At 34.4% G+C, this 144,179-nt stretch overlaps 2 protein-coding genes and 1 non-coding gene across 6 annotated transcripts; 1 reads left to right on the forward strand and 2 right to left on the reverse strand.

Annotated features, from left to right (window-relative positions):
• Nucleotides 1-4,085: 4,085 nt before the first annotated feature.
• LOC6638446 (nephrin) lies at nucleotides 4,086-90,379 on the forward strand. Of its 4 annotated transcripts, XM_023177329.2 has the most exons (19): nucleotides 4,086-4,351; nucleotides 12,328-12,717; nucleotides 16,191-16,211; nucleotides 63,867-63,999; nucleotides 67,903-68,108; nucleotides 73,310-73,423; nucleotides 74,166-74,375; nucleotides 74,507-74,658; nucleotides 75,678-75,822; nucleotides 76,955-77,085; nucleotides 79,773-79,932; nucleotides 80,319-80,533; nucleotides 80,939-81,020; nucleotides 82,751-82,910; nucleotides 83,253-83,389; nucleotides 83,654-83,857; nucleotides 86,040-86,450; nucleotides 86,510-86,814; nucleotides 89,993-90,379. In XM_023177329.2, the coding sequence occupies exons 2-19, from the start codon at nucleotides 12,543-12,545 to the stop codon at nucleotides 90,323-90,325; spliced, it is 3,294 nt and encodes a 1,097-aa protein (XP_023033097.1). In that variant the 5' UTR covers nucleotides 4,086-4,351; nucleotides 12,328-12,542; the 3' UTR covers nucleotides 90,326-90,379. The 4 variants fall into 4 exon arrangements, with proteins under 4 accessions (XP_023033097.1, XP_023033104.1, XP_023033100.1 ...); XM_023177336.2 differs by lacking the exon at nucleotides 83,654-83,857; XM_023177332.2 differs by lacking the exon at nucleotides 16,191-16,211.
• Nucleotides 28,320-28,847, reverse strand: LOC124459798 (proteasome maturation protein-like). The gene has a single exon (XM_047009445.1). The coding sequence runs from the start codon at nucleotides 28,779-28,781 to the stop codon at nucleotides 28,383-28,385; it is 399 nt and encodes a 132-aa protein (XP_046865401.1). The 5' UTR covers nucleotides 28,782-28,847; the 3' UTR covers nucleotides 28,320-28,382.
• Trnam-cau lies at nucleotides 49,209-49,280 on the reverse strand. Its single transcript has one exon. It is a non-coding gene; the product is annotated as a tRNA-Met (tRNA).
• Nucleotides 90,380-144,179: the final 53,800 nt, after the last annotated feature.

A 144,179-nucleotide genomic window follows, 5' to 3' on the forward strand; every position in this document is an offset into this window, starting at 1 on the left:
TGTAAAGGGGTCGTGGTCCAGGAGTAGCCAACCAGCCAGCCAACAGAGCCCAAGCCAGAAGAAGGAAGCAGCCAAAGCCAAAGCCAGCAGCATGGCAGCAGTTTGTAAAATATATTTTTATTACTATTGCACATGCTCCGTGGGGAGCAAAGCGGTAGCGGGGTAGACATAGAGAATAGACGAGTTTGAAGGGGGGAACTGGTGGGTGGAGGGCAGCGCAACCGGCGACTCCTTTGACTTTTGCTATTAAAGCGCTGACAAAAAGCAACAACAGCAGCGAAAGCGGGCGAAGGAAAAAAAACTGTAGCATACTTTTTGTCATATTTCACTCGCTAACACACACACACACGCGGACACAGATACAGATATACAAGCAAAGTTATATATGGGGAGAAGAGAAGAAGAAGAGCCAGGAAACTGAAGCCGGATCAGGACACGCATGTTGCGTATGTGTGGCTGCAAACACTACATAAAAAAACATAAAGGAAAACACTTTCATTACAACTACAACAGCAACAACAACAGCAGCAACGAGAGCACAACAATACCAGCAACAACAACAATAACAACAATACCTTTAACAGTGGCTAAAAGTTTCTTTACATTTGAAAATTGCTCAAAAGTCCCCAGAGAAATTATAAAGGTAAAATCCATTATAAATTATCTAAAGACTGTGCATAATTCTTAAAAAATTTATGAATTCAAAATAAATCTCAGATAATGACTAAAAGTAAAATAAACTGTCGAATGAGAGGAATAATGGATGGAAAGGGTACATAAGGAGTTGGGAGTTACCGTAGGGCTATGAGCTGAGCTAAGTCCTTGAAAATTGGGCACAAACTCTGATATCTCAACAGCTTATTTTGGAGGTTTAAAGTAAGCAAGTGACTAGAATGTTACAAATAAGTATAAGTTACTATATCTAATTGAATTTTTTTTCTAAACTAATGCACTTTATTAATGCAAAATTAATAGAGAAATTTTAATGATAAATTGAAGTGAAAGTGTTTAGGGTGCTAATCGATCCAATATTTGTTTAATCATCAGATTTGCATCTTAAATATTTATGTTAAGATGGAGAGGCCAAACTGTAACCAGCTGAAGGTGAAACAAGGGTTATGGCAACTAGAGAATATTGCAAAAAGGACACGACATCTCTAACACGAAGAAAAGGAAATTAAAACGAAACAGTTTATATGGACTTAAAAACTTTTGAAACAATATTCAAACCTATAAAGTTAAATATTTAATTAAAAAGACGAAAAAAAGACGAAACAAAAGTTCATACAACCCATAATCTCCCACAGAAAACAAAAATTTCAATAAAGACTGTAATATTTTAAGGTATAAGCAAAATAAATAATCGTAATTTATTCATAATGCTAAATAAACAGGCCGACAATGTCCTTGCAATAGGACTATTAGACAAACGCAGCAAGTGTACGCGACTTAAACGATTTTTGGTTCTTGAGTAGCCAAATAAAGAGTTGGATCTAAATACGGAACGGATTTAGAAAAAAATTGCGAAGGTTCCAATTAAAAAATGCGTACAAAAAATAATTTAAGTTATGGTAAAAAGTTTTTGCGTTAAAGGAAGTACAAAATCGATATTTGATTCGAAAGAAACTATTTAGTTTACACGAATCAAAACACGGGCTTGAGTGGAGTTTGATCCATTCCTGAGATTCATATATAAATTGACTTCACAATTATTTTAAAATCTAGTATTAAGTAAAACTTACATACACAAAAAGTCGAACTTTCCAAATAAACCAAACAAGGTACAAATTTGTGCAAAATTAAATAATTGAATAGAAGAATATTATATATTAAATGTCTTCATAAACTTTTGGTTTGCAAATTAAACAGTTATACAACGAAAACTCTAACATATTTTCCCTTTGAAGATCAGAGAAAAATTTGGTTTACTTTTAGCTTTATGACTTAGCTTATATATGAAGAATCGATAAACATTTCAACGTTTCTTAGTTAAACTTTAAATAACTTTTTAAGATTAACATTGCATAAAGGCAACATACGATCACATAGATTCATTTTTTGGCAAGTTTATTATTTAATTTTAAAATTATATCAAGTGAAATCTCTTTTAAAGGTAGGCCACTTTTCTGATCTCTAATGTTTTTACGATATTCCGAATGCTTTAGGTTTATTTTTCATTTAGTTTTCTAGAAATCTTTAGACACAGTGCGTCATCTGTTTGTGTTCGGACTGGACTACTTAGTACTTTAGTTGGCATTATTTCATGCGCAAAAGTCGCTGCGTGTTGTGTTTGCTATTAAAAATGACAGCAACTGTGCGTGTGTGTGTTCCTGTTCTTTTTCTATGTATGTGTATGAGTTGCAGTTGTAAAATGGACACACACACACAGACACACAGTTGTAGTAGGGAGCGAGAACATGCTTTTAACACCAAAATGAACTTGTACGCCATTTTTATGAGCTGATAAAAAACAGTTGACCAACATTTGTGGGCAGACTAGCAATGCTTAAAGTGAAAATTGTTTATTGAAAATGTTTTTCCCTCCGATCTTTTTTAAAGAATATTTTCGTTATTTACTATAAAGTGGCAGATAATCAGCTTAGTACTTAAACTTAACTTAACAAATTTGGCAACAGCAAACAGCAGAAAAAAGCTTACAATTTCTCTTCAACTTAATACAAAGAGCATATAACTGTTAAATATTGAGAGACAGAGAGAAAGAGAGCTGACATTGTGTGAAAAATAATTTAGTTGATTGATACAATTTAATATATTTTTATTAAGAACAATAAAATATTTCATCCTCTTTGGTTGATGGAATGAAAATATCTGGAATTGCATTTGCATTCAGAATTGTTACCTGGCTGACTGACTGACTGTTGATTGACAGACTGCGGCAGGAGGCAGCAGGCAACACCAACACTAACACATCCGCAATTGCGTGGGCAACAGGTGTGCGGGTCCTTTTTGATTGATGTTCCCTGTGCCAATGACAAGCGACAAATAAAATTTTACTATCTGCAACATCTCTCTATATATGTAAAAAGTACTTGAAAGACAACAATTAAGATAGTAAGTGGAATTGACTTTTAAAAAGGAAATAAATAAAGAGTTGACAATTGTTAATTATTTTCCACACACACATATATGAAAATATCTGAATATTCAATTTTATTTTATAATTTTCAAAAAATATTGTTCTCATTTTTTGAAATATAATATATATATTTATTTCAGTTAACTAAAGTTAATTTAAGACAAAGTTAAAATAAAAAATTTTAGTACATTTCAAACAGCTGTTTTTTTAGTACATAACCTGCGCCAAGGCGTATTTCAGAGTCTGAGAGAAACGAAAAGAGAGAGTACCAAAGCAAATTGAGAGCAACAAAAAGAGAGATGCCTAAAAGAGAGCCATTTGTAAACAAAAAACTAGAAATTTGCTATAAAATTTTCAAGAAAAATATTTGTTAACTCTAAAAAATATTTAAAAATAAAAGAAAATTTTTTATAAAATTCTAATATTTTCATAATTTTTCTGAATTTTTTTACCTATGAAGTTCATGAATTCCTTTATAAGCGCCTAAAAACTTGCTATAAATTTTTTCACATGTTAACAGTGCCAAAAGTTAACAGACCTCTGTTAATGCAGCATCGTTTGTCGGCAGCTTCGTTTCATCTAGTTTCGTTTTCGCTACTCTCTCTGGCTATTGGCTCTGGGCCGAGCAGGCCGAATCTTGTTCGGGATGCTGGGCCTCGTCCAATTCGGCCAAAAAATTCTTTCACTTCGGCCTGCAGCATCTGAACGCAGCGCCAGCATCGTGTGTACCATAAAAATTGTTTCAGTGAGAGTTTGCGATCCCGCGGGTACGGTCGGAACTAACGGGACTTTAAATCCATAACGTTATCAACGACGTGTGCGTTCATTGTGCGTGACGTGAAGAAAAGCAAAAGAAAAGCTATCCGTTGAAAAAAGAAAAGCAAAAAAAGCAAAAGCAGAAAAGAAAATTTTGTTTGCGGCAAAACCTCGAAAAGAAGAAGAAGCAAGAAAATTTGAAAAAATCAAAAAAAATATAGCAAAATTTTATACAGAAAAGTGTTAAATGTAATTTTTGAAGGCATGTGAATAACGGTTATAACGGTTAACGGTAACGAAAGTAAGCACCAAACGAACGGAAAACGAAAATGTGGTCAACCAAATTGTTAAGACAAAACATCGCTTAAAAGGAAAAGGAATTTCGTTTTCAAAAATCATTTGAAAAACACTTTTGTGAGGCACAATCAACGCGTATTGGCTTGGGTTCTTTTTTTTCAAAGTGCTTCGCGTGCGGAGACGCTGAAACTTGTTGGAAATGTAAGCAGTTCAGAGACGATTGAAAATTGTCATTTCCCTTCCCCATTATAGTTTTCCGTTCTGTTCTGTGTGACAAGCAATTTGTTGTTGTTGCTAGATTTACAAATTGCTAGATCTGTATGTGATCTGAATGTCGCGTTACCACACCTCCCACCCCCAGCCACTGCCACACCTCATTCACCCTCACTTATACCTTCTAAAACTTATGCAGAGATTTTTCTCTGGCGCTTTCAATGGAAATGGTTTTCATGGAAAAACCATTTGAAAAGCGTATCTCTGAGTGGCGTCGTCGTTGTCGTAGTCATCTCGTTTGCCCTGGGCTTGTGTCTCTATCCAAGTGTATGTGTGTGTGTTTGTGTGTGTCATTCTGTGGGTGTCTTTCTGTGTGTATGTATGTTTAGCCGGCAGATGAAACGATTTCTCTGCTCGGCTGCTCTTTTGTTATTATTTTTCTGTGTTCACAATTTACTGAAATAGTTTGCCTCGCTTTAGTTTTGGTTTTTTGTTGTACGAAAATTGTTATTGTTGAGCATTTTAGTTATTTTGTATATGTATGGCATTCGTTTTTATGCAATGAAATGTCATCAGATTTCGCATGGCACTCTCGTAAGTGCAAAATTGCTGACCCTGATGCTCGAATTGCGTATCATCATCATCACCAACTGGTGAACTATAAACTAATAGACTAAATGGAATTCACAAATTTCTGTCGCTTCTTTTTTATTTTTAAATTTTCTAAATTGTTGAAGTGTGCGTGTAATGAAATTACATAAATGAAAGGCACTTGAAAGTGCTTAACTAAAGTGACAAGAGAGGCTAGACAATAGAGAAGGGAAAACAGAGATAATAACTATTCTCACTCAACTGATCTGATCTGAGTGAAGATGATAAAATGTTGTTCCTTAAGTAAATTATATCCGGAAAGATAATTCGCCAACTATGAAACGATATTCTAATCCCCAAAGGGACAGTTCAAGTTCCATCAAAATGATTAAAGCGTTTGGCCCGTATTTTACATTCAATTATTTAAAATTTTATGGGTTTCGTTCAAAGAATAGTTAACCTCAAGTTAGGAAGGGCTTAACAACGTCCCAAGGGGCATAACTAGAGGCAAATTTTATTCAAATAAAATCTCAAGCATTTAAACAAAATATTAATGAATTTTGTGTGAGCTTCAATTTTGCAAAGATTCAATTCAATTAACATTTTCGTAACTACTAATAGAACGCATATAAGCAAATTCCTTTAAAATATTTTTGTATAATATGAATGCATTACTATTTTATAACAAGAAAATGATTTCATAATTTAAAATTTATATTTTAAATGGAGTTTCTTATAAATATATAAATATGTAGAGGGAAAAGAAGAGATAGGGAGAGAATTATTATCAAAGGCTCATTACATCTTAGGTGACTTTCATTTACACAGAAGTCTATTGGAATGAATTATTAAAAGTAAAATGGATTTTCTATTAGTTCATGAATGACTTCATATTTGGGAATTTCATACTTTAATTCAAGTGAAGTGTTTATTTGGAGTAGGAGAAATGGGACGAAATAAGTTCTAAGAAAAATGTCTAAAAACCTCAATTAAATGCAGCTTCTTAGTATGAGCTAACAAAAATTCCATGAAAAATGTCCGAATTCTTATTATGGATTAAGTAAAATGCTAAGAAACTTACAACTTTTTAGCTTAGTGTTAAACTGTTTTTTAAATTTTTAAATATTTTTTTTAGGATATTTTTTCAAGGGAATTCAATTTGCTGAAATAATCTCTATCTTTATATATGTACTTATAAAGTAATTTCAAAACTGACCAACTGAGTTACTGGCATAATCAAGAAAGTATAAGATTCTTGTTAAGTTAGAAGATTGATTCACTAAAATCTTAGTATATATTTTATTTGTTCGAATCTTTTTTATAGACAAGGGTGGTATTTTTTCACACAGGGCTATCCGAAGTAATGCATTTTATTATGAAGCCGAAATACAAATAGTGTTCCAATAAGTTAGCCTCTTAACTTTTTTTGGCAAAATGTTAATTTAAAAGGCAAATAGATAATTTATTTTATGAAGTTAGTATTATAAAGTTATGAGGCAAATACTGCAATGAATACATTTTTCATTGCCCCACGAAAAGTTTGCGTTCTATTCAGGTATTTTTACTTGCAAAACCTTCTAAAAATATAATTAAATGTAGAAAAGATTGCAATTAATGTTTTGTACAAATTTAAAATAAAATTTTGTAAACACGTGTCTGAAAAAATAAACTTCAGAACTCAGAAGTTTTATTTTAATGTTCAATTAAATATTGAAATTGATATCAACTTTTGTGTGCAATCAATCTGGGTCTAGATTTATTTGGAGCTCATTAAAAGTTCGATTTGCCATTAAACCAAAATTTAGACTCCTGTGCTTGTGATATGTATTATAATTATCTCTAGGCTTTGCAACGTTATCGAAAATGATTTATACTTAATGCTCATTATTTATAGGATTATTGTTGCAGAAGATTTATTGATTTTAAGAAGCTGAAAGCGATTTGTGACACAAATGACAAAACGTAACACAGTGATTGTCGCGAAAAAATTGTCTTTTTCAAACTTTTTTATTGTGTTTGCATTTGTTTCACTCGAAAGTGAAATAATTTTAAATTAAAAAGTACAGCTTAAATGTAAACTAATCAATTGCAAGACTTAATTATTCAACTAATCTGTCTTGGGCATTTATATATTCAATTAATTTTTCTCAAATTTTACTTTGTTCTAATATTTGGCAAAATTCACTTTGTAAGAGAGATAATAAATTGTTTATATGAAAAAAAGTTTATGGAATATTCAATTAACTTTCTTTAAAGTAAACATTAAATCAACATTTTCTAAAACTTCTTTACATTTATTCTTTCAGTTATTATTACAAAAAAAACCTTTTCTATTTAAGTTAATTATACAGTTGAAATTGTTGACACTTTTGTAAGCATAACTGAGTGCAGTAATTTGATGCCTGCAGGAAACTTATTAATTATACAACAATTTTTGACACAATTTAAACACGCACACACACACGTATAGCAATTTCTGTTTGTGTGAATTGTATTGGCCTACAAAAACAATTTGCGTAATGCAATTCGATATGACAATAAAATTATATATGACACATTTAATGTGCATGTGCCTCAAAGCATTCACAAATGCAGAAAGAGATAGGCAAATGAATGAGTGAGTGAGGTAGAGATATGTATTTCTCTACTAATGTATTTTAATATGCAATTAATGGTGGCGGTCAGTGGACAACCAAAGAGAAACTCAACAACAACAATAACACACAAATTTTGTAGTGGCAAATGCAATTGAAATTGCAATTCATTGCATGTCAGTTTCACTATGCTTTCACTTCCTCTCATTCTCTCTCTCACTCTAACTCTTTCTCTCTACATCTATGTGTGTGTGTGTGCATGTTTGTGTAGAAGAAGGTCAGCTGGCACTAAAGTGTTAAGCAGTGTCATGACATTTTGATGTTGGCAGGCAAATATGTTTTCAAGTCTCACCAAAGTATGCAACACAATTAGCAAGAAGAGGCAACTCAGCCTCCGGTACTCCTTCTCGTCCTTCATCCTAAGTTTTGCCTGCTGCTATGCTGCAAATGTGGTGCCAAGTGTTGAACGCTCTGATTGCTGCCTAGCCACCATAGCAAATAAACTCACACACACCCATATATATATATCCAGCATCCATTTTTAGTATTCATAAAAATGTACTTGAACACACACAGTTGAAAAGACACAGAAGTGAAGGGAGGAGAGACAAGAGTTGGAGGCGAGGTAGGGAATACGCGGCCTGGCTGACTTTTTATAGGCTCACTTAGCGCACATAAACCGCAAAAAATATATACCTAAAGCTTGGGCCAGGTACAAAGAGAGTGAGATAGAGAATGAGTGCGCCTAGCTAAGCTCAAGGGCTCTTTAGGGCAAATACACACCCAAACACATACACACCCAAAGACACACATTTACACACATCTAGGACGCCTTTCAACATGCCATAATAATATTGTAACTTTGCACTTCAAATTGCATTTTAATGCAAACACACTTCATTACATTAAAAAAAAAAAAGTAGGAGAAAAAAAGGAGAATTTATAACGAAATGAAAGCAAACTTGCCTGCCGGAAATGGAAGAGAAGTGGGTGGCAAATGGGGGGCGGGGGGCCGTTGAGGTAAGGTAACTTCGACACACTTTGCAGCAGCTGCAGCCGGAAGCTCGCATACACACACACACACAGAGTGAGAAAAAGAGAGTGGGAGAATCAGTAAATTGAAGTTCATGTTGATCGCTGCTGTGAGATGCTTCAAAATGGCAACTGGCACAAGGTACTTCACACACACATACCTCGATATGTATGTGTTTGTGTTGGTGTGTATATGCATTGCAGTCAGGTTATGTATACGCAGTGTGGACTGGCAACGGCATCAGCGAACCAATGTACCATATTAGCTAATGTAGCAAAAAGTTTTCCTTTCAATTCACATTTTATTGGTAACTGAAAAATGGCAACACATTTTTTATTGCCTGCACACGAGAGCTGCTTCGTTCTGCCCGTCCGTTCCTACGTCCCTCTGTCCATCCTGTAGCTCTATCCTACTTATAGACTTTCCAATTGATTTGCAAAGTTTTCTGGCCGAGGCCAGTTTATTTTTGGGGCAAGTTTTCCTTCTTTTTTTTTTTTGGCGCACAAAATAAATTGGGGAAATTTGCTTAAATGGAAATTTAAGTGAAGAACTCTAACAAAAAAAATGCTTAGCAAAGTAAAAACCACAAACAAATAACAGCAAAAACTTACTGCTTAACAGTTTATTAAGAGTTTTTTTCAATTTGAGTGATGAAGAATGATTTTAAATGAGAAGCTTTAATCAGAGGCTGTTGCAAAAAAAGTGTGAGAATCCAATGAGGGACTTATTTTGCATGTGTAACCAGATTATTTCTACATTTGCAACAACAACTAAATACGATATTTTTATTAAACACATCCGCAAATTTATGGGCTGTGTTTAAGGTTTTTAAAACCCTCAACCTTGGGTATGAAAGTCGTAATGTAAACGGTTTTTTAATAACTGTAACAAATTATAAAATGAATTATTAAATAGTAAAATAAAAGGATGAATACTATACTAGATACTGAACCAGAAGTGGAACTATAATTATTATTCAATTATATATCACTTTAAATTAAGTTACAAGAAATGTTAAGTAGTAGTAGTGTAAGAACTGAAAATTTGTGTGATTTTTCCAAGTTTCCTTAAAAGAAGTACTGACAAAATACCTTTTTAAAGGTGTGGAATAGAATAAACAAATATTATGTTATAGTGTGGTTTTGCTTTTGGTTTCAACCAGTTTATGTTTATGGTTTCACAAAAATTGTGAAGCTCCAACTAACAAAGCTTAAACATAAGGGTAAAGTTAGAGAAAGATCCACTAAAAAAAATGGGAAAAATTGTCTTGCCCAATTCTTTAGCTCTTAACTGATCCAATTTTAACTCTAATACCGGTTTATCTCTAAAATATGTAACTAGTGCCGTCTTTCTAAGTTTATATTTATTTTCACTTTGGTAATCATTTCATAATAAGCTAATTTTCAATAATTTAAAAAATGAAATAATCAAGCCTATTTTCGAAACCGAATATATTTACCAGAATTGGAATTGATGGTCTCTAAATTTTTGTGTCTTCTTGATTTGAAATCAAATTTTAGACGCAATAAATATTTTAATTTTATTTCCACTTTCAAATTGAATTGGCATTCAAACCGAAACCGATTTAGAAACGAGAACATGCTTGTTTCTTTTGTTAACTTTCAAATAATCATTTCTTGTTTTCCTAAAATAACTTTTACAAATCCTAACCTCATATATCATAGGCTTTACACTACTTCTTAACTACATTGATTAAGCACTAACTAACTAGATTGGTTAAATGGGTATAAGTTTGTACTATTTACACATTAACATTCATTCCCCGTTAACTATTCAAGGCTTCATTCATTCACAAATTCGATTACATATCTCAGGCAGCACTTTGCCTACAAAAAAAAAAAAAATTGTTGCTCATTCATTTAAACTGTGATTGGGTAAGGGAAAATATTTGCACTAATATGAAAATGGCTATAAATGGAAATCCATTTGGGCCAATCAGGCAACAGAGCGTATGATAAATAAACTCATCAAGATTTATTATGCGCCACTTGAAAAATACTTTATTAAATGTGAACTAAAAATTGCGCGAACCGTCTATCTTTCTCTTTATCTCTTTTGCTCTCCCATTTTAACTATCTAGTTATTGCTGTTCTTTTCTAACACTCGTTGCGGTTGCCCACACATACAGCTGTCGCAATAGTTTAATAAAATTTTATTTATGGACAAAACTGAGCGAGAGACAGAAAATGAAAGATATTTATAAATAAAAAAAAAAAAATAAAAAAAAACTTTCATTCATTTGGATTTTGGTTTTTCTGTGCTGATGGGTCAAAGTTTGTCAACAGCAAGAGGCACAAATAAAATTAGTGCTCGGAGGCTAAAAGCATTTTGATAAAAATCGATCAAAAAAAAAAATGAAGCAAAGGCAAAACCAAGAGCAAGTCAATATATCATAAAAGCACGTCGAACATGGCGCAAAATGGCGGCATCGTGTGTTAGTTTTATTCCCCCACCATCCTTTTTACATATGTATGTATGTATGTGTGTGTGTGTATACAGTTTCCGATTTCCGTTTTCCTGTTTATCGTTTATTGAGTTCTTTCTCTCTCGTCTCTTTCTACGTAGAAGTAAAAGCATAGCGAGACACAGACGGCGACATCGAAAAAAAAGAACAACACACAAACACACACACACACACAAAATAAAGAGAAATTTGCACTCGTTAGCTCTTTAGTGGGTTGCATGAAGGGGCATAGGGGGGAGGTGACGGGTAAGGGCATCTCTCTACTACCATTTGGCATCATCGTCATCTTCATATTGAACTTTGATGCTGGCACGTTTCGCAGGCGGCTGCTTCCTACTTTTATTTTTTGTTCTCCTTCTTTTTTTAAAGATCTACACGCGCACATGCTTTCTGTCTCCCATGCCCTCTCAATCTCCCTCTAACACTCCTGAGCTCTTCCTGGCAGTTTTTGGTCCTGTGTGTTGTTAGTCATTTATATGGGCCACCATAAATTATAACAAATATGTACGCAAGCGGCATTCTAAATGATTTCTTACAGCTGGGAACAAGACAGAGTAGGCAAGTAGGAAGCAAAAAAAAAAAAAAGGACCCAATGGAAGAGAGGGGCCTGAGTTGGAGGGGGCATGTGTTTGAGTTATAAATATACTTTAATTAAAAGCATTTGAAGTGTGTGAGTGTGTGTGTGTGTGTGTGCTTGTGAGAAAAGCAATATGTTTTAAAATATTGAAGAACTTTTTTCTTTTGCTTTCCACAAAATTTTCTACGTGTCTTCACTTTTTTGGCATTTCATTAGAGTTTTTTTTCCTTTCAATCGAGTTTTAAACAGATTTAAGAGAGATTTTTATTTTAACCATAATAAATTAACAAATTCAAGCAAATAAATAACTGGCATTTTAATAAAATAATAAAATAAAATGAAAATAAAAAAACAAACAAATTAACCCAATAAAATTTGTAAAAATCACATAAATTACAATGTTTGCCATCTCTTTTGCCCATGCTCTCTCTCTCTCTCTCTCTCTCTATCTCACTCACTCTATTACCGTGTGTGCAATGCAATGAATTTACTTACAAATTTGCCAAACCGAAAATAAAGGCAATTAAATAAATTTCAACAGGCAAGCACCGAATGAAATTGTATTTTATTTATTGGCATGTCAACAAATTTTTGCTGACCAACAAAATCGTTTTATCTCTTTCTCTCTGTCTGTTTTTCTATCTCTCTCATTCAATAATTTTGTTTCTCTTTCTTTTTTCACAGCGTAAATGGGAAATTGGAAAAATTGGCAAAATGTTTGCATTGTCAGTGTGAAAGACTGAAAATAGCAGCCACAACAACAATAGCAACAACAATCTGTCACCCACAAAACTCACCTGCACACACCTACACCTATACACACCCACACACACCTACACATATTCATTGAAATAGACAGTCTATAAGAAGAACAAGAGAGAGACAGAGAGGCAGCAATCATGTGCCACGCTTTTAGCTGCCTATTGCCCTTGCCACAGCTACCATGCCTGCTGTGCCTCATCCTTGTCGCACTTCTTCCGCCCACATTCAGCGGCCAGGGTCAAGCGGCAGCAGCAACACGTGCCCGCGTCAGTTCCTCAACAACAATGACCCGCAACATTGAGGAGGAGAATGGTAAGTTTAGGCAACTAATTTAACTAGCATTTACTTTTATTTCGTTTTTACATTTTCTCTTCTTTTCGGGTATTTTCATTTCATTTTCATCTGATTTCATTTGATTTGGTTGTTTCCCTCTTCTCTCTGTATGCCTGAGAGACAGGAGCGGTTTGCTTTATCAAGGTTAATGAAGTAAAACCACATTTTTTTATTATTCATTTTTAAGAGTTATATATCTTACATGATGGATCATTGATAATTTCAACAAAATTATAAATTGAACAGTTCTAAAATTAGAAAATTAAACATGAAGTGGTTAAAAATAATCCTTTTTTATATTAATTATCCTTAGTTTTTGTGGAATTTTCTCAGATTTTCATATAATGTACATATATTAACTTGGAATTTATATTACATACATATACATATACATACATATACATATATTAAAAATTTAATTGGAATGCTTTTAAAGAACTTTTTTGCATAAGACAAAATTTTTCTATCATAAACTTTTAACAACAATTCCAGAAATGGTTTGAAACATTTAAATGAAATTATTTACATTTGCATTAAAAAGTGATTTGAAAGAATTTTTCCGTTTAAACTTAATTTGTTCCCTCTTAACTATTTTGGTGGACTTTCTTAGGATTCAATAAAAACCTGACAGAAATTTTTTCGAACATTTTTAACAACAATTTATTGATAAATAAAATAAAATCTGAAGAAGTTTCAATGACTTTTTATGAACTTCATCCTTTTTTGAGATTTCCTTAACTTTTAATTACTCTTGCCTAAAGAATTTGCCAAATTCTTAAAGATTATTTCCAAATTTAATGTAACAAATTGCTAAAATATTTAATGCCAAATTTGTTTAGTAAAATAAAATATAAAAAAATTGTATTATTTGATTAGTTAACTGAAAATATTATTCAGTACTCCCAAAAGACTTGTTTTCTTAAAGTTCTGCAAGCTGCCACATTCACAGTATTTCACTCTAATCCTCTCCTGTGGAGTGAAATGCTAAAATTTGTTTTCCCTTCAAAAATAATTTGTTTACACCATTTAGCCTACATTTGATTTGCAGTGAAATTTATTTTAAAGTAAAAAGTTTGACTGCCATTAAGCCGGGCTACGGCGTGAATAAATCTTTGGGCTTTCAACTTTTATTTAGTCAACAGAAAGTTGTGTGTATATGTGTTTGGGCCTTTGGCTTTTGTTGCTGATGCATTATTCAATAAATGAAAATTTTTACTCGATTTTATGTTTATGTGTGCAAATTTAACACATTCCTTTTGGAGCAAGGGAGATTGGATGGATGGATGGGGTGTGGGTGAGGATGGCATTTTGTGGGATTGACAACAAATTTCACTTTGTGGCTGCTAATGGTCAACAGCTGTTGGCTTGAGTTGTGGCTGAATTATTGTTCGCAAGTCGTCGTCAGCTTGCCAAGTTGCCCCTTGCCACGAAAAAGAACAAAAACTTTCGTTTGACCATGTCCTCGCCCCCTCTCTTCAAAACTCTCTCTTTCTTTTTTCCATTGGTGTTGGCAAATAATAATATGTTGCTAATAAATAAGCCAAGATGGCCAGCAAAGTAACTTCAAGTGCTAAAAGAGCATATATTTTTTTCTTTTCTTTTCTTTTGGTTCTCTGGCAAAAAGTGTGCAAGAAAGTTTACAAACTTTATGTTGTTGCTTTCGTTTTTTTCCCTCTGTTTTTTTTTTCGGGCAAGCTATCGAAAAGTTGGCCAAAAACTGAGAACACAGAACCGAACCAACCATATAAGCCAAAAGTTTATGCTACAAGCGGAAAAGCACACAAAAAGGGAACAATATATAAAAAACAACAAAAAAAATTGGCAACCGTTTATAATAGGTTACTTGGTATCAAAAAATTTGTGAGATGCAAAAAGGAGTAAAGCTTTTTTTTGATTAAATTTTTGTTTTTCTTAATTATTTCTCCATTTTTGCTACATGCAACTCGGTAAACTTGTTTGTATTTATAACTCATACGCCATGTAGTCAGAGCTAAGCTAAGAATTCTTTTGGCACGCATTTGCTTTTGAGATTCAACCAACATTCACTAGGTATATGTTTCTACTATGCATCACAGTAGTTCTTTGAAGCAATTAAATACCGAACTACTATATTCCAAACCTTACCGATGAAGATCATTTTATAATTTTGTTGAATTTGAAGTTATTTATCATTCATAATACGAAATATTTGTTTGTCAAGTAATGCAAACTTTAAAATTAGCTCACAATTTGGTTTCTTTGTCTTTAGTTCTGGTTATTTAGTTATTTATTTTATTTAATTTAGGCCTGCATTTCTTTTCTCCATCTTAGACACACAGGGCGTATAAGTAACTTCATTCTAAAATTCTTTGAGTTTTTCCACTTGCTAACACGAATTATACAATTTAGCCCAAGCATATACATTCACTTGACGTATGCGCCCTTTGCCCTTATTACACATACGCCATGTGGTTAACTAATATAGAGGCTTGTAGCCGATGCCTTTATCATCATCATCATCACGATGTTGTAAACCAAACTTTCTCTGGCCACTGTGTAACCAAGTACAAGTCTTTGCCACTCCTTCAACTCCAGACATTGCTGCAGCGGTCTGTCTGTTGAATGGCTGCCCCAGGGCAGAGGATTGCATAGTCTTCCGCTTGCTTGCACAACATTTTAATGGCAAAGTTCTCTAAGCGTGTGTGTGTGGGTTTTTCATAAATTTATATATATTACAAATATACATATATAAATGTTAGATTTTGCTTATGAGTGTGTATGTGTATTTTGTATGTTTTCAATTCAATTTTCATTGTTGCGTTCGGCAAAAAACAAACAAACTTTTCACTTTAGCATTTCAATGTTTTCCAAGTTAACTGCAACTCCCCCCTTTTCATGCCCCGCCATGCTCAATGCTTGCCACAAACCACTTCCCGTCATTTTTTTTGCTCCTTTTTTTCTGGTCTGTTTGTTTCTTGGTGTAGTTCCGCCTTGGCGGGGCATAAAAGTATTTATCGCATTTCTATGAAAACAACGTACTCAAAATTTTGCTGGCTAAAAACTTTGAAATTATGTTTGGCTTGCCGCTTCAATTTTACTACCACGATGAGTAGAGAGAGAGAGGTGGGGAGGGAGGTGCGTTGTCTTGGTGGAAGGTGGCTGAAAAGTTTTTGCCATGCAGCTTTATAAATGCTTATTTAGAGGCATATCTGATGAGTTAAGTTTGTAAACTTCTTTGGCCACACTCTGATTTAGATATATCCTTCATCCTGAAGAAGAAGTTGAGGCCTGAGCAAAAGTTTTGCTTCTCCATAAAGGATTTTCCTTTGAGATTTTCCCGATTAATTTGCTCTAATGATCACTAAATTGAGTCGGCGTATAAATTTTCATATTCATTTTCCTTTTAATTGTGTATTTTCGTTTAATTTTCTTTTAATTTAATTTGTTTATTTTTCTTTTACATTTTTTTTCAGCTTTACTTAATCTTTTGGCTGGTAAGTTAAATTTTTGTTTTTTCTTTTATTTCTTATTATTGATAAACATTTCTGACCACGACCAAGCCCAAACAATTTCAAACTGATTTGCGGGCAACAGCTGAAACCACGCCCACCCACCAACAAGCCAATAGAGGTGGGCTGATGTGTGGGGGGTATCAGCTTTGTGATGAAAGATATTGAGAAAAAAAATGGGGAAAAGTCAAGCATCGGTGGCACAAAAGGGGCAAAAATCGAGGGAAAATACCAAAACAACTTTCTTTCAGCTGGTCAAAAAAGTGATGGGCGAATGACTGTGTGTGTGTGTGTGTAGTTAGCCGAAAAACTTTCGCCACTGATTCAACTTGAAAGACGACGGAAAAATTTCTCTACTGTTGGCCGCCTTCTCAACATTTTTTCTTCCTCTCTTTGCCTTTCCTGTTTGTTGGCAGCCGAAAACTGACATACAAAAAAAAAAAACGAAAAGTGGAAGAAGATGTGACAAAGAGCCGATGAAGGAGCTATATGAGGGTGAAAGCCGTGTGTTGCTGAAGGGGAAGAGCACTGACATCGCGTTGAATGACAACACAACGCTCAACGTTGAGCGTCGTTGAGGACAAAGTCGTTGAGTTTGTCAACATTTTTTTTTTGTTTGTGTGTTTGGTCTGCATGGATATGGAGTAGCCCACTTACCACAGCGAACGAACGAACTTCACTTCGCTTTTTTTTTCCTACCCCTCAGTCCTTTCATTTGGTTTCGACTTTTCTTTTTGCCTTCATTTATTTCATGGTTTTGGCAAGGACATTTATCATCTTTGCTCTTCCTCTGTCACCCTATAAGGGTCACGCCCCCTTTACTAGCCATTACCAGACACCCTCCCAACCGTCCCATCATCGAGTTGATTTCTCTATGAAAGGAAAGAATCTTAAATAGATTCAGATTTCTTATTTTATTCATAGACTTTTTTCTTTGGGTTGAAAAGGAATATTCAAGTCTACTTGAAATTTATTTGCACTTATTAGCCTTGACAGTTGAGCTGCAGCCCTCTAATAGGGATTGCCCACAATGTTAGGCTATAGTATTTTCAATAAAACCAAAAATCTTCCTTCAAACAGTCACCACTAATGAACAAATAAGGCTTAATGTTGCCACACAAAACGAAAATAAAAGCCAACCTTAATAAATCACAGTGAACCAAAAGAAATAATACAAATACGCAACAAAAAAAAAAAAAGAAGGAAAACAGAAGGGAAAATACCAAACAAAACGAAAAAAAGCCGAGAATCAAGCAAAGGAAAATAATTTTCATGTTTGACTCATGAGATTTTCTACGCAAATTCCCCAACAACAAGATGTCTAAATACAAGAAAAAAGACAAGGGGGAAATACAAAAATAACAACACAATAAAACCACATACTGACATGGGCGTAGTTTAAGCAGGGAACAATCAGGTAATTTCAATTTACAAATATTTTGTACATGATTTTAAACTCTAGTTTCATTACAAAAATGGAATTTCAAACGCCTTTAAGAATTAAATCTTAATAGAAAACTTTCTTTACTTGGTGTTTAATGATTTAAATTGGCTTTCAAAACTGAAATTTAACTTCAACATTGCGCCTAACTTTTCTTGGTGATAGAAATTAACGACTTTGGAAAGAATAATTTCTCTTCACTTGATCTTGTTTTTGGGACTTTGGACTTTGCTTAATATAAAATTTTTAAATTATATATACGGTCTATTTTCTTGGTGATGAATATTGAATACTTCTCTTGTAAAAGAAAATACCTTCACGTCGTTAAAATTGGTTTATTGGTTTATATTATCAATATTTAAATATATTTAAGTCCATATTATATACCAAAAAGTTTCCTCAATAATTAACTACCTTTTAGTTTTTCAATTCTAGTAAATTTTCGTTGGTTTTGTATCCTTTTGTCCATTGTTGTTTCTATTCAACTAAAGAGTGGTATATATCGATACCTTAAAAATATAGAATTAAAAAAACTTCTGAACATTTTCTTACAATACACAACACTTGTTCGAGAGAAAATATTACCATACTTACGACTGTTCCTATTGAGTTGTTTCAGACCCTTTCTTTTGATCAGATGAAAGATGTTTCTTATAAAACAATCTGTTTGAAGAAATTTCAAAACTAGAAATTACAATTTTCTATAAAGAAAAACTCCAGAAGAGAGAGCACTACACAAATTTAAAATACCTTTTAACAGCGATGGATCTGGCATCCAATAACAGGGGATCGATGGCCAAAAAAATGAAAATTGGATTAGGAAAGTTAAGTAGTCACAAATTATTCTTTTCTTAATCATTCTCTAATGATAACTACGATTTACAATATAAATGGCTCAAAAACATTCCTAACAATGAGGGTGAAAGTCCATTTAATGATATTATTATATTATATTATCTTTTATATTATTTTTTGAGCTCATTATAATTGCGTAACTTATTAGCCCTACTTAAGCCCCAAAGGCAAAATGTTTTCAACACACAAAACTTTAAGCAACTTTGACCTACACCCATGCCAGGCAGGATCATCCAGACAGCCACCAGATGATGATTGGCCCAAAAAACCTAATTCAAGAAGTGTATATGCTCTTAGAGAATGAAAAATTTTGCGCATTTTTTAAGTTCAAGTAACAGAAACAGAATGAAAAGGAAAAATATATATATTTTGTTGGTGAAATTTCCATGAATTATCTATGTAAATCTTTAAGGTTGTTGTTTTTTTTTTATATTTAGGTATATATATATTTTTTTGCTTCTTGCTAATCTCTTTAAAAGAAAAACTGTGGAAAATCAAACAACTTTGCTGAGCTCATACTTCAAGGATGAGAACAAAACGGGAGATAGACTTTGGCTGTGGACATGCTGTGGACTTTATTGTCCTGGAACTGGCAACTATTATGCTTTGTTAATCGGCTTAGCCAGTTTTTTTTTTTTTTTCTTCTGTTTTTGTTTTATTTTTTGTCCTGCCTAGTTTCTGTTGCTGTTGCTGTTACTAGACAAAGCCAAGAGCTCAGACAAACACAAGAAGGTTGTAGGAGTTTTAGCCTCTAAAAGATGTTGCCATGTGGTCTGTTGGGGTATCCTAAAATGTGGAGGTATCTATCTGTGGGTGTGTGTGTGTGTGTGTGTGTGACATTGTTCATTTGTCGCACGCGCCATAAACTCAGACCACAAGCTCTTGATGCTTCCACCTGAGCGACTGAAGAAATGAGTAGATTGTTCGTCTTCCATTTTGCTCTTCACTTCTCATCTGGCTTTGTTTTTGTGGCCTGCCTAAGACCTACCCACCCATTAGGAACTACTACTCCCTTGGTGGCATCCACACACACCACACACACACACACACACACACACACACACGGAAAAATTGTTCTCTGTGTCTGTGTATTTTTCGTTAGGATTCCGTGTGGAATTTGATACTTGATTATTTGTTGCTGCCCTCAAGCGTGCATAATATATCAAAGCGGCCTCAACCGTCAACTCATCTCTCGTTCTTCAACTCCAATCCCAATCCCAGACTCAGTTTCGGTTCCAGTTCCTTGTCATGTGTGGTGTGTGTGTGTGTGTAGACAACATCATGTGTTGGCAGGCGTCGGCTTGGTGTTTTTAGTTACATTTTAGTGTTGGCCGCATAATAAATAAATAAATAAGCAGTTGCCGACGCCGCTTTCTGTTGCCTTTTCATACCTGCCCGAGGGTCCTGTCAGCTCCTTTCGTGCATGCCACGGCCTCGTTTCGTATGCTAAAGAGTCTTGGCCAAAAAAAAAACAAGAAAATCTTTTCCCCTCTCTGTGTGTCTCTCTTTCTCTCTCTTTCTTTCTGCCTCTTAGTCTCTTTAAGTTTTTCTTGTTATTGCGGCAAAAAGTTGTTCATTAATCTTTGGCACTTTTTTTTGCGGATTTACATACTTGAGCGTTGACTTTTCAGATTTTTTACTTATTTTTATTTAAATTAAATTTGCCAGCCAACTTACGAGTTGAAGAAAAATACATTCTCCTAAACATTAGCAATTTATGTTTATGTTTAAAGACTTATAAAAAACAGAGCAAAAACTACAAAAAAATGGAAATAAAAATAAAGCCAAACTTTTCTCACATACTGCAAAAAAATTATACAAACACCGAACCAAAAAAAAAGTTGACAAACAAAAAACTTTTCATATAAAATAGAAGGCGGCTGACTATAAAAAAATAAATAAAGACAAAGTTTTGTAGCATAAAAAATATAAAATAAAATAAAATTCGGGAATAATGTTTATGTTGCATTTAAAGTTTTGGAGCCCCAAAAAACAAAAAAAAAAAGTTTGTCTAGTTGCACATTAATTTTTATTGATTTTCCCACACACAAAAATTAACAACAAATTTCTTTTCTGGGATGGGGGTAACCAAGTAATCCTAGCAATTTGCTGCAGGACTCTAATCATAAGTTCACGTAACAGGCAAATGCATTCAGCTGAGCGAGAGAAAGAGAGAGTGAGAGAGAGAGAGAGAGAGAGAGAAGAAGTGGAAGGAGAAGTAAGACAGGTAGCTTTGTCTTTTGGGCAGCTCCTTAAGAGCTTAGAGACCCAAAGCCTTATGGCAAAGTTCTGTAACTGGCAACTGTAACTTGCAATTGCTAATGTTAGGGACTCAGAATTAAGCCTACTGCACACACACACAAACACACACACACGCACAGAGGTATATATATGTGCATTCATAACAATTTGTCGGCCAAAAAGTTGCATTTGCTCTCTATCTCTCTGTCTATGCCTTTTCGCAATTCTTGTTGCAATTGTTATACAACATTTAAGACCATTTGCATACAAAATCTAAATTAAAATTTGAATGCCGACTGACGAACTGGCAACAAACTTGCTATCTCTTTCTTTTTTTTCTCTCCCTCTTTTCTAATTAGAAAACAAGGAGCAGAGACTTCTTCTCTTCGTTAATTAAACATGTAATTGTTGCCAAAACGAACGAAAAAGCAAAGATTGCATGTTTGCATACATCTTTTGTGAGTGAGAACGAAACACTAATAGAGAAAACGAGAAGGTAGAAAGGAAGAAAAAGAGAATAAGCAAGAGACATGGAGATATGTATGTATATATACCTATGACGTGTTGTAAATCTAGGAATTTGGCTTCGCTATGACTCGAGCTTAAGGAATCTGTTGCAAGTTATAATTCTGTAACTTAGAGTTACTAAACTATGTAATGAGAGGGAGTAAGAATGTTAGTTTGACATGTGAAAGACACAAAAAAATTTAAACACAAGTTGGTATTTAATAAAATTAATCTAGATATTCACGCTGCAAGGTGAACTTTGCCTGTATATGACAAGAAATTTGGAAATTCCTTAAGTTGCATTAAAGTTTTGTTAATTCTTGGAAAACATTTTCAGTAAAAATAAATAAATCGTTAAATCATTAGATTCCATACGAAATAATTATTTAGTTGCATGGGTTTTTAATACTCAGTAGAGTATTGTGTTAAGAAATAGGACTGCCAGATGGTGTTATGCTAAGAATTCAGTAAAAATGTAGAATGACTTTCCTTTTACGTTCCCGCCACTGAGACGACTAAACATGGGTCAAAAACGAAGCTTTCTTGCTTAATTTACTTGAACAGTTTGAAAAACAAACTCCCTTAAAAGTCATTTAATGGAATAGTCATGCCTTGGCGGAAGCCTTGTCTCAGTTGGTTTTAATTAACTGTTGACCTTAACCCTTCTAATTTCTAAGTACTTTAAATATATATTCTTTAATTTTGCTAGTGTGTGAAAAAATTTAATTCATCCGCATAGAATGATTTTCACTTAAAGAATGTATTTCAACTCTTTAATAATTTAAGATTATATATTTTTTATTAGAGATCGGCTGACATTATTAGGATTTTGAATAATGGATGCTATCATACGGTGGGTTTGGGGATGAAAAATGGGAGAATTACACCCCAAAAAGTATGCGATAGAATGGAAATATATTAATTTTTTCATAATATTAAAAACTGCCATTATAAACTATTTTTGCTCGATGAGTTTTTTTTTCTAAATTTCTTTATATGTTGCATTATAGTGAATTCTCGACCGCTTTATTGCATTGCAAAGATCAAAGTTGGCCCATTTCATAGCCCTTAAAACGTTGATAGTTGTTGACGTTAACAATTGAAAAGACTGATAATTATCTTATTAGTAACTACATTAGTAATGTTTTATGTGCATCGAATTTTAAGACTTTTCTTGATTTATAAACAACAATGGCAGAGACATTTTCAGCAAAATAACCAAAATAGATTATGCTTTATAACAGATTAATTAGCTTTGCTTTATAATAGATTAATTAGGGAGCTCTTTCTTTTAAATTCAATTTATATACAGGTCTGCAGGTCTTTTCTGTAAGTAAGTTACAATTTAGGAAACAAATGTCCTTCTGAGACATAAGTCCTTTTACTTAACATATTCATTAAGGAAGTCTTTATTTTAACATTTACCTAAAAAATACTTAATAATTAGTAGAAATGTAATTATTTTTTTTAGCTATTTTCTCCCTCCAAAATTTGAGCATATGTGGAAAAGGCATTTTCATTCCCATTGAACGAATGAATAAAAATAGCAATGCAAATAGTTGCCTTCTATTGGCAATTAGAAATGCGGTTAGCCGCGTTGCTCTGCGGTTGTTTGGGATGAGAACAAAGGAATCTCTGAATCTCGGGTTTGAGTGCTGGAATCCTCCCATCAATACGCTGTCCAGTTCTGTCACTGTCAGTAGATGGGAACTATTACAATTTTACAATTCAATTTCGCTTTTATTTTGCTGGCATTTTTTTTTTGTGCAATTGTGTACGAACATAGTTGTACTTAGACTTGTAGAACAACACCAGCAACCACCCACCACCCAATCCACTCTGGACCCACCCACATTTTATTGCTTCAAATTGTTTGTAGCCATTTCGCATTTGTGCCGCCCGGCTGCACATCAGCGACGTAGAAACATTTAACTTTGTGCAACATGACGACAAAAAAGGACTCCAAAGGAGGCAACAAAAAAAGGGAAATGAATGGAATGGAGGATGAAGAGAGCGACAGAGAGAGAGAGAGAGAGCAAAAGCAACTAAAACCAACTACACTTAAAAACTAAAACTAAAACACAGCGCACAACACACACACATACAGACAAGAAAAAAAAGTTGTCAACTCTACAAAACAAGAGTTGAATGAAGCTAGAAAAGGAGTTGGAGTGGGAGTAGGAGTTGCAGTTGTAGTGAGAACTGATGGCAGCTCCTGTTTCAGTTTTTAGTTCGAGTCAAGTTTCGCGCACTTCGTCTGCGACACGGCCAAAAGAACATTGTAAAACGGGCCAAGTGAGCACACAGAAATGGCCAGAAAGAAGCAAAAAAAATTGGAGAAAAAATAAAGAAAACACTAAAAGCACATTTCAGTTTGAACTGAACCCGCACATCTAACCAGGGCCAAATGAAATTGCCAACGTGAAAGTGTAGAAGGAAAACAAAAAAGGAACAAAAAAAAAACTGGCTACGGGATCCTAGGGGAATGCCAAGGTGCCAAGATGCCAAAGGGGTTTGGTGTACGGGGTTTGGGGTTCAGTTCTGTCGTCCATGGTGCGTTTGCCGCCTGTTAAACTGAAAAGTAAACGAACAAAATGTTAAATCAAAGCTAAACAAAAGAAGCGGAACATGGCCAACGCAGCGGAGAGAGACTTTTCCTACTGCTGCTGGCTTAAGGTGCAACCAAGCCAAGCCAGTCGAAGCATGGCAAAGAGAGATGAAGAGGCCTTTCGGGTAGATGCCAATGACTTGAAGATGGAGTAGTTGCCATTCAACTTGAACTTTTCACTTTATTTTAGGAGACTGCGTTTAATCTTTGGTATAAACATCTATTTTTATTTAATAAATATTAATACACTTTTCGCATTCTACTCTTTATTGTTTGTCGCATATTGTTTATATCTTTTGGCATTGTTAAAGCACTTTCCATACTGAGAGAGTCCCCAGACGAAAATCCAATGCATTGTTTTCCTTGGGCTTAGGTGTGAAAAGGCTATACAATAAACAGGCACACACATACAGATAGCTCCTTTCCCTTTCCCGCCCACTACACGCCACGCTTAAAGTGTCCAATATTGTCCGCGGTATTGTTATCCTGTATTTGTGGCCCCTTAACGTATGCTGTTAAAATATAATCATGACTATTGGCTATTTAATATTTCAGTTCTCATTGGGAATTATACAAGGTGCTAAATTATAGAAGTTAAACTATTTGCTCCTAGTTTTCAGAGATTTGTTCCCCAAATATTTTAAGAACTAAGATCCAAATTCAATGTTGCTTCCTTTTTCGAATTTGTTTGGTTCTTTACTTCAGGCGGTCAAATCTTAGAGTCTATTAATTTGTAGCAATTGATGAATTGATCATAAAACTTAGGGCTTAACTTCGAATCGAACTAAACTATAAAAAATAAACATTTGATTGTCTTTGATCATTTAAAGTTTTATATAATTAAAATGCAGAAAATTAGAAAATAATTCTATATTCTATATTGATTGCTTTTTCAAGATAGAATGAACCAAACAAATTGGCATATACAAAATAATTGAGATGATTTAGCATTCTACTCAAAGTTCATACCAAAAAAATTAATTTAAAGCAACCACCCACAAGAGTTAATCAAATAGCTAACCACAATATACATACATACAAACACCTCGTTTGGTTATTGATATGATTACAAAATATTGCATAAATTACTTACAGAATATGAAATCGGTTTCGAAATTGAAAATCAGCAATGACCAAATATATAGAACCACTGTAACTTATTGCGGTAGCTTTTTGCTTTATTATCCAAACAATGCACGTAGGCGATGGCACAAAACATAACGCCAATGGGCACAAAAATAACATGCCATAACCTGAAACCATATACAAAGAGGAAGTATGTAGAAATATATATACATATATGTATATAAGTACATGGTGTATGTATATGCTATAGGTGATATGTCATCCAACCAGGCTGCCAAGCAGCAATTGCCCACGCAAACATGGCTTACGAATGAAAGAAGAGGAAAAAAAAAGGGTACAAAGCCATGACATAATATTCTTTCCTCCTCCATGCACGTAAGAACATGCTTAACCAGACAATCAGGCATAAAGTAGCCCACAATTTCCAGCAGCTTTGCTTATGCCTTCAAAATTTTCTTCTTTTCACTGGCTTTTTCGTATATTTTGCATGCGAATTTGGATTTTTTTTCTTTGGGCAGACGGCAACAGTTGGACAATGAAAATGAAAATGGGAAGAAGGCAAATGAAATTATTGAAAAGGCATGAAAGAGATGGGGAGAGAGACTTTCTTGTTTTTTTGCTTTTGATGTGCCTGGCAGGAGATTTATTTCTTCTTTGTTTTTTTTTGGCAATTTTTCTTATCGGATTTGGCTTTAAGCAAATTTTCAATAAAACCTTTTGAAATTAAATTTATTATTTATTTCTGAGAAAAATAAAAATTCTATACCAATTAAATCGTTTGCCGCATTGAATTGTGGGCCTTACTCAATCAGTTGTGTTGAGTCTAGACACAGATAGAAATATGTACACATCTATATATATTCTATATGTAAAGATGTGCACATTTCTTGGTTTAGTTATTGTCTGTGTGTAAAAGTATAATCAAATCATAACCATTACATAAACAAACACAGACGTGTCTCTTCTGCTATCTGACTGCTTTCTGTGTGTAGTAAAGGTTGGGGAAAAAGGTTCCAGGGAAAAGAAAGTTATAGAACACAAAAGACAGTTAAACGCCGACAAATCCCTAACATTCATTTAATCGTAACTCTGCCGAATAAAAAGAAGGGCACCAAAAAAAAAAAACAAATGGCAGGGGTAACAAACAAAACAAACAAACAAGAAAACGATGCAGACAAACATTCGCAGTAGGCCAAACAAATGTAAAAAGGATAAAAACCTTAAGAACCGTAGAACGACATATGGGGATACGCAGCAACCCGGCAAAAGCAGTCAGACAAAGAGGCGTCTCCAATGCTAAGGCACAGGCACGGCAAAGGAACACACACACACAAACACACACAATTGTTTAAACCAAACTGCGTACAATAGAACACGAAAAAAAGCGAACATAAAAAAAGTTGCCGAGTTCTTAGATTTAAGAAAGGACTAGGAGATACCCTTTTGTTTTTTAATTCATTGACAGTTTGTCGTTGGTTATGTCTTTGTTTTTTCATGTGTAAGTTTTGTTTAGTTTTTTAGGCCTCTTAGCATATTATAGCATACTTTTCCGCTGATTGTAGACTATTTTCTTACTCCAGCTTTGTCTTTGAAAATTTTCAATCTTTAATGCAATATTAGGGAAAATTGTATTTACATATATATATATATATATCTTTAGGAATGTACGATTTCCACGACTTTATGCTTGCTTTAGACTCTCTATTGGTGGTTCAAAAAAACATCATTATATCAGTTTGGCCGACTGCAAAAACAGATATTGCATTTAATCCTCAACTTAATATACAATTCATAGTTTTTCATTTTGGGATAAATTTGTAATAGCAGTAAAAAAGAAGACCTCAAAACTAAATCAAGACTTGGAAGTTTTACATACAAATTAAATTAAATTGAAAGTGTTTTCTATTTTCGGTTTGATTCGAATCAATTTGACGCCGAATGGGAGGAATATAGAGGAATAGAATTACAATCAGCTTAATATATAGCATACATTTTATCTATTTCATATAACCTACTTAATGAAATGATTACAGGGTATGGTAAAGGAAAGAAACGATGAAAAGCCTGCGACAAAGCCTTGAGCCGTGAGCCGAACCTGTCCCTAACCCAGGGCTCAATCTTGGCGTCACGTGCTGACTATGTGTATGTGCCCGTGAGTGTGTGTGTGTGTGGGTGTGTTGAGATGTGATGTGAGCCCTAAAGTAGACTACATACAATATATATGTTTATACATCTGGTATGTAGTAGGAGGGATATGGCACGTCTTAAGTGAGACTGTTGCTTCGCCTCGCGCCTTTTGCTTTTAATGGTGCAGCCACAACAACAATTGTTATGCCAAGCCACGCCCATGGCGTAGTCAGCCCTTCAGCCACATTTTGTTTGTTTCCCATTTCCCATTTTCTCTTTTTTTTTCTTTTTTTAAATGCTACTTTCACGCAAAATTTAATTTGAATGACATTTGTGGGCGAAACTACTTGCTGAGAAGAAAACGAAACAAAGACAAGACAAGCAGACTCTGCGGATTGAGGACTGTGAGTCATGTAATTGACAGTGAAATATTTGCAGAAATTGATAAACATCAAATTAAAAATGTTTTATGTTTTAACGTTTATGCCATAAACCAAAGGGCAGAATCTAAACCACATTACAGCATAGACCAGTTCCGACCAGACCAGACCAGTAAATAAAGCCGCATAAAAGGCCATAAACGATTGTTGGCCCCAAAATAAAAAAAACAACAGAAATACACTCTGAATGGTGATAAACGCACAGACAAAAACGCTGAAAGATTCATAGAGGGACGAGAGATAGAGAAGAAGAGGAAAAGCTCGATTTGGCCACAGACAATTTTGCAATTTAAAATGTTGGCAAAAATAAATAATTTGTATAAATAGACACACACACACACTGGGAGACAGGCCAGAGAAATGCACATATATACATAGATTGCATTTGGCAGATTAGGATGCCACGCCCACTATACCCCACCTCCACCACAAAGCCGTTTCACCCTTCTCTCAAATTCCCTGGTGGGCCTCGTGTTACCGCCCTGATAACAGCAAATAAGTGGAATGTTGCCTTCGTTGGCAAAGATTAATGGTCTTTTGTGTGTCTAATTTCGATTTGATTTTAATGGAAATGGTTGATTACCAGTTTCAGTCTAAAATTAAATTGGAATCAATTTTTGATATGGGTTAAAAATTGAATTTGCAGTGTTGTGATTGAATTATGTATACAACCCCAAAAAAAGGCAAACAACTGAAGCGTATAAAAGTTAAAATGTTAAACCAAATAGATTAAATAATAATCTCACGCTTAGAGCTTAGAGTTGGTAGTGGAAAACACACATTAGTACTTAGTTGTTCTAAGGTTTATTGAAAATATAGAAACTATGATGAAAAGCTACACCAAATTAGTATTAGTCCTTATATATACCAAATGCTTTCTCAACCACTTTATGCGGTGGAGACATATCCTCCATATACTCTGGCAAATTCATGAAATCTTCATAGAATATTGTATCACAACGTCCAGTTAGAATATCATCCATTAGATTGCTAGATGCCAGAAATGGCAAACGGCCCACACGCTTTGCAGCAAAACGATCCATATTGATGCGCAAGGGTACGGCTAGACCTAGACTATCGCGTCCCCGTCTCATATCTTGAATATGCTGTTCATCGTGAAATTTGCGCTCTGAATGGTATAATAAAGAACTTTCGATACTAGACAAGCAATTCGAACTGCCTGGCAATGTGGCAGCAGAAGATCCTTGCAAAAATTCAGATTGTTTTATTTTTTTTGAAACGAATTCCATTTTTGTATACAATAAATATTGAACTGAACGTTTTTCACTTATATAGGACTGAAATATTTCAAAGAAATTTCAAAGCCTTCTAAGTATCAAGTAGAAGTTTTCGAACTCACCTTCTTTAAAGTACAATTTTCGAATTTTGTTTCAAAAGTCATATTTTGGTTTGATAAAGAGTTTTTTTACAGGATTCACCCGCAAATTACTGTTAATATTGACTTAATTAAGGAAATCTTTGGACCGCTTATGAAGTTATAGCATACTTTTCAGCTAAATGCAGAGAATTGCATTCCAGAATCTTTCTACCTCTCTGCATTTGTGATTATTGCTGAATATGAAATACCACAGCGTCTTTAAAAAAAAATAAATCTATGCTCTTCTAAAAACGTATTTCTATATTTTGACTTCAAATTACTATGTGACAAAATTCTCGAGAAGTTTTTAAATCTCTTATTAATATTTAGCTGAACACATATATTGTATAAAGCAAATTTCCGTTCAAATAGGAAAGTCAACATTATTCATATTTTTCTTTAGCCAAGAGACAAAAAAACCGCCGGACACCAAATGCAATTTGAGTCAACTCTTGTCCGGGTTTCGCTTGCCTGAACATTACAATGTGGCTAAAGGGGTTAAACTGAGTGGGTACTAGAATTTTTGCATGTGGCAATGAGACGAAGAGATAAAAGCGTGGGAACGAAAGGGGGAGTTGAGCTACACCGCAGGACAACGACAAACAGGACGAGTTTTGTGCAGTTTGTTGTTTTCAGCTTGTAGTCGTAAAAAGCCAAAAATGGGTTATATACTATTCCAACTAGGCGCACAACACGCACACACACACAGAGAGGCACAAAAGCTCCGTTGACAAGGACAACGATGACATTAGGGGGAGGGGGCAGTGCGGATGGTAGGCCCACCTACGATGACGATGAAACAGCAGTTGAACTTTTGACCCCCTCAAGCATAGCACAAAAGACATGCCCAGCAACGAAATGGAACCCAAAACTAAATTCATTCTCCTCCCCCATCACAAAGTTGGCTAAGAAGAAGAATTTACGGAAAAATAACTAAGGCAAAACAAGGGGAGTAAAAAAAAATATAAAAAAATTTGCATAATTTTTGAATGCAGGCAGGCAGGTCGGGGGTACCCTCAAAAACCAAAAAGAGTCAAGTTTTTCGTCGGCCCATCCGTTGTCTGTGTTGACTTTCACACAGAGTCTCTGTTCTTTTTGTTGTTGTTGTTGTTGTTGGTCATGTTGTCTGCGCACTGACTGTGTAAAATGCTCATAAATAAATGAACATGGGGCCAATGGCTAACGGCCTAGCCAAGTTTCCCTTCTCCCCCCTCTTCTTTTCTACGCGTCTCTTCCTATGGACATATATGAACTGTTCTGTTCTGTACTGTCCTTCTCAAAGTCACTGGCCCCAAAAACTTGGGCCTAGACTCGGGGCATTTATGCCGCGTTGAAACAGCACAAAATAACATGAAATAAATAATAACTTCGTGTTTTCCTCCCCCCGTTTTTTGGTTCCTGCATTTTCATTTAACTGCTTTTATGCTGTATATGAGAGGTTTCCTACAGATTTTTTGCATTTGTAGATGGCGGCAATGACTCTGGAGCAGTTTGGGTTTGAGTTAATTAAAATTTAAAAGCCGCCACTCGTGCGGGAATTGTGCAATCGCAATTGCCCATTGTACAGAATGTATCCAAAATGTGTAAAAGTTGTGCCAGTTGCAACTATAACTGTTACTATTATGACCGCCGACGCCGACGCCATTGCTTTCCTCTACGGTTACTGTTATGGCCCATGTTAAATGTACATGAAGGCGGTGGCGGCATCGTTGGTGATTGTTGTAGTTGTAGTTATAGCATTTTTATTGTGCATATCAAATTTTTCAGTAGACAGCTTAATTGTTAATATTTAAAAACATTTTGTGTAGAGGAAACTCGTTTTGTTCAACAAAAAGTATGCTGTGGCAAAAGATTTTTGTTGAATTTGACTTTAAAAATTTTAGACATACGACAAAACATTTGAAAATTTTCTTTGAAAAAGATATCTTTGTTTTAATATTTGTTGTTTTTGCTACAGAAATAGAATTTAAATTATAGAAAATTCAGAAATATACTTCTGCAACAGATCTTACCAAATGTCATTCGGCATTTAAGCCATTTTAAGCTAGAATCTGTTTGCCGCCCAAATAAGTATGCTATAGCAAAGCGTTTTGAATCATTTTTGTGAATTGGAATTGTTTCTTTTCATGCACTAATGAAACACTTTAGTGGGATCTCTTCGTTCGTCGTTCTACGCTGTGACAACGGATTTCCAATCATTTTTAATGTTTTGCCCAGCTGGCGCACACACACACACACACACACACACATACATATTAAGCGAAACCTATAGATAGTTGATACAAAAAAAATGTTCAATCAAAGAAGTTTTCTGTTATTTTTATATATATATTTTTTTTTGGCGAGAAGAAGTTGGGGATCTAATAAAACAAATATTTTACATTAATGGTCGGCAGCTGTCAGGGCGACTTTGCCAAGTTGTTATGGGGAAAGACAAAGCGCTAAACTGACAGGTTAATAATCTCGACTCGATAATCGACAGCCCGCCAGGACCAATGCCACTGAGATACAAAGAGACAAAGACTGAGACAGAGAGAAGGCGAATGAGGACGAACGACAGGCTGACAGAGAGCAAGCAAAATGCCAGGACAGATAACACATACCCACATCCATACTCACATGCTCACAAAACGACACAACAACACACACACACACACACACTTACAAGGACTAAGACAATAAGTCGGTAAGATGTTGGCATGGAGCTTGCCAGCATGGACAAACGGCAAAAGCAGCAGCCAGCAGCAAACAGCAGCAAAACAGCTTATTAACGTGCCGCAGACAGCAATTGGGAATTCCAACGAAATCGTTTCTTTCTCTTAAGAACCAACAGAGAGAGATAGAAGGAGCGAAAAAGTATTCCATCTCCCTTTATCTGCGTTACGGCAATGATTGGGAAATATTTCAATTATTTTTTCATTTTGCTCAATGAAATTTTGTCTCGATTTGGTAAAATGAAATCAAAAAGCAAACACAACGGGGGAAAAAAAACCCCAAAACAAAAACTGTATAAATCTTAACCAAAGTAAAATGTTTTCGTTATTTATGGTCCTTACAATTTTTGTTTGTATACCCTTTACTTTAAGTCAAAGCGGGGTGTATTAATATAAAGGAATTGCTTAAACCGATATATGGTTATAATTTGATCAATTCGAAAAGAGGACAATCTCTAGAGAGAAAGTCGAATGGAGAAGCAGAAATCAATTGAAGATAAAAATTGATCGATTAACTTTTAATGATCGTCTATAGGCTTTTGATAAAGATCTGAAATATATAATATTTACATAAAATACTCTGTACATAAACTGTTTGGATAACACGCATTGAATATCGCATTCAGTTATAAAACTCATGCAAAACTATAAAGAAAATGCAGTATAAGACAAGATTAGCAAGTGATCAGTTATGAAATTTCTCTAGATTGTTTGAATGTCAACAATGATCGAAGAAACAGATGAACAAAGTACTTAAAGAGAGCGGGAATCAGTGAAACTTAACTGGGTTTGTCTTAATCGGAGACTTAATGATGAACTCAATGCGAGATTTAATGGATGACTCAATGACGCTTTTAAAGTTTGATAGAATGGAGGACTCAACGAGATTAAGACGAGACTCTATCAAAGTGAAAAAAGGCCTGAAGACTCAACAAGAGATACAATAGAATACTCAATAGGAGACTCAACACAAGCTCAAGATGAAAGAATCAAAAAGTAACTAAATGAAAGACCTAACCGAAGACTTAAATGAAGATACTATAGACGTCTCATCAGGAGACTAAATGAAGAAAGAGTCAATAAGTGTCTTAAAGAAATACCCAACAGAATGCTCAATAGAAGATTCAAAAGAAGACTCAACAGGATTTTAAACATAATACCTGACAGGAGACTCAATAGAAGAACTCAATGGAACACTAAACACGAGTCCTAATAGAACTAGAGACTTATGGAAATGGACTCAATAAAAAGGCCCAATAAAAGGCTTAAGGAGAAGCTCGTGAAAATATTTCGTCAACAACTCTGCTTTAGACTTAATGGTTGCCTAATTAAAAAAATATAACGTTCATTTAAAGTTCTCAAGTTCAAAAACCTGTAATCTAGGGTATTTCGTTTTCGTTTCACCAAAGTTACCAAACGAATTATTATTATATATATTTTTTTTTTGTTCTGTTAGAGGAAAATTGTCAAGCGTGTGACATACATTTGCTACTGACCAAAACACAAAAACAAAGAAAATAACGGCAAGAAAAAAAACCATTGCAAATAAAATCATAAATTTATTAAAATGCAGCACAGCAGCTACCAGTTACCCGTATCCAAAGCGAATAGCAACCAACAACCAGATTCCCACAAACAACAACAACAACAATGAACAAAAAAAAAAAATAAACCGGGAGAGATGTATGTATATGTGTATACAATTTTCATATGTATGCGATGAAATTTACATGCAAATTTTTAAAAACCAGTCTCCGGCTGCAGCACTTCCTCTTACTCGCGCTTTTTCGCCCGATCTCCCGGTTTTGTGTTTCAGAAGGGGATGTCCAACTTTGGGAGCTTGCTGGGTGGGCGATGGGTGGTACATTTGACATATAGCCGCGTTGGTTTTACAACGTCATTTCTGGTTTTGTTGAAATATTAAAATGGATGACACACACTCACATACACACACACACACACCAACACTCGCATACACTCATTTATTTGAAAATGCAAATGCATATGCCCGAGTCCAGAGAAAGAAACATTGCCATGAAAAATGCATATTTTTTAGCCCATGACAAATATTTGCTTAATCGATTTATTATTTGTTGCACAATTTCATAATGAAGCGGCATTAATAATGCCTCGCCAAAAACTGAAAAACCTAAAAGATTCATGATATAAACAAACATTAATTCGCTTTTTCTCCCTACTGCTTTTTGCTAGCCAATTCTTTTTTTGTCAAGTCAATTAAGGTGTCGAAATTTATTGATTGCAAATGTGTTTGTATGTTAGTTTTTTTTTCTGTGCGTGTGTGTGTGTGTGTGTGTATCAGAGATTATCTTGGATCAAAGTTAAATGCTGAATTTTGGTTTAATTTAAGTTTCAGTTCAATTCGTTTCAATGCCATCAAAGGACATTTTCTTTTTTCTTTCTTGCTTTTTTTCTTCTTGTGCTTTTTCTGAGTTTTTGCCCAAGGAACAAAAAGTTGTCCCTGTCTGGAATACTAATCTAGGCAACCAAAAACGGAAGTGCGTGTGTGCTAGTCCCTTATTTCCTTTCTCCCTCTTTCCATCTCATTTTCTTTCTCTGTGTGTATTTGTGTGCGTGTGTGAGCACTGACGACATTAGCGCCATTTTGTCGTAATTAATGTGCGCCATATTAGTTGCTATTTGGCCATTTTTCACACACATAGACACACTTACTCACATACACTCACATACCCCGAAAAAACAGTTTTTTGGGGGGTAGAAAAGTTTTGCAATTTTAGTTGAAGAATTTCGCACAGCTGCCTGCTATTTTCTTTCTACGGGGGTCGGAACAAACTTAACGAGTAAATCCTGTGTATGAGTAAGTGTTGAGTGTGTGTGTGTGTGCGAGTAATTCTTTCTCTTTCTTACACTCTTAACATAATATGGCAAGACTTTTTATAGCTAGCATAATTAGCCACAAAAGCAACAACAAGGGAAAAAGTCAAAATGTGGCCTAGACAATGATGGCCAAAATGAGGCTAAAAGTGGTCAGTGAATGTTTTTAGAAGTTTTTGCTGGTCCTGGCTAAAACATTAACTTGAACCCATAACAAGGTGGGGCAAACGAATAAAGTGAAGAAACTTGAAAAAAGTTTAAATAAATAAACAAGTAGAGAGAGAGAAAAAGACTCAAGAATATTAAATTTTGTCTCAAATTAGCTTTAAAATGAACTACAAAGAGAGAAGAAAGGCTAGTTAAGTTGATTTGCACTTAAAATAAATGATTTTGAATGCTGTAATAGAGACAGTGAAAGTTATATATAATAAAAACTGACAGCAATTTAAAGAAGCCTATTGATAAATAATTATAGTTAATTATGCCTTTTTTTCTATTTATCAATAACATTAATAGGATTGCCGTTTCACGGGTCGTTCTTTCTAGTGGCTCAGTTTAACAATTTTGGTATACGTTAAATTATACAGATTTGATTTGATTGATTTTTTCAATCATATTTGTTATTTTCTTAAATAATTGAATTTTTGAGCAGACAATGCAATGATTTGTTTCACTGTATTAGGTGAGCATTGAATGAATGCATTAGTTAAATTTCTAAATCAGCATCTGCATTTAATCAACTCATTTCACTTTAGACCATAATTGATTGATTGATTGATTCGTTAGGAGAATATTTCTCCATCTCTCAAGGTATGTCTCCCTTTCCTTATCTTTGCCATAAATGTCACTTTCAACGCATTATTAGGCATTAGTCCCGTTTTGAATACATTTATGAGGATATTGTTCAAAACTATTCAAATTTTGGTTGGTATTTCCAAACTTCTAAGTCTGACTAATCATTTACATAATTTACAATATTCGACTTATTTCCTTACCTCATCGTATTACTGTATATACCTTTGTTGTTTGTATGTAACAATAGTATTTGATTATTCCTTCAATAAGTTGTTGGATATCTGCAAAATAAAGAAAAGCTTTCAATAGTTTTGTCAATGTTTTCCCTTTGCCATAGTTTATTTAATATTAATATCACGCATACGCCCATATAGCCGCCTAGTTGATTAATTGATATTTATGTGTATGTGTGTGTGTGTGAAGTCTTTAAGTAACCCTCGCACGCAACTGCTGGACCCAAACTCTGGGTAAATTTATTGGCTTCAGTGAATGTCTAGTACGTTCTGTGTTTCCCTTCCCTAATCTATTTCTCTCGCTCCCTCAGAGTCTGTCTCTCTCTCTTTGCCTCATATTTTCTCGCTATGTTTGTTTATCTTTCATTCGCCTTTCATACCGTTAGTTAGTCAGTTAGTCGCTCGTTGGCTCATTTGTGTGGCATTCATTCCGCACACTTTTCACTTCTTCGCTCTCTGACTCTCTCCCTTTAGCTATACGTCTATATATGGATATCTCTTTTCCACCCATCCCTCCGTCTCTCTCTCTCTCTTACTACTGTATATTTAAATGATTTGCTGCTAATGCGTCTGTTTATGTTTTATGTTGATGTTGTCTCGCCCCTCTTTCCCAGCAAACCCCTTTTGGTGAGTGTGTGTGTGTGTGTATTTGTGTGTGCCGCCTATTTGACTTTATGCAATATTTATTTGTGGCGCACACAGGCCAACATCATCTACAATAACAACAACAACAACAACACCGCAGCAACATTGAAAATAACAACAACAACAACATCATGGTATCCCACATGTGCGTGGTCCGCATTTAATTTCTATGGCCGGATGTTGAGTAGACAGTCGACTGACTGCCTCACGCAGATTGTTGTTTGCCTGGGTGTTGCATGCCACATATGATTTTTATTTCAACTTTTTTTTTTTTTCTCTATCTGTCCTTGGTTTTCATTTTTTCTGATCCATGTCAATATTTGCAAATGACGAAGGTCACCAAAAGAAATAAATTACCCCTAGAGCATAAATGTATACATAACAATATTTCAACATCTCTTCAATTTCAATCAATTATCATCATAATCATGATGAAGAGGAGAGCTAACGCAAAAAATAACATACATGTATATACATATAAATATTTCATTGAAATTTACTGGCATATCAGATGTTTCGTATATTGACTATGATGAGTTAGAGATGTGGTTAACTGGGTTAATGATTTATTTATATAAGTCAGCTTGTTAATTTGGGCCAGAGAGGGACTTAAAGTTTGTGACTTTTTCTCTGTCTAAAAAAAGAATCAGGGTAAGTTTTTTTATAAGGAGTTGTAAGGAAACTTTTGTTGTTGATTTTAAAGTAATACTTAGTTTATCAATGGAGCAAACATAGGAATCAGTTTGTTTCAGATTAGAAATTATTGTTTTTTAGCCAAATATATTGGATTAATATACAAATGGACAAGATATACACACTTTGCATTTAAAGAACTTGGCGAATAATACTTAGGCAAACAATAAGATCTAAGAACTTTAAAACCTGTCCAAAATTGGATTTAAGTTAACTTTACTGAAATTATGGTTTTCTGACAACAGTTGCCAACTGAAATTAAAAACAATATAAACAACAATTAGCGTGTTTAATATTCAACAACAATTTTAAGTTTATCGTAAACCGAATGTTTTAAGAGCATGTTGATTGGCTAAAATGGTTTTTTAAATATTCTTTTCTACTATTTTATACAAAATGTCTGTACATATATGTATGCATTATATATTCTGCATTATAATTTGAAATATAGTATAGAATGGAAATGACAATTTCTACAAAATATATTTCATTTAGTAAATCAAAAAAAAGCCACGCAGCTATTTGTTATTTTACAGGTAACAGAATCACAGATGATGGACAAATAAAAACTCTTATTCGTATTCTTGTTAATGTTCCATTTTTCATTAGAAACAATTTGTTGACTTTTTAAAGCAATTTTCGTGTCTCTTTGCTTAATTTTCTAAAGCAAATTGTATAACAAATGAAAAAGGAAAATTTCATTATCATATTTTGGGTGAACGCAAAAATTTTGGACCCAGAAAACCCACGCGTACACATAATTTCAAATACATTCTGTTGACATTTTAACCATTTTTCGGAGGGGAAACAACAAATTTTTGGTTCTTGGTTTTTGTGGCATAAAATTAGCCTTTCTTTTGCTGACTGCATTCCGCCAATTTCTTTTTGCTGACTCAACACCATACACAAAAAGAGCCCCAACAACAACAACAACAACAAAATGGTTGAGACAAAAGGGTAAAGTCAAAACAAAAAAAAAATAAAAGAACATATTCTTCGTCCTCGGGGTCAAACCTTTTGTCATGTACAACTGTCCTTATGCGGTTTTAAATGTGTTTTTATTGATTTTGCTGAGAAACACACACACTGAACACATACACACACACACCTACACCCACCGAACATACACTTTGGCTTTTTGGCAGGCATTTTGAGCATATTTTTTTCTTTTTGGTATTTTGGCGGCTGCCAAATTGAAAACTGCACGCCCACAAAATAAATTTTAGAGGAGAAAGCGCAAAAAAAAAACCCTGGATGACTGTCCTGTCTCTTGCCCGTGGGTTATTTGTTGAGTTTTGCAAAAATTTATGCTTGGCAGCAAGTCAAAAACGGGAAACAGGAGACGGCTGCGGTCGAGGTAAAGGTTTTCGTTTGGTTTTTTTTTTTCTTTTTTTGGTGTCCCATATGGCTAAGGCAGCCTTAGCAATTCCCATATAAATTTAATGCGCCAACAGGCAAAAGAAATGTGTCCTCCTCTCCTCATCCCTCACACCCACACCCATTGCCTATGCCATTGACTATAACTTAATGCAAAAGGAGGGATCTCTACATAAAAATTGCATTAAGCGCAACGAGAATTATGCAAGAGTAGAAAAAGCCAAGAACTGCGGGGAGGATGGTGAGCAGAATGTGGGCAGAAGGAGCAAGCAATCTATTTTTATGCCCAACGGCTGAGACCCAAGTAGCAGCAAAAGGACTAAGCGAGAACTGAGACTAAGTAGCCGGGCAGGTTATCCTTACAAAATAAGCTAATTTTACACATGATAGGCCTTCGGGGTTAGTTGACTCAATGGTTGCATTTTATGCTTCGCTACAACTTTGAATAGGGGGAGGGAAAGAAAAGTGCACAAAAGGATAAAATTATGGCAAATGGGAGAAAGCTAATGCAAAGCTAATATACTAAAGTATTTTTCGCTTAGATCAGCTCTGAGATATATATACTATATATATAGAGAATGAAATGATTTCTTAAAGCCCACCCATACACCTCGCTCAGCGTCTTCAACATTAAGTAGGCCTTTGGGTAAAAGTTAATGGAGTAGAAATTGGCCATGTTAACGCAAAAAAAAAAATATATATACCATTTTAGGGTTCAGGTTCAAGTTGCAGGTCCTCCAAAAAGAAGAAAAAACCCAAAAATAAAGAACCAAACCAAACCAGAAAAGGGATAAAACATTGTAACAGTGAATAATGCGCATAATAAAGTGTCCAAAACATTTGTTTTTTCGTTTTTTTTTTTATTTTAGTCACCTCTCTCCTTGGCCTCTTCACTCACTGGCTCATTCACTCTCTTTCATTTTTCGATTTTCCTCCTTTTTGTGCTTCTTTTTGTTACAGTTTCTTTTTTTTTGGCAGAACTTTGTGCCCGTCTGTGGGCTAAAAGGGGCTTGGCCTAAGTTTCAAATTGCTTTAAATTTGTTGTAATGGCGCTTTAAGTAGTTTTTTTTTCCTTCCTTCTCTCTTTTATTTTGTTCTATGTTTTTTGTTGATTTATGATTGGAAGCAAACTGTGGGGGAGTCGAGAGGGGTGTCGAGCCATTTCTTAATATGCAGCATATTTTTCTTTTTTTTTCTTCATTTTTGTTGGCCATGAGTAATAAATGTGGTCATAACTTGAATGATGGCAAATGAAAAACGATAAGCAGAAAAGCAAGCAAAATGCCATTCGATATCGATGAATATGGCTTCAAAAAATTACCCATAAAAATTTTCTACTTAATATATTTATTTAAGAGCTAAAAACTTTCTTCCATCTCGTTTCTTTGTGGGTTGTGTGTGTGTGTTGTCCATTCTTTCACTTAGCTGGGTAACAAATTACAAGACTGGGCGCATGTTAATTCCATCAAGCCACAACAGAGACACATACAAACACACATACACACACACACAATTACTCACTGGGACAAAACTTTGCAGTTCTTGCAGCAACTTGCCTTGCCTAACCCGATTGCATTAGACTCCCTTTTAGCCTTGTACAACGTGACGTATACGCATTGTTGCCAGTACTATACATATGTGTGTGTGTGTGTGTTTCTGTGTGGGCGTGTGTGTGTGCTTATGCACTCTACTTTGGCTGAGTCACCCACTTTCCATTTACGTGCCTGGCCTGACTCTTGCTCCCTTTTATGTGCCTTTCTCTCTTTCTCTTCATATGAACTGCAAAGTGTTTGACCCATTTTTAGAAGACTTACAAGTATGTATATGTGTATGGGGGAGTTGGCCACGCCTTCAATGCACTCTGTTTGCAGAAAAAGTTTAGACACAAAGAAAATAAACTAGAAGTTGTTGGTTTCTGTGTTTTTTTTCTGTGTTTTTTTTTTGGGAGCTGGGCATTTACTTTTGCAATTTAAATGCTTCCGCTGAATTCCGTTTTCATTTTCATCTGACATACTTAAGCACCTGTTTTTCCCCATACAATCCTTAGTTTCAGCAATGAAAGAGATAGGTAGAGAGACTGAGAGAGAGAGGTAGTAAGAGATAAATGTTCCGCATCTGTTTATGGTATGGATGGCTGTTGCATACTTTCGAGAGCCATTCAATGAAGTATGTTTGCATCACCAGACTCAAACCAAGAAGCATCTTATTCCTCCTACCCCCCGTTTAACACCCCTCAAACACTATCCTCTTCCATAGTTTCTCTTTCTCGCTCTCTCTCCCCTTTCTCTTGTCTGCACCTTCTACCACTTGTTTATGCATTCGTGCGCACTTTTTTGTAGTGCATTTTAATTTCGTTTGCATATGACAGGCAACGTGAGGCAGCTCATGGAATTCAGCACAACTTTTCATTCATTTGCCTGACGCTGCTTAAATATGCAGAATTCTCCAGCTTCCGCTCAACTCTCGTTGTCCCTCTCACCCTCTAACCCACACAATATTTCACTCCACAATGTTTCTCGTGTCATGTTTGCTTGCATATAAAACAAAATTCATCGAATTCATAAAATGGATTTATGAAGTGTACTCACTCGCCATGCCACAAGCGGCAAGGGAAGGGGAGAAAAAGTGGTGGCGGATATAGGAAAATTCAAGAAAATCCATCAAATGTAATAATAAAATATGAAATATAAATTTTATATACAAATATTGGAAAATGTCAATGGCATTGACGACGACAATCTTTGCCAGCTGTGACCAGAAAACTGAGAGCCATTAAAGTCAAAGAAGAAATTTCATTTAGTTTTCAATTGCCGAATGAGGAGAAGGACTAAAGGTATTAAAATCTTGACAGCCAGGATTTGTTTATGGCCTTACTACTGTTTTTTATTTATTTATTTATCGTTTTGTAGTAAGCTTCAAAATCAATAATAACTTGTTAAGTTAAAATATCTAAAGAAATATGGAAAATTATAATATTTATTTTTGTAACTTATTTTATTTTTATCTTTCGAATGAGCAGGCTTAAAGTCAATTCAAAAACACCAAACTAAATTTTAATAAAATTTAAATGTTTAAAGTGAGGTGAAAAAACTACGACAAAAGAAATATTTAACAATTTTCAACAAATTGAGGGTATGTGTTAACAAAAATTCCATAATCTGCGTAGTAATTAAATGATACTAAAGTACTTTAAATATAATGGCTAAAGTTAGTTGGATTTCAAATAATTGGCTAATTTCAACGAAAAACAATTGTCCTTTTTAAAAGAGAGCGAAATATGGGAATGAAATTGTATAAACTTAGTCTAATGCAAATTTTTCATAAAAAATTGCCCTAAAAAGTTCTTTTTTTCAGACCGTCCTAAAAGAAAAAAGTTCAGAAATATGCCTTCTTTTTTTGCTTTCTTACAACTACTAAGTCGAAGCGTTTTTTAACTTATTTGGTTTTACTTTTTACATCTTTATGAAGTTCAATTTTTAAACAGTTGACTCAAAAGAAAGCATAAAAAATTATAAAATCAAATCAATAAAAATACTTTTCCTGGATTTTCAAATTCAAAGAAAGACTTTCATAATGTTTTCAGTTCCACAACTCGTAGAACTAAATATCTTTTCTTTATTTATTTATTTATTATGTGAACTTTACTTTATTTAGTCATACAGAAGCATATAAAATAAAAACGTAAACACAACTCAAATTTGAGGGCAATGAACGAAAATATTGAAAGCTAACAAATACATCACTTTTTGAAAAGCTACCAACATTGAAAATAAAGGTTTATGTTGTATTTAAAGTTTTCATTGAACAAGCGAATAGATAAATAAATGTTTTAAGGCCATAAATTTATTTTTTTTTTTGTGTTTGTGTTGTGTCTGTCTTGTCATCTCGTAAAAGGGCATCTGGTCAAATATCCTTCATATCTTTTGGGGCCTGACGGCGACCACCATTCTCGTTAACCCGCAATAAGAATGATACAAATTAATGAAACATAAGTCAAACCCATAGTAAAATGCCAATCAAATGGCTATCTGACAACCAGAGGGGGGATAGAAATGGCATGGAGGAGGCACAAGGGAAGGAAAAGCAGACAACGTATATCCTGAAAATGTTTGCAACACAAAAATGGCGTCGATATAGCCAGTTGAGGGGCTGGGCGGCTGGGACACATTCACTTGAAAAGGCGTCGCAACATTGCACAGTCAATTTGCGTTCGAGATTTATAACTTGGTACGAAGCTCTCTGTTTCTCTCTTTCTCTGTCTGGCTTTCTCTTAGCCTCTGTCTATGTTTTTGTGAAAAGCAGTTAACTCTACCCCCACCACGACCACCCACTAATGCTACTGCTACCCACTTGGCCTTTTCTGTTATGCTTCAATGACGACGTGTCCTTGAAACGGACGCCCCTAATATGATATTGCCTGTGCCGACTGCCGACTGACTGTGACTTTGATTCTGTTTCGGTTTCAGTTTTTCGGCGCTAGGCACATAAATATTTTTTGCTCGATCAAGTGTACTAATTTAATGTGTTGCCATGGCTATAGTCTAGGCTATATAACGGTATACATACATATACCCACTATATCGCATGTGTGTGTCTAGAGAGAGACACGAGGACGAGGATGAGGACTAGTCGAATCGATGACTCGACTTGACTCACTCACTCGCTATCATTGCTGGCAGGACATTCAAAACAAGATTTATGACAGGCGTGCGCCAAAAACCAAAACTGGGTAAAGGAAGTGAGGAGGTCTACGACAGGGAACGGGGGCAGCCTGGGTTAGGACAACAATAAAATGAAATCAACGTTACGAAACAAGAGAAATGACAACGTTGCTAAATGGGCTTATCTTGACACAGGAAAACCGGGGGGACAGGGTGAAAGGAGGCAAGACAAGGCGCCCCACTGCTTGGACAAAAACAAAAAAAAAACCCAAAGGTTTTTCATTTTCCTCAACTCAAGTTGAGTTTGAGTTTTCCTTGTTCATGTTTTTTTCGAAAATTTTGATTAATGTTTTTCCTCACTGACTGACGGCTATTAGATGTTAGGCAACAGTCAGAGTTAGGCCAGAGGGAAGGGGGCTAAGGCAAAACTCATGTGTATCCGCGACGTGATTTGCTGCTGCGATTTATCTTTGGGATCTATTTAGCACCATTCACCAAGAGCAACAAGCATTGTCAAGGGGTCACTTAAAAGTCCATAATGAAACGCAATGACATTTAAACGAGGCTCCAAAATATAACATAAGGGAGACAAATGTTTTTTTGCTACACACATACATATGCAAAAAAAATGAAGTAAGTAAGTCGTCTCGCCGACTTAGGTATACCATACACCAGTAAAGCAAATATTTCAACTTTATTAAACAAATGCAATTTCACATGCTTTTTACAAGCATATCTTAGCATCTCGCTTACTCAATCATACGAGCACCCTAGCGCCCCCACCAGCCAACGGCCAACTCTGGCCTTATGGAAAAACGTTTATATGCATAACTCGACTGTTTTTTGTCCGATTTTGATCAAATTTGGTATTTTGCTAGATATTAGTATTAAATTTAAGTGTGCCAAATTTGATTGCATAAGGTAAAAAAAAACGGGAGATAATCAAGATTTTCAAATTACAGGGGCGGAAAAGGGCGTGGCAAAATTTTTATACATACAAAATGTGTGCATTTACTAAGCGAATATACATGCCAAATATGGTGTCTCTAGCTGGAATAGTTTTTGAGATAAACGCTTTTTTTAAATTGCGGGGGCGGAAAGGGGCGTGGCAAAAATTTGAAATAAACTTGATCACTCTACATACTACACGAGTCTACATACCAAATTTGGTGGCTCTAGCTCTTACAGTCTCCGAGATCTAGGTGTTCATACGGACAGACGGACGGACGGACGGACGGACGGACGGACAGACGGACATGGCTAGATCGACTCGGTTGTTGATCCTGATCAAGAATATATATACTTTGTGGGGTCGGAGATGCTTCCTTCTGCCTGTTACATACATTTTGGCGACTTTAATATACCATTTCACCCTATGGGTGTATGGTATAAAAAAGGGCAGGGTAAAGTTTCATGGAAAATGATATGACTAAAATTTAGACATGACAATTTCGTTTCCTTACTCGATATGCTTTAGTTTTTAGTCAAATATCTTTAGTGTTAAGACAAAACATTCCAACAAGTCATTCAAAGAAGCAAATATTCTTAAGGTTAGCAATATGATTATGTGATGTTTTGCTTACTAAAATTTTGTAAGAGGGCGTAACGCATCGCAAGGATTCTTTTGCTACGTAACACTTAACCAACATGAACAATCTAAAAAGAATTTTACTACCTAAAATCTGTGTGTTACATAACGAAATTGTTGGTTAAAAACGGCCTTTGCCCCAAATCCACTCTGTAACGCATCGTAAAGATTCACAGCTTTCCAGCTCTTTTCTCTGCAAATCGCTTTACATAATACATGAAACAACCGTTTGGGTTCAACTAAAGTCCAACAAGATAAACTCTTTTGTATTCAGTTAAAGTGAAAAGACTCTCTCCACATGCATTAACACCAGGTGTGACTACTCTTTAGGAGTACCTTAAACTAAGTAAAAGTATTTTTAAAAAATGTGACTGTTAAACTCCTTTGATGGGAGCTTTAATTATCCATAATTTGGTGTATTGATTTCTTGAATTATTGATTTATTGACTTCTTAAAATTTGACTGTTAATCTGTTTTGATAGGAGCTTTTATTATCTATAATTGTTTTCATTTTTCTTTCAAACACACAAATTGGTTTGATTTTCAAATCTGCTTTAGAATGAAAAGTTGAGTTAAAATAAGTATTTGTGAGATTGAAAAGCAACTTAAAGACAAAAGTTATAGAGCAACTGTTGTGAGCTAATTCCTAATTGGTTTTTTTTAAGACTAAGCTGAATAGAACCCAAACTATTTGTGTTATCCATTAAGAAATTGAAGGCTTTAATTTTCTTGTTTTTTCAAAAAAAAAACAGATATCTTTAGAAGTTTGAAGAAAATTTCACAAACTACCATAAAAAAGTGCAAAATATAGATTCATATGAAAACTTTTTGTTTGGCTAAACCTACCATAGATTTCGAAATCTAGAAATATGCTCATTTGATAAAACTTTTCTTATTATTTATGTAAAAAAGAGAACATGTTTAGCTGCATTAAAAAGGTTCAATAGCAATTTAGTATAAATAATTCTATTCTGATCACTTTAATGTCTAAACTTTATATAATTAACCAAAATATAAAATGGTTTCTAGAAATGATTGCAATTATAAAGAAAAGATTCATTACCATGAAGTTTTTTTGGCTGTTTATTCTTCTCTATTTTAGCTAAACTTTTGTTGTGCTTTAATTTCCTTTTACCTGACATTCCCGAAACTATTAAGGGATTTTTCTAATTTTCTCACATTTTCTTTAGGATTTTTTTGTTGGTTGGTGGTGGTGCAGTTTCCATTACCCCATTTCATTTCTTTGGCTTGTCTTGGTTTTCTCTCGTTTTTTTTTTGCCTTCTTGTGTTAATTATAGTGTCTTGTGCAAGTTTCTGGGCATTTGTCTTTATTATGACTTGAGCCTGGTGTCCCATTGCCACCTTCCTGTCTTCTGCTCTCCCTCTCTCTTTTCTTTTGGGTGTACCTGCCGGCAGCAAGGTCATTTTATGTTGGTATTTTCTTGCCTGCCATCTTTATTAACATTGGTTATGCCTTTGCTTCATTCCTTTTGTTTTTCTTCACTGACATTCGCAGCCTAAAATTAAATAGCACATGGGATGGTCGGGGGCGAAAGTGGGCGGGGTGGGTGAAATGCCATAAGACAACAACAATACATCATGTATGCAAAATGATGTATGCATGTAAATGACGACGTAGACAACGACGATGAGGCACAAGTGTTGCGAATTAGGCCAAGGAGAAGCATTAATAAACGCATTTAGTGGGCAAGAGAGACAGATATAGTGGAAGAAAAGGCAGAGACTTAGATAAAGGCAAAAGAAAAAAAAAATAGTATGTAGTAGAGAAAAGGCAAGACGATGAACAAGAACAAAATCATGATGATAATGACGATGCTGTAGACGACACATGCAGGCTTATAATTTGCACGTGGCATTCGCCCATATTCCATTATGGTATACACCACCACTTTACTCTCCTTTACCACCCTCCCACCCTGCTGCTCTTACACTCTTCCTGTATATACGCCCTTTCCCTAGTGTGATACTGCTGCTGCTGCTGCTGTTGCTGCTTATTGTGTCACTGAGCTTGACATACTTTCCACTTAGGCGGCTTGCTTGCTACTTTTATTCCTTTACTACTCATCCTTCTGCTACCTCCTTCTTCTACTCCTGCTGCTCGTTCTCTATTTTTGCAAGTTTATCATTTGCAGTTGCTATTATGCTTCCCCATCCCGCCAATTCACTGCCTGGGGCTAAAGGGGGTTGAAGGAACAAGTCATCATTGTCGTCTCCTCAAGTTGCTTGCTCAGTTTTCTCTATCTTTCTCTCTAGCGACTTTGGTGCTTGGAGTCGACATTAGTCGTAATATGTCAGGCTGTTACTTTTACTTGCCTAGTTTTAAGCCGTTTATCGCAGAAGCAGAAGCTGGGGCATCTCATATGTAGTATGTATGTATGTATGTGTGTATGTGTTTGCATACATTTCATTGCATATCCTAAGGCGCTGTGACTTGCATGTAACTAGTTTTTCCTTCCACCAATCACTCTCGTCTTACTTTAATATAGTAAGTTATTTGCCCTCTTTTCTATATCTTTCTCCTTTACCATCTCTCTTTTTTTTATTTCTCTTTTAGGCTAATCAATGTCCTCTTCCTCCACATTGGACTTTTGTTTTATTAACGTATAAATTACAAATAGTGCGACATTAATAATCCAGGGCGTTAATAGATTTTTCCTATGCTTTTTCCGCTTTTTTGCACGCACATTCATTTAGCTGCTTTCTGTTGTTGTGCCTAAATTATCGATAATCAATGAGTATTTTGGCTTTTATTGTTTTCCTCTTCATCTCTCTTCCACTTTGCCACGCAGTCTCCATCTATTGTGTATGTGTGTGCGTGAAAATAAATTGTTTATCCAAATAATAAAAGCATTTATTTACGCTTAATTGCATTTTCCCACCTACCCAACATTTCCACCCAGATGGAAACTTAATTAAATATGCTAAGCCCCTCAATATATGGAAATTTACTTAGTTTTCTTCGTCTTTTTTCCTTTTCGTTGTTGTTATTGTTTCATTTTTTGCTGGTTAACAGAAGTTTATTATATACCCAAAAGTCCTTCGCATGGCCCTCATTAAAAAACCTCACTCAAAAACTCATGTCAGACATTTTGTAAGCAATTTAAGTGCAAAATCATGCGACAAACTATAAACTAACAAGCCGCAAAAACCCGCCCACACACACACAGCTTGTGTATGCATGTGGGTGTGTGTGTGTGTGGATGAAAAGTCGTACAACTAATGAGACACAGACAGACAAAAAGTTGCCTCTTCCCCCCAACATCCAAGGGCAAACAAATAGACATTAAAAACAAAAAGACAACAAACATCATACCCACCACCCACCCCTCTCCTGCTCATCCTTAAGGCAAGGCAACAAATGACAGAAAATTGTAGAGGTTGACGTTTAATTTGCCACTTTTATTAACAGCGCTCATATTAGGGACTCATTTATCAGGTCCGCCAACGTTGCCAACGGTTTTCCATTGGGCCACAACAAAAAATACGATACAAAATGAAATAGAAAGAGAAGAAAGCAAGACAAAGTTGATGCAGAGGTAAGTGATGGTAGAGTGGGGTGGGGTGGGGTAGTGGGTCTGAGTTGGGGTAACAGACATGACATAGTGTAACAGTTGTGGGAATTATTTAATTTAGACACTGTGTGCCCTTAACTCCCACCACACTAAAACATTCTCATCTACACACACACACAATGCATTGGACCCCATGGAGTCCAAGAGAAGGTTGGATTCGGAGATTGCCTACCCACTACAGTGGAGAAAAATGAAACATTTTGAGATAAATAAATATGAGATGATGAAAGAAATTCATAAAAGAAAATTATGAATTCTTTCAAGTATTTAGTTTTAATGTTTATTACAAACTTTAATTCTTATAATTTAGAAAAAAAGTATTTGCGTCTTGCTTTTACTAAAATTCAAACATATATAATATAATAAATATTTAATAATGTTATAAATTATAAATCGAATATTTCCTTTTCTGAATACGACTTTTAAAACCTTTTCACTTCGAGTAAGTTTACGTTTCAAACATGGGTAGGCCAAATAAATCTTTCTTCGTTTCCATCTAGAAAGTATCTTTTTAAGCAAAAGAAAAACAAAGACATTTTTAAAATGCATCTTTAGCAAGTCTACGATTAAATATTCCGTAAAAATGCTTATAGAATTGGGTGTCCTATGGTCGAGAAATGAGATATAGTCCGAGAATGTCTCTGGAGGATTCTAAAAAATTATTAAAGCATTCTTCATAATTACCGAAAATGGGGTGAAATATTAACGTTAGCAACAATTTTCGAAAATGTTGAATAAAATTTAAGAGATTTAAAAGTATTGCCTGGGAATTTAAAAAAACATTATAACAAAGAATTATGTAGACGATTGTAGAAAAATAATAAAATTGAGTTCAAAAATGTGTAAAGTTGCATAGAATTAAAAAAAAATATGCCTGAAAAGTCAAAAAATTTATCAAAAGAATTTTTTAATAATAATTTCATTCATTGAAACTTCTTACAAGAAGCATTTTACGACTTTTTCCAATCAATGTCAGCTTAGATTGAGAATTATTACGTGGAAGATATCGCTGAAATTTTTTTATGTTTTGATTATATTTACAAAAGTCAAATTATTATTGAAAAAATGTATTCTTTACTATATACAAAATATATTTAAAACTAAATAAAAAAAAAATCCTTTTTCAAATGGATTTCATACTACTTTATAGCAGAGCAAGGTTTCGATCCTCGGACCTCTGGGTTATGGGCCCAGCACGCTTCCACTGCGCCACTCTGCTTGTTGAATGTGTCGTGTCAAATGGCCTACTAATACAAACAATACAGCATAATTTATCACCCTTATCTAGGTTTTTGATAAAAAACATTTTAAGGGCGTAAAAAATATAAACAAAAAATAAATAAATTGCAAAAATAATCAGCTTCATAATGCTTGAAAAAACTTAATTGAATAATTACTCTAGAAACTAAGAGAAATTTTATATTAAAGTCTAAATAATCAGAGAATTTGGCAATAAATTTATTGCAAAATTTTTCCGAAAATAAACAAAAATATTTATTTAATTTTTAATAAATTCTGGAATTCTCTAGTAATTGATTAAAATTATTTCAACAGCTTATCATATCTGTAAATAAAAGAATTTTCATTAAATTTTCCACACCTGGCAAAAGTCAAAAATAACTGCAAATTAAATTACGTTGGGATTTTTGTGGTAAATTACAGAAATTCTATCCCACTTTCCGATACGGTTTTCTGTTCAAGGTAGATCAGAAGTTGCTAGTTAACTGACAACGAAGAGATGTTTGGTTGCTCATTTCAGTTGCTGCTGCTAGTTTTTGCCTATTCATGCCAATGCCAACACCAGAGGAATGAAACCAAAAACGAGAACATTTTCTGGCCAGAACTAGTGGCTACTGGCTGCTCCTGCTAAGCTTCAATTGTTGCGAGCCAAATTAATGAGGGAATGACTCAGAATGCCTCCATGGTCAGGCCATGGAATGATGGGGGAAAACGGCAATGGCAATGGGAATGAGAATGACAATGGTGATATACAAAGGGTTTTTGGTGTGGATGGTAGAAAGAGAGAGAGTGACAGAGAGAGGGAGAGTGAGTGAGAGGCATGTTGTGCCTGCCCACTGATTGTTCCGAGTGTTTGCCACAGAGTTTTTGTTGTTGTGTTGTTGCCTTTTCTGACACATGACAGAGCATTTCATTTGTTGAACAGAGTTTGGCATGATGACCAGAAGGAAGTTGGCTCCAATACCAAAAGAGAGAGGAAACAGAGACAGAGAGAGACAGTTGGGGCAAAGTTGAGGGAAGCAAAAGTGAGAGATGAATAATATATAATTAAGTGTAAGGCTGTGTGTTTGTGAAGAGAATTATGAAGTTATATGTAAGCCTTATGGGGATCGTGGTCAGGGGCACCTAACATTAATTGAGATGCAGCTGCTATCGTGCCCTTTAGCCATTTAGCTATAGATTAGACCGCAAACTGCTTAACGGCAACGGGCAGCCAAAACACGAGGCGCCAGTTAAAGCGGTTAACGCTTTACTTATCAGCAGCAACAGCAACGGCTTCCACCCGCAAGCAAATGTAATTGACCATCTGTCCACGTATATACGCTCAGATAAACGAACACCAAATGCAACTAGACAGATAGACACACAAACACAGAGAGAGAGGTCGACTAGTCACACATTCATTCATCATTGACAGATGATACTGGAAGTAATTTGCCTTCTGCCCTGCATAAATGGTGTCTCTCTCTCTCTTGCTCTGTGTGTGTGGCCAGCATTGGGATGTGCCGCATTAACCTGGCAATTGTGTGGCAACAACTAATCAGCATTAAGCTGCATTAAATTCCCCTTTTTGCCAGCCATTGCGGCCCGCTCAGCGCTCCCTTCCTTTATATCTGCATGCGAAACATTCGATTGACAATGTGCAAATGGTGTGTGGCATGCGAAATTTAATTTCAGCTGACCAACCATGCGAAATGATAGCGAAATTTAAATTATCCTATTCGACAGTAGTAGAACAAAAGGCCAAAATGCAGGCGCAGCAAAAATTCAATTTACTATGTCTGGAAGTCAATCATTTGGATTTTAAATTTCGTTTGGGTTTTCAACGTTATCTTGTTTTTGGTATGAAAAACAGACGACCTATAGATAACTTCCTAAATTGACTACCGATTTGTCTTATATACCTACATAACAGGTCTAGGATGTAACAGACTAGAAACATGTTTATTGTTTATGACAAATTTATAATTTTTTACATGTTTTGTGATTGAAAAACTGTCTATAAGCTATGATTGCTTCGAAAATTATTTTTGATTCTCATGATATTCAAAAATTTCTCTTTTATCTATTTTTAAAGACACATCTTGAAGAAATGTGTTATAAAGTGACAATGATATGTTCTTATTAACTGACAAAGTCAATTTATTGTCTTAAAAGCAATAATACAAATCGATAAAACTGTTCTTAAAAATAAGTTTTAGCTTTAGATGGCAATCTTTTGCTAGGCAGGCAAACTCAGTATGAAAAAAATGTCTGCTTAAGACTAAAAGATAAAATGAACTGACATTAGTTGAGAGCAAAAATGTTTTGAATTCGAAAGACGTACCTTCAATTAAATAAATTTTCAATGGGGAGGATAGTTTCTTCCGATAATAAATAAAATATTATTTAGATAGAGGCTAAACTAGGTACAAATTATGTAGGGTTAAAATCGGGCGTATTAGAATAGCAATTGGTTTAAGAAATCGTTTATTTATATTGAAACTGGATAGGCGAGAAAAACAATCTTGAGAGATCATAATTCCCTTGTATCCTGCGGTCACTTATATAGATGAATTAAGACTTTAAAATGGATTTTTTTTTCTGCTAACACAATTACCACAAGAAAGACTTCCTTTTTTTGGTCATTTAATTGGAAAAAAATTCTCTAATAGAACAGTAAGAGAAAATCATTTTAACCTTAGTAACATTTAGTTCTGCTATTTTTTAACTGTTTATATTTATGCTTATATTGGTCAGTCAAATGCATGGAATTGAATAATTTGTATAGCAACTTAAGAAATTCTTTGAAATGGTTATCAAAATTAGAGTGGCGGCAGAAAATCTTGATTATTCAAAATCGAAACGAAACACAAAATCTCAGCTTGTTAAATAAAATTGTGTTATTTCATTATGATTTCCAAGTGATTTAAGTAATTCAACAAGCCGACCAGACAGCTGCTCATATATGTCAACTGTACATGTAACCAATTTGATCTGTTGCTGGGATAGTTCAATCCTTCTTCATTAACAACTCCCCAAATAGCAACAGCAACAGAGGAAAAAATCTGCAATCATTGAGATATATATTTTCCATATTTATAGTCATGCGAAAGTAACAAACACATCATAAATGGAGCACAACACATACTAAATGAAATATTTATGTGTTGTGTGAGTGTGTGTGTGTTTATGTGTTTGTGTAACTGTGTGTGTATGTGTGTCTGTATGCAGTGAGCATATATTTGCCATACATTACGCACACATTACATTTTCCCTCGTATTTGTGTTTGTTTTACTCGATTTTTCTCTGTTTTTTCTGTTTTATACATGAATTGTATCTTTCTCTTTCTCCTGTTCTCTCACTCTCTCCATCTCTCCCTATATCTTTCTCTGTCTCTTTGGCTAAGTAAAAATGTTGCGGTCTGTATTTTCTTGCTGTCTTTCTCTACCCCTCTGCCTCCCTCTACCAAACATTTCGTTTGGTTTGGACTTTTTTTTGTGTTGCATACTTTACTGCGCATTTCGAGGCTAGCGGCAATTTTTCATATATTTTTTCTTTTTTTAATATATTAGCTAGGAAAATATTATATTATATACATATATATATATAAAAAGATTTATACTTGCAGGCCATGTAAATTTTATTTGTTTTTTACGAGCGCATAAATCAAAGAAAATTGTTTTTTATATATGGGAAATGTTTGTGTGATTCTGTGCCCTCATTCAATGGCTGGACATTTTTGGATTTTATGCGTTCGGCAACCTTTTTTTAGGCCCCCAAACCAAACCCTGGGGAAAAAAAAGAGTTGAGAATGCGCCAATTAAATGACATGAGGGATTTCTCATATGAGTATGGCCATAAGTAGGTTGCGAGGTTGTGAGAGAGAGTAGCATATAAAATGGGTAACAACAGCCTCAGCTACGTTGGCAAAATCAATATATACAAAAACAATTGCCTAAAGCTAGTAATTTTTATTATTTTCACTGCGCTCTTCCCCCATCTCCCGCTAGACATTTGTTTAGAGTTTTTTTGTTTTTTGCTTTTTGTCAAAATTGATTTCATTAATTTCTAATGCTATCAAAAAATATATAAGAAACAATAGCCGCGGGTTGTATACACAGCCACAGAGAAGTAGCGACAGCAACAACAACACCAACAACAACATGTAAAAGAAATGAACAACAAAATAAGCAACAGAGGGCAATAAATATTTTCACAGAACATAAAGAAAACAAAAAAAAAGAAGAGTAGAAAATAAAGATTCAGGAAGATTTTTGCATTATACTGAAGTTTCAATACTCTTGAGATAACATTTTTAGAAAGGGTTAATACTTGAAATGAAATTTCGCAACCGATCCCTCTTTGTTAGTTTTTAAATTGAGAAGAAACTGCATCAATTTTCCTGAATGACATTTACACATCCTTAGTTTCTGAAAAACTATCAACAGAACGGAATGCAAATTGGAGTCTTGTTACTTATTCAACAAAATGGGTCAATAAAAAAATGTTTTTGCCGAAAAGTGTTTTAACTGAAATCGTTAAAATCAATTGCGAAACATTTTCTTTTAACAATATTGTTTGGGAAACTTTTAAGACAAGATAAGTCCAGTAATTCCTACTAAGCTTTCCCAATCATAAATAGAAAGAGTCATATATCTATAAGTATAAAGTCTTAATAATTGATGCTGATTGCTACAAAAAAACTTGCATATTGCTTTCACTACAAAATATTGTAAATACTCTTTGCAAGAGTATACAAATTATATCATACAGACGCAGATACAAAAAACGAAGAATAAAGCATATATACACAGTATTACATACACACACATATACACACAACACACATACAGAAGGAAAATAAGTACGAAAATGAAATGAGAAATTAAATAAAATAAGATACTTTTGATGAAAATTTCATTTAAAAAATTCCTTGTGCAGCAATTAAGTGAAAATTCGTTTGGGTTTTTCATTTTGCTTTTTACTTCTTCATCTTTCTATTCCTATCTCTTTTGCTGTGAGCTTTCGCTGTCTCTCTGTTGCTTAATGGTAAAAAAAAAAATTCATTTAGCTAAATTATTTGTAATACATGCAGGCAACCAAAATAAAAAACTTGTTTTTGCAATTAAATTAGGCAACGAATTTTAGATGCCCTGCAAAAAACAAACAACCATAATTTAACTTTCGATTCTGAATTTAACTTTTTTATTGGGTAGACCTAGTTAAAGAAAAAAAGAATATAACTAAGAATCTTTAAATACTATAACTAATGAGAGTTATAACCAACAAATTTTAAATAATTTTCTATACGAGTAAAATTTGTTTTAATTTCTCTGACCAGCGGTAAATAGTAAATAATTATCTTTCATAACTCAAAAATGAAAAATTCCTTAAAGAGGCATAGTAAAATCGTAATATATCTCGATCGATAAGAAAATCGACATCCATTTACACAATTTTCAACCAATTTGCTGTTTAAAATTAAGAATATTCGAATCGAAATCTATATTACATATAATATGTGAATAAAGGTAAAGATAATTGCTTGGGCTCATCAGCTCGAAGTATTTCTTCACCCATTTATTAACATTTTGTTGACCTTTAACATACTCTGACCCTTTAAATGCAGGGTATAAAACCATTTTGGGAAAATTGTTGGCATTTTCCACATCAGCTTTGCACATTCATTGGTTTATCTGAGATTTACCTTACATTTCGTACGTTTTTTTCTTCTCTTCTCTCTCTTTTTTTTTTGAAATGCTTCCTTTATTTGGTTTAGGCCAAAATGCTGGCTTCTGCATTTGGCCAGTCAGCAGACGCATTATCCGATGCCATTTTGAGATAAAAACTGAAAGAAAAACGTCGATGAAAAAATCTTTTTATACACCCTTTTCTCTTTAATGCAACAATTTTCAAAGCTCACACACACATGCACACACACAGAGACAGACAAAGAAGCTGTCTTAATGGCCAACAGAATGAAGATGAAAATGGAGCAATGGTGTGAGAGGGAAAGAGAGAGAGAGAGCCAAATCGGAAACGAGTTGGAGACCCGCATAAAAGGGCCACTCAAAATGCAGGCGGCCCGTTTTAAGTATCTATAAAATGAGAATGTTTATAGAAAAAGTGCTCAAGTGACTTGATTTGTGCATTAAAGATATGTGTGTGTGTGTGTATAAGGGTTTACCTGTCGTCTCCTACCACCGCCACCCTTGTCTAGGTTCCCCTTTATGATGTAAGCAAAAAAAAAAGTCTACATAGATGTTTAGTATATAGGAAAAGAATGAAACTCAGCAGCTTGAGTGTGTTTATATGTAACTTTTAGATACTCAGGAAATACTAGGCATAATGCTAAAGGGTAGTCAAGGACATTCACTAACACACACCCACACCCACACATATCAATGTAGATACAACACACACAATGGCCACTAAAATTTGGCAGTTAAGTTTCTTTTAAGGTAGTGAAAGTTTTGTAGTCAGTCAGTTGGTTAGTAAGTTGGTTTTTTTTCCACTTTTACTGCATTTTTATGTGAGCAAAAAGGAGACGGCCTGCCTGGCCCATTTGATGGTTTATAGCAGAAGTTGTTAGGCGACCTAGTTTATCTTTATTTTTTTTTTTTTGATTTTCTAGTCAATATTTTGTTTAGTTTCAGTTAACTATCCATCAGTTTGAACTACTGGTTTTTGCGCAACTTGTCAATTATATATTTAAATGAAATAAAACAAAACAGAAATTAAATATTTCTGTGGTTGGTTTTACTCCTTTTTTTATTTGGCATGTATTTATGCATTTCAACCACAAACTCTGTCTCTCTTATTATAGTCTCTGGTCAAATCAAACCACAATGCACACACAAAAACCCACAACAGGCATTTATTATCGGAATCACAGCCATAAATAGGTGGCCATAAATTAAAACTAGTTAAAATTGATTTTACCATTAAATGACATTAAATTCAATTAAATTTATAGATAAAATTACCAAAGAGAACATAAGCTAAGGTAGGTGGTTAAATGTTTTGGGACTGAGACTAGGAGATTCTCTTCAAATTTACTTGATAAAATATGAGGCGACGAAAACAGATTCATTGTTTGGGTTTTAAAGTATAAAAGTTCATATAAATAGGATCAGAGATTCCCAAATGTTTTTTTATATAGACATCTCTTAAAATTTAATGAAACACTCCTGTCCAATTGCATATAACAACCTTATATTTCATCAACTTAAACGTTTGATGAAACATTATTAGAAATGACTCTTTCGACTTGAACTAAATAGACACCCCCCATTATTTACTATTATAGACAAGATCTAGAAGGTTTAACTTCTCTATAATATCTAAATATTTCTGTTTGTTTAATTTGACCAATAGAAATTGCAAAAGGTGTCTACAAAATGTTTCTAAACATATGACAACAAGTGTATATGTTTTATCTCTCTTTCTCTTATTATCTGTTGCATACTTTTTGGCTTCTCCTAATATACCTCTTTAACCTATGGCTACTGGAGTCAGCGGGAAACACAATTTCAACTTTAATATAACGGAAGCTGGTCCAGAAGACGAAGCAGAAAGGGAGCGAAATAAAATAAAGAAAAGAATCTGGCAAAAATTATTATGCAAATTTGCTTTCATATTAGTGGCATTTGCTCTGTGCAATGAAGTCGACAGCAAAAAGAAATGACAAAGACAACTTAGGAGAAACGCCAAACGAAACGAAGTGAAGACATGCCAGAACAAACTTCAAACTCAAATGACAACGGCAACATTTGCTGATTTGGCAAAAATATGCGAGAAAAGTATGAGAAGGAAAAGCGAGGAGAAGGAGGAGCAGTAGAGAATACAAGGGGCAAAAAGGCGACGCCATGACATTGCCGGAAAATGCTAGCCAAGAAAATTGACAGCGAAAATTTAAATAAAAATCTTGTCAATATTTGAAAACCAACTGAACAGATAGACAAAGCATGGGAAAGAAGTGGACAGGGGCGAAGAGGGAACTCAATATGAGTCACACAAATTGTTGTTATTTGAAATAAGTGCAAAACATTTGCATAATTCACTAAAAACCATGGGTCATAAACATAAAACAAGCTGGAAATGCTTTAAAACCCTTTTTAGGGCAGCGGCTGTTATTTATGAGTGCTCCCACGCAGACATTTCCTTTAACTTCTTCTTCGTTTCTTCAATATCGACTCGTAAATCTATGCCAAATTGTAAATCATTTGTGCGAGTCGTTACCGAAGGCTTGCTAATTGTTAACACCCGCCATTTACCTAAGACTTTTCGTGCATCTCCTTTCCACATCGTCTTACTTTACTTGTTTCATCAACCTTCTTCTCCACGTCAGCATTCTCCTCCTTTCTTTTTCGCTTTGCTCCCCAGTGTGTTCTTTCTCTTACGGTTATGACGCCATAAAATCAAAATCAAAATGAAATAAAAATTTCGAGTACAATTGAACATGAAATCAAAGGAAAAGCACTCAAGAACTGAGGCAAATTTTTAGTTACAATTAAATTAAATTTTCAACAAGCAGTGAACAACGGAGAGGGGGTCGATGGGTGGCCGGCGGTGGGTGTTTAGAGGGAGAAGAGTGTAGCAACAACAACTATTCATGTGTAAATTTTTGTAAAGAAATCACAAAAATAAAAAAAATTGAAAGGAAAGGAAGGTAAAGAGAGCGAACTAAGGGCGACAATTACGAGTTGGTCAAGTTGTCGTGTTTCTTTTTTCTTTGCCTTTTACTCTCATGCTCTCTCTTTCACTCAATCTTTCTTTCTTTTTTCCATCGTTGTTCCGTTTTATGGCCATTTGGTTTATGTAATACCAAGTCTTTGGGTATAAAAGTAAAGGGCGATGACGACGACTACGACAACGACGACGTCGGCGCACTTTTAATGTGCAATAAACTGTAACGATAATGATTATGCCTTGTAGGGGGCAAAACCCGCTACCGCTCCTCGCCCGCCCACACCTTAGACTGGACTGGACTGCTCCTTACACCCACAATGGAAGCGGCTGGTGTGACCCTCCACTAGGTCTATAGCCAGCCATTGCCAATGCAGGCAGCAGTAGTCAATCGTGGGCATAAGTTGACTTTAATGTGCACCAAAGTGGCAATTATTGAAAGTGCTTCTGTTTTTGCCTTTTCAGACCACCCAAAAAGAGAAACAAAAAAAAAAAACAAAAACTCACAAAACATTTGGCTACGACTGTGTTGATTTTTAGCAAATTATTTTTATATTTAATTTAATTTTTAGCTTTTTCTTTTCTCTTCTTGTTTGTTCATAATCCACTAAAAGTGGAAAGGTGCCGCCTTAATGAAAAGAAAATGGAAATTTAAATGGACTTCTTTTATTGGGTGAAAGTCAATGTCAAGCGAGGCGTTAGATAACCGAAACATTAACTGCCCATTAACCGTTATAACAAATTACTGTTATATATTTGATACAAGTAACAAAGATAAATTTGTTTAATGAAATACCGTTTTAAATTCTATCAAGATAATTGCAATTACATAATTCTAATTAATGTGATTATATAAAAAGGTTAAACGTTATAACAAAATATTGCTCGAGATTTGGATGGAAGTTTTGTAGGAATATTCTGCTATCTAAGGCATAAGATTGCTGTTATTGAGTACAACAACCGTTTATAAAGCTTAACGACAGGGTACAGAATTGAATAACCGTTATGCGTTTGTGGTGAAAAGCCGCTTGAAAAGGGGAATTAACATTACTATACCAACCGATAATACAATTATTTATAAGGAATGAGAAGTCCTTTTAAACAATCGTCTAAAGGAAAGCATTATAGAAAACATAGAAACAAAGATTACTAACCAATAGGTTACATTTTTAAACTATTCAACTAATACAATAATCATAAAAAGTCTTAAAAAAAAGTACTACAAAGATCTTAAATTGTTAAGTCGTTCTTCAATCAAGCGATTTCTGCAATTAACCAAAGTTATACTAACAACCATATGATATTGTCAATATCGAAGCAATATGTTCATAAAAAATTTATCTACATTAGTAGCCAAAATATATGATTAAAAATTGGATTTGGGACCCAATTTAAACGGCACTTGTTTTGTGCCCAAGGTAGGGAAGAAAGGGAAATGGACATTACATTTCCCAAAAACGTTAGTTTACCTATTGAAACGACGATATTCAAAAAACAAGTATTAAACCATCCTAAATCATTTCTAGTGGAAGCCAAACTCCGTCAAATTTTATAGTATTTGCAGATCCTACTTTGATAGCTCATCGATAAGTAAGGCTTTAAGTTCAATCCACATATGTAACGAAGCTAACAGATAGATAGCGGTCATTTCCCTTTGTTAGACAACTCCCCTTTTGGACATTTCCACCTACCTGACGAAACAGACTAGATACACGACTTCTGTATTTTATCTTCCCATCTATTAAAATTCCTTTTTCTCTACTATAAAATTCTTCTAAGTAATGAACTAAAATGTATCTCTTCTTAAATGCTTAATATTACGTTTGCTCAAAGAATACTTCAACAGTTTTTCTTTCCTAGAAATAGTTAAACATTTTCATTATCTTAAAGTAGGCACAGCATGGAAATTAGTTACGCTTTAATAATATTGTATAAGTACATGCCGTCTCTCTCTCTCTCTTTCTCTCTCTCTCTCTCTCTCTCTCTCTAAGCGCCTTCTCTCTCCTATGAAACTAAGTGTCACTTGCATTGGCTATTTAAGCTCATTTATTTGTACACCTTCAATAATTTCTAGCATCTTTGTTGGCATTTTCTTATGCCACTTTGGCCATGGCAATAAAAATAATTGGCTATAAATGCGCTAAAAGTCAAATAAGGAGAAGGAGCAAAAGGAAAAGGAAAAAGGCAAACACCACATTGGTTTTAATTAATGGAAGCCGCACTCGGAAGTGCCACTCACACGCACACTAACACTAACACACGCACGCACACACACACACACACATATATATTAGCATTTTTATGAGTTTTGCCTGCCTTGGAGTCAACCTGTGTGTGTGTGTGTGTGTTTGAATGCCATCAAAAAAATGTGACAAGAACAGCAAAAACAAGAGTTACCTTGTCAATTTCAAGTTGCGTTTTGTTGCTCTAATTTTATGTGCAATTAATTTGCCACAGCAGACAAATTTAATGCATTTGCAGCATATGCGAGTGTATGTGTGTGTGTAAGTTTATGAGTGTGTATGTTTGTATAAACTAATGAGCCAAACATGAAATTTGTTGACAAACTCTGAAAAATTTGTCATCGTCCTCAACCTTCCAAAAAAAATAAGCATTTTTAATAGCTTTGCGTTTTTTAGGCAATTTAATGTTGATTACATTTTCATAGGCCACGCCCAAAAAAAGTAGAACTAAACACCCCAAGAGAGCGTTTTTTTCCCTAGTATAATTAGCTAAAATAGAAAAACACTTTAATAATTCAAATCCATAAGACTTAAAGCCTACAAAATACTATGAATTGAAAATGCCGCCCCACAAAAACCAACCACGAAACACAAATGCAAATGATTTTGCAATTTCAGCAGAAAATCATGAAGAGAGAGCTTTTGGCATTTTCTGATTGATTTTTGTGGATAGATGGGCAACAAGGATGGAAAAGCAACAACAAAATTCACTGTAAGTCAAGAGGATATACATATAGTCAGAGAGAGAGAAAATCTCTAATTAGCTAATTGCTATAATTAAATGTTTTGCTAATGTTGGCATTTCGTTTAACTAAACGCAAGGATAATGTAAATTGTGACCCCCAAAATATATATTCTCAGCCCCAGACTATCAGTGAGATAGAGGAGAGAAATTTCCAAGTGACACACGCACTGACGGTTCCTTCTTTACAGCTCCCTCTCCTCTGTCCCTTCGCCACAAAACACATTCCATCCTCATCATCATTTTCATTATTATTGCGGTTCATGTCGTTGGCCTAATAGCAAATCGAACATATTTGCATATGAAATGAGCGAAAAATCGAAACATGGCGTTACTTCATGGGCATAGAAACCAAAAATCCTGTTGAGTTCCGCAGCCTGTGCCAACAGATAAAGACTTATCTCTCGTTATTATGCAAAAAACAAAAAAAAAAAAAGGACCGAAAAAAAACATAACTGAAAAAGAATAGAAAATTGAAAGTCATTTCTGGGCAAAGCATTTCGTATTCTCCTTATGCCAAATAACATCCTGTTGATTACCTATGTATGTATATATAACGATAAATCATTTGCTTTCCATACAAGATTTGTGATTTTTCACTGCCGACATTGTTCATTGTAATAGCAAATATGGAAAAGTTGTTTGTTGTCTGTTTTTGTTTACCAAGACTATTCACTTAACTTGGAGACAGCTGCCAAAATCTAAATATCAATTAGGAATCTCTATATGAACAAGCCAGCGAGATGTGCTTTACAACAATTTGGGTCGTATTTAACAAAAGTAATGCTCTAAGCACGAATAAAAGCGGAGGCATCGCCAAGGATAAATACCTAATTCTGAATATAATCTTAAAGGTTGATGAAATGAACAAAAATTTTAAGATATTCTTTCGTTTAGAGGCAAACTCTTCTTTCTTTTTCTGTCGCTCAAGTGATGGAGTGAAACAAAAAATATCTTTCCCGACTTCGATTCATAGTATATCATGTTATGAACAGCTGATTTTCTGCCTTTCTATTGCATACTTAAGGGAGCAAGTTTCCCTCATTTTTAGTTCCCAGTTAGGCAATGCCTAATCATTGCTATGAATTACTCCTGCATATAATTTTCTATATTGTTGACTAGCTGGCAATTAATAATTTAAATAATACAAAAATCATGGACTGATCTAGAGTTGTGAAATCAGGAGAACTTTGCTCTCTAATGTATGCAACGATTTGCTTTCTGAAAAAAAATAAAAAATAGCATTTTAAAGGATACAATTGTAATAACAGATAATATTTTGTAATTATTATGCTGTAAACTTGGAATAATTTTCATCAATTTATAAATATTTTCAACATTTTCATTTTACATTGAAAATGTATTCTTTACTTTTGGACAATTTTCATGTTTCAAGCGAAATTCCAGCACAGAGAAATATAAGTAAATTCTGAATTTAGGATAATTATTAGGCAGAAATAGTAATTATAAAACATAAATAATGTAACGCGATTCAATTCAAAATGATGGAAACTATTTACGAGCAAAACATTTAACGTAAAAGTAAAATTAACTAACTTTCAGTTGTAGATGGCAAAAGAATGTGAAAATGAAGGCCTAATTAAAATATTTCAACCTCCTTTTTTTTTCTTTTCCTTTTGCACAATTTTAATAACTTTGTTTCACCGAAAAACGAAAGAGAAAAACAGAGCGAGCTAGAGACCCAAAAAAATAAATGCAAATTAGTTTACAAGTGATTTAAATAAGATACAAAAATGGAAATAATTTTCTGACAAGGGATACCAAGCAAAAGGCAAAGGAGAAAAAGAGATAACAAAGAGCAAGAGTACGAAAAAAAAGGTTGAACAAAGTTATAACAAAGAAAATCTAACGAAAATTGGCTAAAAACAAGAAAAAGCAAAAAGAAAACGAAACCGAAATATTTGAAGAGTATTAAAGCAGGCGTAAGAAAAGTGTAAAGAAATGTGAAATCACTTTGAATCAGTCAGGAATATACAAAATTAATGTCAACTTCAGACAATAATCTCATCTGCCTACCCCAAAAGGCTAGAGAGACGAGGAGACCAAAAAGTGGAAGAGACAGACAAAAGATACCAAAAGCAGGCGAAATAATGAAAAGGCAAACGAAATTTAAGTGCAGGCCAAAAATAACACAAACAAATGCCAAAGCCAAGCCAAAAGAAAAGAAGGAAAAAAAAGAAGAAGGAAATTGTTAAGAGAGCAAGGACTTGGAAAATAAGCCCCAGCAAGCCAAAAGGACATAACTCAAAAAGAAGAAAAATAAAGCGACAACGAAGAACAAGACAAAGATAGGAAAAGAGTGTATTGTGGGAGGTCGGGATAAAAAGAGGAACCCCCCCACAAGAAATTAGCATAAAAAAAGGATTTGCTCGCTAATTTCACTTTAATGTAAAGGCAGGCAGCCGCCGTCTCCCACTGCTGCTAAGAATGGATATGAACGACACACAGACAGACAGGCGAAGACGTCGCCACCATTACGTCACTTTTATCTTCAACCCACTTTTCCGCCCACTGTCTCTTGTCTTTTATTTATAGCATTATTAGTGGCACACTAAGTAAAAGATCGCCGCGTTTTTTCTTTTCCTTTTTGGCTACGTTGTCCTCTTTGCCGACTCTTTGGGTCCTTCTATCAGTAATTCTGTTTTCCACTTTTCTGGCATCTTTGGCTTGGCTTTTGGTAGTGGTTGGCCCCAGCTCCGGCCCTCAATAACAAAGTGCTAATGCCCTGAGCTAATTATACATCATTTGTTAGCCAGCATTCTCTTCTCTCCACTTTTTTTGCGTTTGTTTTTCGTTTTTTTTTTTCTGTTTTGCCACTTTTCTTGTATGTACTATATATGTTTTTGTCACATCTTCATCATTTTGTCTTATTTTTTCTTCTACTTGCAGGTCCACCCGTTCTATCCGAATCCATAATGGGCACCATGGGTCGTTTACCCTGCAATGTGACCCCGCCCATTTATGAGGATCGTGTGGCTTTGGTTATTTGGTATAAAGTTGGCCTTAAAACGCCAATATATAGGTAAGTTTATATATTATATATCTATAAATAGACCATAAAATATGCTTGTATTAAGTGTGTATAAGGTCTGTATGGAAAATAAAGTAGATATCTTTAACATGTTTGTACTAAAGTCAAATTCAGTCAAAATGCGCTCATAAGTATGCTACGAAAATAAATTTAATTGTACAGGGAGGAAAAATGTTTCGAAAAAGTTTAAGGCTAAACAGAATTTATTTTTGTTGAGATATATTATATCTGATATATTATCATTTTATAGACTTATATATAGTGTTCACGCTAAGGCCCAGTAAGAGTAGCTACTTCAGATTTTAATTTAATATTAACTTAAGGAATATTTGACCTAAACAAACAATTTTTTTCTGCTCAAGCTATCATATTTAAGGGAATGGTTCCTTAAACTCTTTTTTTTTTCTTTTGTCAAAGCAAGAGAAGGAATAATAGAAACAAATAACTAATAGTTCTTTCAATCTAATAAACCATAAAATAATATTATCAAAACAAGCTACAAAAATATTTATAAAAGCAGCATAAAAATAAAACTTTTTTTATCTAACTGAAATTGAAACGCATTCAATAAAAGACAAAAACTTCTAATCGAACTTTTAAATCAAAAATGAAACTGGAACCAGAAAAATAACATTAAGGAAATGACAGAAATACTAAATAACATATAAAATGTTCTGAAAGAAAAAGATAATTTGAAAATTTTTTTGATAAACAATGCAAAAACACAGAGATAAACATATAAATATAATCATCAAAACAAATAACCAGAAAGCCAAACTCAGTTTCTTGAAATTTTTCTAGATGTGCCACAATTTTACCTAAATTCCAAATATTTTTAAAATATAACTGAAAATTTATGTGTTTTTTATATGTTAAACTAATAACAAAGTTTTTTATCTTAAATTGGATTCATAGCAAAAAAATTCATGTCAAAATTCTTTGTCAGAAATTTGTTTATAGATTCAAAAGTATGGACCAAATGTGGATAAACAATAGATAAAAACCTCTCAAAATCTCTTCTTCTTAGACCAATTTTTTAATCATTGAGACTCTTAATATAAATTAAAACTCGTAACTAAAAATAAATTTTAAAGGGAAAACAGAAAATATATTGACCTACTGTAAGCTAAATGAAGAGGTAAACTTTATAAGCCAAACAAAGTGAGGCAATTTTATTTTCCGCATAGGCCTAATAGCCAGTTGAAGTTGCTGCTGCTGTTGTTGTTTTTGTTGTTGTTGTATTCGCCGCCATACCCAAATCAATTGTCAATTTATAAATGCCAACGTGGCCGTTTTTGGTGAGGCAGCGGAGGGGTCTTCCCCCTTTCAATCTTTAAGCTTTTGTGTCAAATGCAGAGCCACAAACCGCAGCCTGACCTGACCACAAACATTTCAACCGCGCACACACACACACTCACACATACAAATACACAGAAACGTATGTATGGTAGTTACGTATACGCACTGAGGTCCATAAATAAACAAAATTGATTACCACAGACAACTTTTGACGCACTCAACCCGCTCAGTCAACTCGCCAAGTTGTTGTCCTACTTCAGTTTCAGCTACAGCTACATCTACAGCTTCTGCTTCTGTCCATGTCAGTTTTGGCGTTTTTCATTTTGATTTAATGCCTGCTAATTAAGCAATTTTTCGCATGTGTTTCTCTCTCATTTTTTTTTTCCTTTCCTTTTTTTTTTTTTTTGGGGCCAGACATTAAATTAGCATAACTAGAAAATTACAGACACACAAATACAAAAAGCGAGAGAAAAACACATTGAGTTTTGTCTGAGGCGAAAAAGTTTTTCATGCCAAGGTTACAATGTTAGGGGAGAAACAAAAAACTTTTTCAATTATTCATGTCTAACATTGTATGGGATTGTGTCCATGTTCTACTACAATGTTGGTGTCTATGCCTACATCAAAGGCGCAAAACTTTAATTGGATTTGTTAGATTTGAAGGCATCATACACACATACGTGAATGTGTGTGTGTGTGTGTGTGGGTGAGTAAGTCTTAGACAGACATAGATGAAGACACTGACTAGCTGATGCTGATTAGCCAGCCATTGACATGCGGCTAAAACTAATTGAACTTCCACTGAGAGCTAAAGCAAAAAGGACTTTCCAAGGACTTGCAAATGACTAGAGCGAAAATAGTAATTAGCCTTGCGCAACGACAAAGAACGCCGGGGATACAGTGGCCATACTCGAAGTGTTCTCAACTCTCTTGTTTGTAATTAAAAACCACTCAGCAAGTAAATTAATCATAAAAAAAGAGAAAAGAGTGGAAGGGGCAAAGGGGGGGTAGAGTAAAGTGGAAAGAAAACCCCATCCACATTTCCATCTACGCTCCATTTCTTTTTCAGTTTTCATCTCATTTCTCATTCGTCGTGGTAAAAATTTAATTTTCACTCAAATTTGGCATTTCAATTTTGGCATAACTGCTAGCAGATCGAATTTTTATTGCCCCAACTGAATGTGCGCTGTGCAAAGGACATAGCTCATTATGTCCTTCATCTCTCTCTGTATGTGTATGTATGTGTGTGTGTGTATTGATGCTGCCATATGTTGCTGTTGCGAATCAAAATCGAAATGCAATAAAATACAGACACACAGACACAGAGAGGGTCTGAAGGGAGCGAAAGGATAGGAGAAGGAGAGCTGTCAAAGAGCAACTGGCAGAGGAAACAGGGATACGGATGGGATATATTGACGTGCAGGTTAAAATCAACTCAATGGCCGACAGATTTATTGCAATACTTAGCAACATAACATTTCTTTATATCCTTTTTGCCCAAGATTTGTGAACAGAGTGAAAATGTAAAATAAAAACCGAGAACTGAAGCAGTTGAAAGTTATTTTTAATTACAGAATAAATCTGAAGCTTGAAGTGGGAAAGACTGTACTTGGAAATGTGGTAATAGTTCAAGTCTATTTTTCTTCGGAGTTTGTAATTTTTATTCTGAAAGTATTAAACTCCAAATTAAGTCTAAAATTCAATCTTAAAATAACAAAAATAACTTATTTAGTTATCATTACTATCAATATATTTTTGAAAGAAAATGTATTAAAAAGTTTTTTTTGGTCTGATTTTGGCTCTTATCTTGGCCTCGTGCTGGAAATACCTTTACTTTAAGGCAAAAAGGCAAATGTATTCCTATATTCAAAATAACTATTGAACATTTAAATGTCTGGCAGTTTATAATGAAAACAACTGTTCACTTTTGGGCTAATAGTTTGACCTAAAAGTGTATAAAATACAAAAAAAAATTACCTGAATAATTTACCAAGTTCATAGGTGTTATATATTATTATAATAGTTTTTTAGCATTAATTTATGAAACTAATTTCATATAGCATGGTGAAAGAGCCCCACAGAAAAACAATTGCCTAATTTTATTATAATTTTCTTCCTTAAAAACGATGACTTCATTCTGTTTGGCACAAAAGATTTCAATACGACTTTCAATTAAAGCTTTGCCTAATGCATATTTAATGAACAAATTAAAGATAAATTTAAAGAACAAAAAGCAAAATGAAGCAAATTTTAAAGTCCTTTAGCTTGACCACCCAAAATGAGCTCATTAGAGAAAAGTTTTCTCGCTGTGTAAAAGAAAGAAAAATCAATAAGCCATGATTACCAACTAAAACAATAAATTATACAACAAAACAAGTCAAAGTTACGGAATGGTGGGCTTAGAAACGGGGAGGGAGGGGTCCCCAACTGGATTATAAATTCATGACAAAAGCCAATTACAACAACATTTTCATAGAGAACTTGGACTTTGGATACAAGGAAGATGAAATGAAATGTACAAGCAACCAAACATTCGAACATTATTTAAACTTTCTTGGAATTTTCGTTTACATTTCTTTTTTTTCCATTTTGCAGTGTCGATACACGCGACTCGAACTTTGCCCAGGGCACCCATTGGTCAGATGAAACGTATCGAGAGCGCTTGTCCTTTTATGTCGAAGGACGTGCCGGCACTTTGACCATCAAGTCAACAACCGAAGATGATACGGGCGAATATCGTTGCCGTGTCGATTTCCAGAAGAGTCCCACACGCAATTCTAAAGTGAATTTAACTGTCATAAGTAAGTACGACATATATAAAAGACCATATGTGCATATACATATATATATATATAGAGAAAGTTAATATGTATGAGGGTATATAATAATTGAGCCAGCTAATTTGTGCAGCGACATATCCTGCCAACCAATTTGCCACCCCGTTCGCTCTCAGTTGTTGGACAAACACATTAGTTACAGCTAAAGAAGACTGCCAGCCATCTAAGTTGGAGTGTAAGTGTATGCTTTTCGGTTTTGGCCAACTTTGCCAACACCATCTCTTCCTTCAATTCATTTCACTCTTCTCTTCGTCTGCTTTCATTCCTTACTTACTTGGCAAACAAGCTTTTAAAGTGCCAACTTGGCGAAAAGTTTAAGCTGACCCTGGTTAAAGCTGGAAATCTACCAAACTGATAGCAAAACTGAACTAAACTGAAAAGAAGAAGATGGTGCACAAAAAAGTGCAGCTTGCAAGTTTTTGAATTGAATTTTTTGTTGCTTTTCTCTTATTTTTTTTTTTTGGCCATTTAAATGGTTTTTACCATTAGTTTGGTCTGTGGCATATACATATAGAGAGATAGAATCACAGAATATGTCGAAGACAGAGATAGAGAAGTGAGAATATGTATACATGTGAGACTATTTCTTAAATGGAATGAGCAGCACCAAAACAGACAAGAACAAATTCTATTGGCATTTTTTTTTTCAGTTTGCTTAGTAGAAGAAACCTTGTTATTTCCACAGGAAACAAATCTTTATGCATTCATTTTTTGGCAAGAGCCAAATCCAAGCAATCGTTGCTACTAAGAAAAAATGTTTACAGAAATATTGGTAAAATACAAAAATTGAATAGAATGGCAACAAAATTTGTAAATGAAGATTGAGATTGGGAAAATGGGATCTTAATAAGTAACATAACTTTGTTTAAAAGTTATATTAATTTAAGATTATAAGCATTTTGTGAATTCACTTGAGTTTACTTACTAGGGATAAGTTATGCAACTTTTTCACAAAGAAATATATAGAAGAAAAAACTTTGTTTAAAATTAATAAATAACTATATTAACTATGGGGAGGAGAAAAAACGGGGGAAAAATACCAACATTTGCAGGCGGTATATATCCAAGTAAGAACCTTTCATAAAAGTAATCTCCGAATTATCTAAACATTTGACATGGTTTCCCAAGAAATTAATAATGTATACGTCGATTCTTCATATTGTTGTTGCCTCGTAAAGAAATTCGTTCAAATAATATTTTTTTTTAGAATATACTTGTAGGAGATCTCTACAATCACGTTAGAATACAACCTCAATAATTAAATATAGGTATAATAGAATATATTCTTATAATTCTATCAATTAAGAAAAACAACTAGAATATGCAGATGAAGCTTTTTTTTACTAAATGACAACCTTCAGGAAAACTTCTCTCTTCACTAAAACAATTGAAAGCATAAAGATGAAATGCTTGAACACTTTTCCATTTGGATCTAAATATTTTAAATTTTAGCGTGAAAGCAGACTTAAAACCATTTTTAAAAGTACCTACTACTGCACTTTGGTGAATTCGCATAGAATTTCAAAGATTAACAATCATTTTACATACAAACTTTTTATTTTTTTTTTTTTGCTAACTTTTCAATTTTCTTTGGGATAAATGGAATGGATTGGTATTCCCTACACCAACAAACTGCACAATACGCAATTCCATTTCAATTTTTGTAAAATACTTCTTCTTTTTATACCCTTGCAAAAAGGGTATATTAATTTTGGTCAGAAGTGTGCAACGCATAGAAGGAAGCATTTCCGACCATATAAAGTATATATATTCTTGATCAGCACGACGAGACGAGTTCAAATAGCCATGTCCGTCCGTCCGTCCGCCCGTCCGTCCGTCCGTCCGTCCGTCCGTCCGTCTGTCCGTCCGTCTGGATCAACGCAAACTCCTCCTAGACTGTTAAAGCTACAGAGCTGAAATTTTGCATGTAGGCTTGTATATACTGCAGGCGTTGTATATCTCGGATTCAGCCGGATCGGATCACTATATCATATAGCTCCCATACAAATGGCAAAGTCACGAACAGCGACTTTTCTCAATAACTTTGTTATTTTCTGAGCTATTGTCATTGGTGAATTAATTACACATATAAACGACTGTGCCAAATTTGATCAAGATCGGGTGACTATATCATATAGCTCCCATAGAAACGATCTTTCGAAAACAGTGACTTTTGTCAATAACTTCGTTACTTTTGACGCGATTGCTTTTAAATTAAACATTTGTTAGTTTAATATATCTGTTAATGACTGTGCTGAATTTGATAAAGATCGGGTTACTATATCATATAGCTCCCATAGGAACGATCGGTGGAAAACACTGACTTTGATCAATATCTTCGTTATTTCCTATACTAAGATTGTAGGCCGTTCTTTCGCAAATGTTAGCCTTTTTAGCTTGAACGTTTTTCCACTTTGATGGCTTTAGGTAAGGAAAGAGTTACCATAAAAGTTGCAAGGGTATACAAACTTTGACGCGGTCGAAGTTAGCCCCGGCCCTCTGGTTTTTTGTTGCCATATTTGGTAAATTCTTGAGTTGGTTTTTATGCCTCACCTGTGCGAGTTTGTTTGGGTGTGTGTGTGTGTTAGTGTGCATTGAGCTTGCAATTTACCATTAAAATTTATATGCATTTCGAAAAGGCGTTTAGCTGTAATATACGACTAAGGCTTGAGTCCTCGGACCCTGGAACCTGGACCTCGGTTTGAAACAGGGCAACATAAAAATATTGTTTGTAAATAGTTGCTCCTCCTGGTGTAGTTGCTTTTGCTGCTAGATGAAGCGCAAATGGGGCGTGGTTATGTTTTACAAACTTCTTGAGCATGTTCAACATGCCCCATTCTTTCTACGTGTGAGTGTGTGTGTGTGTGACATGTGAAGCGTAAAACCGGAGGCAGGATTTAGAACTTTGTATGTTGGGTAACGAAGGAAAAACCAAGTAGCACACACAGAAAAAAAAAAACTTTAAAGAAGATATTAGATTAAAAGTTGCCCTAGCTTGGTCACTCCTCCTTCTTCCCCTCCTATTCTGTGTGTCTCTCTCTCTCTCTCTTTCTCTGGGTGGACAGTTTGGACAACTTGCCGCTGCTAATGCGGGCGGTAACAAGAAGCTGCTAACCAAACCAAATAGAAATAGTTTTTGGGCAAACAAAAAAAAAAAAAAAAAGAGGGAAAGAGACGGGGGCGGTGTATAAGCGAGTGAATAATCGCAGCAAAAGGCCAGTCAAAATAATGGCAAGTGGCAAAATAAAACAAGCAAATTTGGCCAAAATTAAAAGTTTGCTCAACACGTCTGAGCTAAAATTTACGGCTTTATTTTTCGTGCTACAAGAATGCAATGCAAACACACACCAAAAAAACAAAAAAAAAGAGACAGAAAGTTAAGGATGAAATGATAGAGATAGTGAGAGAGTGAGAAAGAGAGATGAAGAGTGCAAAAGGAGCTTCAAAGTGGAAGGAAGTCCTTGCCTTGGCGGTGACTTTGAGGTGAGAGGCGGCATCCCTTTTTTCATCCTCGGCTGCAGGTCGCCGCACCGCACCTGCTGAAGTATTTTCTTTTTCCATTTCTTCTCCCATCCCGTTTTTGTTTTTTTCCTCTTTTATTTTCTTTTCCACCCCCCCTCCAGCTCCATTTACTTCTCCAATCCTACCGCCGGCTCTTTTGGAGCCAAGTGAAACATGGCAGCTGCTTGTCTGTTGAAACTGGCTAAAAGAGGCTGCTGGCTGCTAGGTGAGCGGCTCTTTAATATTTACGACAAGCGAAAGCTCCTCGGAAAAAATGTTTTCCAACGCATTCAAGTTGACAGTGTGCAAAAAGTTTAGTGGGTTAAAAGCAAAAGCATAAGATCATAATGGTTTAGTAACGAGGCTAAAGCTACTTGAACTTTTATAATAAATTAATTACCATTATTCACTGAATAAAATGTTCTCTCAACACATAAGCTAAACAAGTGAATTAAGGCCAATGAATCACGGCCAAAGATAAATTAACTTTAATTCATAGAATTCTTTTAGTTATAAAGTATTTTCCATTTAAAATTTTTAGTTTTTGCTCTAACCACCACGTTTCAGCCAATCGAAATTTCGATTCCCACTGTGACAGATCTCTAAGTCAAGAAAACAGAAATGTCAAATTTATCATATTAAAGGTTGAAAATGTCATTCTTAGGCTTTTTTTGAATCTTTTGATGGAACGATGTTTAGCCTCTGCCTTGGCAGGACTCCACAAATCTTTACTTAACATAAAATTCATTAACTACATACTTTACCCTCGAGCTTCATCCTTAATTTGAATGTGTCAGTTCAATCTTTATGAATTTTTGGATTTGCATTGTTACCTTAATAGAATACGCAGCTCCAAGCTTCAGTTTCCAAATAGCTAATGCCGGGAAATCCAATGGCCATTTTTAATTGTTCTACTCTCTTTCAGGAAACCAAAGCATATGTTTCTATATTTCTTCAAAATCTCTTAGCCAAAAACATAATCAATGCTCAAAAACGTATTTAATTGTGAAATGAAAAAAATTTTGACATTTTAATAAAAAACTGAAGCATCAACCAATCAAATAATGGGAATTAAGTAAAAATCGTTAAAATAAGCCTATGAAAACCAAACCACCACACGAAATTTTTGAAAATTACATATCGGTTTGCGTAACTAAAGAAAGGATTCTTTGGTTTCAAGTATTGCCGATGTGTCATCTAATTTCGACAATATATAAGCAGTTGACCCAAAAAAAAAGTCCGTGTCGACATATGTTTTAAGTCTAGCAGACATTCAAGTGTTACAAATGAAACCGATAGGCCTTACCACTGTCTATTCTACCTAAAAAAGAACTACGACATTTTTACTTTTAGCAAAATAAGCCATCCATCGTTAGATACAACAATCATTCCTTCATGCAACCCAAAAAATAATGAAAATCGGCCTAAGGGCTTCAATGTTGCATTACTTACTTATCAAAATTGAAGATAGTTTTTTTGTTATATGTAATCGACCAAAATGCAGGAAATCTATAATCCTAAATAGGTTAAAGAAAATGGAACTAAACTAGCCTAAACGAAATTGCTTTAACAAAAATGTATTCCTCTTTGCTTAAACGTGATTCTTAAATTAGTTAAAAATATCTTAAATAAAATTTGCTTTTATTTTCTGTATTTGTTCATAGTACCTCCCGAATCCGTGATAATATTGGACAGCAAAGGTGCCACCATCAAGGATCATACACTGGGTCCCTACAATGAGGGTTCCACAGTGAACATCACGTGCGTGGCCATTGGCGGTAAGTTGTCCTCCCTTTTCCCTTTCGACAAACCAAACTCCACACCTTTTGCACTCACTGCACGTGTCTAGGCTAGGGAAAGTGTTGATGCTGCTGCTTTTTGTATCTGACAATTAAAAGTGATGAGCATGGAAAAATACAGATTTTCCCCCAAACATTTTATTTAATTTTCACAATGCTGTCGACTGCACGAACCAAAGCTGCCACCCGACCCGTGTCCTTCTTTAACCTCCCCCCCCGTTTTTGCTCAACCACTCTTGAAGACCCTAGAGTACAGAGCACACACAATGCCCACACACACTCACACACACACAGAGACACACACACAAATTGCATTGAGAGCACTTGAAAATTGCTAAAAGCCAAACAAGACAACAAATGAAACAGCGAAAGGCACTTGTACACACACTTGCACACACACACACACCCACACACACACACACACACACATATCAGTACACTCATCCACTTCTTGCACATAAACAAACAGCAAGCAAAATGCTGCCAGCTAAATGTGGCAACAAGAAGGAAGATTCTAGGGGGATAGAAGGCGGAGACAACTTCAAGTCTAAGCCGTATAACAAACATATCAGTTGCACACACCCGCAGACATACATAGATACACCAAAACCCAACGCAAGCATCCGCCCCTGCAGCAGACCCCATTCCCACACCTCTACCCCCACCCGCATCATCATTCACCTACCAGCCACTCGATAATTTTCTTTCTTTTCATTTTCAGGACGACCTCAACCGAGAGTTACCTGGCTGCATGGCAATACAATTCTAAACAACTCTGGACAGGGACATCCCCTTTCAGAGCGACGTGTGGGCAATATTCTATCATTGACCAAACTGAAACGAAAAAATCTTCACATGCAGTTAACTTGTCGGGCGGAGAACAATAATTTGACAACGCCAATTACCAGCAGTGTCGTCTTGGACATGAACTGTGAGTTACCGCCCAATCCCAAGAAAACTCAGTGGGAGTCATCTAATTAATTGCCTCTCATCAACTGTCTCTCTTTCTCTCCCTCTCTCTCACTTTTTCATTCATTCATTCTATCTGCTCCACTGTTGCAGTGCGTCCTTTGATTGTAAAACTGTCGGGTGAGAATCGTCCTTTGTCGGCAGAAAATGCGTATCAGTTGAGTTGCGTTGTCATTGGATCACGTCCAGCACCAACGATTACCTGGTGGAAGGGCAGCACAGCCATGAAGAATACGCATGAAATTGTAAGTACTCAAAAAAAAAAAAGGAGAAAAACAAGAATCGAGACGCATCTGAATTAGAGTTACCTGGCAAAAACACTTAAAAGCACTTAGAGCTACATTTTTGGACTTGACCTAATCAATTCTCTCTAATTTAGGCTATTATGAGATTAAAATTGCTTGAAATTGTTATGAAACTATGAACGTATTTGAATCTGATATTGTGGAAAATAATTAGAAAATTTTGTCACATTTTATTGAAGAAACTTAAATTGAAAACTTTTGCAATTTAAAAACCAGAATAAAGAATTTTACTATATTTTGACAGAAATCCAGATTTTAATCCTTTAGTACTTTAAAAGAAAGAATTGTAATCTAAGAGTTAAAAAACAAGCCTTGCTTAACCCATTAACGTCTCAAATTCTATCCATTGTATAAGAGCCTTTCGTAAAGGGTTGAATAAGAGATTGAATAATAGAAATAGTGAATAGCTTTTTCAATTTTATTCTACGGTTGCAATAGATCGAAAGAGTAAAATATAAAATATTGAATAATCGTTCATCATATTTATATATTTTAAAGAAATTTATATATTAATCATTAAACATTTTATGAAGAATTCTTTCTTTACGATAAGCGGAAACAAAAGTCTAGCAACTGTTTATTGAGGTTAACGTCTCGAAATGATACCCTGGATTTAACCTAGTTCCAGTTCCAGTATATAAACATGCAAATTTTCAAATACTGTCATGCTTGTTGGTAATGGCCAACCCAAGAGCAAACTTCTACGGCTTTTGCTTTGAGTTCCCTTACCCCATGGGCTACTCCCTACACATGCTTTGTGGTAATTGAAGTTGCTTCAACACGGTAGTCACGTAGCCGTTGCCAGGAGGAGTCGCAATTAAAACCAACCCCCTTAGAAATATTTAACGAACATAGGAGTAGACGAAACAACCGACCAACCAACCGACCTAGCATTGGAACGTGCCCGGCAATCCTTTATTGGTATTTGAACACCAACTTCTGTCCCCTTTTTTTTTCAGGCCAATCCGGATGGTAATATGACCACCTCAGTGCTGACATTTACTCCAACCATTGATGATCGCGGCAAATTTCTATCCTGTCGTGCCGAACAGAGTATGATACCCGAATCTGGTATGGAAGATGGCTGGAAATTGGACATTTATCGTAAGTATATTCTATTTTCCTTGCCCGCAACTTTGTCATATATTTTTTGGTTTTATTAATTAGGCAAAACTTCAAAGACACTCAATAAGGTGGCGCGGCGCGTATGTTAAATATTTAATTTGGTTGAGCAACTTTTTAATGAAAACGAAAGGCACTTTAAATATATATTTTCTTGTAAAAGACGCCGACGAATTGGTGGCAAATCCACTCCTTTACTACTCTTTCTCTCTTTTAGTCTTGGCTGTACTCCACTTTTGCCTTTTACATTTTCATTTTATGGCTGTTTTTTGTTTTTTCTTCATTTTCCTCTCAGCTGTGGCAAGTTTTGGCAAATTAATTTCCCAGCTTCGGCGGCCGTGGCAAAGTTTTTCCCAAGTAAAACTTGTGAAACTTTTTAACCCGCCGCAAATACCGCAACACAACGCTAGCAGCGACGTTGGCAGCAAAGTCATCTTTACGCTTTTACAGTTTTCGACCTGTTTGCACAAAATTTAAATGGCAAAACCCCAAAAAAAAAAAAATTATACCCAAATCTCTCTCTACCCCACCTCTCCCGTCATCTTTTTTTTGTTGGCTTCCCGTTTGCCTGGGCAGTGCGCGCGGTTTTTGTTGCTTACCTTTCAACCGAGTTTTTCACCCAACCCAACCATCGATTGAAAACCCTTTGTTTTTGAGGAGTGTGGGGCAAATTTGTTCGCCCGATTTGATAGATTGCTTAATAAGCTTAATTGATACGCATTTGCCTGGCCAAAATTTGATTTAATTAAGTTAAAACACTTCGTACTACACGTGCTGGCCACTTGGTAGCAAGTAAACCTCGTAAAACTGAAAACGAATCGAAACCAAAATAAACAAAATTTTCCCGAAAAATGCCTAATTGCCTTTAGAAGCCCAGTCAGTAGGCCACAGCCACAAACAACAACAACAACAACACCGACAAATGAAGTGAGCGAAAGTAACATGAATCCGCATACTTAAATTGGCCAATTTGTAAGGCTTACAGCAATAATTACATCGTCTTACAATTTACAATGTGTTTTTGGCGTTTCCGTCGTTTCGCCATGACAGCAGCCAAAAGTTGATTAAATACCTATTCAATTCTGTTTCATCTCTTTCCTACTCTTCCATACAGATATCCCAGTCGTTAGCCTCGAACTTGGAACAAATTCATTAAACTCAACCCTACGTGAAGGCATCGATGTGTTCTTTGAGTGCAACATCAAATCGAATCCATGGATATATAAAGTCAGTTGGCGACATAATGTAAGTAGAATGACGAGGCATAAAAAGTGTTGTGTATCGATAAATATTTCATAGGAAAGCGAGTTTGTAACATTATTTGGTACAGAACGGAGAAATAAATATATTTTTAGAAACAAATTTTGACATTTTGTTCAATTATAATAATTTTTACAAGGATACATATTTTAACAAAAAGTTAACGACCTATTTGCGACTATAATTTAATTGAAAACAACAGATTTATTTTTTTTTTTTAGATGGTTATGACATATTGAGTGGAATTTCTTCGACTCCTTGGGAATTTGGGATACAAAATTAATTATGAAAAGTTAGTTTAGCAATTATTAACTTTCAAAAATGAAAGAGAAAGCAATAAGTACTTATAATAATATCGATTACTATTCTACTTCTAGAGGAGTTTAAAAAATTTTATAACGATAAAATATGTTGTATATTTAGTTTTTGAGAAATTTGTTGTATAGTTTATTCAAGCCAATATACGGATTTATATTCTCTGTATTTTATTTTTAAATATACGATGAACATTAGGATTTGACCCATTGTATTTGTATGTACTTGTCAAATGGAACATGTGAAATGCATAGGTTTTTTAATGCAAATAATTAAAGAATTTTACTAGTATCGGGACAAAATATTCATGACAATGATGACTAGTCTTAACTATTCCAGATGTAGTTTCTAATTCTTCACAATAGTCAACTGAGTTTCTTGAAGTTTGAAAGGTTTATTGAAAAAGTTTTCTTATTGCTAAGGAATTCTCAAAAAATCTTTTTAAATAGCAAATATAAAAATGGCAAATGTCACTTTTAAAACTTACAAATTATAAATGAGTTATTAAATAAAATAAATCATAATATTAATTATTCAGAAAGATAAGAAATTATGCAATAGAAATGTTTGCACATCAACTTCCTCAAAATCATTCAAGAAAAGAAAAATTACAAAATGGCAGACATATTTCTTTCACTTTCGCTTGGACAATTTCATATAATTTTCAATTTTAGAGACAATTCACTTACATAAAAAATATTTTCACATGTTCAAATTCCCAGGGCAAAATAAGCCTTATTATTTACCTTAACTCAAGAACCACATACTATAAGAAGAAGAATTTTTTTTTTTACGGTAAACTGTTACCCAGCGATTATTATTATATTATTATTTTCATTATATTCCATACATAAATTACCTTCAGGCATAGTCGGTAAATCGAAAGCCAAGACGCAGCCACATACATAATTGTTGCATATTTTAGGGAGCTCACAAAGAGAGAAAGCGACGGAGTGGGAGAGAGAGACCAAGTGGGTGGATGTATACGAGTGCGATTACGGGGGAGGCAAAAAACCAGAAAATTACATAGAAAATTTATACAATTTATTATTGAATTATTGAGCACTTAACAATTTATGCAGCTGCCTGCCAGCCGACAGCCGCTGCCAGTTGCCAGTTGCCTGCGGGGTATAACATGAAAGTGTTATTAGCTTCGAAAATGAAATTTATTTCAATTTTACACAGTTCTCGGTAAATTGAATTTAATTCAATAAATTATTGCCATACATTTTATTGGGCATAGCATACAAAATATGTGTATATTCCATCGATATACAAAAATTTATATAGACATTTCTTTACTCTGTAGTTGCCTTCAGTAGGGGAAAGTGAAAACAGAGAACATTTTAATGTATACAATTAACTTTCAAAGAAATCAAAAATGTAAAAATGGATAAAATATATTTTTAAGAAATTTTATAAGGAACCATTTTTTTTCATTTTTAATTGGTCTTTTAGTTGGCTTAACTGTATGTATATAGCCATCGACCTAATCCCAAGACTAGGACCTAAAGATCCACAGATAAAGCTATCTAGTTTTCTTTCTAAATTTACTTCTTTCTTGCATTTTACTTTTCTTTTACGACTATTATACATTAAAGTAACATTTTAATTTATTCTAGTTAAATTTTTCAACCGTTGTTGTGGTGTATATTGGGCAAATAGGACAACTTCTTAGGAGTTTCTTTGTATATCAATATCACTACCATGTCTTTATAATCATGAGACCACAATGAGACACTGCAAAACGTTTTCTATTTCCTCCAGCTTAAAGCTTGTGAATTTATTTGTTTATCTCTTTGTAATGTTTGTCTTTTCGTTATATCGAGTTTCAAAGGAAGTCTTTAAATTGTCTTCAACTTGTCTTAGCACAAAATGTCAAGGGTTGTACTCTAAATATTGTGTTAATCGCTCATACTTGTGAAATATTTAATTTATATATATATTTTATATAAAATACTAATTTTCAGCTTGATAATTTGTTTTAAAAATCAGAAGACATGATCATCATCATAATCTATATTAATCAATTCAAAGAGCTTCAAAATTTTTGTTCAGTAAATCAAAGAATGCCTTAAATTGGCCGAGTTTTAAATACAAAACAAATACATGTAGGTAGTGGAGTAACAACTTAGAGTAGAGTACTTTTTTAGGAAGAGAGGATAAAGATAATATAATAATTAGATATTTGAGATATTTTTAATTCATCACTTCCTTTAAGCAATATGCCATATTTCTAGGGTATTTAAAAATTGACAAACTCTGATCCATATTACAATTTGGGTTTTGTAATTGGAATTTACTCTTTCTTATCTGTGTATGTATTTTGTGTCTTTTTTTCGTTTTCGTTTTTGCAGGGTGCAATTCTGTCTAACAATCCAGCCGAGGGCATTGTTGTGGCCAATCAAAGTTTGGTCCTACAGAATGCCAGCCGTGCCCGAAGCGGCATTTACACCTGTGTGGGCAGCAATCGTGAGGGAGATGGCGAAAGTAATCCCGTACAATTGGATATAAGATGTGAGTATCCGATGATGTCAATCAACACAATAATAACAATAAAACGAAATCAACAAGTGAAAACTTTTGACTTTTGACAAAGTGTTAATTTGCATAACATTTTAATTACAATTGAAAATTGAAAATCTTTTGGTTTTTCGTCAACAAATAGGCAAAGACATTTGTAACTTTAGTACAATGGAGAGAATTATGACAAAATCCTTTTGGACCATGATATAACACAATGTCAACTTGACTTTCTCTGGCTGTCAAATATTAAATTTAAACAATTAAGAAAATAAATCAAATATTTGAAATGTTGATTGTGCAAAGTTCAATTCAATTGAATTGAATTGAATCAAAATTGTTTTGTGTTGTTGCTTTAATTATGCAAATTCTTTGTGCAGTTGCCCCGGTATGTCGGACTGGCCAGAAGACCACTTACAGTTCGGGACGGCATGAGACTGTTAAAGTTGCCTGCGAAATCGATGCCAATCCCAGTGAGGCCACATACATCTGGAAATTCAATGCAACACAGGGTGAAACAGTTGACATACCCGCCTCACTGGTAGCAGTGGATCGAGGGCGCAGTGTGGCCCACTATACACCCATGACGGAGAACGTAAGTAAACAGAAAGGAGAGACCCCCATCAAACCCCATCCATTTGTGAGGTCATATAAATCAGTCGCCTTTGCCTGCAAAACAGGCAGAGAGACTAGAGGAGAAAAGGGTGGAGGCGGTGCAACAAAGAGGAGGGTGGCGGCATCACATAATTTTCCAAACGAATTGTGGTTTTGAATTTTCAATTAAGGTTGAAAAGGTGTGTCGCCAACGGCGTCGCCATGGTCGGGCCATCGCCGCATTGCATGCATAAATTAAGCCAACGAAATGCCATTGCATTGTCACTCATCCTGCCACCTGCCACCACCCAACCTTCAACAACATCCACCCACCACCCATCCCCACAACACTCTTTACAATCATGTGTGTATAACCTTTCTACTTGTTCTTCTTTACCGATTGCAGGACTATGGAACACTACTGTGTTGGGCTAGCAACGAAATTGGCGATCAAAGTGAGCCCTGCGTGTACACAATAGTCCCGGCAGGTGAGTAGCAATCCATTCATCCCCCAAGCCAAACCACTTCTCCTCTTATCAAAAAAACACAAAAAAAAAAGAAAGAACCAAAGGCCCCCTGTTCAAAATAAGTGAGAGAGGGAGATAGGCAGGGAGGGGCAGAAGGTTTACTCCAGCTTGGCTGTGGCCTCGAGACTCGCGTGTTTGGTGCTTTGCCTTCATTTCCGCAAAGGACAGTAGACCGTATATATGTACATTTCTTTCCTAAAGGGTATCAAAGGGTCGCTATTTTCTAGGGTCATTTGAATCATAAATCAGCCGAATAATAGGAGAATTTTATAAATGTTTCTGTTTTTTTAAATATAGTAAAGATAAAGCAAACTTATTCGAGTATTAAACTTGTTGAATAAATCCGCAAGTACTCAAACGGTTAATCGCCGATCTAGATAGGATTTATACCATTTAAAAAGGCTTTTTTTTTTGTAAGACTTTAGATTAATATAAATAGTTTGAGAGCTTCAAAGAACTAAGAAATAAATAACAATCAAATGGAAATATTTCACAAATTTTATGATAATTAGAAAGTAAATTAAATTAGAAGTAGAACAGAAAGCAATTAATTTAACATGTATAGGACTTAATATAGATTAAAAAGTATATATTTAGATAATATCAAGCATCTCTATCATCGCTCATTATAATCCAAATAACAACTTGAAAAATTGTAGGAATATGAAACAGAAATTATTGTCCTAAAAATCTTTTAAAAAGTCTTAAGACGAAATCAAAAGAAAAGCTGCAAAGTTAAGCTAAAAGGAAAGGAAATTTTAAAAAAATTCCAGTTAGAAATATTTAGGAATGTATTTTTAATAAAGTTAATTCAAATTATGAAAAGTTTCACAAATTTGTATAAATTTGGAGATTAAATTATTTGTGTTTTCAATTCTAAAGGAGTGGTCAGAATGCATTAAAGGTCAATATTACTTTAGGATAAGGCAGTAACTTTAACTTTTATATTAATTGTAAGTTATCAACTTTATATTTTTATTTTATTACATGCATTATGTTGTACGTTTTCATTAATTCTTTCATTAAATTTATGGTTTATTTTAAATAATTGCAAATATTTCGTGTGTAAAAACTATCTAAAAGATTTTGTTCATTATGATGTTAAATGTTATGTGTCCTATGAAAAAAAAGAACGTATAAATTTGTTGGAAATATTTTTCTTACTTAGTTACTTTACCTTATCTTAGTTTAGTTTTTAAAAGGTATTACCCTATTCGATCATTCATTTCCATAATACTGTCTGTCGATTTCAGTTTTTCATTTGTTTTTGTTTATGTTTCGATTTTCGGCGGAATGTAGAGTAGCAGGAGGAGATGAAGTAGGGGCAGATGGACCAGGTTTAGAGGAAAATTCCCGCTGTGCTGATTTGTTGATGACTTTGGCACTTTGGCGCTTGGCTGGGGATTAGACCACGGACTCAGTTCAGGGTTCATGAGGGTTTAAGAAGGCTGCGTGTAGTTAGCTGTGGGGGGAAGGACAGTTTTAACTGTTATTGCTATTGGTGTTGTTGCTTTTAGTCCGCTTGATATTTGCCTTATTGATTTTGAAGTTGTTTTTTGTTCTACTAGTTATATCTTGAGGGGGTGGGGGACGCAGGAGGAAAGTGGAAAACTATGGTTAACTAGTCAAGTCAGTTGGCAATGTTTTGCAATTTGTTGCTTGAGCTGGCATAATAAATATCTTTCTCACAGGCGAACCGGATCCGTTGCTGAATTGCACGCTACTGAATCAGACATCGACAGGCTTTCAAATCGAATGCATTGAAGGATTCGATGGTGGACTGCAGCAGGACTTTATCATGGAGGTTTATGTGAATGGAACGACACGCTATCCCAAAATTTACAAATCAAAGTGAGTAGACCGATAGGATAATGGGAAGAAAAAGGACATCGATAGATAGATGGAGAGAAGCAATCAGAATCACACGCCGTGTGACTTTTGCATTACAATAAACTCAACGAGGCGTGGCGCGAACATGTCCAGTGTGCTCAGTTCCAGTTACCAATCCCAATCTCAATAACATTTCTCTACATCTTTTGTCCTTTCTCCTTGTTATGCGGTTGTTGCCCATTCGTTATACTCATTCTTTTCCATCTTCCTCTTTTTTTTTTTCTCTCTTCTTGTTGTGTGATTTTTTCGTACCCGTCTTTTGCCTTGGACATTCAAATATCGATTGGATTTGATTACACTCAGGACTCCGTACTTTGAGGTGCGTGGCCTTGTTCCTGGCATGGGTTACAATGTCTTTCTCATTGCCCACAATAGCAAAGGACGCAGCAATGCAACCATTTTGCAAGTCTACACACTAAAGGATCCGGAAAAGCAAACGGGTAAGTTGTTGGACCCAAAATCCATACAAACGACGAGTGTTTTACAAATTGGCAGTAAATGCGGGTAACTCCTTGAAAATTGGGCTTACGAAATTCTACTTGCATGTTTTCCTATGCATTCTGTGTGGGTGTGCGTTTCCAGCCTACAAATTTCAATTGCTAACTTTCTTTTCTTCTTTTTTTTTGGTTTGCTTTTTTGTTTTTAAGTTTATCTAATCGTATTTCTGCTTCTTTAATTTACGTTTTGCATGATTTAACTTTCAGTTAAAATAATATTTACCAAATCGTATAATAAACCAAAATCCACAACAACAACAGCAAAAACAACAGCCACTAGCGATTGCATTTGCGATGAGCAAGAATATTTCGTAGTAGGCAAAGGTCATTCAAAGGGATTGCATATATTCAATCATAATGATGATAACCACGATGATAATAATGATGATGATGATGACGAACCGACTGAAGGTAGCGCTGATCATTTCTTTACTATAATTTTTGCCTAAAATCCTTTAGAAATTTTTGAACAAGGCATGAAACCAAAAAGAGAACTGCAAGTCTGAAATAAATTCAGACATTCCTTAACATTTTTTTCCTGAAATCGAGTTCCAAATGGAGTTGCGAGAATAATTCAATCTCAATTTGAATTTCAAATAAGAATTAGAATTATAATTTGGTTTAAATTATCATATCTGTAAGAAACAATTGTTGGTTTTAATGTTGAGCTTTCTTTTTTGAAGTTTCCAAGAAAAACAACAAGTATAATTAGGTTTTAATCAGCTTTAATCGGTTTTCGAAACCAGTTTTTTTAGTTTTCATCAAACTAAATCGCTTTGATTCTATTTGAATTGATTTAAGCTCTAGAAACGTTACCGATTTTGCTTTCTGTTTTTGCAAAATCAATTTCTCGTTCAAGTTAAAACGAGACATCAGTCTAAATAGAACAATACTCGAATTTAAAATCGAGCTAATTTAGTTAGCATTCTCAGGTTACGGTTCATTTGAAAAAATTAATCAGTTCCAATAGGTTTTAGATTCACAGGTAAAATGAGAATAGTTTTTGCTTTATCGTTTGGGTAAGTTTTTTCAACAAAACAGCAAGTCGCCATTATTTTCTATAGTTCAAATAAACATTTCAGTTAGCAAAATCATTAAATTTGATTCGTTCCCCTATTAAGTTTCATGCCTTGTTCTCTCTCTTTGTGTTTTTTTATTATTTCTATCAAATAACATTTTTTATATATTTTTAATTGTATATTTTTATATTCTAATTATCACAATTATTTTTGTATAAAATTTTGTTTCATTTTTTGAGTTTTGATCTAATTTAAAATTTCTGTAGCTATTTTAGATTGTAATTAACAAACTTTTTGTTTTTTGTTCTTTTTTTTGTGTTATTAATAAAATGTTTTTTCTTTGTGTTTTTAATTTAAACTTATAGTTGAATTTGATTTTTGTTTGCCTTTTTTATTTTGTAACAAATGTTGATATTTAATTTGTTTAACTAACTTTTTGCACTTATTTCAAATGGGGAAATCTAATGGCGGAAAGGTGTAAATTACTTTTGATTTGAATTTTTGCAAGCGAAAAAAAGTAGGAAAGAAATTTGAGAATTCTGCACTTTGGATGATGTAATATATGTAGATATTTTCTGAAAACTTTCCAATAAACCTGTAGGAATCAACAAAATGCCTTTTCCATCTTAATTAAGTTCTAAATCCTTAAAAGGTTAGAGAAAATGTTTAAAAATTTATTCTTGGTCAATTAAATTGATAAATAGTTAACGCTGAAGTTGTTGAATACAATTATAAACATTTGAGTTGTTATAACAACATTAATTTCAACTTAGTTTGCTATTAATATTTTCTTTTCTATTTGCTTTTCTTTAAAATGAAATCCACTTTAACACGTTTTACTTATAATACTTTTTGGTGGTTTTTGCTTTCTTAATTGTTTATTCACACATTTTCCACTTGAAATTTATTTTGCCGCCACACAAACAACATAATGAATAAATCCGGAAGCTGTTTTCCGAATTTTTTCCCCCACACACACACACATACATTTTCTTTTTATTTTGCATATATTTTTTTGTGTTTGTTTTGTTTTCTGGTTTTTGGCTACTAAAAATGCTCAACATGCCGGACAAGGACTGAGACAAAAATTAGCAACCTTAACACTGAGCGGCTTACAATAGGGGGCCACGCCCCCTATATGCACACCCCTACACACACACACACATACACTGTTTGTAGGGTAGCCACACTCATACACATGCAACTCATTAAAGCGGCACTAAATTCAAAGCACGTGCAGGCAGGCGGGAGGACCATGGACCAAAGGACCAACGAGACCATCAAGAATGGAACGTAGTTAGCAGCTCATAAAACAATGCAAAAGAATAATAGAAAACAACAAAAAAACCAGCACAACGATGTACAAAAAAAAAAATAGGAAGTAGAATGTAGAAAGGGAGACGACATACTGTTAAAATATGCCAGGCAAAGTGGGAGGGCTGAGTTGGAGCTAAAAATGATTCTCACCAAAACTGTCTACCCATTCTTTTCTCTCCCTTTCCCCGAAAACGCCACAAAACAAAAAAATCTTCTTCTTTTCTCTTTCGCTCCTTGTGCATGGCCGGCTCCTGCAGACCTGTCGCTGCGGTATTCACCCGTCATTGAGGACATCCGGCCATTCCTTGGCATACTAGCTGGAATTGTGGGCAGCATATTTCTGGTGGCCCTCATCATTGTGATTGTGGTGCGTGTGCGCGGCTCGTCAGGACACGATCGCAATAATTACTCACATCCGGGCAACGGTAACACCAGCAGCAATGGCAACGGCAATGGCGGAGTCGGCGGTGGCACTACCAACACAGTGAATGGCACTGGCAATCTTGGCGTGCTGGGCAGCAATAACAATGGCAGTCTGGTCATTGGCACCCTTGGCGGACACAATGGTGGACAATCAGTGCAGGATATGCATCGGATTGGACGAGAGACGTGTCATGTGACGAGCAGTTTGGATAGCATTGATAAGAATCCTGACATTATACCACAAGGTACGTAGACTGAGAGAGATAGAACCCCTCAACACCACGCTTAACTCTATCTCTTTAAGATGGACACGATGTGGACGATGAGTGGACAACAAAGGGTCATAATCGGGCCTATGCCACGGCTGCTATGGCCGAACAAAATGCCGTTATTACCTCCAGCACCTATGACCATCTGATGCCCACCTATGCAGTGGTCGATAAGAAGACAGCAGCTGGTCAACAAGCAGCTGCTGCTGCTCAATATATACAGTATAATACCCTTATACCCGTTAACAAAATGGGGGCTTATGCCAATCAACAACAACAACTTCAACAGCAGCAGCAGCAGCACCAACAGCAGCAGCAACAACAGCAACAGCAACAAAAGGTGAGTCCCTCTAATCCTCACTTAGCCGACAGGCAAACATTTAACCTTTTTTTTCCTCTTCTTTCGTTGTTGTTGTTGTGTGCTCCTTTTTGTTACCTCCCATCTTAATTTATGAGCAAAACCCCTTTAGATGGCCAAAGCATAAACGGTTTATTATTTTGAGCCACAATTGATGGACCTTCTGAACATGAGCGTAGGCAAGAAATTATTCAAGTGGATATTTGCTAACGATACAAAAAAAAAAATTATTTCGGTGATACTCAAATGGAAAAATCAATTTTTTTTAAATTTAACTTATATATTTTATTAATAAATTAAAAGTTAGTCAACAATTTTCGATTTTTATGATACTTGTAATCGTCTAAGCGGATTCTATGGGACTAACTTGTAGCAAGCAAGCCACGCTATTAGCAACAGCTTCATTTTACTTCATTCGTATTTAAATTTCAATATATCCTTAAGAAGGGATTGCCTAGACATAAAAGAAAAGCCTAAAATTATCACCACAGCTTGAAAATTTTCAAAAAAAGCACAAAATATTGAAAGTTTTTAAACTTTAGACCAGAAAAATGGGTATATATAGCTAAAATCTTATCCAAATTTTATTAAATATTTGCATAAAATATTTAATTCGACAGAGAGTCATTTATTCCACATTTTCAAAATAATTGTTTTTTTCTAAATTCATTTGGTGTTAATCAAAATTAAATGATTTATGGGATAGATCTTAAAAAACTCCAAAAATAGGTTTTTCGTTTCGTGATCAATTTTTAAATAAAAATCTGAAGCAACTGTTATTTGAACTCCCTGAATAAAATAAGTCTACAATATAAACTAGAAATTTAGAAAAAAACATTTATGACAAGTTCTTTTAGTCTTTGGGAATACAGAAGCAAAATTAACCTAAATAGGCGAAACAAACAAAAGTATTTGTTTAACATTCAAAACATTATATGCAGAAAACCCTTTAAACTCAATCAACTAGTTTACATATCATTTATAAGTAACTAGCAATTTTGAATTCAGAATGCCTAAATAACCGTGATAGCTTACAACATTTCTTTACGAAATCCCCTTCCCTTATGGCTAAGCCCATGTTTTGAACCTGTTTGTGTTTGTAAATGGGATTAGATTTTGCTTGGGTATTCAGAGAAAAAATAAAAAGGGATAGTTAACTAGTTAGTTGATTGGGTTTGCTTGGTTAATTGACTAAATTTAACTAGATGAAATGTTTTCGCCACATTTATTCAAAGTTTGTTTTGCTGCCAGCAACGTCCACATTACAACGCCTGTTTGTAATGTGTCTGGTTTACACTCTTCCTCTCTCTTCACACTTTCCATTTGCCATTGGAGACCAGCCACATTTATTGCATTTTGAGTTTACCAACCCACCAGCCAACCAGCAAGCCAGACGGTCGGACGGCCAACAACAACAACAGCTAAATAGAAAACGCGCATCCTTTGGCTGAAGCTGCTAAAGGATTCTGCAGCATTTTCTGCCTCAGCTTGGTCCGCCTGCAACTTATTTTTATTAAATTCGCAAATGGAAAATTTATATTGCTGCAGCTGCTGCCCTTGGTTTTTTCTTTATTTTCTTTTTGCTCTATTTTCGCTCGAGTTGTTGTTGTTGTTATTGCTGTAACTGATGGTTTTCTGTCTAGGCGTGGCAAATACACACAACCCAAGAAAATTTCTACTTAAATGATTTTCAAATTATGTGGGTACAGCGAATGTGTTGAGGGTCAGACAACAAATACATGAGATAATAGATTTTTCACCTATGTAAGTGGATTTCAGGTAAAAAATTTTGTAATTAAATGGGCTATCTATCACAGAAGTGTATAAGGCAAGCCAAGAAGATTATAAAATATTTAGAATGCAATTTCCTTTGATTCTCAATTTAGATTAACTCACATTTGTTAAAATGGGGTTTCAGTTTAGTTTTTTGCTATCAGGTATTTGTTTGCAGATATTGATTTGCATCAGAAAAATAGATCGATATAATCTTTAATCCGTTTATTAATGTTTACTATGGTCTCGCTTAATGGAAATTAGTCAGCGAAGTTTAATTTATATTTCAGTCACAGAAAGTGCTGTATTCTAAACTTTAGAGTAAATTCTATTCTATTTAAGTTTTTATTGTAATTGCTAAAGCATTTGTCTTGTACAATGATCTAGATCTTATTACTTATTTTGTTTCAAACCTTAGTAAATATTTAAGTGATGTAAAATTTTAAATAAGCCTTAATTTGTACAGTTAAGTGTGACTATATTGATTTCAGGAAGACTTACAACAGGAAAAGTTAATCTAATAATGGGAAAACTTTCAGTAGAAGACATAAATCTTTGTAAATTCAGTTTCCGATCTAGGGTTATACGACTTATTGGCAGATTAAGGGCTAAGAATTAGTAAAGTTTGCACCTTTATGTATGCAATAAGTTTTCCGAGAAATCATAAAGAGATGTTGGTATCTCCTATCAATAAGAAATATTTGCCAACACAATATTAATAGACAATTTAGAAGTTACAAAACATACGAAGAAGTATAGATAAGTCTAAGCGCCAAAGTTCTCCCATTTCTCATCCCTTTCTCTTTCTTAATGAAATGAAGTATATCAAACCAATTGGATAAAAATTTATTCAAATATACCTATAAATATCTTTTATATTAGAAACACTTTAAACAGCATTACCTGTTGTGACTATATGCTCTTTCAAAGAGAAACCTTATCAACTTTCGGGTTCTTTTGCAACTCCTCTTGCCACTTAATGAATATATTATAGCCAAGACTAGTAAAATGAGATTTATTTCATTTCACTTTACCTGCTGAAGTGTTTTCTCCTCATTGTAATTTCATGTTATACTGCATAGTCGCTCTCGTGAGAGATAGAAAGTAAGTCTATAGTTACACACTGCTATAAATACATCTTGTGCTTAAAGCGAAGAAGAAAATGGAACGAAAATCTCCACTTAAGTTTATGAAAGATATAGTATGCATCCCTGACCAGACTTTGCGGTCGGTTGCACCGACTAATTGCCGCTTTTCCTCACATTTCCTCTTGACAATTATGCAACAGAGTCTCCTCAGCTCAGTCCTGAGCTGATTGACACTCTCAACCCTCATCACACCGTTACTTTAGTCAACTCTTCTCTTCCTTTCTCGTTCTACTCCACAGACTGAGCTCAGCTATAGCGAACTGACTGCCCCCCTGGTGGGCATTGGCGTAGGCGGCAACACTGTGCGTTTGGCGCCTTATTGCAGTGCCACACTGGGACGGCCGGGTAGCCGTCAGCAGGCGGAATTGAAGAGAGCCGAACCGAATATCTACTCGCAGGTAAATGTTATGATGGATGATGAAATTCTGGCCGATTTGCAGGCGGCCACAGCATCGGGCACCAGTTATGTGGCTGGAGCTGTGGTCGATAATGTGGGTGGCTTTGGCGCAGTGGCAGCTGCTCCCTCCTCCTCATCCAATCTCTACATGCAGAGCTATGCCACGCGTATATAAGGCGAAACAAAGTAAAGCGAAGTGAAGTGTTATTGTTATTTAGTCTTTATTTTGTATTATTTGTCAATGTTCTTTTTGATTTCTATATGTATTGTTTATTTCTTTTGTTTGATTTTTAATAAGAAAACTAAATAAATTTTAGCCAGAAATGTGTTTATTTTTTTCTTTTGGTTTTTGCTGTCTCAAAATTGATTACCAACTGTGTTAAAGCTAGAGCTAAATCAAAGAATTTTAATTACTTTTCCAAAAACTCATAAAGTGGGAGTGAACACACGCATGAGCCACATATATCCAATCCCACTCAAACACACAAACAAACTGACAATCAATAAACCGACAACTAACATTTCGCCCCAAAAAGTATGCAAAAATATTTATCTTCCATTGACAACAATTTCGTTTCCAAAAAATTTCTCGATACTACAAAGCGTGCAGATGGGAAGTGAGACTAAATGAAGGGTACTGCAAATGCAATGTTAACGCTGCGTATACGTAATGCGAGTTTACAGGAGATGAGAACAAATTTTGGAAAAATTGAACAAAGTATCCTGACAGCTTTTACCTCGCTTTGACGTTGAGATACTCTTAATTCAGTTTCAATAACAAAAAGATTGTAACCATTTTTGATAAATTTATAGCAACAAAAAAACACAAAGAAAGATTTTAAGGATAAAAATTCAAAAATGACCATTAAGAAGTTTCTTTAATCGCCTTATCAATGCTGTATAAAGTTAACTTTACACACTTCTAACCTAACTTAATTTACAGCTTAAGCTAAAGTTTAAAAATTCATTAAGATAAAAGAATAGTTTTAAAATATATTATTAGGCAAATAACTTTGTGAGCATTATCCAATTTCTTCTTACGTTTTTAATTTTAATTTAAAATCTATCAGGAAATGCATTGAAATTTGATTGTACTCAAGTGAAGTTGATAGAACTTTGACTAATAGCATTGAGTAGGAAAGTTCATTAGTTAAAAACTTGAACTTGATCAATGTGCTGAGATTCCCCATTTTGTAAATTTCTTCTCTTATCTGTGCACAAATAATTTGCCATGTGTCAGGACAAGGCAAACAAAATTGCAGTAGACTCGATTCCTTATTCCCCCATCTCTCCAAAGAATGCTTATATATGTATGTATGTGTATGTGTATGTGGGTATGACAGGAGCAAAAATGGGAGTAGAGATTTGTGTCTAGCTTTGTGTTTGATTTGCACAATTATTGTAATGACAAAGTTCCATTGAATTTCAGTCTATTGGAAAGTCGATGCAAAATTGTTTGCTGCTCTTAAAATGCACTTAAGCAGAACTCCATATACATACATACATACATACTATGTAAGGGAGATAGATAGATCGAGAGAGAGAGTGATAGAGATGGAGAGATGAAGCTGAACAACTTTTATGACCCTACAACAAGAACAAAACCAATTCCTGACAACCATTTACCTAATGACATTGTTTGCCTTTATTGTCATTTATCGAAAACTTTTTACACGACAAGCACAGGATTCTATCTCTCTGGACATGGTCTGGTTCTGGCCTGATTCTATGGGCCCACTTCCATCCACACACATACACACACACACACGGTCACTCTTCAGGCTAAAAGTGTTTGCCATTGATTTCAGTTTTGCAGTTTTATTTTTATGGCAATTATTTTAATTCGATTATATTTGTACTTTGTTTTCTAGCACTTTTGGTTTTTTTTTTCTTTCTCTTTTTCTCTCCGCATTTTTGTTTTGGGTTTGTTTTTCAACTTTTTCCAAACTGTACTTTGTGGCACTGTGTGCGTGTGTGTGTATGTCAAAGGACAAAGGAAAAAGGCATTTTCAGCATGTGGTTAAAATGCATAAATTCCATTAGCATTCACTTTGCCTATGAAATATCATCAGCATTAAGCGGAAAGCTAACAATATTACAACTTTTTTTTTTAGCTTTATATACAATTTTTTATGATTTTCATTGAAAGTAATTTGTCAAAGTTCTAAAAAGGTTTTTTTAATTTTATTTTGGGTTTCAGCAAATAGTTTCTATAATAACCATCTGACTCAACTAAACAATTAGTGCTCGAATCTTAAAGACTAAAGGTTTTTAATGGAAAAGTATAACTTCTATGTAGTATCCAAATTAACTGTATTACTTAACGATATTGAAGTATTGTTTTGATCCTTCAAAAGTTTTGTACTCTGTTTTTTAAATTAGAAAGGAATCTTTTCTATTAATTAGGATTTTATTCTGGTCATCCTGATATTTGTCACATTAGATTATTTATGTTTCTTTTATTACATGCATAGATTTATTCAAATTGACTTCAAAATCATTTAAAATCAAAGAATTCTATTCGTTTAGATATATACAACTAAATATTTCAACAATTTCATTTCTGTTTACCTTAGCTCAATTTACCAGAGAGATGGAAAGCACTTTTAGTTGATAATTCATTATGTCAGATTCGAAAACACATTTTCATACCATGACTTATTAATTTTGTAATTTATTTAACGGTAAAAACTAATTTCATTGAAAGCAAAATGTGAGAGACAGAGAGAGAAAGAGAGCTTAATAAGGAACAATGTGGAATTTATCTTTTCCCTTCCTACTTCGCCTCACCCCTCCAAAGCCCAACATAATCATTATGAGGATGAGCTTATACATACATACATATGTGCATAAATATTCCCGACATAAACATTTAGTCACATCACACACACAAACACATACACACCCAAAGTACACACACACACACAGAAAACACGCTAATACCTTTCCTCTTCCAATTGCTCAACCTCAACCCTCTACCAAATGGGCAATTATTGTTGTAGCTGTTGTCCCTTCTCCTCACCTTCCCCCACTCCAATCCACTATCCGCTTTGTGTTGTGTTGGCAAAATAAACGCCAAGCGGTTAGCCACTATGTTGACGATGGCTAACAAAATTGTTGAGGGCGTGGCCAAACCGCATATATGCATAGAGTACAACAGCAAAGAGCAAGAACAAAAGTAGAAACTTATATGGGCACAACAAAAACAACACTTATCTGACTTTCCACATAATTGCAAGTACACAAATAAGTATATCTACATATATATGTATAACAGTATATATAATATATGTATGTATATGTATTAATGAAAGGACTAAGTCAACATCAGAAAAATGGGCCACTTTAATTAGCCAGCAACTGTTGGCCAAATGTGAAATGAAGAGGTGGGCGGCTCTGATTGATTTTCTATCATTGATAGAAGGATAGCAACATATTTTTTTGGAGTAGCATGAATTTAATGGCACTTTATTAAAAAACTACACTGAGAGAAAGTTTGATATAAACGTTGATTAAGTAAAAATATATTTTTAGTTATATATAATACTAGTTTCAGCTTTTCTTAATTGTTCTTGGTCAAATGTTTTAGTGAAATATAAAAAATACTAAAAAACGATATAAACTTATCACAAATAATCATAATCATAATCAATATTTTTAGTCTAAAAACATGAATGGAGCAAACACAGATAAATGGGTTTAAAGGACTAATCATTTTAGCACAGTTTTCTTATCGCTAGTAGTGCCATGCGTAAATTTTAATGCTAGAACCTTGTAAATCACAGTAATAATTAAATATTTGTATACAATTTCACAACATTTAGGAGATTGAATTCCGAGCTGAATCTATTTAATATGTGTGTTAGGTAATAATTCCAAAATCTACATAGCAGAAACATCCTTAATGTACCTTCATCCAATATTACTAAAGTAACTGAAGTTGAGGCCCTGGGATCCGCATGAGATTCAAAAAGGTTCTTTAAAGAAGCGCATAGCAATGTTAACGAAAATTTTGTTAAGTGTATACAATTTTGATTTGTTTTTAATTATAATGTTACTATATAGACAACCCTCTCGTCTGGTTGCATTACTGTTTGCCGGTGCTGCTGCTGCTGCTATTTTTACATCATTTAACGCTATTCTAACTTTTTAGCATATAAATCATCACATGACTAAAAATTCGTTATATCCTTCCTCTTCTCTTTTTCGTGCACTATATAATAGATCGATCTGGCGCATCATCCCTTGCCCATGTACTCCACCAGCCCCATGTTTGGCACCAACAGCACCATCACCGGTGTCACCATGTCACATCCATCACAATTGGCCACCTTCTCACAAACACCGCCGCCGCCCATTTTTGCTCACAGTGTGGTAACCACAGGCGATGGTCTATTGCAGCCGGTTACGTGTATGGGTCTAGTGGCCACTTCTTCAACAGGAGGTGGGCCAGGCGGAGTTCCCGTCCCAGTGCCAGTATCCCTGCCGGTAGCTACTGGTGCAAATGGGTCGGGCGGAAACGGAAGCATTGTCGGCATGGGTATGAGCCTTTATGGCAGCGATGTGGTAAGTGTCAGTTTGATGTACTTCTATACTCTACTCTACTCTAGTTAAAGTCCTGCTGCCAGCTGCTGGCTGGGCCATGTTGATAGCGGCCAAAGCAAAGCAAAGGCAAAAGCAAGTCGCTTAATGCCAAAAACGTTGAAAGCATCAATATGCAAAGTGAATTTCGTGGCCCAGGAAGGAAGCGACTTATTTTTTATGGCTAGCAAACATTTATCTTGGCCCCCTACCCCTCATCCGTCGCACAAAAATAATCCTTTGTGCAAGGATATTTATGCAAATAAATGTGCAGCTTGAGAACAGATTGCAAAAGCTTATCAATCAGCTAATTACAAAGGTTTTTCAAAGGTCCAAATAACGTTAGATGCAATCTCAAGTCTTTATTTCTTCTTTCTATGTTCTTCAATATTTTAAGGAAAGTTTGTGCTAATTGACTACTATTAATACCTCATCGTCAAAATGATGAGAAAATTACTCATTTGCTTCAAATAATTTGATAATATTTATGCTGGCACATCGAAAATTACAATTAATACGCTTTTAAATGTTGCCTATCTGCTGTTCACTTCAGGAACAATATGTTATACAAATTCATGTCCTTTCGAACTCAATCCACATCATAAAATAAATAACATAACTTACGAATTTTTCATGCAATGATACATACACATAAAAATTTTTTAAAGCAATCTTTAATTATAATTATGAATAATTCAAAATGATAACAAGGACTATTCCATAGAGTAAACTAGACGCACAATGACAAAATGAAAGCAATAAAGCAATGGGAATAAAACCAGCCTCAACAGTTAAACAGTCAAATGACGTGGGTTTTTGGCAAACAAAAACAAAAACCAAACCAAAATAAAAGAAAATCAGTAGCGAAAAAAGGCAACACAAAAAACAAACAAAAAGAGAAAAAAATTGAAAAGCAAATAAAACATAAAACACTAAAGAGTCCTGCTTTAAAATTAACGAGGCGCGCATTATTTGAGTACCCGCAGCTATTACGAAAATTCTTCAACCCACCGCCCACTGAATCTTTGTCATACCTTCTCCATATACATACATATACACAGAGAGAAAATATTCTGGCAGGGACGACATGGCGTATACGCAGCCTTTAGAGAATTTCTAAACAAAGAAAAAGAAATTCCGGAAGCTTAAGAAACAGATCCGAAGTTTGAATACTTTAATTTTTTTTAGAGAAAATAGTGCTTAAAATGATATACATATCTCATTTTATTTGTTAAATTTTAATGACTTTTAAAGGGAATATCTATTAAAGAAAGTCAAAAGGTTGTATATCTTATGAAATTTCACAACAGATCTTTTTTTTTTAAATAAGCCCTTCAATACGTACATAGTCATGTGGTTTGATCTTTAAGTTAAACACTTTACTAAGGTGTGTTCTAGCTCTAATATGCTGTAGAATGATTATTAAAATTAGGAAAAATAATTTAAAACTTCGTTGTTCGATGCTTTTTAATAAAACATTTAGAGCCGAATTTGATTTTATAATATGAAAGTATAATAATTGCATGTAACCTTCAACGATAAGAGTCAATTATATATAAACTTTCATGCTAATATTGATATACAATACTAGTCTAGACTGAATTGTGAGCAAAATGATATCAAGAAAGCTTCCTAAGAAATTGATTGATTTAGAGATGAAAGGAAAGACTAGCTTGGTTGTTATTATTGAATAGGTATTTGAGTATCGCTTTTAAGGTAACAACTAATTTGGTATTTCTTTTACCTTATATTATATGAAAAATACAGAAAGAGAAGCATGAAAATGATCGAGGCGCAATAAGTAGGCTCAAACGTTTAAATAATTCTATAATAACCTTTTGCAAGGGTATTTAAGTAAATTCACAGTCATGGTGGCCAACTCCCGCGGGCAACAGTCACAATTCCTTGTCCTGGGAAACAACAGCAACAGTGGCAACAGCAACGACAACAACAACAACAACAACAACAACAACAACAACAACAACAACAACAACAACGCAACATTGAAAGAAAAGGCTAAAACCCAAAACGAAAATGTATAAAAGATGGTAAATTCAGCTGCTGCTGTTGCTGCTCCTGCTCCTGATGAGGTTTTCTTTTTGGCTCTTCTGCTTTGTTTTTTTTTTCGTTTTATTATTTGGACAAGAGGCTAGCCTTGGATGAAAGAGGTATATAGGGGGAGGTGAGTTTTGGCATAATAATTGCAATCATTAGAGTCAAAAGTTCCTACACCGCAGTGTCCTTTTTGGCATGAAATTGTTGTAAAAACGCAAAGTCCTCTGGTTGTCTCTGCTGTAGCTGTCGCCGTATTTTTTTGTTGCTTCAGATCCATCTCTCTTTCTCTTTCTCTCTCTCGCATTCTCTGTGGCAGCCTTTCGGCCAAAGTTCATGTAATGCGAACATTTTGTGCTGGGAGACAATGCGAACGCATCGCCCAGCCCGAGTGTATACATAATGGCATATTTATAGAGCAAAATGACACAGAGACAATGAATGTGGTGAGTGAGTAAGAGATAGAGTCAGAGACTGAATGTGAACGAGTGAGATAGATAGATTGTGACTTCCTTTTTTTATACTTTTTTATTGTACTGCGGCTGTCATTTTTTTGTACACATTCTGAGGTCATTTACCGCTTTGAACTCTATGCTCCTTTTCTCTTTTCCTCTCTCTCTCTCTGTGTCTCTTGCATTTGCGTCTCTGGCTAGGCTATAAAAAAAAAACCGAATTCCTCTCAGCCCCCTTTGGATATGCTACTGAATTTTTTAATAGCGCATATTTTCGTAGACGAATTTAAAGCTTGGTATGTAAGGGAGATCAAAGTTTATGGATTATGGCAAAATTGAACTGTCACGAGATTCTGTGGTCATCGATCAACATCTCTTACATTTGTTTCCTCTATCATGAACAAATGGGTGGCTCAAGTTGAGTGCTTAAAGTAAAAACTTTAAAATGAATATATCTTTACTTTAATTTAACACTCAATAAAAAAAAGGTTACTTTTAAAAGATGTCTGTTTAACATAAGTCGCATTCTTCCATTTGCTCTTTACTAAGTCCTTATACAAGAATGTATCTTTTATTTATTGCATACTTTAGGGAACTTAAGCTTAAGTAAGTTAAGCTAAAAACAGAATTTAATCGAACGAAAGAGCAATTTATAAAACTTTGGGTTACTTTAATAATTAATATTCTATTCTAGATGATATAAGTCAATCAATTTTTCTATATAATATTCAGATTAAGAAAGCATTTCACTTTATCCCTTCTTTTACAGAATAAACCACAATTGCTAAAAACTGTGCCCGAAGAACTGCATCATCAATTGAATGGCGAAGAGGTGCTCATTGCCCAAGATCGTAATCATGCTAATGGAACACGATTTTGACGCTAAATGTAACATGATATAGATCAAAAGAAGAATCTGAATAATCAAAACTTGATGCCAAGGAAAACGAATGAAAATAAATTAAATGCAAATCGGTTTAATGTTTAGTAAAAAACCAAAAAAAAAAAAAACAAAAAATTGACTATAAGTTGAATGTGATGCGAGTGAAACGAAGAAAAATTAGAGGAAAACTCAAAGCATTTACAGGGGTTGTGGGAATGAGAGGGCGGGAAAACAGAATATGAAAGTATGTAGGTAGATGGAAGGGTAAGCACTTTTTAAAAGCAGCAAAAGAAAAAAAAAGGAAATCGTAAAACCTGTAAAAAAATCTTTAACAATAATCAATAAATGTAAAATTTGTTGTAAGACACAAAAACTCAAAGAGAAGAAATTCCATTTAGTAACTAAGTTTGCATGTAATATATATATATATATATATAAAGAAAATTACCATTAATAGTTGTAGTTAATTGAAATAAAAAAAACAAAACAAACCAAAATCAACATTCGAAAAGAAATAATTGTGAAAAACCAACTGAACTTGTTAATATATTTTTTAATAAACAGCTTTAAGCGCCAGAGAAAAGTAAAACAGAAAAAAAGAGAAAGGAAAAGGAGAAACCACATTTTAGCTAAGTAAACGAATTCATTAATATAATTGTTGTTAATTTGTTTAGTTAAAATTTCCAATAACATTTCACATCATACATTTAGCTTGTAATAAAAAAAAACATGGCATAAATAAAATTTATAACAAATTATAATATAATAAACAAAACATTTTAATCTAAGCGAGAATTTAGTGGTAAACAAAAATGGGAAAAGAAAATCAGCTGATGACATATTTGTGAGGGTAAACAATTTAAGCATAATAAATAATTCATCATAAAATCATAAACTACAAGTGGTTAACTTAAAAACAAAAAAACACGGAAAAACAATTCAAATTAGCAAAGCGAAATTTGCATTTATACGTAAGTAAACGAAACAGAAGCAAAAGTTTAAAATTTAACAACTAAACTTGAAGGCAAAAAAAAGAAACCGAACTATTGAAGGGGAAAATAATAATTAAAATAATAATAATTAAATTACCTAAAGGCTAAGCAACTGAATGTAAAATATTTAACTGAAATTAACAATTTCAAAATAAAGTGTATTTTTAGTCATAAGTTACAAAAGTTTATAAACTGAAAATTAGATAATAAATCCAAAACTAATAAAATGTATGAAAAACTAAATTTTTAAATTTATTTTTATCGTTTTGATGTCCTTACGAATTTAGATTTTTTCTCGATTTCAAATCATATTTGAGGTAAGTATTTCAGTTGCCAATTTTAGAAATGTCTTTATTATTCAACCTAATTAGGTGAGAGAGCCGTATAGATTAATTAAATCATCAATCTCTGAATCAATATTATAGAAAGTATTCCATGACAGAAGAGTTTGTTATAGTTTTTTGAGTAAGCTTTGAGTGACTTTCCACCTGAAGTTGATGGATTAACCATTTCATTGGAAGTAACAGTCAAGTACGAAGTGTAGAACTATGTATATATATAGTTTCTCATGTTGACGGTATACTGAAACAATCTTTCGAATCCCAAAGAATCAAAAGAAACAACAATCTGCCTGCTTATTCTTATATATTTAAAAGGAATATGCGAGCTCAGAGTTTGGCTTACCAATATCAACAATGCCCATAAAAAGGTAATTTTAAGAAAAAGAAAACGATCGACGGTGGTATTAGTACAACTTGGTAATTGTTAGATAATCCAAAATCACTATGAAAGAAAATAGATCGATTACGTGATTAAATGGAAGGTGGTGGTAATTAGAAAGTCTCTATACACTTACCAATTTTATGTATTAGTGTACTTTCTCGCTTAAAGGTATGCAATAAAATAGTTCAATAATTTGATTTTGGATCATTTATAAAAACTTTGGAATATCTTGTAAAAAAATCATTGCAGCACACATTGTAAATGAATAGTTTTTTAATTACGAGATATACATATGTATGTTAAGTTATAAATTTGTTGAAAATAATAAATGCTTTTTCACCCTATTGCATACTTTAAGGGGCGACATTTCCTCATGTCACAGACCCAGACCCGCTGATGGTTTCTTCCAAATTCGGCATAATGAATTGCAATCACTAATTTGGTAATTAGTTCAACGTATTGTTAGTCTTGTAATTTGCTCATAAACCAACCAATTTTTTTTTTAAATATAATAAATGTTAATTTTCTTAGAAGTTATCAATCAATCTACTTATATGTTATGCAGTTCACTGATACTTCAATTTGAAATTTTCGAAATTTTGTAAAAGTTTTTTTCCAATTTCAATTACAAAGATCAATGAACTTGCCCATAGAATCTGATGAAATTGGCAGTCAAACACTTTTGAAACTGCAATTTGATGTTCACAAACATTTTGTCCACTGCCTTGAAAATTGCCATAGGACAGGATAGAAGGTCAGATAGAGAGAGAGAGAGATGAGGTGAGTTGAGTTGAGTTGAGGTAAGGATGGGGCGTGGCTAGGTTTGTATGTTGTTGGGGCGCGTCCTGCTGTCTGTTTGGTTTGCCTTGTAGCACAACTGGTAAATATTGACAGGGCCGCGTGTACAAACACACGGAAACGGAAGTCAAGCTGAGCGACACGACCACAGAGCAACAAACGACAAGCGACTAGAACGACAACAAGCGACAATCGACAACCGACAATCGAGAATAACAACAACTACTACTACTACAAGGATGTCAACTAACTAAAGCGACAACGTTGCCAATATATATTGGTAGAAAGGTAGGTAAGTCTCTGTATGTAGGTAGGTAGGAAAAATTGTTGGGTCCATGTAAATTTTGTATGCGAAAGCACTTAACACCGTTTTCGCTTAAGTAAAACAAACAGTGTGTAAAGGAAATGCCACCAGTCTAGTCCAGATACATAGCGAGAGAGACAGAGAGAGAGTGTGTGAGAGAAACACAGAGAGATTGCGATCATAGTCATCATTTATGGAAAGGCCTACATGGAAAGCAAATTATGCAAATTTTGACCGCAGCGTCGATGACTTGTAAATTTTGGCATCGCCAAAGTTGCTGCTCCAGCAGCTCCTTCAGCTTGGTCGACAACCTGTTTAGATGTTACCAGATATGGCAAAAGGTAAGTAAGTACACACACAGACACACGCATATCGGGCCTAAATATTTACCAGTTGAACATGGAACCGCCTCTGTACTTCTGCCTCAAGGAGAGGGAGCAACAAAATTGAAATTAATGCGGCCACATGTCAAACCATAAAACCACACAGAGTCAAGTCAAGTTTGAAGTCAACTCCAACCGAGTTGAGTTGTAGTCATCAAGGGTTGAAGGTAAACCCAATGGAAAATAACTAAGCGCGCCCATTACAAACACACTCTGAAATTGAAGTCAATTAATCAAAATGCAACACATAAATTATAAATTAAAAGCCTGTTTATCGATGTCCTCATCCCTTTGCCGAAACATCAATCAACAAAATTTTCCACCGAAAATTCCCATTTGATGACACACAGTGAAAGATATAACATACATAAAACAATAATCAAAAATGCCTTTCAATTGTATTCTAAATCATAAATAAATATTAAAAATGAATTTCAATGCGCACTCTCTCTCTCTTTCTTTCACTCTCTCTGTCTGTCTTTTTCTCTGTTGGCTCATAAACAAAGTGGAAAAATGTTTCCGCTTTTGTGGCAAAGCAAAAAGGAAAAATGCCAATAAATAAAAAGCAATTCAAATGAGAAAGCAAAAAAAAAGAAACAAAAAAAATTGAATTCAAATCATCAGATCGAAATGACTAACAACATCCTCTACAAAACGCAAATTTACAGTTTGTGGCAAAATTTATAAGGGAAACATTCTATAAAAAAATTTCGCGACATTTGAGCAAATAAACTTATATTTACATTAAATTTCTTGAGTTATAAAAATTTTGAATGAAGTGTTTAAATAAAATTATCATAGAGAGATATTTACGTAGTTTTATTTAATTTGTTTAATGTTAACATAGAAAATAATTATCGATAACAAAGTGTATTAAGATGTTGCCAGATGGTTAATACGTTTTAAGCTTACTTATCATCGACATAATCGTTTTTAATTTATTGAAAAATATTGCCAGTTCTAACAAATCATTTACAAAAGTTAAAATAATAATGTTTAAAACTTGCCAGTTATAGGATGCCAATTTTTCTTAATTTCAACCCGAAAATAAATATCTTTAATAATCAAATTTTATATGGATGCTAAATTTAAAACCATATTTCACCAAGCAAAAATAAAAATAAGAACTTTAAATGGTTGTTTGTGGCATAGATTCTGGAGTATAAAATATAAAATACTTCTATATCGATTTAATAATAACAACTATCGATAATAAACGTAGAATTCCGACTGCGATATTTATATACTCTATATTAAATATTACTAAACAAAGAGAGAACAAATTTTAAGTCCCAATCGTCCTCTTTTACTTAAACGAATTTCTTCCATAGACGGCTAGTTTTTAAACTGATATTTAAAGTTAAAGAACAAGAGTTTCACGAGCTTTTTAAAATTACTGCATTATTTTCATTTACTAACGTCTTCGCATAAGTGATTGTTGGAAGGTGTGTAACAAATAATATGCATTATTTCTTATATACATAATTTCGTTTTGATTCTGAACCAGTTTTCTTAACTCTAGATTTTTTTTAGCAAAAACTGTTGACGACAGAAATGTGGTAGAACAGCGAAACATGTAATAATCCTTATTGTAAGATAGAAGTCGAGACTGTTTGTTTATAAGATGTGATTCATATTAAATGAGTGGAACATGTCAAAAAGACAAACAAGCACAAAACATTATTATAGCTTTCTTTTCATACTTTTCCTGAAATCTGAACTCGGTCGTTGATCTTGATTCCATATGTACGTGCAGTTTTGCAAGATTTAAGATTTATATTCACTATCTGCTAAAACTTTAATGTGTATTCATTCATTCAAGTCCCTAGACAACAGACATGCTCGTATTTTCACTGTATAGGGCATCATTGCAAAACAAATGACAACAAGCAATTTATGAGCAATCCAACTGCAAATAAAATGCACTCTGCCACCATTCGGCCAGCATAGTGCCACTTCTGCCACACCGTCCTGCCCTCCACCCACCCATCCATTCACAATCAAGTTCATTTACAATTCTCCACTGCATATCGTCCTCTCACTCACTCTCTCTCTATCTCTGCCATTTATTGCAGATGCATTTTCCTGTTGATTTTTATTAGACGAATTAAAAATTTCAACACAAAAATGTTTTGTCTATGTGCCCCAAAAACTGATTCACCCCTCGTTGTCCAACTGAACTTATTGTCTGCAAGCAACGTTGATAAATGACAAAAATGGAGTTTGCCAGCAAAATTCACGCCAAGAAAACAAAAAGGAAGAAAAAAAACATCAAAAACTGCTCGTAAAAATTTTCATGTATTTATGCAACATTTGTTTTTAATTGATTGTTAAAAATGACAAACGACTCTTTCTTCTGGTTGCTGTTGTTGTTGTTCTTGGTTGGTCTCTCTGTGCAGCTAATAATAAAACCGAGAAAACTTGAAAGTGAGCAATTAAGTGAATTTTCTCAAATTTCACTCGTTCATTTTGCGTTTTCTCTCTTTTTTTCGTCGCCTCCTCTCAACGGCTTTTATTATTTTCTCACGCACACTTAAGCCAAAGGGGTGAAGTGAAGGGCGGAGAGGCCCATTAATGTGAGTTTTCCTTCTGGTTGTCTGTCAGCCATTTTGTTCGCATTGCAGGCTCTGAGCTGATTTATAAGCCAACACTTACAAGGGTCCTGTAGAGTAGGCGGCGATGGGATGAAGGAGGTGGGTGGCAATGGGACATGGACTGACTGACCACTGAGCATTTTCTTACCACTGATTTATTTACATTTAAGCAATTTCGTCGCCATCCTTGTTGAGTTTTTCATTGCTGTTTCTCTACGGAAACTCGCCGCATTGCAACCGGAAATTGGCGAGCATTTCCATCCAACAGCAGTAGCACGGCATTGCCCAAAAAAAAAATAGGGGTACCAACAACTTATCAACCTTCTCTACCCTCACTTTAAACCCTTTCCATGAAGCCTACTTCGCGAGTGTGGCGCAAAAGATTAATGTTGGCGCTTTTATTGTTTGGTCAGTTGCCTGACCATTTTATACAATTTATATTTTAAATAAAAATGACGGTAAAAAACGGAAGAGAAAAAATAACGAAACCCCGTTTATAAAAGATGTAAATACTCAACAGAAAATGGTAGAAAATTAAATACCTTGGCTTAAGGAAAGAGTTTCAGGAATAGCAATAATCGTAATTAACCTTAAGTCCTACATACATATGTAGAAAATTTAACTTTGCTGTGATTATTTAGTTCCAGGGGAGCTAAATCAGTGGGAATTTATATAGATGATAGAAAGAAACGAAAAGAGAGGAATCGAAGCGAGTTTGAGTTATTGGATGAGGGAAAAAATATGGAAAAGTTATCCTTCAAAAATATGTATTCAGCAGCCGAGGATTCATTTTTGGATATGTTTTTTATAAATAATGTTTGCAAATTGGCAAATTCCCAAACTATTAGAGATATCAAATATTTCCTATGATTTTCTGAAATGTTATGCAAACCTTGGGAAGCGGTGTTGTCCACGTCTGCATGCTTATGTCCGTCCCTGGTATATGAAACATTATTGTTGTTGTCGCTAAATCCATTTACGTTGCAATCGTTCTCGTTTTTCTTTCTATTTATTCAAATACTGTAACCTAAAAGCTCAGATCAACATTTAAAATTAAATTCTCAATAGACATTTATTTATAAATACTTTATTTTAACTTACTTTTCTTGCCTTTTAATTTATACAGACAAGTTAGCATAATATGAATTTGGTCAAAAATAATAAGGCAAAACATAAACGGGCTTACTTCGCATATATAGACAATTGTTAGAAAAAGAAATGAGAAAATGTAGCAAGTTTAAGAAAGAGTCGATTAAGCGAGAAAAAATGAAATTAATTTGAACCCTAAATTAGGCAATCTATCTCTTTAGAAATCTGGTAGTATACATTTTTACCACGTTATTCTTTGACTGTCTTTTCAGACTTCTTTTGGTAACTTTGAAGTATGGAGGCTCGCAGTAATTTATTGCAGGAAACTAAAAATTTAAACGCTTTTTACTAATTTATACCCAATTCCTTCTTTGGGTAGCTGACCTTCCACAGACTCTAAAGTCTAAGTGGATAAATTTGACTCATAAAAATCTCCGACAAATATCGAAATGTGTTGAGAAGAAAATTCTTTATATATTTCTTATTGATACGGGCTAGTCACATGCATCTAAGCATGACAAAATCAATTCAGTTTAATTTAATTGATACAAGGTCGCAAATAAAATGGTTTAAGAATACTGTTTTCATTGAATATGAGCGGGTAACCTAAAATCCTGGTACAAGCATTACAAATGTTTTATTTAATTTTCATTCTAAATAAGGTATTGATAACCGATTGACGGCGGAAACTTTTGGCTATCGTTTAAATTTAACCCAACTCAGCAACTGTAACAACACAATGAGAATGAGAATGAGAAAAACCGCATGCCAATTTCCCGGGAAAACCCTAACCATTGAAATTGCGAGGCAAATAAATACACAGAGAAACACACACACATACTCAGCCACAAGGTTTGCCAACATAATGTGCAACAAATCTACGCAAATTTTAGGCAAATAAATCCGTTTAATACACACACGCACACACACCGCATGTGGGGGCGGTGGTAAAAGGCGAGGGGATTCAGGTAGTCAAAGGGTAGCAGGTGACACACAACATTTTGAAGGTTAAATAAATTGGTGGATTCTCAAACATATGCCGCCGGCAGTCATAAATATTTGGGGGTAAAAAAGGTTCGAATCCATTTACATTTACATAGAAAGTACCAGGGAGCGAGTCACATTTCCTGCCTACGGTTTCATGGCCCTTCCTTCCGCACACACACACACATACACACACAGTCATCCCCCTTTGATGATAATGCCGACTTTTTGGGTTAATATGGCGGCGTCAAAACAACATTAAATACACACGGAGGGCGGCAACAACCGGAAGTAAATATATGACGAACACAGACAAACACGCAAACGCACACACACAGTGCGTATACGCAATAAGCCATAAACAAATTTTTTTTATTTAAAAATTCCGGAAGCTAACTGTGGCTCATCAAAATATATATACTCCAGTTAGAAGATGATATTTTCAATTACCCTATGTTAATGTAGGTAACTCTTTTTATGTGTCTTCATAAGCCAAAGTTTGAGGTTTATGTTTTTAGATCTAGAGATAATTCAGCATTGGAAATATGTTGCTTATGTAAAGGATGTTATAACATTATGTTTCTGTTAATAACTCTTTCTCTTAGACTATCTATATGTATTTTATTCACTTTTTTTTTTTTCTATATATGAGTGAATGGAGCCATGCATATGTCTAATATATGTACCTACATAGGTATGAATAATTCGAAAACGATTCTTGTTCCTTAATATTTTTATTAATTTTTCACCAAAGCTTATTTCGGTAAGCTCTGGTCCAATATAAGTCAGTCATAAATCACTGTAGAAAATCTCCATTTGAGGCAAGTCAGTAATAAATTGAATATCAATGAATTCTAAATAAAAGAAATCTGTTCGAATGTTGAAGGTTTTATTTACATCCAGTTTTTGTGAACTATACTAAAATTTTGATATTCCCAATAAGTTTTGAGTTTTTAAACAAATATAAAAAAAAATTTATCAGAAGCTCGCAAAGTTGAATAGTAACTTATTTCTTATTAACCCATTTCGAAGCACGTTTCCACTTTTCGGATAGTGTGTTTTTAAAAGTTCTGGATAAGTGCACTGTTACATACTTTGATTTGTTGACTTTTAAGATAAAATACTGTTTTTTTGGTAAATTTTATTTCTTTGAGGTGTACTTTTTATTATTTGTTGCAAACAATGTAATACATCCATACATATGTTTAAATATTCTCATATCAGCTAAAATCTTAAAAATTAATAAACTACACCAGTTAAAAACAAAAAGTTCTAAGTGAACCTTCAAATCTACGTACTTTTTAAACAGTCAGTTCTAATAGAGATAGTTTTTTTATTCCTTTAAAAAGTCAAAAACTTTTTCAGCCTGGCATAAATTAAACAACCAATGTTGCTATAAAAAAACATTTAGACAGAGTTATAAATGACAGAGTAGTCCAGAACTATATAGTCAAGAATTAAATTGGTAATAAAATTAAATAAATACAATTAGTAAAACTGAACACTCAGTCGCAGAAAATCACTAAGCAAAGTCAAAGTTTTATATGAGCCAGCTTTGATAATAGGTTTTCGTTTGGGCGTTGGATGATTAATAAACGACTAAATTATAGATGTTCTAATGAACCACACACTTTTTACTGAACGAATTTAGCAGGATTGATAATATTATCCGAAAATCGAATGTTTTATAAGGAAATTTAAAAACTACTTTATGAAATTATTCATGCTATTGATTTATGGATTAATTTGAGCTAACATTCATTTCTTACATTATCTTTTTTAAAGATAGATTCATAAATTTATTACAGTTAAAAGCATTCTTAAGTTGAGTATTAAAGGACTTTTCCAAACTCGATGCTCATCAGCAGTCTTTACTGATAGATGGACTTATATTTGGGATCTCCACAACCTAAATGTACCTCCATTTTAATAATCGTTTAATTACATATATAGAGTTCATATAATGTCTGTGAGGTGAAATTAACAAATACGTATATTATTTATAAGCTCATCATCTATATGTATTCATTACCACTAAAGAAGCCATCAATAGAAAATTTGACATAGTCCACTTGGCACTTTGATCACTTAATTAAACAATTTTAATACCTGGTATAAGTTTTTTTTGTTGCTGTTGTTATCTTTTTGGTTATATATTTAATTAAAACCTAATTAAACTGTCGGCCAGTTCGTGTGGTAACCGCACAGAATGAGTGTTTTTAATATTTTCGAATTTCTGTACTCTGATATACACATTTATACACATAAACAATCATTGATTGAATGTTTTGTATGTAATATGGTCAAAAACCACTGAATGATTATTTTGTAAAATGTGAAATGAAATGCAAATTGCAGTTTAATTTGCTTTGCACCTTTCCTTTTCCTTTCTTTTTTTTTTTTGTTGAAATGGCCCCACGCCCCTTTTTATGGCAAAACTAATAAAGAGAAAATGTTTATGAATTTTATGAAATTTATGATATAAAATTTTGCCAACATAAATGGACATACATATTTGGTAATTCGGTTTATTAAAAAAGGCTTCACATAGATAATTAATAAATTTGTGCATCATGCGCAAAAATTGTAACTGACAGATCTATCTATATAAAGAGGCGGAGGCTGGGGCGATGGCAGAGGCGTGGTCCAAATGTGCCGTGGGATTTTTTCATATATAACCACTAGACCCCACTTGGATAAACGTCTCTGAACCCCTGGACAGTGGCTAATGTTTATATGTGTGTATGTATGGAGCTAGCTATAGGTATCTACCAGATATTGCGGTTAAATGAACAAATCGAATAATTGCCCTGACAGTTAAATGCTAATTAGTTTTTATTCATATTTAATTATGTTTTATCGTTTAATTTTTTTTGTCTTCACTTCTTATCCATCATTTATATTTATGGTTCATTCAATTGTCAATGCAAATGGCAGAAATATTCCCAACTCAATGATTTTGTAATTACAACCATAATGGGTTAAGTCTAATGGGGTCGGGGGCAGAAACTGAGGACTAGGCCTTGTAATTAACCATATGACTGACCGAAAAGTTGTCAACTTTAATTGGTTTTTGATTTCTTTTGTATGCATTTTACTCTGGCCTAAAAATGTTGCTGATGAAACTTTGCCACACAAACTTACAAAATTAACCCCTAAGTGCCTGTAGGCAAAAGCCGCAGGCAGGTCGGGTGTTAAGTTCGCCATTTTCCTTTACTATATATACCAACCTACCTACTAGTTTAGAGGTATGAGGCAAAAAGTAAAGTTGACTACGCTAATATGTCACTTTGTCGTGGCAAAAGTTAACTTTACTCTATTTCTGTCTCTGTCTCTCGTGTTCCTGCACTTTGTTTGGTCCTTGCACTCAACTGAGTTTCTTCTACTCCACCCTTTATCCTTTCATCTTTTTGCTCGACTACTTCTCTGCATACATGTATAAGCATGTGTGAAACCAAAAACCAAGTCAGGCTAAGGTGAGATAGATGCACACAGAAGCAAACTTACCTACAAGCGAGTGTCATACAATAAGTTGATGTGTACATTTTTCTTCAAAAGTCATTTACCTCGAAATTATACATCTCTTTAGTCGACATATGATATAATTGATAACATCGAATTAGAGATCGGTTTTATTGACTACTAGAAAACTTTTCTTTTGAATTTTTCTTCATTTGTTTGTTTCTAAATATTTAAAGCAGATAGTTAACTAAAGTTACTAACCCTTTTAAAAAAAGTTTGGAAGAGTCGACAACATAACATTAAAACTAAAATCGATTTGTGCCGTCGAGGTAGTCGAGTAATAACGATATTATAGAACAGCTTAAAGTTGAAAAATATAGAATTATCGATAAATTATACCCACATTTTTCATATTCATATGCATTGATTACTTAGCTTTTTCACTCTTTTTATGTTTCAAAAAGCTTTTGAAATTATAGAGTAGGATTCTTTGAAAATTTATTGATAATGTGCTTTTGTTATCAGTATTTATCACAGAGCAATCAATAAACTAAAATAAACTTAAATTTTTAAATCTCAATCGACTATTGAATTACCATTTCTTTAAGACTCAAAGTAAATCACATTGACCTTTAAAAGAGCATTGAACATTTCTCTCCACTGCTAAATGAAAACTTTTCTAATTGCGATGAAAAGTTTCTGATGGGCATCAGACTCTATGAATACTCCTTAAATGACCCTCGCATATGCTTGCATAGTAGATAGACCATACTGCGGTTGTTGGCCTTTCTCTTACACTCTCTCTCTCAGCTCAGTCTCTTTTTACCTGTGCACGTCGTTTCGGCATTAAATTTGCAGTAACACAAATTGTCGCTTACATAGAGTAGAAAGAAAAGGCATGGGGAAAAAGTGACGCGGCAGCGACAACTAAAAAGAGTAGCAAACTCTAAAAGCAACGCCAAAGCAAAAGAACAAAATTGAATTGTTCTGTGCAAAAGCGGAATGAAATCAAATTTGCCAACACACACACACAGAGAGAGAGAGAAAGAGCAGGAGTAAAGAGACTGACCTTAATGAGAACAAATGGCCAACCAAGCTCAAAATCATCTCATCTCATCTTCTTTGCAATATAATGTGTGAAAATTCTAAAATAACAAATGATGATTAGATTTCAATTTGTTTATATATATTTTCAACAATTATAGCTCAAACGATACAAAAGGAATTTATTGCATGATTTGAATTGCAATTAAATTAAAATAATCATTATTTCAGCATGAATTAATGCTCAAAACACATAGAATTAATCAAAAGAGAATCGTAAAGATTTCGAGAAGCCAAAAACCTATTTCGTTTGAAGTCCCAATTAAGCCAATGGCAAATTATATTAAACTTATTTGTTTAATATAAAATCTTATTGCAATTGTTGATAAAAGAAAGTGAAAATTTGCAGAATGTGGAATTGGCCAAGAGCAACAACCATTAACCAAATAGATGCAGAAAATGCATGTATATGGATTAAAGGCTACAACCATTTTGACCTGGTTCACCTGAATGACCAGCTTGTTCATATGTTACTTATGCGACATGTTGTCCGAGAAGTTTGTTTTGCCCAAAATCTAAGCACATGCATGAAATTCCAATGACAAAAGGTATTAACAATATTATTTAAGTCATCTGTGTAATGGCAAAATGTTGCATAAACACAATTATGTGTGAGTCCAAAGTTCTACAATGACAACAAGTTGACCATTTGGTAGATGTTAATCTAGAGAACGATTTATAAGGACAGTGAAGTTATATAATTAATAATTTAAGCCTTTAATTCCGCCATCTAAGTAGAGGTTTTTCAGTTATTTAAGTTTCATTTTAGAAAGTCATTGATAATATTAGTAATTGGGAATAGCAGAAAATACTTAAGGAGTTTTAGATCAAGCTGTTGCATAGTCGAATCTAGAGCTGTAAAATCGGCAAACTTTGCCCCCCAAAGTGTACCATAGCAAAACAAAAATTCTATTTTCGAAATTCAACAGAGAAATTTAAAAAAGTGCCGTGGAAAAAACTACAAAATATTTCTCGAAGAATATATTATTACAGACAAAAATAATACAAGCCATACGAAAAGCTATAAATTTAGCAAACAAAAAGTACCACTTTTCCCGCCTGTTGGATATTTTAGAAGGTCAGGTTTTGCTATTTTACAATCCTAGGTCCAAAAGATTGACTAGATACTATAACTATCGGAATGAAATCAAAGATATTTTATATCAAAGTTAGTTTTCTTAGTCGACTTTTTATAAGTCGTAAGTAAACTACAACTAATTTCTGACTAAGTCTTCATACAAAGTTTTTCTTTATAGTTGGCTATGTGGAAATTTATTATATTCCATTTTTTGTTAACGACTTTAAGTTAAGGCTTTAAAACCAAAACCATATCTAAACACATACATATATATTTTGAACAAACTAAATGCACAATTTTGACCATCAAAATGCAGACTAACTGATTGCTACATATGTATGCATGAATTTTATTTGCTTTTAGTTTAACACTCTTTCCCACTCATTCACTCACTCACTTTCAATTGCAGAAAGCAATTTGCTCATTGCCCCTGAGGGTATGCAATATTTTTGCTTGTTTTTTATTTTTCTCCCGGTTGTGTATGGTTTGAACAAATCAAGTGCAACAAAAACATCAACAACAACAACAACAAGAACAGCAACTGCAAGAACTTTAGAATTCACTTTGGCAAAGTCTTTAAAATGCAACCAGCGGTTTGTTTATTTATTTTTACACTCACACTCACATAGACATATACCAACACACCTTGTCTGTATATACACTTATGTATACTATATATATATATATATATCTCTGGCACCTTTTTGATTATAATTTACGAGTAAATGTTGTTGTAGAATAAAAATTTTTGGGTAAACTTTTTAGCAAGCGAAATAACTTGTTCATATTGCAAACACATTTGGCTTGGCTGGCAAAAGGTGCAAAAAACCCCATCAAGGTGTGCATGTGAGTGTGTGTGTGTGTGAGTCAGTATGCGTATGTGTGTGGCAAAAAGTTACTTTTAAAGGCAAGCAAAAAGTTTCACTTCCTTTTTCGAAAAAGGGAAAAGTTTTTGCCATTTGATTAGAATTTAAAATAGATGCAGACGCCATAAATTTCATGAGTTGATGCGACAAGCGAAAGTTGCAGCACGAGTGGAGGAAAAAAAAGAAGAATAAAAAATAAATAAATGGTGAAGAGAAAAGTTGATGTTGCTGCTGCTGGTGCTGCTGCTGTTGCTTTAAATGCTGCAAGTGCTGCATAATTTATGCTCATTAAGCGCAAATGCAATGCTGACCCACATAGGCAATTGACTGCACTTACAGTAGCCTCTACCTACCCGAGCATTCTCTTTACATCTCCTACACCCCCTCCAACTACTACTTTTTCTTCAACCTCATCCTGCTGCTACTCCTCCTACTCTTCCTCATCATCATCATCATCGTCATCATCATTTTCCTTGTGGCTCCTGACTGCTGGGTCTGGGCAAACGGATTCACGCTGGAATAAATGCCTTTTACTGTTTTGCTATGCAAACTTTTTCGCACTCAAATTGCAGCAGCAGCGGCAGCAAAACTGTAACTTTCACACATTTTCGTCCTGGTTTGGGTTGCTGCCTGTTGGCTCCTGCTTGCTGGTTGTAGCCTTCGCCTGGTTGCACATTTGAATGCCTCAAATTGTTTGCTGTTTTGTTGCTGGTTGCATTGTTTGAAGCCCACAGACGAGAAGAAGAAAAAAACCCCTCTAAAAGAAGAACGAAACGAAATTTTTGCCATTTTTTTTTGGTATTTTTTTGTTTTCTATATTTTTGTCACAGGCAAAAGACGGAAGAGCGAAAGCCGGAGCCTCTAGTCGAATGAATTGCAATGGAATTTTCTTTCTTCTATTTTTTTTTTTTTTTATTTTAGTGGCAACTTTTGTTGAGGCCTGGCTCAAAGCCAAAAAGGAAGTTTGGTGTTAGAAATCGAGCTGCCTCCGTCTGACTGCAGTTTCTCTAAGCGCTAAAAGAGAGACCAAATCTCTCTTCCTCTCTCTTCTAGGTTTACTTGGCATATGTTGGGGCCCACATTCAGGGCCCATATGGGGCTTGGCAAGTGTAATGAATTTTAGAAACAGGTTTTTTTTTCATCTTATTTCGTTTTGGGTTGGCCTAATTTTTGTTAGAATATAAAAACAGCAATTGAGAGGCATCTTTGTTCTATATATTCAAGTCGATTTTCTATCTCGCTTCACATGACTGTTTATTGTGTATGTTTGTTTGCTGTTTATTTTTTGTTGCCTTCTTTTGGTTAAGTTATTAACATGACTTTATTAACACTCAATTTGCGGTCATTGCTCAGAGAACAGCAGCAGCAACAGAATTTCCCCACAGAAAACACAACCAAGCATAAAAAGCAGCAACAATAAAAAGGAGAAGGGGAGGGGGCAACAAGAGGAACGCCAGGCAAAACCGTAAAGGGGGAAGAGAGGAACAATTTAAAATACGCAAAAAAAACAACAAAAAACAAGCAATGAAATGGCGGAAAAATTATAGACAAGCCGGCATTTGTTTAAACAATCCCGCAACGAAACACCACAGAAAATTGGCCACCAAACACCGTTGGAAACTTCGGACCCGGAGATGAACAGCAGGAGATGAGATGAGGTGAGGAAGGGGCAAAACAGTTGCTGATGTTGCAATGTGTGGCAAGTGTTGCTGCTGCTGCTTCTGTTGTTTTTGTGTGGCTATGGTGGTTTTTCTTGCCTAGGAGTTTTTGCAGTTTTTAACGACTGTCAGTTTTGTGGCTGACATCTGCGATGGTTAATATGGCCGACAGACAAACACGGACAGAAGAACTGCCACAAAATGTGGCAGCAGCAGGCAGCGTCAGTGTGAATATTTAGTTGGTTATACTGCATCTGTTATGTGTCTATAATATCCCGAAAATAGTCCACTCAAAAGTATTCTTATGAACCGAATGTTCATCGTTTATCAATCAACAAACTAAGTAGCCATTAAAAGAAAAACCTTGAAATTTTATTGCATTTTTAAGTACATATGAAAGCTGAATCCAACTGGCGACTTTAAAAAATTCTTTGGGTGTTCTAATCAAGTAAAATTTAAAATAAACGAAAACTTCTGAAAAAGCTGTAGATTGGGGGAAAGAGAGGCTACTTGGTGCCCAGTGCGTATGAGTGATATTCCATCTTTTAACATAAGCTTAAAACTGACTAGAAGCATCGTTCGAAACCCGAATAAGTTCAATACACTTATTAATTATTTAATATACAAAATCCAACTAACAAATGTCAACAAATGAGATGCAAAACTCATATTAATCAAATATTGAACATTTTCAAAGACACTCTTGCAAAAAAAAGAATAAATTATTATTATTATAATTATTCTAATCAGTAGGTATACAATATTTTACCGGCCCTAGCAACTATGGCCTTTGGCTTAGATGAAAACTACATCCATTTACTAGCCTGGAATTCGAACTCGAATACTCGTTGATCAGTTGCCTAATGGATAAGCTACTTGGACAACTAAAAAGAATTTAATAAATATAAATAAAAGAATAAATTCAGATTGAAGATTATTCTTAATGAATGATCGATTGAAGTTTCATTATAATATTAACATAAGTAAAAACATACAAAAAGATTTTTTTTTTCTTGTTGTAACATTTCTTTTGCCAACAAATTTTTTATAATTATTCCAAAGAAGTCAACCAAACTATTTTTTTTAACCAAATAGAGAGAACTATTTTCCTTTTGCGTTTCATGTACTTTTTTTTGAGAATTCAATTTTCACGTTAATTACACAACAATCAAATAAGAAGAGAAGTGAGGAAAGAAAAGCAGAAAATAAACTTTAAGCACAAAACGAAAATTTTATACACTTTAAGCAGAAGAATTTAAACAAATTGTTTACAGCTTATCAAGACAATGGAAGAATGAGTTATAAAGATTCGTATAATTTGGATTTCTCTATTCGAAGCACTATGGACTATAAAAATTCAGGATTTTTATGTTAAATTTTGTCTACTTTTGAGCTTTATGCAAAAATTAGTAAGCAATTGGAATATATCCTTCTGTGGGAAAGGGTATAAAAACACCAATTGCAAGCCTGCCTCAAACGAAAAACTTGAAGTTGGCACTCAAGTCAAGTCAGCCAACAACAATCAGCACCTGTCCACTAGGATTCCAAGCAGCCACCAAAACTCCAGCACCACCCCCCCATCATCCACCTCACTTAAACAGCAACACCAACACTCTTTACCTACCCTCCGGCTCTGCCTCATCATTCGCTTGTCCATTCATTTCAGAATTTTGAGTGCCTAAAAGGCATCAAAGCAGCGCCAGAGCCAGAAACACAACCAGAGCTGGAAAAACTAATTGCAACTACACAAACAGAAACAGGAGGAAAAACGCAAAAAAAAAAAAAAAAAAAACAAAGAAAAAAAAGAGGAAAAACAAGTAACAATTATACACAAAATTGAGGCTAAAAACTTTATTAATTGCAAAAATAGTTGAAATTGAGACTGAAAAAGTGCTCAAACCAGGGTACGAGGATCGAGGGGGAAAAGAGAGAAGTAGAGATGAAAGAATCTCTTTTGCTGGAAGGTAGAAAAAGTTGACAACTTCATTTGCAACCCAAACTTGCCCTCTCTCTAAACGACCCCCACCTTGATGGGTGGAACGATTCACCCTCTCTCTCTTTCTCTCTCTCTCTGGCACTCGCACTGCTGCTTCTGATGATTTTCTACTTTTTGGCATTGTTGAGGCGCTCGCACCTACTTAACTTTTAATTAAAGCAAACAAAAGGCAAGGCAAATGAGAGGTGTGGGGTGAGTGGTGGTGTTGGAGCTGAAGCTGAAGAGAAGAAATATCAAATGACGGCAAGTGACAAAAACCGTAAAACGAAACGTGCAAATAAAATGTTGGCTGTAACAAAAGCTGTCGAAATTAAATGGGGACACCAAAAACAAAAAAAAAACAAGAAAATCCTCCACACACCACCCACAAGAGACAGAGAGCAGAAGCTTAACAAGCAAATGAAAGTAGAGAATGAGGGTGAGAGTAGTGAAAGGGAGGCGGTGGAGATGTGGGGAGTAGTGACTACACTGGGTCATTGTCTTTCCCGGAGCTGTTTTTTGCCTTTGATGTTATTTTTCTTGCAAAATTTGCATATCATGATACGGCAATGAGACGACTCACTTTGAGATCAGTTGGAAAAAAAAACTTTCACTTTGTCTGCGTTTCGCTTACAAATTTTCTTCTCCGTATCGTTAGCTTCTTTTTTCTTGTCTCAAATGCAAACGGATAAACCAAGAAAACTTCTTAAAATTCCCTCACCACTAGCCCCAGCATCCCAATTCAACTTTAAGTTCCTTTTGTTTGCCAATTCACTTTCGATTAAGCGGAAAAAATTTTACTCTATATTCTAGTGAGTAAATTGTTGCACTTATTTTAATTGCTTAATATACAACTGATCTTTATTCTACAGAGTAAAATGTAAATATTATTAAGAAGTTCAATTTATTACAAAACGTTTTGTTAGGGCATTAAAACTTCGGTTATGTTTTTTTTTCTATGACTTTTCTTTACTTTTTATCTTCTTTCAAGTAGTTCAAAGTTAAGCGGCTTATCAGGGCACAAAAAACAAAAACGCTAAGAAAAATAGTGTAAAAATTATGCAAAATATTGTCTATTATTATATAAAAAAGATTAACAACAGCAACAACAACAACAACAATGACAAATACTACGTTAGTTTTAATAAATATTTAATGCATATTAATTATTTAAAAACAAAAGCATTAAATGATATTTAAAAAGCGCATAAATTGAGCTTTTGTTCTGAAGCAACAGCCAATTAAGCTTGGCAAATAATTTAATTTATTAATTTTTATATGTATGTATATATGTAAATAGCAAAGCAAAAACAACAGGCAGCAAAAACGAGAACCATATAGAAAATACAATAAAATTGTAGCCCAAATGCAATCAAATGGTACCTAACCAATCATAAATTGGTGGTAAATTGAAAATTATATTAATAAAAGTGTCCAATTAAAAACTAATAAGTGGCATTAATAAAATAAAAAAAAAATCTAAAGTGCATATGCATTTGCATCCAAAACAATGGGCATGAAAATCAATATAAAAAAAACATTTGAAAAACAATTAAGATATAGATTATGCTAATTAAAAAAAAATAAATGAAATAATAAGAAATTAAGTACTCAAAAGTCGTACTATACTTGCAATCAGGATACATCAAGTTGAATGTAGCATTTGGTTTTGGAAAGTGCTATGAAAATCGATTGCTTATGCTCAAATTTTTAGAGATTCCATTGCCTGAGAGTTCAATGTTTTCCTAGTAGAGCCAAATTGAACATGATTGTCCCTTATTATTTGGTAATCATCAGTCTATTTATCTAAATCACCTGTTCTTGGACGATTGACTAAAGTGCTATAGTTGATATATTGATCGGATTTCTTTTGACCTATAAACCTTTTTGTTTTAGGTAATTTACTCAAAATTCACATTCAATTAATTCAAACTAAGCAATGGGCTTAAATAAAAAAATGAAAACTAAATATTTCTCAAAATAAATATCAAATAGAATTGTAACTGGATTGTCATTAAGATGTCTTAATTAAAGCGCAAAAATAACAGAAAAATTAAATCAAAAATCCGAATGAACTAGATTTTCAAATCATTAATTTCGTTTCGAAAATTGTTAAAAGCAAATTTTCATTAATGCAGTTCTCTAGTTTTTAAAAATAACTGATTCTTTGATTATAACAAACAGATTTGTCTTTAAAGTATTTACACATTTTTCGCTGGGAAGTGTCAATTAATATAATAATAATTAATTAATATAATGGGAAGTGTGATTAATATGTTGCCTGAGTATGCTTAATATTCTATTTGGAAAACACCTAAGAATTATGTACTCTCCACTTAGAAGGTAGAACGTGGCGAATACTTAATATATAACTAGAGAAGCTTTGAATAGGACAGGTAAAATAGACCAGAAATCATTGGAGCTACTTTGGAGAACGCTTTCAAATTTTGAACTCAATACTTAAAAGCGACTTGCTTACCGTATAGTGGAAACAGTTTAACAGGAAAACATTTTACTTTAATGTTTCAAGTTAAAAATTTCAACTATCAACTTAAAACTTGTAATTATCTTGTTCCTTAAAAATGTTATTAAGATTTTGTTGACGTGTATTCTATTAAATTTTTAAATGCCGATTGCGTTTATATGAAATAATTGCTAGAGTTACTCAAAACAGAACGGCAGCTAGAGTCCAAACATGCGATATACAATATATATTTCTTAGTATAAAGAATTGCATGTTGATGAAATTATTTTTACGAAAAATTTAAATTTCATTTCATGTTTATTTTTTTCGTATATATGTACATATATGTAAGTGAAATATTTCTCTTTTAAGTTATTTCCTTGAATATGTATTATGGTAAATGTTTAGCTTATCATTGCTAATTACACATACGCCATGTTGTTGGCAGCAATGAAAATTATGGAAAATTACGCTACCAAAATGTCATGGAAATAATGAAAAGTCAGGCTTTTGTGTCTGCGTGTTTGTGTGTTGGTATGCATTACACATTTTTGTTGTTTGTTTTCATGTGAAAAATGTAGGAAGGCAGATATATAGAAAGAGAATCAACGAAAGGACAGCCAGAGATAGAGAGAATGAGAGTTAGAGGGAGAGGGAGGGAGACAAAGAGAGAGGAACAGAGAGTCACGGCTATGCTGCATGGAAATTAAATGGCGTGCCATTTCCGTGTCGTGACTGTCATTTCCGTTTCCTGTATTTATACAAATCACAAAGTAAGCCAGAAATACATGCCAGACACGCAAGCATCTCCAGTCCTCTACGTACGTTTCTCCCTCCACTTTTCTACCAGGACTCTTTGGTTTTGTGTGTGTGTGTGTGTGTGTGTCAGGGGAGAGCAAAAAAAAAACATATAAACTTTAAATGTCTTTATGAGGCCAAAAGATGTAAAACTTTAAACGAAATGAAATGAAATCAAATAAACAAATGTGTGGCCAAAAATAAAAGAGCTCGAAAGGCGAAATCGAGACCGAGCACATAACAAGGATATTAACGTAATGTCAACATGTTTGACAAAGTGAAAATTACAAGCAAACGCAGCGCATCCAAACACGAAGACTCTGAAAAGAAAAACAAGCAGCAAGAGATGGGATATAGGAAGGATGGTATCCTTACCAAGCAAGACGAAAACGAAAGAAGAAAAACGCAAAGCCAACGAGCATATAAAAAAAGAGAAGAACCGCTTAATTAAATTGTTTGCGGGTATTAAAATGACAAAAATAAGAAGCGCAGAGAAAGAAGCGAGCAAGAGGAAGGAGTATACACAAAATAAAAAAAAAAAAGAAAATGCCATGAAAACTTGAGCTGTGTTAGAACAGCCGCCAGCCGCAGATGCGGGTCAAAAGTGTCGCAGAAAGAAAATTGCAGAACGAGAAACGCAGAGTGCGGGCTCCTAAGAGACGGGAGGCGTCAGGACTTGGCTAGGATGAGCGAAACCATTGTGATGGCAAAAGGATTAGCTTGTGACTTTCTAGGGAATTGTAAGCGTGTCAAAGCATGGCGAAAGGATTAATCAAAATGCTTAAAACACAGACTTATACATACGCACAGTTAAATTTATGTATGTAGAACTCTTGCACTCAAGTTGACGGTGTGTCGACTTTTTTGACGACTTTATTTGAACGCAACCGTTTTAAATTCTATTCTTAGGAATATTATGATACTATCGATTTTTAAAACAAAACTCAAAACGAGTTGTTAAATAGTTTGAGACTAGCTATTTAACGATGTGATAAAAAAAATTATCATTTTATTTATTTTTGGCTAAAGAAAGCGCTAAAATAGGAAATACATTTAACTTCTTGGGGAGTTTAACTTAAACTTCAAGCTTTTCAACTTATTAAAAATGTGACCGCCAACTTCAGGAATTTGCAGTTTGCCAAAGGATTTTTGGAAGAGATAGCCTAGGTATCCGGCTGAATCGTCTAATTCTTCAATGAATTCACTTATTTATTCCTTCGAATTACATAAGAAGTTATGGAAGTTTTAACCATTTCATCATAACAAGAGAAGTTCATGTATTTTTAAAACTTTGCACTATTTCACGGCATTTTGATAAATAATATTTAAATACATAAATGAATTTAACTTACTTATTTATTACCAATTATTTGCATATTCGATTTACGAATTTTCATACTTAATAAAGTAATTTCCACTTTCACACACATACACACACGCACAGAAAGAGAGGAAAGGATGGATTGAGTTTGGTCAAATTGGTTGCTGCAAATCTAATTAAGTTTTTATACCCTTGCAAAAAGGGTATATTAATTTTGGTCAGAAGTGTGCAACGCATAGAAGGAAGCATCTCCGACCATATAAAGTATATATATTCTTGATCAGCATGACGAGACGAGTTCATATAGCCATGTCCGTCCGTCCGTCCGTCCGTCTGTCCGTCTGTCCGTCCGTCTGGATCAACGCAAACTCCTCCTAGACCGTTAGAGCTACAGAGTTGAAATTTTGCATGAAGGCTTGTATATACTGCAGGCGTTGTATATCTCGGATTCAGCCGGATCGGACCACTATATCATATAGCTCCCATACAAATGGCAAAGTCACGAACAGTGACTTTTCTCAATATCTTCGTTGTTTTCTGAGCTATTGTCGTGAAATTTAATATTGGTGAGTTAATTACACATATAAACGACTATGCAAAATTTGATCAAGATCGGGTGACTATATCATATAGCTCCCATAGGAACGATCGGTCGAAAACAGTGACTTTTGTCAATAACTTCGTTATTTTTAAAGTGATTGCTTTCAAATTAAATATTTGTTAGTTTTATATATCTATTAATGTCTGTGCCGAATTTGATAAAGATCGGGTAACTATATCATATAGCTCCCATAGGAACGATCGGTGGAAAACAGTGAGTTTGATCAATATCGTCGTTATTTGCTATGCTAAGATTGTAGGCCGTTCTTTCGGAAACAGCTTTTTTAGATAAAACGTTTTTCCACTTTAATGGCTATAGGTAAGGAAAGAGTTACCAAAAAAATTGCAAGGGTATACAAACTTTGACGCGGTCGAAGTTAGCCCCGGCCCTCTGGTTTATTATGTAAACGCAGGCTTCCATTTAGAAGCAGACGCACATAACAAAAAAAAAAAACATTGTCTATTTAATGTCATTGATCTAATTTGATCGATTACAAAATAAACGTTAATGAAATAATGTTGATTCAAGTGCACTTTTTAATGTCAAATTATGGAAAGCGACAAAAAAAAAAGATGAAAAATGAAAATTAATTATTGAAATTGTTGTACTGAATATTATGCAATTAATTTACATGGACAGCAATATGAAAAGTTTTGCATAAAATACCAAAGTTGACAGTTTCAGTTAAAGGATAGCAACTGGCATAGCCTGGTCTGCCCACTGTGGGTGGTCATTGGGGCTTTTGTTCTCAGCTTGGTTGCATTGATAATGGTCGCAGATTGTTGTTGTTGTTGTTTTTGTTGTTGCTGGCGGTTGACACTGACGGCAATTGCAATTTAGTAGCAAAAAGTCGAGCACACGAGCAATTAAGTTTCACCTGTACACCAGCCGCCAACTTCCTTCCCTTCCCCTTACCTCGCAGTACTGACACAAACGTTGCTCTGAATTTGTTGCATGCATCGTATACGCAATCAGTTTAAAAGGCCAAAATATTTTATGAGGCATGCGACAGGCATTCAACTGATTTGCATATTTGTCCCTATGTCGGTAGGTAGGTCGCAACATTTTTCGAACATTTCTCCTAATGAAATGTGACCAGATTTCGAAATGTGCTTAATAGCAATAGTCTAACTTAAATTTTTGTTTGCAATCGTGTGTTCAATTTGTACTTAATTCGAAATGAGATCAATTTGCTGCAGTCACATTTATTTGAACAAATTCCAATGGTAAACGTAAAGGGTAAGAAGCTTAACACAAACTCCAACGAACTCGGTCTTAAACCATTCCTACCTTCTCTCTTTTAACATGAGCTAAATTTAAAGCTTATACTATTGAATAACAATGAATACAACATCTGATCATTTAGTAACTGGTGAATGATTCCATGATCAGACAAACGAAAGATCTATGCTCGATTTTGTAATTCCTTTGCAATGTGCTAGTCAAATTAACAATAAGCATATTTTATTGCATGTGGAATAGAGAAATTTGATTATATATATGAAATATAAACGTTTTAGACACATACTACATTGATATTTTGACAATAATTGATAATTAATTTACCTTTAAATATACCTAATGATTTCTTCTTGATTATTTTCTATGTATGTCTTAAAATTTAATCGAAATAGATGTCTCTTCCTAACACTTTAAGGACTGATAGTCAGATCATTTCAAAATAGCAATCAAAATCATATGGAACTTATAGAATTAATGCCAGATTGAGTTGTCGGATGTTGAAAAACAGTAAAATTTCATCAATTAAGAGTCTGCGTTAGCCTCTGTGGAAGCGTTTAGCCTCTGTGAAAGCCACATCGTTTCCTAGCAACGTATTAAGCGATGGCCGTGTTAACCGATGGTAAGGCGTATTACTCTATGCCCACCATAGAGGTAGGCTATTACCTCTGACCTACCTGTAATCCACTTTGTGAAATACCGTTTTACTAAAATTTGTTGGCTTAACCTGACTTAATTCTGATAATTTTCATTAAAGTCTTGCCGGATAGAAAAAAATGTGCTTCCAAACCGAGAAAGCAGAGTTCCAAACGTCTTGAATAAACCCAAGCCATATGTACTTCATAATAACCCTGAAATAAACCAAAGCTACTTACAAATATCTTTTTGGCATTATCTTCTAATGACTTTCTATCTAAAAAATTCATTCAATTGCAAGAACTTAGCAGAAAAGCAAGATGCAGATGGGAGTAAAGTATTTTGTACAGGACTCATGAATCAAGGTTCGAAACTTAAGCCAAGTTTTTGGAGCCTGGGACTTACTTCTTCCTTTGAATCCAGTTTATGACATCTGTATAGAAACGATCCTTAAGTATTTACATTACATAAAGTTGGTCATAAGTTGCATTCAAAATATAATTCTTGCTTTTTAAATATACATCTTACCATACCTAAAAAAAATTTCTTTATAAAAGATAAATCCGAGGATTATTTTCTAACAAACAGAGCTCTCAAAAAATCAATTTGGCTCACCATAATGGTTTATGTACTTTAATCAGTGACAAATAGTTACACCAACATTGCTATTTCTCTCTCTATCGCATTTTCTAATCCCCACTAGTTCTCCCTTTTCGGTTTGGTCGTAAGTGTTTGGCCACTATAATTCTTGGTCAGAAATGTCATTTTGTCTTTTGGCTCCTTTGTCGTAGCTTGTCATTTCGCCAGCTTTGCGTTTGATTGAATTAAATTGCCTTTGCCTTGTTCGTTGTTCCTTGCTGTGGCTGCTGTTAGTCGTGTTGCTGATGTCGCCGCATGTCCTTGCCATGTCGTCCTGTCGCAATCGCAATCGCTGCTTGTTTTGGTCAATGTACGCATTCATTCATTTTGTTCCACGTTGTCCTGACAGTTGGCCAAAAACGTGTGAGGATTTGCAGTTACGAAAAGAAAAAACTCAAAACAAAATTTCAAGGGGTCCCAACCACAGAACCAAAACAAAAACCAAAGAAAATTTATTTATTTATTTAATAAAAAGAAGAAAAAATTGTAGAAAAAAATTGTTAAATGCCAAAAGCATCAGTGAAATATTCCTTTACACATACACACACACACACACACCCACATACACCCTTTTCGTCTTTCTCTCGGACCTATCGAATGCAGCTGCAATTTGCCGCAGATATTGTTTAATTTATTGCATTTTACAGCATTCGCATCTTTTGCTTTTTGCCTGGCCATCAATGGCAAACAATAAAGCAAAGAACTGGCTACCCCAAAAAACAAAAAAGGGGGAGATAGCATGGGCGTGGCTAGCTGGCTGGTTGGCTGGTTGGTCGGTTTTTTGGCCAGTTTAAGCCTTTTGACAAAAGCATCGTTTCACGCCCTGCTGGTGGCCCAGACATGGCAAGGGTTTCGTTTGAATTTTTATGAAACTGACAATACGACATCGATCATTGAGGCTTCACAGCAAGCAGCAGCAGCATCAGCAGGCTACAGGACACAGGACACTGAAATTCTGTCAGCATTCACCGCAGCAACACACACTGCAAAACTGAACATTTGTTATTGTTCTCCATTTTTTTCTGCCTTTTCTTTCCTTTATATATCTTTATTCTTTTTTTGTTTCTGGTTTTTTATTTTCAGTCACTTATGGCCAGCAATTATACGCACTCGCCTTCGTCCTTGGTCCTTTTTACTGTCAGTGCATTAAATGCACTCGGCTACGCAGCAGGAAAGCCAAACAAATGTGACCCAACTTAAAGCATGAACAAAGATTCTAGATAAACTTTTTTTAAGAAAACTAGAATTTAATATAAAAGACTCTCTGATGTTGGTCTAGAAACAATTTCTTGCTGTTTTTATTGTATATATTTTTATTAACGAAAATGCATTGATAGACTATTCACAAATGGTTTAAATTTTAACAGGTGATGTCAAAAATGTACTCGCTTTAATAAAAGACAATGGACAAGGAAAGATCAGAGAAAGTTTTAACATCTTAGCTTTGGATCTAAAGCCCATACGATGACCAAATAGATATAAGTGGGGAAATTGCATTGACTGACTATCATAGCAATTGTTAAATCATTTCTGTCTCTACCTTTTCCTTAATAATATTTCAATAATAGCAAAACACAATAATCGAAAAGAAAGCTCCTTTGCATATAAAATGTATATATGCTTTAACAGTCGACTGCAAAAAGCATTTAAAGCTCTTTTATACTCCTTTAATAATCTAAATATATTGTTTGTAATATAATATGGCTTGTACATACATATATGTACATATATATATTTGTCTATATATATACTGTTATATTCATAATATATTAAGTGCTTTAGCGCCCATTATTTATGTCTGTAAAATGCAGTACTTTATCATAATCCAGCAACGAAATAAGCAAATGCTCAATGGAGCGGCTCATTAAGTTGATTGAACGCACAAATGTATGCTATACTTATGCCTTATGCTTATGCTCACATATATGCTAATTTCAAGCTGACGCTAAAGAAGCAGTAGAAGAAGGCAAACCAAAAAAACCAAGCAGGCAAACAAGAAACCAAAACGATGACTAAAGCGTGTGAAGGGAATAAGTGAAAGCAACAACAAAGATTCAGTGGCGTAGAAGAAAACAAGGCATTAAGGCAAAAGGCACAATCAAAGTCAAAAGTCTCGAAACACATTTTGGTCATGCCAGGCCACTGGAAAAGAGGCACACACACACACATTTACCCAAAACACTCACACACACACACACATATTAGTACACACTGGCATACGAGCATGCATATTCAATTGGACAAGTGCGTGTAATTGACCCAAATTGTGATGAAATTGCGCCAAAGGAGCACTTTGCCAGCTCACCAAACTTATACACAAACGCTCACACAGACATACTGGCACACATACGTACCTACATGTATATATGTATGTATGTACATGAAGCAAAAATCGAACTCAAAAAACAAGCCAAGCACACGAAGGGTAACACACACAATCAACAAAAGCAAACTGTTCCTTCTAGTTTTCTATGGTTCGGGGTCAGGATTGAAAATGATTTTTTCTTTCTGTTCTATTGCTGGTTCTCGCTGATTGCTTACCTGACTGACTAACTGACTGACTGATTGACCGACTGACTGGCCAACTGACCCAATATATAATGTCCTATTGTGAATTCAGTTAGTTTGCCTAATCTCTTGCCTAAAATTCTCTGTAAAGCAAAAGTTTTGCAACGAAATTTGTCACTGGCCAAAAGTTTCAAACTCACCCGAAAAAAGTTATCAACAATTAAGCATAAACAAAAAGTAACTCCAAAGAGGTGGAAGAAATAAATAAATATAAATAAATGCCAGCGAAATGCTTAAGAAATAAAATACACACAGAGAAACAGACACAAAAGAAGTGGGAGACAAAAGCGTACTATAAAAAGCAGCTGCAAGTCAGCGGCAGGCAATTCTCTAGAGAGGAAATTTGATGTCCCCCCCCTTCTCATTCTCTCGCTGCCATTCTATGGACTCATTTGCACTCAACTGCAGCTGACAGGAGAGTGAACCAGGCAGCAGCCAAAGCAGGATGAGGCGCAGTACCAATGACAAGCCAAGGCAAGGCATGCCAGGAAGAAGCCAGAAGGACGAATGAGCTGCTTAGAGCTTAAGCGTTGTGACAACTTTTTTAAGCAACTTAAAAGTGAAGTTTCTTCATTTTTTTTTACCTTTTCTTCTTCTTTCTGCTTTTTTTGATTGAAACTGGAAGAAAAGAAGAGTTACCTGCAGTTGGAGTTTTCTTTTGTTTAAGTTTTGTGCGCATAGCAGCAAAATGAAGCTATCAAATTAAAATGCGCATGGGGCGAACTATTATTGCAGTAGGTGTGTTGGCGTTGGTGTAGGTGTGTGTGTGTGTGTGTGTGTGTGAGTTGGGTGTTCTTGTCTGTGTGACTATTGCGCTTGAGCGAGCAGCTGCTGTCCAACTATTTCTTGTTTCAATTTCTTTTATTTTAATGCAACATTTTGACTTCTTTTGTGTCACAATATTAGCAAGGAATTATGTTTCTATGTTTCCTTTTAGAAATATAATTTCAACATCAGAAATCATAGGTTAACTAGATATTTTGTTAACTTGAATATATTTAAATAGATAAAAAATCATTTTAAGTAGCACCATAATTAGTAGTGTTTGGCTTAATCAATCACCAAATCACTCACTCACTTGTTCATTGACTTACAAGTTCAGTAAACATTTCTAAGGATTTTAAACATGCGTACAAAAATCTGATTTACCTATAACAATGATTTGTTTCTGTTTTTTTTTTTTCACCCACCAATAAATCTATCGGAATCGAACGTTTTGAATCAGAGCAAACCAAGTTACTAATCGAAATGACTAAAAAAGTATGATAAATTCCATATAAAAAAAAGGGGTCCTTAGAAAGTCCCTGACTTTGACATTGGTCAGAGTTTGGGCTCAGAATGTTCTAGGCTTTCGGCATGTGGCCACTTTTTAAGGCTAAAAAGTGCAGCCAAAGTAGATTTGTGTGAAGAGTGACCAATTGATGAACGGGCCATACTAAACAAAAAGCGTAAAAGCAACTGTGAGCAGAAAAAAAAAAAACGGAAGGTGGCAACGTCAAAACAAGTCAACAACTAAGCATAGACTAAACGAAAAAAATGTTGGCTATTTGGTGATGTCGCGTCCATAACTCACTCTCTCTCTCTCCCTTTCCTCTGTCTGTGTCTCGGTGGCCGGTGCTGTTCAAGCAAAATGGTGACACAGACTGTTGACACTTGAACGCTGCCCGCTGCAGTTGTCGCATAATCCACACAATTCTCATCTCACTACTCTACCGCCCTATTGCCGCACCTCCATACTCTCCTCGCTTTTGGTTTTTTCGCTATTCATTGTTTTTTTTGTTTTATTTTTTTTTTCCGCCACCCTTTTTGGCCCAATCCCTTTGCTGCAGTGGCCAGTGATATCAACACGGATCAAAGCGGCCATCTTTCTTCACACATAGCAACAATGGGTGATGCTTTTCCTCTCGTTGCTATTGCCGTTGTTGTTGTTGTTGTTTTTGTTGTAGTTTAACACAATGCGACATCAAGCAGAGAACGCATAAAGCTTATCATCAACGCAATGGTCAACTGGAGAGCACGAGACGAGTATGTAGGTAGAGAGAGAGACAGGCAGAGAGAGGCACATAGAGTAGGAACATGAACAGGAGCAGGAGCAGTAACAGAAGCAAGAGTTGGAGCAGTTGGAGCAGTTGCAGCAGCATTTCGTGCTGTTGACACTTTGCATTCGAGAATTTATGCAACTTAAAAGCGGTCAAGTTACGAATTTATGCATGGCATGCATCCACAAACACAGACACAGACACAGCTGGTGGGCCCTGGGTTCAGAATTCAGACTTCCACCTTCACCGCTTCTCCACATTCCAGATCAGCCATATAAATATATATATGAATATATATATATGTATATGTTTGCATGCTATTTACAGTTCAAATACCCTATATCTGGCGTATCAAAGGAGTATTTTAAAGTCACCTACTATACATATTGATAGACTGTTAGATAGAGGCAGCACTTAAAGTTTATAGTGTTAGTTGGGATAGAATATGATTAGCATTAACGTTTACATTTATTCGTTACACATTAATGCTTTGAAAAGTTTATTAAAAATATCAAAAATAACAAAAATCGACATGATTTCCAAAAAATTTTTGTCAAAATCGAATAGATACTTTTCTTTTTGTTTCAAAATAAATTTGTCTACGCTATTTGCTATCGAATCGTTAGTTTTTTTGGTTAATGAATCACCTCAAAAAGAGAGCATAATTCCAAGACCGTTTTTGTGAAAACAATTTGGATCAATGAAACCGTTTACTTATGAAAACAATTTGAAAACCAAAGTAATAGAAGTAGTAATAATAATCCATATACTTTTCGAAAGAAATACCATGATGCAGTTAATCTTTTTAAAAGTCTCATTTCCATAGTGTTTTGCCTCAATAATAGAGTCTAGTTTTTAGGATTAGTTCATAGAGAAATCAAAAATTAAGTAAAATTAAAGTTATTCTGTTATCTAAATATTTCTAACATTGCATTTAACTTAAGGCCTTAGAAAGGTAATGTTTTGCCAACAAATAAGTTAATGGAATTTTGCAAATAGAGGATATCATTAAATCGATTCTATTAAATGAAAATTTTGTTGTTGTTTTCTGGCGCATAAATTGAGCAATGTTTCCTCTCTCAGCCCTCTCTCTCTCTCTTTCTCCTCGTTGTCCTTGCCAGTAATCGTGCGGCATTGGGTTGGACGCTCGACACTTGCTGCTTACAGCCGTTTAACTCGCCAATGGCTTAAATATTTTTATTTAATTTCTTTTTTGATGTTGAAATTATTTGCTTTTTGTTGCTACGCATAAATTGCACTCAATTCTGTGTTTTTTTCCCCACCTTTTTTATATATACATATATATTTTGTTAAGTAAAATAAAAATGACACCAAAAAAGCGTTTTAAGCCAGGGCTCTCGAAAATCAAACGGAACCGCGGCATTAAATGTTGTCGGAATAAAATTTAAAAAACCGAAAAACAAAAAAAAAATGAAAGCGAAAATATATCTACATTGCTTCAACTTGAATTAAAATGAAAATATGTTTTTTTTTTAGCCTCACAGCGAAAATGTTTCTGTAAAATGATACGATTTATTTTACATTTAATGAAAATGGACATTTTTTATGTTTGATTTGCCTTAAGAGATGGGAAAGTTGTGTGAAGGAAATACGCTTCAAAACATTATTTTCTGGGTGAAGGAGTTTGGTTTCTTAAACAATGAATATTATATATTTTTTTGCTTCTTGGAGTTTCAGTTAAGAGAGGCAGAGAACAGTAAGAAAACTCTTTATTATCTTTAGTCGGATTATTTACCAACTTTTGCGAATAAATGCACCAATTAGGCTTGTTAAGGTTTCTCTTCCAAAACTGAAAATAATTTCAGTACATTAATCCTCCCAAAAATTCATTAATTTTTTCAATAGCTTTGATTACTCTAGAGTTGAAATCCGATTTAATTGCTCTTCCTAATGACTCACTACACCAATTAACAGAAAAGAAAAAAGAGAGCACATCCAACAACAAAGCAACGCAAGGCAAAGCAACCAGCTCTCCAACCATCTATCCATCCAACCATCCATCCAACCAGCTCCGACCATCAACCGCAAAGATTGCACCAAAAAAGGGAAAAGGAAAGGAAAGGTAGAATGGAAAAATTGGCTCAAAGAATTAGGCCAACTCCTAGGCTAAATGCCTGCAGCAGCATCCTTGCTTACAGCGGTTACATCAACATGACCGACGCACCCAACACCCGCCACGCCCTACTTTTTTGCAACTGACCAACACTCAAGCCCCCAAAAACAAAAAAGGAAAGAAAATGAAGCCAGAGAGAAAAACTGAGCCTAAGTGCAGCTGGATGCAGCTGCAGTTCCCTATGGCTCGAATTACATAATAAATTCTCAGCTTATTTGCATAGTTTTCGCGGCTGTGAACAATGCCCGAACAACTTACCATTCGCTCATTCCCCTTCACCGCGCTCAAAGTTAATGGAATTTTGTAATAAATTTCGCAATGAGTTGGTTAAAAACAGACTTTAACAGCTCATTGCAGCTGAAAAGTATGCTATAGTTTTTCGTCTTCTTCTACGCCTCCGCAGACGCCGCCACCACCGACGTTTAGAATGAGGAAGCAGAGCAATTACAACAAGTGCCAAATGCACATCAACAACAGCCCAGAGTTAACTTAAGAAGGGAATACAAAGACAAGAGAAGAGAGGAGAGTAGAGGACAGAAAAGTAGAAGGAATGCCAACGCCGACTTTTCAACAACTGTCGACTGGCGGCTGTCGCCGGAAGCGCAAAAGTTCTACAAAAAGACGAGAAAGAGGCGAACGGAGAGCGGAAACAAGCAGCGCAGTAAAAGTCGCACTACTTCTGCGGTTGTCAGTTGTTTTAACAGCTTAGCTAGGACCCAATAGTAAACTAAGCGAATGAATGAAACACACCGAGAAAAGGAGAGAGAGAGAGAGAGAAAGAGAGGAAACAAGAGAGAGGGAATGGAGAGCGGAAATGTGCTGTCAATTTAACGCGAACATCAAGCGTGGACACTTTTACCCAACTTCTAATCCCCCTACCGCCCAAACACAAATCTGATTGGCCGCAATGAAAGGAGGGAATACGAAGGAGGTAAGCTGCCAAGAGACGTTCCACCTATACACTGAACAAAACTATAAACGAATTTACAATTGTAATCATCTTAAAGTTTGCCGCATTAACAAAGAAGTTCAAATGAATAAATCGGAAAACAAGCATGACATTTTCCAACAAGACATAAAGCTAGAGGCAAATCAACAAATTTTTAACTGAATGACATTGATAAGGAATCGAAATGTTAAAATAGATCAGTTGTTGAGGTTAATAAGTTCAAAACTCTACCTTGTACATAGCAAACTTGATTGTGTACATAGTGTTTTTTAATCATTGATCGTGTTGCTATATTATTAATAAATCGGGTTGAAGGGTTTACTATAAAATTGCTTAAGCCTGCTAAAACCTTTTCCAGAAACCCTTTCAAGCCTAAAAATATTTGAACATGTATGTATTATTAAAGACGATAATTCATATTCTGGAATATGACACATCTAGAAGATATTACCTACCGGCAACAAGAAAATGTTTGAAAAATTGAAGCAAACATTTATTATCAACAAAAAGATTGCTGTATAAATAATAATTGATTAGAGATAAGTGTATCGAAATTGAAAGACACTTAACCAAAAATGTGGCCATCGTCATACATACATAGGTATCAATCCGAAACCTGAACAATTCATAAGTTTTTTATAGCTTTTTTTTGAGCAATCTATTTAACACTTATGAAACTGGACCAACTATGGAAAAAATCACCAGTTTAACTTTCTTCAAGTGTGCATATTAAACTGTCATCAACATTTTATCACAAGTTTTAAATCAACTTTTTTGGCCTGTTGTGATTGGCAAAAAAAAAGAATTTTCCATTTTAGCTTTTCTATGAAAGTTTTATATTTATATATATATTTTTTTTTTGCAATTTTCTAAGATATCATAAACATAATTTTTATGGAAATTCAATCAAGACCGAAAACGAGTTGCTTTTTGAGCAAAATGTATGCTTAAAACTTAATCTTTATGCAGGAATGTATATATATAATAAAATTATGATTCCCATGCCTGAAGTTGAACAAAGTTATGAAGAGATGGTAGCTAGCTACCTTAACATAAATACATCAAATGCAGGACACTTGGTGATAAAGCTGCACAGGATGCGTTGACAGGCTCACACAGACTGACCCAGTCTAGGACCTAAAGGAGAGAAGTGAGAGCAAGGCGACAAAAATATATATGTATATGTAGGTATATCTAGAGTAGAGTTGAGTTGAGTTGTGTTGAGGATGTGGTGCAAAGTAGGGACGGCAGAGACGAGAGCATCAATCACAAAAGAATTATGTTGGGGTAAACAAAAACATTTGTCATGGAAACAACACACACACACACATACATACAGAAGAGCCTCAAAGTTTAGGTTTGTCAACTTCCAGCATGTTGTCTCAAAAGTACGTAGAAAAAAAGAAGAAAATTCAGCCGACGACTCTCATAAATCTGCTTGGGAAAAAGGTGGATAGATGCATGTATGTGCCTTTTTTTTTGGAGTGAAACCTTTTGAGTAATTGCCCCGCATTTAAAATTCTTTTCACACTCCTTCTTGCTTTCATTTTTTCCCAAGTTGCAGCCTGGCTAACTAGTTAGTCTCTCTCTGTACAATCAACTAACTAGTAGCCTAGAAATTGTAGAGAAATCTTAGTAACTATTAAATTTTATATATGTCTTTTACTCAAGCAGCTTTTGGCAATAGTAGCAGCAGCAGCAGCATCATAAGGATCTCTGTCTGAAAAATTTGCATATAAATGAGTTTGGCCCAAAGGCAACGTATCGAAACTAAATATTTGCCATGTGTGTGTACCACAAATGGTTGCACCAACAGCAACAACAACAACATCAACAACAATAGCAGCAGCAGCAGTCGCCGCCAGGTTATTTTTACAACTTATGCAACAATGCACAAGCACACAGAACTAACCCCTCACCACCCACCCACACACACACACACACACACACACACATGTACACAAATATTTTGGTAGTGAACAGAATAAGGACGAGAGCCTTAAGATGCGATTGTGCATTTTTCCAGTCTTACTGAAGCACTTGCCGGGCAGCCTTTTTGGTTGTTTTGGGGTGAAGGATATTGGATAATATGAAGGAATTTCAATTAGACCAAGCTTGAGGGAGAGTGAGTGGAAGCAACTTGACAGCAGTTTCCCCATATACCAAAAGATGAAATTAACTCTAGCTTTATTTTTATTGTCTTACTTTGCAAGTTAATAACAAAATTTGCTTTTAATAGTCCTATTAGACCATGTGTGGGAATAACAAAAGGCAGTTCAAGTAACGAAAAGCTTGTATAAATATGAAATTTAATACTTTGATACTGAAATACAAAAAGTACGTAAATTGAGTAATTAAAGTGTGACCATGCTAAAGAAATAATCATTAAATTTTAATACTAAAACTATACATATTTTAATACCGATTCTAAGATTCCATTAACCCTTTCAGGAATATACATCTTAAATTGCATTCCTATAAACTTTTCCATTTGAGAAAAAAGTAGATTTCTCTTTAATGTTCAGTCTTATTTAGTTAGGTAGGTAAGAATCTCAACTCAATATAATCTTAGGGGTTAAGCATGGTAATTAAAAGTAGTAAGGTCATTTTTATTACAATTAAATAGATATTTAAGATTTAATGGCATCATGTAGCCATTTGACAATAGCCTATTTATAACGCTTTTGTTCCAGAACTTTCCAACTGCAAGTTTTTGTTAATTTAGTCATGGAATGCTTGAGGTGTTTTATTTTCCAATATATAAAGAAATTGTTAATTATTAGGCTTATAATTCTTTAGAAACTACGTTTAAGCTTAAAGTAGTATTTTTATTATTGTGCTTTAACTTTTAACAAATATCGTTATGATTGACAATAGATTTAGCATTTAGTTTGATTGAGAACTTTTTATAAGTTTGTTAGTAAATTTAAGTAACGAGAAGTAGTTCAACAAATTTTAATATAAGATAAAATTTAAATGTTAATTAAATATTTTTTTCGATTCTTAATATATAACAACTTATATAAAAATTAATTTTAAATTTTCGTTCTTATTTAAGCAAATATTTCTAATTGACAAAATCTCATAAATATATTCTTTAAAATTTACCAATAAAATCAAAATTAATGCAAAATAACAAAAATATGTAATATAAACTTCCACAAGAATATCATGAGAATTATTCTTGGAAAAATTTTCCTACATTTATGTGCGTGTGTGTGTGTATGTGTATGGGTCTGCATTTTGGGAAACAAAAGTGCAAATGACCAAAAGCCAAAAACCAATGATATGGTTTAAAGCGGTCTTCGACAGCAAAACCGAAAAACCAAAGGCAAAAACTATCAAAAACAAATACACGTACATATATATTTACAAACAAAATAGAAAATCAAGCCAACATCCATGACAATGTCTGTGGATGTGTGTGTATCTGAGAAAACAAAGAGAACAATTTGTTGTTTGCTTTCTGTGGATTTTTCCTAATATTTTTACTAAATTACTTACACAATTTTTTGGATTTGCCCAGCTGTTGTCCAAGCAACAGAGCAGAAATAACAAAATTATTAAGACTGCATACAAAATGCAAGGGAATATTTTAAGCAAGTGGAGTGGAGTGAAGTTACGGGGGAAAGACTTTGTGCAAAGTGTGACAAAATTTCAAGTGCTTGAGGTTGTGTCCACTTTAATATTGGCTCTAAGCTAAGTTCAGTTCAGAAATTGCCAGACGAGGACAAAAACAGGACAGACGGAATAACCAAATAACCGACGAACCGTTTACTATACCAATGACCTTTTGACATGAAAAAGTCAAGCGTTGGAAGCAGCCAGCCAGAAAGTACAACAACAACAGTAACAACAGCAGCAGCAAAAGTAACAACAGAAACATGCAATAACACAATCGAAAGAGAGTTGAAGCAACAAATTTTTAAGGATTTAAAGAAATGGAATAACAAAATACCCTGCAATTGGTGTCCAATACAATTTTCAAAAATCTCTTAAAAATGTGCGTAACTTTAAGATTTCAATTCGATTTTCATACACTGAGAAATTTAAACTATTATTGGCTGAGATCAGATAAAATATTCAAAGCGCTACACTCGGAACATTCTTTTGAAACTGAACCCGAAATTAATGTTTATAAACAAAATGAAAATCGAAACCCAAACATTGCTTTTATTCGGTTGATGCAATTGGTATAAACTGTAAGACTACCTTAATTATAAATCCTTTAAATTATAATTTGGTTAACAATTTTTTTATAATAAGCAATTTAGACTCGATGTATGATCAACTTAATATAGACTTTGTGATAAGTATATATATCTCAGTACTACAAGTATAAGAGACTGGGACAAAACGGATTAAAGATCCAATAAACAAATATCTAAAGACATGATTAAAGAATGGATAACCAATATATTCGATATAATTAGGTATATACTTGTGGGATTGGGTTCGGCATCTTCGTTCAGCCTGCTTTTAATAAGAAGAAGCAATATAAAAAAAAAACGAATTAAGCAACAAAAACGAGGCATTCAGTTTTGAAATATGAAGTTGATAAAATGACTTGCGATTTTACTTTGACTTATTGTGTTAATTGTTAATCTTATCTACTTACTACACCCAATCAAAATATATAAAAATTTTAAATAAATGTTGATCTATATTTTAAAATTTTTTAATTTCTAACCAACGGACTTATTAGTTTTCTTACTATATAAATCGATATACCCCTTGCTAATACCTTGTAAATATTACCCGAATGACTTAACTACATAAATGGCGACCTTCTTTCTTCATTTTAGCTGCCCCTTGCTGCAACCATCTGCCCCGCCCCTCTTTGGCCATCCGGCTTGGTAGCTTTCTTTCTCATCATCACACATGGCTTTTGCTATTCATTTGCTCCGGCGACTGGGGCGCACTTTTTGCACTGTGTTGATTTCCGTTTTGTTGTTGTATGTAAGAGTGCAACTTGAGGCGGCACTTGAGTGTGTGTGTGTGTGTGTGTGTGTGTATACGAGTTGACGTCGACTGGCAAGTGGTTGGAAAACTAAACTGTTGCCATGTGACAAGTGGCAGCTTGATGAGAGAGCACAGCTCAGTACAGTGCAAGGAGGAAAACCGACTGAAGGAACTCTTTTTGCAGCGACATCAGCGTCAGCATCAATGACGCTTGGTGGAGAGCACAAAAACACAAAACGAGGCTGAAACATGCACCTGAGCTTTTGCTGAAGCTGAAAGCAAAGGACTTCTAGGACCTCGATTTTTTTTTTTTTTACTCACTTGTTTTAAGTAGAGAAACTGTAAAAAGCGCACTCCAAAATTGCCACACAATAATACATACAGTGAGAGAAACAGAGAGAGAGAGAGGGAAACCCATTTTAGCACTCAAGTAATGAGACATTGCCATCAACCATCTAACTGCCAAGAGTATGGCAAAAGGGTTAAGTAAAAAGAATTTAACATTATGAAGACCAAACAAGAAAAAAAACATAACTAACAATGTGTCTATCGAACTCGTCATCGTGTCCGGGGGGTTAAAGTTCAACTCATGGCCAACAAGTTTAAAAGCTAAGCAGCCACTGAGAAGGCAAAAGAAAAGGAAAGAAAAGAGGGGAGAAAAAAAGAAATGATTTAACACCAAAATCGGATTATGAAGCTCATACGTATTGTATATACTATACTGTATATAAAAGACGACTTGCAGGAGAGAATTGTCAATGCAGTAACAACAATTGAAAATCATTCGAAACCTTTCAAATGTCACACAAAAGAAATTGATTTCCTCGCCTCGTCGCCTCGGCATTTCTCTGTCTCTCTCTTTTCATCGAAGATTTGATTTAAATTTACACCCAACTTCAAGGAAAAGGAAGCAGAATAACAAAAAGAATGGCAAGAAAATGGAGAAAAAGACATCGTCATCATGGTCAGCAGCCGCTGCAGCAACTGCAACTTTCAGCCAGCAGATGAAAAAATCTTGAGAAAAATGATGTTGCACAACAATAACTAAAGGTATATAAAGCTTACTATATATACGTATATATATACAAAAAGCCAGACAACAGCAACTGGTTGAGTACCTTGTAATAGTCTGCTAGTGTGAAAAAGTCCAATGGAATGCAATTATTTGTGTAAATTGTCAGTAAGAATGTTAAACGATTGAAGAATTTATTTCCAACACTTTGATTAAACTTTAAGGCACAAAGGGAAAGCTAATCCCCTACCACCCTTTTACTTGGGGATTATGAAGGAAAATAATAACAAACTAACTCACCCCTTTTCTTTTGTAGTTGATAAAGAAATTTGCACAAGTAGCTGGCATCAATGTGGATGAAAATCAATCAATTTCATTTAATCTGTAAGAAAATTTATTAGAAATTCAATCAATTGCGGTAAATAATTGATTTTACTATTTGTAAGCTGCAGTTCCTTAAGGTATGTTATTAAATTTTTATGTATTTAAGTTGAAAATTGTTATGACATCGGAGATGTTTAAAGGTGTGAACAAAGTTGTAATTAATTCAATTAGTTGCGGTGAATAATTGATATTAAAGGTATTTAAAACTAAACGGATTATGTTGCTTAATTATGCAGTTCCTTAAAGTATGCTACGTACGTGTACGTTTTTAATATCAAATAATGTTCAAGTCATTCTAAGACTTAAAAGTCTAAAATTCGAAAAATATCAAAACAACTTGGACTAAACTTTGTATAGTCCTATGTAGTCCAGTGTAGTCTTGTTTGAGTTTTCTATAGCGTTGCCATATCTTTATATCTCTAAATAGATCTAACTAATGACAATTTGCTGAACATTTCTAGGAACTACGATTAATATATAAAGAATTGCATTATCTTTTAGACCTATTTTCCTATGCTTAATGATTTTCAAAATAGAAAGGTTTGATGATTTTAGTTTCCTTTTTCGCCACTAACCACTAATTTAGCAGAGTTACTTTAGTATTTCTCAAGTTATGCATTGCTAAGTATGACAAAAGACAAAGTAAACAATGTAAAAGGTCTAAACGATAATGTAAATTTGACCCTTTAACACAATTTGACACAATTTATTGCGTTACTTATTAAGCGACCCTTACATATGTCAGTCAACATCATTTGTATCCTCAGATGACACCGTGAAATCTGATTAATTTAAGGTAAATTAGCTTAATTTGAACTAGTTTTTCAAATCCTTTATAACACCTCCAAAAGTCGTTAGTCATTTAGATTAGTTTCCATAATACAATTTTTTTTTGGGCTTCTTTCTCTTTTTAAGCTACTTCCAGAACATTAAATTTGAGTAGAAGATTAACTAATTTTTTACCCTTTTATCCTTACGTAGCAATTCAATTAGCAGTAAATCTTTACAAATACGCACCCAAAATGAAAAGTTCCTATTCTTTTTTTTTTTGGGTTTGCTTATTTTTTTTGCTCTTTTCTTTTTAGTTGCTTAGGTTTGCCGAGTTAATAGTTTTGCCTTTCTGGTAACAAAAGGGCTTACCTACCGGCTAGGGGGATTTATCTCTTCTATTTTGTAATTTTTAATTTCACAACTAATGCGATTATTCACGGCTGACGGACCAGACTGGCAATAAAAATGACCAAACGTGTAAGCCACGTTTAACACTCGGTTTATTTTTAGTTAACGGTAACGTCGTACCGCTTATCCACCCACGACTCCAACCTCACCTCTCTTTCTGTCTGAATGTCTGTGTGTGTGTGTGTGTGTCTACTATCTATCTATCTATCTTTTGTGTGTTGGTCAAATAAAATAAAACTAACTAGTCGCACACGAGAACTAAGCTCAAAACTTTAAGCTACAAGCCTGAAAAATTTTAGCCGCGTCGGCCAGTGAAAAAAGGAACGAGAAGGAAATATGTACATATACAAAAAGGTTTAATATTGAAAAGGCAATGTTGAAATACTCTAAAATTCATAGATATAGAAAATATCCAAAATGTTAACAAAATATATGCAACTTTTGACTAAGAAGTTTAAAAAATTTTGGGTTTTCGTGGGAACTGTTGAAAAACTTTACATAAATTCGATAAATTCTGCTAAATAAGAGATATAGTAAGCCGAGATAAGAAAGAAATAAGTCGGATAATAGAAGTGGTTGACGAATCTCTATCATAATATGTACGGTTGAAATGTTTTTAATTTATATATAACTACTTTATTTTCAAATTCTACTATTAACAAAACAAAATCAGATGATTTTAAAATGCCAATGCTACAAATAGATTACGCATTCCTTTCGAAATGCTAATAGATGAAACTCAACTTTTGTAAAGTTTTTTTTTATTTCTTTTGCCTACATCGTTCAAATAGAGATATATAAAATGATAATGAAATAATGATTATGTAAAAACGTGGTGAGGGTTTCTCTGTATCTTGGGAATTAAGAAATTTCTTTCAAATTGAATCAATCACAAAAAGAGGAGGGATATGAAGTAGGAAATTGTAGTCGAAATGAATTATTTTACAACTCAGTTTTACCTTTTTAAGTAATGTAAGAAGCAACGAGAACTTAAAAGGCAACCATTTAAAATTGCTAAACCAGACTAAGACTACTTATAGTTCTGACATTTGAAGTTCCAAATAGTATTTCAATTTTAGCTTAACAAACCCAAAAGACATTTTCACTTCAATTTTAGTTTCTCGCTTCATTCAAAAGATTTTAACAAAAAAATTAAACTATAATGGCTTGAATTTACATAACAACAACATTAATTTGATTAGGAATAAAGATTGTCAAATTGGATTGATTAGTGTTTTATATAAGTTAAAACTGAATGTGAAAATGGTATTATTTCTTTAATTTTGTGATATTAATTTTTTACAAACTTCATATTTTAGTTACTAAAATATGGTAATTTTGTAATTGTAAGCTTTGGTGTTGTAAAATTACAGCATTAACTGAATATCAAAAAGAAGATTTAAGTTTTTAGAGAGATATTTTGATATGCTGCTTTACACACAAAACTAGTTAATAAAAGTTCAAAAAACCAAAAATTAAAAAGAAATAAAACATTGAAAAATTTCAATAAAAACTAAAGATTTAAATTGCCGCTTCTCATAGCCAATGGACCACAATGGCAAGTCCATTAAAAATGGTTAAGTAAAAATTGTCACAAAATGCAACGAAGCGTGCAAATCGCACGGAAAGTTAAAAATGACCAAAGTCCAGCACTTGCACACCACCCACACCCACCCCCACAGCTCATACAAAACAACGAACTAACAGTAGGAGTCAAGTGTGTCATTGTATGAGGAAAGGGGCTAGAAGGCTATTTCTGGTTTACCCCACCGACCTCGACTCCGATGGTAGTACAAACTACCGTCTACAATTATGAGCGCTTAAAGTCGTACTCTGGACACACTTAACATTTAATTAAAATTTTGCAATTACCGACGGGGCAGAAAAATAATAAAAGTAGACGAGAGAGAGAGAGAAAGAGGGAAGGAGATGGTACAAGTATTTTTGCAACGCGAATGGCCGTCAGCCAACCGGCAGGCAGCAGGATGCAGCTGCCATCCATGGCCAAAGGACATTTCAGAGTGCATTCAGCTGAATGGTCTGAGACTGTAACTACATTTCCCTTACCGCTCTTCATTCTATTCTGGTGTGTGTAGCTTTCTTGGGTAGTTGGCAAGTGTTTATTTTGACGAGGCCATCGTCTTAACTGTTATTTCAATGAACTTGGCTCACACTGTAATGTCCTGCTCAAGGACCCGGCTTCCTTCTGTCTGGCTTCGTTTGTTTCTTTTTTTTTTTTTGTTGGCTGGGCTAATTGATAAATGTAAACTGCTTAGTAACTTCAACCAGGTTTTTGTCTTGAAAATTTTTGGCAATTAATTAAGTCCATTGTCCAAGTTGAACTGCTCTCTATCTCTCTCTCTCTCTCTCTCTCTGATCTCCCTCGCTGAGCTGACTTAACAAGGATGCATTTTGGCTACAAAAATATGCTTTTAACTTTCTCTCTTCACTTCAGTCGCTCTCCTCTGCTCCCACTGCTCTCCATCTCGTGCACTACCTCCTACATATTTTGCATGTCTAGTGAAATTCCTTTTGTGCATGGCCAAAACGTGACCGGGAGAATGTGGGCGTGGCATCTATAGTGCATGCAAAATACGTGCCATGCATGTTGAATATGATGTATGCTATTTATTTTTATTACACAAAGTTTTTGTTTTTCCATATTTCTTGCAAAGAAGAAGAAAACAAAAGCGAAATATATATCTCTCACCCTTCAGTCATTGTCATGTTGAGCATCTACAATATATGTACATATATGTACATATGTATCTATATGGTATAAAAATACAAGCTTGTTCCATCATCAGCATTGTTGCCAACTTATTATGGTGTTTTTGTAATTGAAAGTAATTGGTACATATATTATTTTGATTTAACTAATTTTTTTATTAAATTTCATATAGTACAATGAAGCACGTTTTAGGGATATAGTGGAAATTGAAGCCTTTTAAAGGCTTTAATTTCGAGAGGACAATTGCAATTGCTTTTTGCTGTCGATATTTGTGATGAATTGTGTTCTATATAAGTAGATTCAAATCTAAAGAGGAAAAATTTAAATAATAAAAACTCATTAAACACATGAAGTCTTTAAAAAAAGTGTTAAACCGATATATTCGCAGCCTTTTTGATTGAATATCCCTTAGGTAAATCGGTGCTTATCACCTAAGGTAATTTCACTGTAAGCCATATCAATTTTCCAGCTATCCATTATTTAACTAATTTCCCTTTTTTTTACGATAAAAATAAATATTCAGACCAGTTCTAGTTTTCCCAATTGTTCTCACGTGTAAATCGCCTTTATGTCTAATTGTAAGTCGTTTTGTCTAAAGGTCGAACACTTTGAACGCAAGTGGGAAAATTTATTTTAAAACGAGATTGAGAGACATCAACTAAGATTTAAAAATTAATAAACAATTACTTATTGTAATTAACAATCAATACTACAACGTTTTTTTTTTGATGAATCAAAGGGCCCATTGAGTTAATCGAATCTAATAGTTTAAAATGAATGATAGAGGTGCTGTTCGATGAGATGAGCAAGAGTCAAATTACAAGTCAGTTCTCACGGCATTTACGCTTTCTCAATTCCTAAAGAAGTGAGTGGACTATATATCTCTGATTTTGTTCATTACTAATAACACCCTGCTGACATTAAATTCAACATTTATATTATCATATATACTTGTAATTTCGTTAAACCCTTTAAGCAAATTTCTTGATTAACATTCAATAAAATGATTCATTGGGTAGATCTCCACTGAGCCACCGACTGGGTAAGTTTAGTTTGATAAAGATTCATCTATTTGTGGAATTGGATCTGGCATTTCCGCTCAGCCAGCCCTTGATAATGAGTATCGAGAAAGGACGAAAGAAGCGATTTTACACGATGGCATCCGAATCGAGAAATGAGCTGGTTCGACAGTAATTAAAGACCATAGATATGATCAAAAGACTTGCGATTTTTGCTCGATTTGTTATGCTTATCGTTACTTTTATCTATTCGACAACAAAAACTTAATTAAAGTACTTAAAATTCTCAAATAAAACTAAAATAAAATTACTACATATTTCCAAAATCTCATTTAAATTTCTTCATTTCAAGTTAGTCATCACAAATCCAAAAGACTAATTAACGCTCATAGAAAATATTAAATTCATCACATTTCATTTCCATCAAAATACTGTCACATGATGAGTAACATGTAACTTGGGGAAATTATCGGATTTTATATGAAACTAGAAATAGCATATTGCTGGTTTCATTGAAATTCAGTTGCGAAATATTGTTTGCACATACTAGTAACCGTTTCCCTGCTATGTCATCGATCCATCTAATTAGTGTCAAATGTTTCTAATGTTTTCCCAGGGCAAATCATAAATTAATGGATGAGCAATGCAATTAAACAGGGGTAAAACCAAATATCAAAAGCAAACCAGAGAGGTAGAGGATTTTAGCCAAAGGACAACACAGTTTAGCACCTCCAGTTGAGACCATAAAAATGTGCAATTTTCACTACACATATTTCCCTTTTGGCAACAAGCCAAAGCAAAGAAAAAAAAACAAAACAAGACTAAAATAAAAATTGAAAAATAGAAAAAGAAACTACAGAAAATTTTGCAGGCCGTAAATAACTGAAGAAGCGAAGTAAACAGCGGACAGAGCCACAAAAGCCAAAACTCACTGCGAATGTGAATATTCTTGGAATTTTCATTTGTTGTCAAGTCAAGGGAGCAAAGTATAGACTACAGCGAAGGGAGGGAGGAGAGGGGCTGGTAAAGGGTGGCAAAGAGTAGTTCGAAATTGGTGGCTCTGTTGTTGGGTTCTTAGGAATGCCACCTTCACCTAGGATGAGGATCCTAACCTACCCATTTGCCGTTGTCAGCCCAATTTGTCGTTGCTTTGTGTATGGGTAGTAGCTTTTCCCTTTGCCCCTTTTTCCTCCTGTCCTTAGCAGCTGCTCTTGCCCTTGCAGTTGTCGCTTCATTTTTGCACCAAAGTGTTGCAAAATATGTTGACAGGAAATGTTATGCGAATTTCACTGCGTATAAAATGAAATTTACGTGAGTTTTTGGCGCGTGCTTTTCTTTCTCTATTCCTAATTTTTTTTCCAGTTTTGTTTGTTTTC

This window comes from Drosophila willistoni, assembly GCF_018902025.1.
Source record: "Drosophila willistoni isolate 14030-0811.24 chromosome 2L unlocalized genomic scaffold, UCI_dwil_1.1 Seg139, whole genome shotgun sequence".
Classification (NCBI taxonomy): Eukaryota; Metazoa; Arthropoda; class Insecta; order Diptera; family Drosophilidae; genus Drosophila; species Drosophila willistoni.

Bases quoted from the DNA above. Each gene is read 5' to 3' on its own strand.
- LOC6638446 (XM_023177329.2), top strand. From the start codon at position 12,543: ATGTGCCACGCTTTTAGCTGCCTATTGCCCTTGCCACAGCTACCATGC. The intron at 74,376-74,506 runs GTGAGTTACCGC...CCACTGTTGCAG, and splicing joins TGTCGTCTTGGACATGAACT to TGCGTCCTTTGATTGTAAAA. The intron at 86,815-89,992 runs GTGAGTCCCTCT...TCTACTCCACAG, and splicing joins AACAGCAACAGCAACAAAAG to ACTGAGCTCAGCTATAGCGA.
- LOC124459798 (XM_047009445.1), bottom strand. From the start codon at position 28,781: ATGGAATTCGTTTCAAAAAAAATAAAACAATCTGAATTTTTGCAAGGA.